This window comes from Salmo trutta, chromosome 15 (genome assembly GCF_901001165.1).
Source record: "Salmo trutta chromosome 15, fSalTru1.1, whole genome shotgun sequence".
NCBI lineage: Eukaryota > Metazoa > Chordata > Actinopteri > Salmoniformes > Salmonidae > Salmo > Salmo trutta.
The window spans coordinates 37646859-37789851 of record NC_042971.1 but is presented as its reverse complement, the minus strand read 5'-3'; the positions used below and the strand labels follow the sequence as shown (position 1 = coordinate 37789851).

The window sequence follows — 142993 nt, the reverse complement described above, 5'->3', positions numbered from 1 at the left end:
TACTTCTGATGCATTTACTCCAAGCATTGGCTACTTTGAATGTGCAAGTTTAATAACATATTACATGTTTTCCCTGTCTGTCTGTGTGTAGATGTGACGCTCAGTGCTCTGAATGACTTGGATGTGAACAGCGACCTGGTGGACATTGAGGGACTGGGAGATGGATCCAACACCAAGCTCAATTTCGATCAAGGTGAATAATATCAGCTCCATCACTGGCTCTCAATCAATATGGTTCACATTGTGTCATTATGCTGAAGTCAAAGGTATTTAGCTGAAAATATAGTTGTCTTCATCTGTTCTCTGTTTTCAAATCTGTGTGGCTCATCTTGTTTTCTCAGAGAGCCTCAACCTGGACTCCAGCCTCATCATGAACTCCAGTGACTTGCCCCTCCTGTCTCGCTGACATCTAACCCCACTGTACCCGTGGGTTGGAAAACTTGGGTCCCTCTATCACCAGAAACAGATTTTAGCAGATGCATTTTTGTATTTTAATGAACAGACCCCACCCCTCCCAATCAAGTGCTTCTTTATTCAGTATGTGGCATTTCTACAGAGAAACCCTTCCATTTCACTCTTAGAAAAAAAACATGTTTTTGTGTTTTGTATAGCTTTTTGTATTGTAAAATATTATCATTTATTTGCACTGCTAATTTTACAAGTACTGTATTGTGGCTGAACATGAATGTCCATGATCTCCAGAGAGCTGTTGCAGTGCAGGGGTGTGTTCAGTATACATTTGTTATGTTGCAGAACGGTTTGTACTGAATGACATGTTTCCCCAACACGTTCTTGAACAGACTTTGAGGTACGTTTTCTCTGTTTGTTGGGTGTGGCTTGAAGCAATGAGTGAATATTTAAAGGGCAGCAGAGTGTTCCACAACCAAGTTCCCTCCCTGTTTTTTCAACTGGTTGTTCAGAACAGCACCATCTCTGTTGAATTGAGCATTGCATTAAGTATTTTCTTGTACTGAATGCAGCCGTCGGGCATATTCATTAGGCAAATTCTGTTGCAAACAAAATGAAACAGGGAGGGACGTACCAGAATCAGTCCAATAGAAACTCTTATTTTGCTCTGTTTACTTCCGCTGGGTTATTAAACGGTTTCCGTAATGAATAAGCTCCATGTCCATCATGTAACGGAGTGTGTACATGTTGTGTACCACGGGTTGATATATTTATAAAGACAAGATATAGGCTAGCCAAGTATTATTTAATTTTGTTCAAACAATGGTTGTGCATGACATGATTCCTTTTTATGCTGTTTAGTAAAATGTAAAAAAAATTCAAATAAATTGTCTTTCACTGTGCTTGTAGAATTATGTGACATAGAGGGTAGCAGTTCGGACTGCCATCTAAGGTGGTTATATCAAAAGCTTGCAGAAATGGACAGGTAACCATATCAAATTATCTATGGAGACAAAGGAAAGTCCACACGTTTTCTGATATAATACAATGATTTTTATTATCATGATTTTATTTATATATTTAAAAGGTGTACATTATCCCCCCCTAAAACTAGACACATTTTGTGTCAACTTTACAGGCATGAGAAAGGCTACTCAGAGGGAATTAATATAGTTTCTCTCACTCTCTCTATTAAAAGTTCCATTAAAAAATACAATCTTTTTATGTAGACTTTTCTCAAAGCTATTTACAGTTTGAAAATACTTGAATGGTCTGGCAGATGTGCTTTAGTTCCCTTTTTTCACCTTTCCTTTCTCACCTCTCTCTTTCATCCTATCACTCTCCTCTAGGCCTCATTCTAATGTCAGTTTGAAAACCAGGAAAAAAAGGAGCCCTCTAACACTGACATGTCGTTTTTGGAAAACAATTTTTAAGATTGTGGCTGATTTTGTAAAATGACACAATGAAAAGGAATATTAAAAGAATCAAAGAAAATCTGTAAAATGACTATACAAATTGAGTGTTTTAATAACTGACCACAGCACCAGTCAGATGGGCTCCTGGTTTGAGGTTTGCAATTGAGATGGCCAGATGAGGCCTCGGGCCGTCTCCTAGGTCACAGACCCAGGACTTGACTTATCTCCTACAGGCAGTGGTCTCCTTGTATGATGATGAAAATGGGGGGGGGGATTGCTGATAAGGCATGCCAATCCTGTGGGTCAACTGCAATGAACATCAACAGGAGATTATTAAAATATTTTATATTTGGCTTCAGATCATCTCCAACTCAATGTATTTCCCTCCCTATATAGTTCATCCTCTGCAACAGAATGGGATTGGTGAAACTACCACTGAATATTAGTGCCATTTGATTGCAAGTTAACCTCTGGCTAACTGCAGATAAAATTTAGTTAGTTATGAGATAAGAGATCTTCTATTGATGTTCATGTCATTTAACCTAGTATGCATTTACAGGATCTTCCCATACTCAGGAAATAGTATAAAATACATGTCAAAACCACCTTATATTTCTGTACATGGTGTATGAAAGATAATAATTTGGGTTTGGCAATGTGAGTTGATTGATGATCTACATTAGTGTCTAAATCATACAGCTTTTGAGAGAAATGAAACTGACGCTGGTTGTCAATTTAAACAATGTTACCAGCGTCATAGAATCTTTTGGGCCAAAGGAACCAAACTACATTATTGAGAACAACAAGTTAACATGAATAGAACTTAAAACAACTGGAGTTTTTATTTCCCTCCAAATTCACTGATTGTCACTGAGGAAAAACAAATCTGGGGTTAAGATCAGAAGATGACCCTCAACCCTTGCTGACCTAAGCACTTCTTTGAGACAGGACAGAGACCCAATGAGAAATGAGCAAATTAAGCAACAAATATACAACGCAACAGCATGTCTTAATCAGGATCCCATTTGTGTAACAGCAATATTGATTAATAATGTGAAACTAATACTGTGCAAAATCTTAATTGGAAGTAGAATGTTCCATCCACAAAAAGGAGACAAGATTTAGAGAAAATAATCTGTCTGTTGCTGTAAAACTCAGCTCTGGAAAGGGCATTTGAAGAGTATTACACATAGTTACTATCAATAACATTATTTGTTTTTGTATAAGACACTTCTCTAAGCAGCTTGTACTCTATTTCACAAGTCAAAAGGTCTGGAGGTCACAGACTCATGCATGGGATTAAAAAACAGAACTTTCCCATAGATTACATCAACCCAAACCACGTGATATACCCATGATGTCACTTATGATATTTCACAATATCTATGAGGGTCCTGAGCATGTACAACCATACCACATTACAGAAGTCAAATAATAACATTCATGTAATCAATGGGAAAATTTGATAACACCCCACAAGCTACCCTTTTTAAAGTAGTATGCATGTAGAGAAAGGGTAATATCACGCTCTACCCAGAGGACTGAGATCACCAGTCGAGGTCCCTTCTATCAAACTAAAGTTCACACACACCTGTCAAGAGGTGAGTATTCATGCCAATCTCTCATTAGGTTTAGGCCATAAAGGACCAGGACTGGGTGGGTCCTCTGGGCAGAGCTTTGCCTAGGGATTCTATATCTACAGAACAAACCCCCTCAGCCAGAGAACCAACTCCCAGTCCTGCCTTAAAGGCAGCCCTGCTTATATCAGTATTCACATATTAATACACTATTCACATAGACAAACTGAGCCACCGCTGGCTCGACAGTCTGCTGTGACACCTTGTCTTCATGTCTCATTTTTGAGCGCTTACTTCTGGACTATCAAAAAATACAGGACTATTGGGTCTCGTTCAGTGGGATTACAACGTGCCCTCACCATTACCCCTGAACACAACTTCGGACAAGGCCTTTTAACACCTCTAACTTTGATATAAACAAAAGCCCAACAAGGAAAAATATAGTCTCTTCACCCGACTTCCTTTGGCAGGGCATTTCATGCAACCTTCTGATTAACAAAGCACAGGTGCCAGTCTTTGTGTAACATCTATATATTATCTTGATTACAACTCAAGACATGTTTACGTCAGGAGCCAAGGAATATGATGAGTATCCCCAAGGCTCTGATGGTTTGAGGGAGAGGAGCGTTCTGATAGGCTGTGAGTAGAATCTAGGACTGACTGTAGTCCTGGTCTGTGATAGGCTGCTGGTGTTGTGGTTTCTAGATATTGGGCTGGTGAGAGGTAAATGAGGGGGGAGGAGACAGGTACAGGGTACTACCCTGGGTACTAGCACCACACACAGACACACCACCTGTAGGAGAGTCTGCAGATGCCTGAGACACACTGGGGGAGAGGGAGAGAGGTAAAAAAACAGGAAGTTAAAAGAGATGCAGCTAGCACCATATTCACAAGTGTGCAAGAGTTTGAATGTCTCTGGTTCTCACCTGACTGTGTAACTAGTTCGGTGAGCAGGATCTGTTACCCCGGCAACAAACAGCTTCTTCGGCGGACCATCAGACTCCACTCCTCCTACATGACAGAACGACAGGATGAAAGAGAAAACAGACACACACACACCAAGGCTGAGTAAAGTAAGCACCATTCTTGAAGCACTGTTCTTACCTTTCCTTTTCAGTGGAGTCAGGGCAGGCCATCTCACAGTAGAGCTGACTGTTGGCCTGGCGGTGAAGGGACACTTTGTGTTAAATTGTTGTGGACACAGTGTAAGTCCACAATCACAGGATAGCTATAAATCTACACTCAAGTTAGTTTGTCAAGCAACGTGAAACTCAACTCACCCCCTAAACCTTCGAGTTGGACTAGGGGACGAATTGGGTGTGACACCACTGTCCGGTAAATGGAATCCCTGTGAAAGACAGGACGAATATAAGTAAATATGAGATGACTCTTTATCCATCCATTTATTCATAATCTATCCATCAATCCTCTCTCCATGCTTTGGTATGACAAAGCACTACAGTCACGTGCAGAACACAGAGGGAGTACTCACCACTGATGAATGGTCATGCCAGTGACTGACAGGAGGGACCAGGTTGGAAGCACTACACCAAGAGAGAGAAAACACAGTTAGAGAGAGAGAGTGTGTGTGTGTGTGTGTGTGTGTGTGTGTGTGTCACTACCTTACCTCAGTCTCTGAAGACTCCCCCTGAGTGTCATCTCCATATTCTCTTCCTTGAATGAAAATACACACTTTCAGTCAGTGGTCATACACACATACTACAGTGTGCCACACACACTGAAACACCAATGTGAGCATTTACATAAGATAACCTCACACTGAACTGTACTAACACACTGGCTAATGTATAAGCAAACACTCAAACCAGCATCATTAATCAAAGGCAGGCATTTGCACAAATAGAGGGAAGAGGCCCACAATATCCCTAACCTTGTCCTCACCTGCCTTTTGTGGTCTGGTCTCTCACCACCCAATGAGAAAGGGGACAGGGGGACGGCCTATGGAATAAAGACTGGATGTATTATTGTTGGTCTGTTGATGGAGTAACTGACAGAATACTGAATGATCACATACACACACACACACACTCACCAGAGAAGGACAGCTGGGGTTGACAGAGACACTGCTCCGTCGATACCGGGCTGAAATAGTTGGACTGAACACTGTCATACCATCGCTGGGAAACAAACAAAAAACTCAAAATCATTCCAAGGCAGACATATTACAAACATGACTGCAAAAATCTAATTTCATAAATGACAGACAGACAATTCTATTTCAATCAAGTAGAATATCAATTCCACTAACCTGACACTCGTGATCATGGGGGCGCTGTTCGATCTACGAAGAGCCCCGCCTCCGCTCCCGGCAGCTGCGCCTGCGCACTGGTCCACTTCCATTCGTTCCATTCTTGAAATCACCGGCCTCCAGCCTAGCAGCGCGAGCTGCTGGCTTAGGAGCGCTCAGAGGCGGCGTACGGCCCTACTCTATCAGGGTGAAAGCCCGACCTGCAGGCCTCACACACAAATCCTACGGTCCAATTCAGAGCAGCTAAATCAGCGGGAAATGTCCTTGGTCTCGTCCCTCTATCTCATTTTTGTTAGATGAAGTCAGACTTGGCTCAAGTTATAGCAAGCGACTATTCGTAACTAGCTAACCTTATAAAGTACTCAAACACAATTCCTGTTGTCGCACAAAGGCTAAACAAACACATACTTGACCAATACTGTCAACTAGAGAGATATATCCCTTACAATAACTTTTAAGGGAAATTAGGTTAGGCGGCCAGCTGGAGACGTGACTTTTTAGGGTTAGCTAGCTCGCTACAGTAGCTAACCATTAACACCAACTTGGCTAGCTAGCTAGTAGCTAACCAGTCAGAGAATAAAACACAACAGTGCTCAACAAAACATTTGCGTCGTTGAAAAGTTCCATCCTCCGGTCAAGTTGTTCATTGCGTCCTCAACGAAATCGACAAAATATCCCCAAAATGTAACTATTTATCAAAAATATAAGTAATTGAAAGATTTCACAACATAGTCCTCCACCAAATAGCGGTACTTCGTAATCTGTCATAACAGCGCCTCACCCTGGTTAGATATAATATTGCATGAAGGAGATTCACTCCAACAAGGCTGGAGAGACGAACGATCACCTTGCCTGACTGCATCACTTTTTAACAGATTTTAATAGCATTGGATACGGGTTGGGAATAAGTTAAGGTTTTAGGGTGAATATGAGGCTGGTTGGGCCCCTAGGGGTGGTATGCCTATTAGGTTGAAAGACAATGGTTTGTTATGGGGTGCCCAGTCCCCTAGCCCAGCTGTAATTCGAACCCTGTACTGGATTACAATAGTACATCAAAGTTGACTTTATAACAGCTTAAATCAGTGACTGCGCAGTTGTCCTTCTATAACAATTACTCTGTTGAATTGGACTATTGAGAATTCCTCCATGGTTCCTCAACATATTTAGAGTGTTCTGACTGTACTATTTGTGCTGGCTGCTGCTACTGGTCCTATGCCTACAGCTTTTTCACACGCTTTTCCATTAACAGAGGCAGGAGAGGGAACAGCAGTCAGCAATAATATTTGTGGTCCAGGCTTCGTGGGTCACTGGCTGCTGATAAGCAGGGGCAGAGCTGCTTACTGTCCCAGCCTGCGTTGTTGCAACATCACATTTTCTACACCAGCTGTCCTCTGGCCTGGAGAGAGGGGTGGAGGGACGCTTATGACTGGGAAATGTATGAATGGAGGTTGTGTGTGTGTGCGCCTTCCCAATAATGTGTGAGTGATTGAGAGGGACAGACATGTTTTGTAAATTAATACAGAGTTTAAAGATGTGTGAGGGTGTCAGATTAAGCAATGTGCAGTGTTAGAGGACCAGATAAAAGGGAGGATCATTAACCTTCTACCCCTCTTATAGATTGGCTAATTATCACAGGACACTCTCTGCAATAACCAGTCTTTGTTGGCCGGTGATCACACAAATAAAGTTAAACACGAACAAGAAATAGACCACACTGTTCACGATGATAACTTGACCTGCATTTAATGTCAACATGCCGACTGAGAAAGTAACAAATGTAACAAGTCCAAATGAAATAAAGTGCATAACTACTAGGTGTCCCAAATTGAAATGTCCCCCAAAAAATACACACACACACACACACACACACAAATGTACACTTAAACGATTCCATATTTGTTCTAAACGTAAAATCTCCTAAAAGACAATCCCAGAAGACTTTGACTCATTGTCCCGACGAATCTCCCCCTCCTTCACCTTTTCCGTCTTCTTTTCTCTCTTCACCTCCTCCTTCTCTCCCACTCTGTCTTTCCTCAGGATCCTCAGTGGCCAGAGAGAGGGGTTGCGGTGGTGGTCATGCCGACTGGCCGTGTCACAGCAGGGGACACTCTTGTCACCAGTGAGGAAGTACAGGAGAGCGTTCAGCCAGGCATTACAGGAGGCCAGTGGCCTAGTGACCTTGTAGCAGATAGAGATTGTCTTCATGGCATTGCATCCTCCCATCTGACCCCTCCTGAGGAGCAGGAATAGTGTCCGGGTAACATGGAAGGGGAGGAAGCAGAGTGCGAACAGGAGAGTGATGGTGATGATGGTTTTGATGGACTTGCGGCGCCTGCGGATGTAATGGGAGTGCTGTGAGCTGGAGATGGAGATGGACGTCCTCTCCCTGCGCCCTTCTGACCCCCCACCACCTCCCTCCTCGTCTCCCCCCACCTGGGAGCTGGATGGGGAATGCAGGGTCCTAAAGATGGTCCTGACTACCTGGGAGTAGCACCATGCGATAATGGTGAATGGGATGAAGAACCCCAGTAGGTGCAGGACGAGGCCGTATGGGACGTATTCTGCAAACTCATTATCAATAGCATCATCCCAACAGTTCACAAACACCTTCGGCCCACCACCGACTACATCTCCACCCCCCTCCTCCTCAGATCCATTCCCCCGCTCTCCTGCCCTCCCTCCACCACCTCCTCCTCTCACCACATACCCCGTCTGGGCAAACCTAAAGATGGGACAAGTAAGCACAAACACCACCACCCACACCAAGGCGCAGGTTCCCCTCACAGCCCCCTTGCTCTCCAGGGTGATGGTCCTCATGGGGTGGCAAATGCCCAGATAGCGGTGGACGGAGATACAGGTGAGGAAGAAGATGGAACAGTAGAGATTGAAGTAGAACAGGAAACGCACCAGGCGACACATGAAGTCCCCAAACACCCAGCGGTCTCGCAGCATGTAGCTGGCCACCAGGAAGGGCAGGGACAGGCCGTACATCAGGTCCGTGGTTGCCAGGTTCACCATGTAGATCAGAGACGTGGTCCAGCGGCGGTGAGCATTGCCGTGGCGACAGCCACCATAGCGACGGCAGGAGCGCACCAGGACAACGGAGTTAAGCGTCAGGCTGAAGAAGAAGGTGAGGGAGTAGCAGAGAGGGAGGAAGATGTACTTGTAGGACTCGTCAATACTGCAGGGGGAGAGGGAGAGCGGTGGGGATGGGGTGAAGGAAGAGAGGGTCTCTGTCACAGATGTGCTCTCTGTGGTGTTGGAGGCTTGGCTTATACTCATGGTTGACTGTGGTTGTTTTTCTCTCTTCTGCAGGGTCTCATGTTCCTTTTTCATCAAGCCTTCCTTGGGGCAAATTCTTCTGCTTGTCTAGTGTTCCTGTCATTTGCTCTCTCTCAGGTGTGGTTGTCTTCTAAACTGTACACTGCAGGTTTGCAGATAGTTTGAGGGAAGGAATGTTCTCTGCATAAGGGAGAAAATAAGTGCTTTAGTTTGTAAATACTCACTAGGAATGTTTTTAGCTGATTATGGACAATTCTCGGTCTACTGGCTCTTCAATCAGTAACACACTCTTCCGGAAACTCTCCATTCATCCATACTGCATTTCTGATCCACTTTGACCATGAGTACACTCAAGCCCATATTTTGGAGTAGATTGATCCACTGTCCAAGAATGTGACATATTTTGAAATTTTATGCTAAGTATCAAGAATGGAAATGGGACCAATGACAGTGGGTTCTTCTTGTGTGTTGTTGTGCACAGTGTGTGTGTGTGTGTTTGTGTATTTGTATGTTTGTTTGTTTTCTTTAGAGGATGCAAGTAAATGAATGCTAAATTAGTTGGAAAATGTTGTTTATGTGCTCAATGTTTACCTTCCTCATGTTTATCTTCCATGTTGGGAGTGTTTATCACACAGAACTCTCTCATGGCCTTCCAGTGGAAGATAATTGGTTGAAACTTGGTTTAGTTATTCCAGAAGCCTTCACATGTATCTCTTTCTAATAACAAGTGGATTGGAACATTTAAAGGAGCACATTACCTCTTGGTGCAGGGGAGGGTGTGTATTTCATGGGAAGGTGCAGCTAAAACGGTTTTGGTCCCGATGGACCTCCTATGACCTTCGCTGGCGCTGTAAATAATTAATACCCATTCATTCAGACAGATATGCAGAACGGAAACCCAATACAAGCAACTGCAGGCGCTACTACTGCAATTGTTTTGCAACATTTTATTATCATCGCTTCAAATTATGTGTATTGAACATATTAACCATTTTGTAAAATCAAGAATGTGTGGAAATTGGGTATTTATACCATTTGAAATGTTTTATTATAGCAGTAAGGAAAATATTTATTCATCATCCTCTATGTTTGTGGGGATGGTGTTGATATTTTCACTTTGTTTTAATAATTCACGTTATGTATATTTAATGTGTGTACAAAGCAATGTTTACAGCAGAGTATGTACAGTATTATGTGTTAGGTTTAAAGTATAAATATAATATCTTACCTGGTTTTCTGGTGATATAAATGTATTGTCCTTTGTTTGTCACTTTAAAATATACCAGCCTGTTTCTTCTCCTACTTTCGTCCCCGTACCATTGAGCTCTTCAGTAAAACACTGCTAATATGTAACATTAACTTCCGCTTACCTTTAACACACTCATATATCTCTATTATTTTATTCCTCTCCTCCTCCTGCTCTCTCTATCTCTCCTCTGGTGCGGGTTAGTCATCCCTGACTCTGTTGCTCAATTATCCCTCCTCCCTCTGTTTTACTTTATCCTCGTCAATACCCTCCCTCTCCCTCTATTTTTGTCCTCTAAATCATTAGTGCTGAGCTAGTCAACTGAAGGTACGCAATGGTACACGTACACGCACACGCACACGCACACGCACACACACACACACACATTTGCTTGCTCGTACGCATGTACACACACTATAGATTCAAACAAATAAATTAAAATCTTGTAATGACCAACTGGCAGGTGTCTTCACGGACATTTTCAACATGTCCCTGATTGAGTCTGTAATACCAACATGTTTCAAAGAGGACACCATAGTCCATGTGCCCAAGAACACAATGGCAACCTGCCTAAATGACTACAGACCCGTAGCACTCACGTCCGTAGCCATGAAGTGCTTTGAAAGGGTGGTAATGGCTCACATCGACACCATTATTCCAGAAACCCTAGACCCACTCCAATTTGCATACCGCCCAAACAGATCCACAGATGATACAATCTCTACTGCACTCCCCACTGCCCTTTCCCACCTGGACAAAAGGAATACTTATGTGAGATTGCTATTAATTGATTACAGCTCAGCGTTCAACACCATAGTACCCTCAAAGCTCATCACTAAGCAAAGGATCCTGGGACTAAACACCTCCCTCTGAAACTGGATCCTGGACTTCCTGACGGGCCGCCCCCAGGTGGTGAGGGTAGGTAGCAACAAATCTGCCACGCTGATCCTCAACACTGGAGCCCCACAGGGGTGCTTGCTCAGTCCCCTCCTGTACTCCCTGTTCACCCATGGCCAGGCACGACTCCAACACCATCGTTAAGTTTGCAGATGACACAACAGTGGTAGGCCTGATCACCAACAACAACGAGACAGCCTATGGGGAGGAGGTCAGAGACCTGGCCGGGTGGTGCCAGAATAACAACCTATCCCTCAACATAACCAAGACTAAGGAGATGATTGTGGATTACAGGAAAAGGAGGACCAAGGAGGCCATTCTCATCGACGGGGCTGTAGTGGAGCAGGTTGAGAGCTTCAAGTTCCTCTGTGTTCACATCAACAACAAACTAGAATGGTCCAAACACACCAAGACAGTCGTGAAGGGGGCACGACAAAGCCTATTCCCCCTCAGGAAACTAAAAAGATTTGTCATGGGTCCTGAGATCCTCAAAAGGTTCTACAGCTGCAACATCGAGAGCATCCTGACTGGTTGCATCACTGACTGGTACGGCAATTGCTCGGCCTCTGACCGCAAGGCACTATAGAGGGTAGTGCGTACGGCCCAGTACATCACTGGGGCAAAGCTGCCTGCCATCCAGGACCTCTACACCAGGCGGTGTCAGAGGAAGGCCCTAAAAATTGTCAAAGACCCCAGCCACCCCAGTCATAGACTGTTCTCTCTACTACCGCATGGCAAGCAGTACCGGAGTGCCAAGTCTAGGACAAAAAGGCTTCTCAACAGTTTTTACCCCCAAGCCATGACTCCTGAACAGGTAATCAAATGGCTACCCGGACTATTTGCATTGTCTGCCCCCCCAACCCCTCTTTTTACGCTGCTGCTACTCTCTGTTTATCATATACGCATAGTCACTTTAACTATACATTCATGTACATACTACCTCAATTGGGCTGACCAACCAGTGCTCCCGCACATTGGCTAACCGCGCTATCTGCATTGTGTCCCACCATCCCCTCTTTTACGCTACTGCTACTCTCTGTTCATCATATATGCAGTCACTTTAACCATATCTACATGTACATACTACCTCAATCAGACTGACTAACCGGTGTCTGTATGTAGCCTCGCTACTGTATATAGCCTGTCTTTTTACTGTTGTTTTATTTCTTTACTTACCTATTGTTCACCTAACACATTTTTTGCACTATTGGTTAGAGCCTGTAAGTAAGCATTTCACTGCTCACGTGACAAATAAACTTTGTTCTGATTTGAAATAGCAGCATCACAGACACACACACAGTGACAGCACACAACATGAAATAACTAAGGTTTATTGAATGCAAAATTATTTTTTAAGTAAACACTGAAAAAAATACTTCAGAGACCAAAAAAGTGAAATGTTACTTCAGAGCACTCATCCCTTTCCCATAGCTATGAATCTGCTATCACAGTTCATTCTTCCATCAACCTACAAATACACACGATTGTGAAAGTACGACATATAATAATTGCTTGACAAGGCACAATAGTTCAAATGGCCAGGAGTTTTTCCTGACCATATGACTTGAACAGGAAAGAGGGGGTCAGTAACTAGAGCCTGGTGTTTGCTACTGGTGAGGTCACATGGTCAGGAAAATCTCTTTACCTAGACATAATGAATGGAATAAGGCAATTCCACACCAGCATGGCCCAATTTTTTTTTAGGGTATCTCAGATTGCTCTGGCAATTCTCACATAAAAACTTAATTGAGAGGAAGCATGCTTAACATGCTTGATACATTTGTATCACAATTTTTTTTTTTTAAATCATGATGAATGTGGCCATTTTAGGCTCTTTTAGACCATATAATCCGTGAACCGTACAGACATCTTGGTGTCATTATACTCCTTATAGTGTGCTTTAAAATATGGAGTATGGCTGTATTCTAAAAAAAAAAAAAAAAAAAAAAATCGCATTAATTTATTAAATATTCAAAATATTATGAACATCTCAAAAGTACCCTTTTTGATTTTGCTTATTTTTAGACATCTTGTTTAGAACAATATACTCTTCAAACACATATTTCGAAGGTGGGCTCTGCTAATTTTGAAGAATACATAGAAATTGACATTGGTTAAGGAAGGACCTATCAAAGTTCCATTTGAATCCATTTTTCTATTCACTGTGTTGATGATGGTCATAAAATTGTTTATAACTAAAAGTAGCAGAGAGCCCACTTTAATCATTTTCCAAAAAATGGTGTGTGTTACAAATGTAAAAAGCCTATCAAACATCCATCTTCCCAATGACGTTTCTATGTGATAATTGCCAGAACAATCTGAGATACAAAATTATTTTCGGCCTTTGCTCACATGGAATCACCCAATAGCAGCTTTGTGGTTTCCTATGCTGGTGGTAGTTATAGTTATGGCCGCAAACCACCTAGGTATATCACAAGAGTCAACATAAATGTCAATACCCACAGGCTTATAGGCAATATAAGTGGACAATTCTCTTACATCAGCAACTATACAAGAGGATAATTATCCTAAATTAGAAACAAAGAAGCTTCTCTACCAAATTGTTACAGGACAGTTCCCTTTAGCCTGAATATGTAACCCCTTAGCTTGTTTACACAGGCTGTAAGTGTACAATTCCCTTATATTAATAAGTCAAGGATATTGCAATGTTTACACAATAAAACTTGTGGAAAAGCTGGTATCCCTCAGATATGTAAATGGATTAAACTATGGCTGTGAAGATTCTCCGTCTGAAGGTTCTCCCAAGATAAATACGATTTTTCTTACCACCGGCAATAGACTAGGAGTCAGATATTAGAGATGTTTCAAACATCACAAATGGCTTAAACTCCTCTTTCTGATATGAAATATTTTTTGTTAATTAAGTGCATGCGTACATCAAAATAGGTCCTAATACAGTACTCTCTCCACTAATGATGATAATGAAGATTATGCTGTTCAAGATCAGGTGGGGATGATGAGAAAGTTATCCATCAATTGTATTTATAAAGCGCTTTTTACATCAGTAGATGTTACAAAGTGCTATACAGAAACCCAGCCTAAATCCCCAAACAGCAAGCAATGCAGTTGTAGAAGCACAGTGGCCAGGAAAAACTCCATAGAAAGGCAGGAACCTAGGAAGAAACATACAGAGGAACCAGGCTCTGAGGGGTGGCCAGTCCTCTTCTGGCTGTGCCGGGTGGAGATTATAACAGTACATGGCCATTAAGGCCAGATTGTTCTTCAAGATGTTCAAACGTTCATAGATGACCAGCAGGGTCAAATAATAATAATCACAGTGGTTGTAGAGGGTGCAACAGGTCAGTACCTCAGGAGTAAATGTCAGTTGGCTTTTCATAGCTGAGCATCCATACCCTGCCTGTGTAATGTGGATTGCATTATGACGCCGGTCCAAGATGGTGCTCATTAGTGTTCATCATCAATATTTCTCCTTTTTATCGAAGAATCATATGTTAAGTAGGATATTATTGCAACACTTCTGACTGTCTCATAGTGGCATATCTTGGACAGCATCACTTTATCCACTGTTGAACACAACGACTTCCTGTCCTGTGCACATGTGGGTGAGGGTTATGTCAGATCCTGTACGTCCAGGAGCATGGCGTCCTGTTTGGTTCTCAGCTGGTCCCTTATCAACAGGTGACCCACCAACTCTGAGCTCAGGTCTGCAAGAATAGAATATTACTTTGCACAAAAACATATAGATCCTAAAACACAAAAACCGTACAGCAAGCACTCACCTGCCAGTTCATTTACTGACACATTATTACCATGTAATAACCACCCTTTTTCCATGTAATGACTACGATTTCCATGTTATGACCATGATTTCCATGTTTTTATTTTTTTTATTTAACCTTTATTTAACTAGGCAAGTCAGTTAAAAATAAATTCTTATTTACAATGACGGCCTAGGAACAGTGGGTTAACTGCCTTGTTCAGGGGCAGAACGACAGATTTTTACATTTTCAGCTCGGGGATTCGATCTAGCAACCTTTCTAGCCCAACGCTCTAACCACTAGGCTACCTGCCGCCTCATGTAAAGACCATGATTACCATGCAATGACCGCCTACTGACCGTGTATGTCGTGGTTGAGTGAGGTCCTGAGGGAGTTCAGCTGCTGTATTGAGCAGGTCTGCAGGTCACAGTGTTCCAGATGCGTCCTCTTAGTGATCACACTACTGCAGGCAAGGTGCTGTGACACACAGGAATTATTTACACATACCAATCCTTACCTCTCTCCCACCACATGCCCACTGTTTCCCTCTATTTCTTCCAACCCTATTTATTTCGCTCCACAGTCCACACTTCTCCATTCTTCTCACCTCCTCTTTCTGTTCAGCTAACAGCTTGTTTTTGAGCGCGCTCAGTGCGGCCCTCACTTCCAACTTCAGGCCAGAGGGGTGGTAACCATAGCTACCTGGTCCTATAGAACCCTGACAAACAGGAAACACAACAAAAGCATGGCATGGGTACGTATGCATATCTTTTTATCTGGCCCTAGAGTGCCGCAATGTGTGTAGGTGTTTGTCCCAGTTTTGCGCTATACTATAAAACAGGAGGGACTCGCTCACCTCTTTGACAGCCCCCTCTTCATCCTCACTCTCACTGTTGTTGATGTAGCATAACTGTAGATTTCTTTGGTTGTGGAATCTAAAATAAGAAAATAAAAGACAAAAACAACATGAACACTTAAAAGAGAGAACATAAATTATATGGTTTCAGAGAATACAGAATGAAGTTGAGAATGAGATTGACTGTTTTGACTTTTGTTACCTAGACGAGACGACCGTGACTCGACATCTTCCGTAGTCCTCCTCATCCTCCCATTCATCTTTCCTCCACAGCCCACCCTGCCTCTCTTCCGCCCAGCCCCCTGACACACTCCCCTGTTCCGACCCACTCGTACTCTGAAAGAGAGGAACAGAGGGAGGGATCAGGGATGGAGGGATGACATGGGAGGAGGGAAGAGGTGAGATGTGTGGTAGCGGGGGAGTTGAGAGTGTAAGCAATGGGTGTCATTAATCCCATCATTGCAGTCTTTTTCAATGCCGGTGGATATTATTAACATGTATAAAGCAAAGAGAGTAGGATTAAGTTGCCCCTAAATGCCGATGGGCACTCTGACTATTTGCATTGACCCCCCTTTTAATTTTACAATTACATTCTTGCACTGGCTCTATGCACTCACTAGACTCTCACACATACTACACTGACACTACAACTACACTTCAATACACACACTTCACATATACTGCTGCTACTCTGTTTGTTATCCATCCTGATTCCTAGTCACTTTTACCCCTACTTACATGTAATATTACATCACATCCCTGCACATTGACTCGATACCGGTACTCCTTGCAAACAGTATAGCCTCGTTATTGCGTTACTATTTCCTTTTTTTTGTGTTTCTTATTTGACCATTGTATTTGTTTGTCTTACTTTTTAACTCTGCATTGTTGGGGAATGGCTCATAAATAAGTATTTCACGGTAAAGTCTCACCGGTTGTATTCGGCCGCATGAGACAAATACAATTTTATTTGATCTATGGTCAGTGTTGTCTTGTTTCTGATAATTATTAAGGTCAGGGTTTGGTGCGGGTAAGCTGATCTCAGAACTGTCACAACATCTTCACCCTCCCTTCATGCCCTCTGACCTTTGCCCTTTCTCTCCTCTCCTCCTCCTGTTTCTCCAGTTCAGCAATCCTCAGGCTCAGGTCTTCCCAGTGCATGATGGGTAGGTCCTGGTCGTCCTCGGGGGACTCTCCATTCTGATGAAGTCGCCCTGCCCCTTCCCCAGCAAACGACTGTGTCTCATCACTCTCCTTCTCCTCCGCTGTCTCTTTCTCCGTCTCTCCCTCCATCCTTCACCCTGTTGTTGAGGGCAGATGGCAGAGAAAGGGAGGCCAAGGAAGAGGATTTGATTCATTTTAATTTGGTATAAAGTGATTCACGGTGGGTTGTCTCTGATAAATAAATAAAGTTTGTTTATCAATTAGCAGCTGCCAACATCATTATACACTGTACACAATCTTACAATAGGATACCAGGATACTCAGGGGAAAAAACAACAAGTATTGCATAGAGAAGTTGGGAAACACTTGGCCTGAACTGTAGGAGAGACTAGTCTATTTCCTAATAGTGAATTGTTTACCTTTCCCATCAACTGAACTAGGATTGCATGCACTAGACTACACCCAAAATTCCCACTCTGTTTTAAAAGCTGGAAGTAAATACTTTTCAGGCTCGCTATGTCTGACTGTAGAACGATTGCGCTCAGATTTCTTGCCATGAATGTGCTGGAAGACGCGCACGACACGAATACAAAGTAACTCTTCTTCATTGATATTTAACTCACACACAAGCCACACACATCGTTGAAGACTTGTTGTTTACAAGTTGAACATTGAAAGGGGCGGGTGGCAAGCGGATACTTTGACTTACCTATTCCAGACCGTGGTGCAGTTTTCTTATTCCCAACATCGCGGTCTCCTTCTGTTGTTTGTGTCTTTTAAAATTTGATAACGTACGGTTTCCCAGTGGTGTATCGTTTTAATAGCCCACAATAAGCTATTAACTTGATTAAACTCTTCCTTGAAGTTAAGGAAACACCCTAGCTGCCTGCCTTTCTCCCGTACCCCTTCCCTTTCCTCCCGCCCCCTCTTTCCTCTGAGACGTTCCCACAGATTTGTAACCTCTACCTTCTGCAGCAGGGGGGGAAATACGACCGCTTCCTACATCCAATGCGCCGCCAGTTGAGCCCTCGGTGCATATCCCGTTTAATTAGCGTTGTTTCGGGTTACTGTACGGGTTGACATTACATGCAATATCTATTTAAGATTAAAACGAGCGGGTGTGATCTGACTCTGGTCCTACATTTCGATCGGGAAACAATGTAAAGGAGAGTTCTAAGAAAGGGTTAGAATGTACTCAAGGTGTCCAATTTCACAATTTTTGGCGATGACGATTCAAACCAGATGGGAAAACCCGGTGGGAAACAGAAAATCACGAGGATTGCTTTTAGTGACAGTCAAAGGCATTACAACATTTGGCGAAAAACGTAAAAATCTCAATTGATTTTCAAATAATATCATTCTTATGATGGAAATTTAAAAAATATTAAAATAATAATTTAATAAAAAGTGAACAATTTGGTTCTATTATTTCCTTGTCATTTTTTATTTCCGTGAAGCTGGGCACTTTTGACATTGGAAACACATTTTGTAAAGTTAATTAAGGATTCTATTGAAATACAATATTCAAAAAAGTATTTCATATTGATTAATGTGACAATAAGATATTACATGTTTTCTATTTACAATAAGTGAAAGAAACAAAGTCGGTGCATTTGTTATAGACTACTAACATGATTTTATCTAGGATTGTGGATGAAAATGTATATATTACTAACATTTACAATACATAATGTCAAAGTAACATTTCAGGAGGGAAGACCTATGTCATTCTGGCCATTTATCCAAAGCTTTCAAGCAGGGGCGCAACTTTGGTTTTGGAAGTGGGAGGGATATTACTATTATTATATATTTTTTAAATCTAGTCAGATAAACACTCCAAACAGACAACCCGACCGCTTGGAGGCGTCCGCATGGACCTAAAATATACCGTTGCCTCGTTTTGTATCACATTCCAATTATAAAACTGGGGGGTGACAAAAATGCAATTTCAGTAATTTCCTATTTTCTGGTCCCCTCTCCCAACCTGGTCTAAGAGCATTTCATATTATTCTGTACGGAAATCCGTCCCACTACTTTTGTATGATACGTTGCGTTTCATATGGTATGTATTAATTTGTGAATGTCCATCACCCATTTCGTATGATATGTTACAAATTACAATTTGTATTATATGTTACGAATTTGCTAAAAGTACAATATATTACAAATTTGCAAAACATACAATGTTACGAATTTGCTAAACTATAAATATGTTACAAATTTGCAAACTGAACAATATTTTACGAATTCTAGCTAGGTGGCTAATGTTAGCTAGGCGTTAGGGGTTAAGTTTAGGAGTTAGTTTAAAGGGTTAGGGAAAGGCTTAGCTAAAAGGGTTAAGGTTATGGTTAGCTAACATGCTAAGTAGTTGTAAAGTAGTAAGTATACTGTACAAAAATATAACCACAACATGTAAATTGTTGGTCCATGTTTCATGAGCTGAATAAAATATCCCATAATTTTCCATACGCACAAAAAGCGTATTTCTCTCAAATTTTGTGAACAAATTTCTTTCGCATAGAGTTGACCATGCTGTAGATTGTGGCCTGTGGAATGTTGTCCCACTCCTCTTCAATGGCTGTGTGAAGTTGCTGGACATTGGCGGGAACTGGAATAGACTGTCGTACATGTCTATCCAGAGCATTCCAAACATGCTCAATGGGTGACATTTCTCATTTGCCAAGATATTCCATATACCTGGCAGGTGTGGCATATCAAGCAGCGAGCATGATCATTACACATGTGCACCTTGTGTTGGGGACAATAAAAGGCCACTCTAAAATTTGCAGTTTTGTTGTTACACAACACAATGTCACAGATGTCTAAAGTTGTTACACAAGACCATTTTAGAGAATTTGGCACTACGTCCAATCGGCCTCACAACCGCAGACCACATTACTACATCAGCTCAGGACCTCCACATTTCGGCTTCTTCACCTGCATGATCATCTGAGACAAGCCACCTGGACAGCTGATGAAACTGTGGGTTTGCACAACCAAAGAATTTCTGCACAAACTGCCAGGAACCGTCTCAGGGAAGCTGATCTGCGTGTTCGTCGTCATCACCAGGGTCTTGACCTGACTGCAATTCGACATGGTAACCAACTTCAGTGGGCAAATGCTCATCTTCGATGGCCACTGGCACGCTGGAGAAGTGTACTCGTCACGGATGAATCCCGGTTTCAACTGTACAGGCCAGATAGCATGTATGGCGTCCGTCGTGTGGGCGAGCAGTTTGCTGATGTCATATGGTGGTCACACCAGATTCTGACTGGTTTTGTAATCCACGACCCTACCTTTTTTTAAGGCTTCTGTGACCAACAGATGCATATCTGTATTCCCAGTCATGTGACGTTCATAGATTAGGGCCTAATGAATATATTTCAATTGACTGATTTCCTTATATAAAAGTCAATAAAATCTTTGAAATTGTTGCATGTTGCGTTTATGATTTTGTTCAGTGTAGTTGAAAAGTTGCTAATTAGCTAAAATTGTCTGTGATGAGATTTGAACTCGCAACCTTTGGGTTGCTAGACGTTTGCGTTATACGCCCACCCATTTGACCAACCACCCCACTTTTGTTTTTGCTTTAAGTAACCATCTGTCTTACGTAACCATACCAAACGTTACATATCATACTAATGTCACTGTTCTGAATTTACCAATTTACTATGTTACATCTAGTCTATGAGACCAGGCCGCCTCTCCTCCTCATTCACCAGCCTGCAGGTTCTGTTGCTCCCACTGGGTGTCGCTGAAGAGTCGATAGTTTAGCTGCCTGTAGTTCTGTGAGTGAACATGTCTCTGCCTCCAAACCTCCTCATACAGGCTCTGTGTGACTGGGGGCAGAGGGGAGAACATCCCAGTCTGAGCGAAGGTCTGGGCATAACCCCACTGGTCCCTGTCCTTCTTCAGCATGTGTTTGAGCTGCACCCCCCTCTCCATCTCTCTCTGGGCCTCCTCTTCCATCTCAACCCGTGACCGCAGGGCCACGGAGCCCTCCAGCACTGCAAGGGCAAACTGGATCTGAAGAGAGAGAGGGGTAGTGAAAGAGAGATGGTGAGGGAGAGGTGGGATCGCTAGACATTTTGTTCAACAAAAAATAAGATTATCAACAACATCAACCATCTTAAAGCCTCCTTCCTCACCTGGCAGTGAAAGTGGGGGAAGTGGCAAATTATTTTTGCAGATGCCTATGATGAAGAGTGATAGGAAGGCTGGAGGCATCAGGAACCTGTAGAGCGGGGTTACCAGGTGCTCCTGCACCTCCAGGCCCAGGTGGGCTGGCTCCAGGAAGGGGTAGCTGAAGTTGTAGCCCGTACAGAGCAACAGGACCTGGGCCTGGGTAATGGACCCATCCTGGAACTGCAGAGACCCACCCTCCTGGACCTCCACCACAGGGGTAGCCTGGCAGACCCCATAGGGCAGAGGGAAGGACAAGGGCTCAGAGTCACCTGGGCATTGGATCAACCCAGTTCTAGTGAGATGTCCAGTCCTGAGGTGCCAGCACCCAGCACCACCACCGACTGACCTGAGATAGGCTCAGGGTGGCGGTATGAGTGACTGTAGATCACTTTGCCGAGAAATAGAGACAGGGGGATGAGAGAGAGGGAGATAAAGAGAGATGGCATGAGGCAAAGGCCATGAGTTTCTCCTGACCACCTAACCTGGCCCAGACGTTTTCCAGATCAGGTCACATGGTCAGGAAAACCCAGGCATGAGATATACACTACAGTACCAAAACTATGTGGACACCTGCTCATCGAACATCTCATTCCAAAATCATGGGCATTAATATGGAGTTGGTCCCCCTTTGCTGCTATAACAGCCACCAATCTTCTATAAAGGCTTTCCACTAGATGTTGGGACTTGCTGCAGGGACTTGCTTCCATTCAGCCACAAGCGCATTGGTGAGGACGGGCACTGATGTTGGGCAATTAGGCCTGGCTCACAGTCTGGGTTCCAATTTATCCCAAAGGTGGTCGATTGGGTTGAGGTCAGGGCTCTGTGCATGCCAGTCAAGTTCTTCTACACCGATCTTGACAAACCATTTCTGGATGGACCTCGCTTTGTGCACGGGGGTATTGTCATGCTGAAACAGGAAAGGGCCTTCCCCAAACTGTTGCCACAAAGTTGTAAGCACAGAATCGTCTACAATTTCATTGTATGCTGTAGCGTTAGGATTTCCCTTCACTGGAACTAAGGGGTCTAGTCTGTACCATGAAAACAGCCTCATACCGTTATTCCTTCTCCACCAAACTTTACCGTTGGCACTATGCATTCGGGCAGGTATCCTTCTCCTGGCATCCGCCAAACCCAGATTTGTCCATCGGACTGCCAGATGGTGAAGTGCGTGATTCATCACTCCAGAAAACACGTTAACAGTGCTCCAGAGTCCAATGGTGGCAAGCTTTACACCGCTCCAGCCGACGCTTGGCATTGCGCATGGTGATCTTAGGCTGTGTGTGGCTGCTCGGCCATGGAAACCCATTTCATGAAGCTCCTGACGTTGCTTCCAAAGGCAGTTTTGAATGTGGTAGTGAGTTTCTTTATAGCACTTTGTGACATCTGCTTATGTAAAAAGGGCTTTACAAATACATTTGATTGATTGTTACAACCGAGGACAGACAATTTTTACGCGCTACATGCTTCAGCGGTCCCATTCTGTGAGCTTGTGTGGCCTACCACTTTGCGTTGAGCCGTTGTTGCTCCTAGACATTTCCACTTCACAATAACAGCACTTACAGTTGACCGGGGCAGCTCTAGCAGGGCAGAAATTTGACAAACTGTCTTGTTGGAAAGGTGGCATCCTATGATGGTGCCATGTTGAAAGTCACTGAGCTCTTCAGTAAGTCCATTCTACTGCCAATGTTTGTCTATGGAGATTGCATGGATATGTGCTCGATTTCATACACATGTCAGCAACAGGTGTAGCTGAAATAGCCGAATCCACTAATTTGAAGGGGTGTGGCCACACCTTTGTATATATAGTGTAGGAAGAGAGAGAGGGCTAGATGGTGACGCTGGTGTGCACCTTTAAATCGCTCAAGCCCAGGGATGGATGGGAGAGTAGTGCCTACGGGGAGAAAGGGAGAAAGGGGTCAAGGGTTAGGGTGTAAACGACAGGGGTCTGTTGTCAAGTGAAGATCTAAAGCACATCCACATCTCTTACCCGCTGCAGATTAACACAGAATCAAACGTTTCAGTGTTACATGATCCCGACTTGAAGTCACCTCCAACGTCATCATTAGTCCCTTCTCCTCTGTTGCCATGGTGACAGGGATCACCTCCTCCACCATGGTGCTGAACTAACAAATAGTGGGGGAGAGATGGGTTGAGAGGCTTTATAGTCTTGTCCTATGAAAACAAATACACTTTTTCCTTTTTTCACCTGAAATTGATGAGTGTGGACGTTCCTTCTCTACCCCTGACAAAGGACCATGAGGCATTGTGTGTGAGTGAACGGTACCTACCCTGATGTTTGGTGTGATGCGGTGGCTCTGGCAGTATCTCTCCAGATATCTCTGCACTTCCTGGTGTGCTTGGAAGGAGGAAGCTGGGGGTCAAAGGGGAAGTCAGGGAACATCATCACCTCCTTTGGCAAGTTGGTCCTGCATAGAGGGAGGGACAGTAAAACATGAGACACACAATAAGACCTGGGTCATGTCAGAGAGAGAGAGAGAAAAACAGAGAAAGAGGGGTAAGGTTAGAGTGTTACAGTGCTTGAGGTCTCTGTACATGCTGCTGTGAATGGGCAGCCCGTTTTCATAGCTACTGGTACGTTCCTTGTAGAACCAGGTGCCACCCACGTGTTCCGTGAGCTCGTAGGTGACGGGTGGTGCAAAGGCATCTGGGCGGGACAGGATGTGATGTGCAGCACACAGACCTGCATCTCCCTCACCCACCACTGCAACTCGCAGCTGGTGCATCGTCACGGTCCAGACAGACAGGGGGACATGCCAATCACAAAGCCATGAATACAATTACATCAGGGACCTATTCAGGAGGGTGTTTATAGCATTACATCTAGAGAACTGAGTAATAACTTTAGAAAACTGACAGGGGCACTGTGAAACAACACTGACACCCAATAGACAATTTGAACTGCCAGCTGCCTGAATTCGTTTTTGTTTTTTTTGTTGACAGATTCCGTATGAAAAGCATTACACACACACACACACACACACACTTTCCAAATGTGGGTCTGTCAAAATAAAAGTCCTGCATGTGGCCATATGTGGACAAAAAAGGAATAACTTGTGGGGAACTTTTATTTTAACATGAGGGAAGGGGAAGGGTTAGAGGAAGTTGGTCTACAACAGACGCACATTTGGAAAGTCTGTTTAATAATACGATCCTTTCGATATTTTGTTCCAAATTCCCCTGTCATAATGACCAACCGTCCTGCCCACGGGCACAGTAGTTTGAAATGGAATTGTATTTAACTTCTGGCTTCCCATGGACTGTTTCTGTGCAACCCAGTACAATTGAAAGCAACACTAGTGTATTTAAATACACTTGCGTTGATTAAAGCACCTACTCAGGCAGCACACCATACAATCAATTGCCCTTTGGGCCACCATAATCATTCCTCTCGAAAACCCTACACTCTCGAAAACCGTTCTCCGTAAGTAGGGTTTTAAGTCGATAAATTCACCCACTTTTGCGTCCATGTGAACTACAATTATGACACTGTGTTTTAACATTTAGAAAGTCAATATTCATCTCTTCCAAACCGGTTTTCGAAACATATGCTGATATACCACATTCCAGATTTCAGAACTCGGTCCTCCAGAAAGTGGAGAGCATTATCAACACTTTTGCAGTTCTTCGTGATATCATTCACAAAAGCTGCGTTAGAAAGGATTACTTACACATACTGAGCAGCTCATTTTATAGAGAGAAGCGTGCTACATGGCAGACAAATCCAAACTCATCTAAGTGTAACAGGGTTGGTTCTCTTTCGTTATGGGTCGCCAAACGACCTATGGAAACTCCCCCTTCAGGTGATGTGATTGAGACGCTTAATATCAAAGATGTTTACAGTCACGTCACACACTTACTGTACCTGTGTGACCTGTCACTATAAAAGGCGGTGTGGCGTGACATACTGTCTTTACTTCACTCTCACGTTTATGTGTTTTACATTACGAGATTACTATTAATCCCCTTCGGATGACTTTCTTACGGAATTATGATTCTTTAACGATTTGAGTAGGTGCCGTGAGTAGTTTTATTTTTTATAAAATCTACTCCCCCCTCTCTCGTTATTGTGCCTTCCCATACTAGCTAGCTTTTATTGCTTCTTGTTGGGCATTTCCATCCTTGTATGTTCGCTAGCTAGGTAGTAAGCTTCAGGTCTATCCTGTTACCTCAGAAGTTAGCTAGTAGCTAGCTAGCTAAGTTAGCCACACATAGCGACCATAGCTAGTTAGCTTGCTGTTCATGTTGTTGGAGCTTGTTGACCCGCGGTGTCGTGCCAGTCCTGCTTGACTGCCACACCAGTCCGTACACGGAGCTGTAGGCTACCAGTCCTTGCTTGACCGAGTCCACCAATGCCGAGACTGATAGTCCCCATTTGACTGTGCCAGTCAGATAGCTTCATATAAGGGGCAGTTTCAAGCCCAGACCTTCATACATGTTTAAGTGGGACCGCAAAGCACGACACGTCAGAGCCAAATGGTAGATTAAGTCACTGGACAGTCGTATGGTACACATTGAGTCTGCCCTCAAGAACATCCTGGCCAGGCTTCCCCCGCCGGTACCAAACCTAACCTCTACCTTTGAATGGAGCATGGTTGTTGAATTGGATTACACTGATGTATTGTCCACAAGAGCCTCCCACTCTTATGACAACAGACTAAGACAACAGACTACCGCCCCAATAGATCCACAAACAATGCAATCGCCATCGCACTGCACACTGCCCTATCCCATCTGGACAAGATGAATACCTATGTAAGAATGCTGTTCATTGACTATAGCTTGACATTCAACACTATAGTACCCTCCAAGCGCATAATTAAGCTTGAGGCCCTGGGTCTGAATCCCGCCCTTGCAACTGGGCCCTGGACTTCCTGATGGGCCGCCCCTAGGTGAAGGTAGGAAACAACACCAACACTTTGCTGATCCTCAACACAGGGGCCCCACAAGGGTGCGTGCTCAGCCCCCTCCTGTACTCCCTATTCACTTATGACTGCGTGGCCACGCATGCCTCCAACTCAATCATTAAGTTTGCAGATGACACAACAGCAGTAGGCCTGATTAGCAACAATGACAAGACAGCCTACAGAGAGGAGGTGAGGGCCCTGGGAGTGTGGTGCCAGGAAAATAACCTCTCACTCAATGTCAACAAAACAAAGGAGCTGATCGTGGACTTCAGGAAACACCAAAGGGAGCACACCCCTATTAACATCGACAGGACCGCAGTGGAGCAGGTGGAAAGCTTTAGGTTCCTTGGTGTACACATCACTGACAATCTGAAATGGTCCACCCACACAGACAGTGTGGTGAAGAGCCTCAGGGGGCTTTAGAAATTTGTCTTGGCACCTAAAACCCTCACAAACGTTAACTTTTACAGCTTTTCGTGCCTGGTTTGGGGGCAGGACTGAACAATTTCATGTAAATAGAGAGGGGCAATACAGAGGCTCTCTGGATGTCTACTTTTTGCAAAAAACAAGAAAAATAAATTGTTTGTTTTATTAGTACATTATAAATATAACATTATATTAATGATGATAGGCTAATAATTTAATATGACTTTTTTTTACCTAATGTTCTAATAATTTTTTAGGGCCCCTGTCAGTCATAGGCCCTTAGAATCCTCCTAACCCCCGCCCCCCCCCCATATGATGCCCCTGCCGGTGCATCAAGTCTGACACCAAAAGGCTCTTGAATAGCTTCTATCCCCAAGCAATAAGACTGACATATAGCTAACAAAATAGCTACATGGACTATCTGACTCAAGCTTGTATCCTCATTGACCTTTTTATTTTTGTCTCTATGCACACTCACACACTCACTCCATCATCTGCTCACTCACACATGACATGCACATAACTTTATACTGACTCTACACACACGCACACCCACTCACATACAAGCTGCTGCTACTCTGTTTATCTTATATCCTGATGCCTAGTCACCTTACCCCTATACATAAACTCTGCAAAAGAAGAACCGTTCCTTTTTCAGGACCCTGTCTTTCAAAGATAATTCGTAAAAATCTAAATAACTTCACCGATCTTCATTGTAAAGGGTTTAAACACTGTTTCCCATGCTTGTTCAATGAACCATAAACAATTAATGAACCTGTGGAATGGTCGTTACGACACTAAAAGCTTATAGACGGTAGGCAATTAAGGTCACAGTTATGAAAACTTATGACACTAAAGAGGCCTTTCTACGGACTCTGAAAAACACCAAAAGAAAGATGCCCAGGGTCCCTGCTCATCTGCGTGAACGTGCTTTAGGCATGCTGCAAGGAGGCATGAGGACTGCAGATGTGGCCAGGGCAATAAATTGCAATGTTCATACTGTGAGACGCCTAAGACAGCGCTACAGGGAGACAGGATGGACAGCTGATCATCCTCGCAGTGGCAGGCCACGTGTCACAACACCTGCACAGGATCGGTACATCCGAACATCACACCTGCGGGACAGGTACAGGATGTCAACAACAACTGCCCGAGTTACACCAAGAACGCACAATCCCTCCATCAGTGCTCAGACAGTCTGCAATTGGCTGAGAGAGGTTGGACTGATGGCTTGTAGGCCTGTTGTAAGGCAGGTCCTCACCAGATATCACCGGCAACAATGTCGCCTATGGGAACAAACCCACCGTCGCTGGACCATACAGGACTGGCAAAAAGTGCTTTCACTGACGAGTCGCGGTTTTGTCTCACCAGGGCTGATGGTCGGATTCGCGTTTATCGTTGAAGGAATGAGCGTTACACCGAGGCCTGTACTCTGGAGCGGGATCGATTTGGAGGTGCAGGGTCCGTCATGGTCTGGGGCGGTGTGTCACAGCATCATCGGACTGAGCTTGTTGTCATTGCAGGCAATCTCAACGCTATGCGTTACAGGGAAGACATCCTCCTCCCTCATGTGGTACTCTTCCTGCAGGCTCATCCTGACATGACTCTCCAGCATGACAATGCCAACAGCCATACTGCTCATTCTGTGCATGATTTCCTGCAAGGCAAGAATGTCAGTGTTCTGCCATGGCCAGCGAAGAGCCCGGATCTCAATCCCATTGAGCACGTCTGGGACCTGTTGGATCGGAGGGTGAGGGGTAGAGCCATTCCCCCCAGAAATGTCTGGGAACTTGCAGGTGCCTTGGTGGAAGAGTGGGGTAACATCTCACAGCAAGAACTGGCAAATCTGGTGCAGTCCATGAGGAGGAGATGCACTGCAGTACTTAATGCAGCTGGTGGCCACACCAGATACTCACTGTTACTTTTTATTTTGACCCACTCTTTGTTCAGGGACACATTATTCCATTTCTGTTAGTCACATGTCAGTGGAACTTGTTCAGTTTATGTCTCAGTTGTTGAATCTTGTTATGTTCATACAAATATTTACACATGTTAAGTTTGCTGAAAAAAACACAGTTGACAGTGAGGGGATGTTTCTTTTTTGCTGAGTTTATCTACCTTTATCACTCCAGCATCCCTGCACATTATAAATATGGTATGCTATTCATATTTCTTCTTATTTCTTGTTTTTTTTCTAGTATTACATTGTTATTGATTATTGCATTGTTAGGTTTTGAGTTTGCAAGAAAGCATTTCACTGTACTTGTGCATGTGACATTAAAACTTGTAACTTGAAACCCCTGCCATGCCAAGCATATGCACTCGCTTAGCTACAGTTCATGGTGGAGATGAGAATGGTTTTGGCCATTTCTCCAGTATGGACAAACCATTTGCTTCGCTTGTTCTGCCTGCTCCTCTGCCTGCTTCTCTCTGTTACAGTTCAGACCAAGAGCTGCCAAAAAAAGGATGCAGGCCATCTGATTGCTTCCTACGCTAGACAGCTGCTAGGCTTAGCAATTCAGCAGTGATTCTGCTCTTCTATCAGAAGTAGCTGCAGGAACGTCTCTCCGCAAACTATGATGCCATTTATGGTTAGCGCAGTCCAAGCTCCCATTACTCCCGTCCCAGAGCCCAAACTGGGATGCCAAGAAACCAGGCTCAGACTCATGCTGCACCTGCTCAGGAGTGGAGGAACAGACACTCTCAGCCCTACTGAAGAGGTGGAGCAGAGCATCGCACAAGAAACAGAGGCGCACAAGAAGCAAAGGCACACCATATGCAGGCCGCATAAGATTGGCTAATATGTGCAGGGTCACAAAGTCTTGGCACACACATCCATGGTCTCACATCACCTCTCCTAGTTGGGAGTAAAAAAAACCTGTAAAAGAGTTATCTGGTTCCCACTCAGTGTGTGCACTTCCTGCGCCTGACACTAGACACTCAAACCATACGAGCAATCCTCTCTCCAGAAAGAGTGGTATCTTTGACAAATTGTCTTTCAACATTAATACTGAAAAAACAGGTGACAGTGCTAGAGAGTCAGTGGCTTCTAGGCTTCCTAGCTGCTGCAGTCCATGTTGTACCAATTGGGCTTGCTCCATATGTGGCCAATAGAGTGCTGGTACAACTGACACAATCTATGTCCCAGAAGGGACAAACACAAAGAGCTAACAATTTCAATGAATTGCTGGAGAGCAATACAAAGGTGGCACCTAGCATTTCAACTTCCCAGTGGAGTTCTCCTAGGCGCATTTCACAACCAGGTGATTTTGACCACAGACTCCTCCCCACAGGGATAGGGAACAGTCTTGAACCAGTCAGGGTTCCATTGTGTATGGTCATCACCATGGACAGCGGTTCACCTTGCACTCCAACACTTCCTCCCAGTACTGAGAGGACAACATGTACTGATATGGACAGACAACACAGCCGTGGTTGCACACATCAACTGCCAGGGTGGACTGAGGTCAATGGCACTGCACCAGGTAGCAAGGGAGCTACTTCTTTGGGCAAACAGACACCGTATATCCCTCAGAGCAATAGACCTGCCGGGGCTGGAGAATCAGGCAGCAGACCTTCTCTTCAGAGGGGAGGCCCTCTTCCTTCAGACTGAAGGATACATCCCACAGTAGAGGAGATGATCTTGGCGTGATTCGGAAGGTCCATCACCAATCTGTTTGCATCGCAAGGCTCAACCCATTGTCCTATGTGGTTCTCCATAAAGGTCCAGCAGGCCCACTCGGAGTTGATGCCCTATCACACAGATGGCCAAGGGGGCTGCTGTATGCATTTCCACCAATTCCCTTGCTCCCTCAGGTCTTCAAGGTAGGTCAGTCTCGAGAGTGTGTCAGTTCTACTTGTTGCTCCACATTGGCCACAGCATCACTGGTTTTCAGACCTTGTACAGCTGACAACCTCCCAACCATGGGTATTCCCTCTTTGAGCGGACCTCCTGTCACAAGTGAACGGAAAGCTTTGGCACCCCAAACCCAGAATACTGAAGTTATGGGTGTAGGGTGCCTTGAATGTGACCGCATTGTAGCTGCAAGGTTGCCCTCCTTGGTAATTGACATCCTCTGTGCGAAGTGGAATGTGTTCAGGAAGCGATGTGTCGACCATGCAGAATCGCCATCTTCCTGCCCAATTTCTGTCATTTTGACTTTGCTCCAAGAGCTTATGGCTGCAGGAAGTCCCCATCAATATTGAAAGTGTATATGGCAGCCATGTCTCTCTCTATGGGTCATGACCAGATTGCGGATGCATCACCAGGGACACAACCTCTAGTATTGCAATTCATGAAAAGTGCCCGCAGGCTACGGCCTCCCAAGGCTCCTACAGTACCCTCACGGGAGTTAGATGTTGTCCTACGATCACTTATAAGACCACCATTTGAGCCCGTCTTCACTTGAGCTATGTGAGCACTCAGTCAAGACTGCTTTTCTATTGGCTATTGTTTCAGCACAACGTGTTGGAGAATTATACTGAACAAAAATATAAATGCAACATGCAACAATTTCAACAATTATACTGAGTTACAGTTCATAGAAATACATTCATTAGGCCCTAATCTATGGATTTCACATGGCTGGGCAGGGCGTAGCCAGGGGGGGCATAGGCCCACCCACTGGAGAGCCAGGCACAGCCAATCAGAATGAGTTGTTCCCCACAAAAGGGCGTTATAACAGATAGAAATACTGCTCAGTTTCATTATCTGTTTGGGTGGATGGTGTCAGACGACCCCACAGGTGAAGAATCTCAAAAACGACGTTGGAGGTGGCTTATCGTAGAGAACATTAAATTCTCTGGAAACAGCTCTGGTGGACATTCCTGCAGTCAGCATGCCAATTGCACACTCCCTCAAAACTTGAGACATCTGTGGCATTGTGTTGTGTGACAAAATCGCACATTTTAGTGGCCTTTTATTGTCCCCATTTCAGGGTGCACCTGTGTAATGATCATGCTGTTTAATCAGCTTCTTGATATGCCACACCTGTCAGGTGGATGGATTATCTTGGCAAAGGAGAAATGCTCATTTATAGGGATGTAAACAAATTTGTGCACAACATTTGAGAGAAATAAGCTTTTTGTGCATATGGAACATTTTGGTGATCTTTTATTCCAGCTCATGAAACATGGGACCAACACTTTATATGTTGAGTTTATGTTTTTGTTCAGTATACAGGCGCTTTCTACCCATCCTTCATGGCTCACTTTAGCAGAAGATGGATGTAAGGCAGTGCTTCTGCCAAATCCAGCATTCTTACCAAAGGTGCTATTATCATCACATGCTTACCAGCCCTTAATCATAGTGACATTTCTTCCGCCTTCTCAGTCCTCACAAGAGTGTCATGAGTTGCATACACTTTGCCCGATTAGGACATTGAGTGCATATCTTGCTGCAACAAGACCTGTTTGTCAAACAGAAAAGCTTTTTGTGTATTATGGAGAGAACACCATAGGGCGGGGCACAATTGGCCCAGCGTTGTCTGGGTTAGGGGAGGGTTTGGCTGGGGTAAGCCCTCATTGTAAATTAAGAATTTGTTCTTAACTGACTTGACTAGTTAAATAAAGGTTAAATATATATATATATTTAAATAAACACCAAAGGGCGTGATGTCTCGAAGCAGAGACTGGCACATTGTATTACCAATGCAGTGTCCAAATCATACGCTGAAGCAGGTAGACCAACTCCAGACAGCGTGGTAACACACTCCACCAGGGGTATGGACACTTCAAGGGCCCTGTTCAGAGGGGCCTCCCTGGACTCTATCTGTTCTGTTGCAAGTTGGGCTACAGACTCAATTTTATGTCAACAAGTCAGTGGGCTCTGTGGTTCTGGACAAGGCACGCTCTCTCAACCCGTGAACCTTGTACATACTTACTTATCAACCATCAGTGAGATGGATGTTCTATACAGAGGCCTTCCACTCTTGGTGGTGTTGCACCCAATTGAAGCCTCATGTTGTAAGTTCTAGCTTTCAGTTTGCTTGTGTATATGGTTGTGTACCACAGTTGAGATTCTGTGTTACCCTGTTTGGTAATTGTAATCTGTTGCATCCTGTGGTGGATACAAGGACGTCCCAGGGACTCATCTGGACTAAGTTAAATGGTGAGTTATCCCACTCTGTTGTCCAAATTACCTCTTTGGTACAGCCTCTCCCGTAGGTTGTTTGGCGACCTGTTATGAAAATGATAGAGAACGTTGGGTTACGGGTGTAACCATGGTTCTCTGAGTAGAGTAACGGGTCGCCACGCTTTCATGTCATTCCTCCACCTCCGTGGGGTTTGAGTGAAGTAACAGACAGTATGTCACGCCACAGTGCTTTTTATAGTGGCAGGTCACGTCGGTAAAATAAGGGTGTGGCGTGACTGTAAACATCTTTGATATTAAACATCTCAGTTACATTGCGTGGAGGGGATGAAGTTACCGTAGGACGTTTGGTGACCCGTTACTCTACACCCGTAACCTAATGTTATGTTTCCAATGGCCGCTGCAGTGATATGTATTTGATATTTATGTATTCCTATTGGTTGGTTGAATTTACATATCAATGAGGTGTTATGCCATAGGTCATGCTTACAGATAGGGGGAGATTGCGAACTTCAGTTCTTCCCAGTCTGATATTGATGTGCAAGTGGGAGGTCACGTCCTGAAATACTGTATTCTATTTTCATATTTACAACGTGTACAAGTTCTCTATGTACATGTCCTGATGTGTATAAATATGTGTACGGTACCTGTTAGATATTGGGGGCATCCTGGGATGTGCTTTTGTTATTGCTGTAAGTGTCACGGATCCCCCCGGTACTGCTGCTCATTCTGTCCACCAGTTCTGGAGGTCGACGTCACCGACCTTCTAGGCTTCACTAAACTGGACTCATTATCATCAACCCCGATTACGCACACCTGGTTCCCATTTCCCCTTATTAGTATGTTATATATGTGTCTTCTGTTCCCCATTGTCCTTGTCGGTTATTGTTCCCATGTCCGTTGGTCGTGTGAGTACCTATGCGTTGTTTCAGCTTCTGTGCTGTGTATTTTTGGGACACAACCTCTAGTATCGCAATTCATGAAAAGTGCCCGCAGGCTACGGCCTCCCAAGGCTCCTACAGTACCCTCACGGGAGTTAGATGTTGTCCTACGATCACTTATAAGACCACCATTTGAGACCGTCTTCACTTGAGCTATGTGAGCTCTCAGTCAAGACTGCCTTTCTATTGGCTATTGTTTCAGCACAGCGTGTTGGAGAATTATACTGAACAAAAATATAAACGCAACATGCAACAATTCATATAAATACATTCATTAGGACCTAATCTATGGATTTCACATGGCTGGGCAGGGTGTAGCCGGGGGGGCATAGGCCCACCCACTGGAGAGCCAGGCACAGGGACTCATCTCATTCTATGAGGTTTACCCTCGCTCTTTTGTTTGGATACGTCCCAGTGTTTTGTATACGTGTTTGTTTTGGGTGTATTAAAAACCCCTATTATTTATTCCTGCGCCTGTCTCCAAAACCTTTTATACCAGCGTGACAGTAAGAATGAGTTAGCTAGAATGCTATAACTGTAATGGTCGCATTAGCTACCTGCTAATTCAGTTATTTCCATGCTAACAGATGAAACACAAATCTACAAACACCAACACTGTTTATACACCTAATGTGCTTCCTTGTGTCTTATCGTCAGGTACTTACATGTATTGTATTTTGTACTATTTTGGTCATGGTTATGTTTGATCACAAAATACCCAGTCTGATATTGACGTGACAAATCAAGAATCTACAGCCATCAATATACTGTTGTCCTGCACATCTAATGTGCTTCCTTGTGTCTTATCGTCAAAATAAACACCAATCAACTGGGATCACTGGCTGGACAGTCCTTTCTTTAAAAACACAAGAAAGAGTTTGAAAGGAGTCTTATTTAGTTATTGCTTAATTTTCTAAAGTCTACCAGCCTTGCCAGCAGGCCTGCTAGCTAAGATAGTTAGACAAGCTAGCTACTCTAACTTGATTAATAGCGTGAAATGGTGTATTGATAGCTTAGTTATGAGGTTGGGAGATTGCAAACCTATCTGGGCTAGCTAAAGCCAACTTCATAAAATTGCTAGGTGGCTAGTAGTATTATAGAAAAACAACAAATGTTTTGCATGTATTTATTAACAGATCAAATCTGAGGGGGCATGTGCCCCTATGGGCATGACGCCTCTGCGTGTAGACATGGGCATCATGGAAATAAGGCAGCATTTATCATCCTGGGGTCCAGGTTATATGTTGATTTAGCTTGATTGATACTATAAGGGCTATAATGCTCATGCCTCTGGCCCCCTGCTGAGCTGAAATGTCACTGTTTTCCCACAGCTCTACCTGCCCCAGACAGAGGGCCATAGTTCAATGCACCCTCCTGTTCTCACAATCCTCTGAATTACTGAACATATTTTTTTTAAATCATTCAACCAAAGCATCCAATAACTTAACTGGGAGGGGAAATATGAAATACACATGATATTCTTTGACTGAAGACTGTCAGTATGAGAGTTTTTTGTTGTTGTTGTCAACATGTCTGAGAACATGACTCTCTTTTGGTGTTGGTGGACTTTATCCTGTCCTGCGGCGTTTGTGTGGAGGAATACGCTCCTAGTCACTACCCACCATATGTGTTTGAAAAAAAGACCTGTTGTGGTAATGCATGGCATATACTGTACAGTGGGGTCCACAATTATTTGTACCCTTGATAAACATGAGCAAAATAGACTGTATACAATACATAATACAAATACTAATCTTTATTGCACGCTCACATTTGGACTTATTTTATACTAATACAATTGCTCAGATTTATTTTAACAAGTAATACATATATTATTGGCTCCTCTGTTTTCAGTACTCCAGCACCCTACAAGGATAATGACACTGAAACTTTTCTAAAATGTTTTATGAGATTAGAGAACACATTGGGAGGGATCTTAGACCATTCCTCCATACAGAATCTTTACAGATCCTTGATGTCCTCCGCCTGCGCTTATGGACTGCCCTCTTCAAAGTTCGGAGACTGAAATGGCCATTGCAAATTGTAGATTTGTTGTCAATTAACAATGTCCTTGTGGATTTTGATGTGTGCTTGGGGTTATTGTCTTGCTGGAAGATTGTCAGGTTTTTAGCTAAATTGGTTATTACACTTACTGAAAAGCGTTTATCATTCAATGCCTTCAGAAAGTACTCAGACCCCTTAACTTTTTCCACATTTTAAGTTACAGCCTTATTCCAAAATGGATAAAACAAATGTAATCCTCAGCAATCTACACACAATACCCCATAATGACAAAGCAAAAACAGGATTTAAGAAATGTTTGCAAATGTATTAAATACAAAAACAGAAAAACCTTATTTACATAAATATTCAGACCCTTTGCTTTGAGACTCGAAATTGAGCTCAGGTGCATCCTGTTTCCATTGATCATCCTTGAGATGTTTCTACAACTTGAATGGAGTCCACCTTTGGTAAATTAAATTGATTGGACATGATTTGGAAAGGCACACACCTGACAATATAAGGTCCCACAGTTGACAGTGCATGTCAGAGCAAAAACCAAGACATGAGGTCGAAGGAATTGTACGTAGAGCTCTGAGACAGGATTGGGTCCAGGCACAGATCTGGGGAAGGGTACCAAAAAATATCTGCAGCATTGAAGGTCCCCAAGAACACAGTGGCCTCCATCATTCTTAAATGGAAGAAGTTCGGAACCACCAAGACTTCCTAGAGCTGGCCATCCGGCCAAACTGAGCAATCAGGGGGAGAAGGGCCTTGGTCAGGGAGGTGACCAAGAACCTGATGGTCACTTTGACAGAGCTTTAGAGTTCCCCTATGGAGATGGGAGAACCTTCCAGAAGGACAACCATCTCTGCAGCACTCCACCAATCAGGCCTTTATGGCCAGACGGAAGCCACTAATCTGTAAATGGCACATGACAGCCCACTTTGAGTTTGCCAAAAGGCACCTAAAGACTCACAGACCATGAGAAATAAGATTCTCTGGTATGATGAAACCAAGATTGAACTCTTTGGCCTGAATGCCAAGCGCCACATCTGGAAGAAACCTGGCCCATCCCTACTAGAATGTTCTGATCCAGATTATGACTCCATCATCTGTGGATGACAACGGCAATCTGTAGCATGCAGGTATGAATTGAGACACATCTAAAATGTTATACCTTTTCTATATCCATATAGAAACACGACCTGCCTTATTTAGCTAGCTCAATGTGAAATTCTGATTTGTGTAATTTTTGGTGGCGGCAGCATCATGCTATGGGGATGTTTTTCAGAGGTAGGGACTGGGAGACTAGTCAGGATCGAGGCAAAGATGAACGGAGCAAAGTACAGAAAGATCCTTGATGAGATCCTTCGGGACAAGTCTCTGAATGTCCTTGAGTGGCCCAGCCAGAGCTCGGACTTAAACCCGATCGAACATCTCTGGAGAGACCTGAAAATAGCTGTGCAGCGACGCTCCCCATCCAACCTGACAGGGCTTGAGAGGATCTGCAGAGAATGGGAGAAACTCCCCAAATACAGATGTGCCAAGCTTTTAGCGTCATTCCCAAGAAGACTCGAGGCTGTAATCGCTGCCAAAGGTGCTTCATCAAAGTACTGAGTAAAGGGTCTGAATACTTATGTAAATGTGATATCTTCGTTTTTAGTTTTAATAAATTAATAAATTAAATACATTTTCTGAGCCTGATTTTGCTTTGTCATTATGGGTTATTGTGGGTAGATCGGTGAGGAATAAGGCTGTAATAACAAAATGTGGAAAAAGTCAAGGGTTCTGAATACTTTCCAAAGGCACTGTAATTTTATGTAATATAATATATTTATATAATATCAATTGATATCACAATATTGCCATTAATACAAATATAAGTTATATACAGTATTACAGCATGTCTTGGCATTTACAAGTTATTTATCATCCGAGTTCTCCATGGCTCCCTCATTACCATATAATATAATAATATTATCTGTACAAACTAAGTATAAAATACGCTGATAATAAACCAGTAAACCAGTGTTCCCATGGCCAGCCCTCTGTTGCCCCAGTGAGGGTTGTCAGTGGTCTCTTGATAATACTCCCCGTTCCTCCTCCTCCCTCATCCCCTTTTTGGCATCGGTAGCAGTGGTATTGCAGTACAGGGGCATATGATGGTGTTTTGGGGGGTCATCCCCCCCCCCCCTCATCCTCCTGTAGTGGTGTTAGCCCAGGAGGGGAAGGTGTCCAGGTTGAAAATGGCTCTACCCCAGCTGTTAATGGCCAGAGTGATACACAGGATCCCAAGGATGTTCATCACTATACCTGTCTTAGCCTAGAGGAGAGAGAGGGGTTAAAGCTGAGGTGGTGGTAGGTTGAGGGGATGGTGGATGAAGAATACGGTGCGAGGAGGGGGTTTAGAGTTGGGGTGGGGTGGTAGGGTGAAATATATGCCAACATACAGTACATTAACTTATTATTCATACTTCCTACTGTATAGTAGGTACCTATAGAAGCAGAGGTCAAAAGTGGAGCTCTCACCATATCCGACACCTTCAGGTATCCATAAGAGAACACGATGGCGTTAGGAGGCGTGGCGACAGGCAGCATGAAGGCAAAGGAGGCACTGAGGGTACAGGGTAACATCACATACAGTGGGTTCACTCCTATGGACTGGGACTGCAATAGAACACACACATATTAGCCAGCACATACGTATGTACGTATGTGCGCAAGCACATACATGCACACATATGAGTACACGCACAATTAGTAGCCTACTATCCTGCAATGTGGATATGAATAGGATGAATGAAAGTGTGTGTGGCTCTGTGTTGGCTCAGTTATCAAAGATTCTCATCACTGAATAAACAGAGCTGAGAGCTCTACACACAGTGCTGCTACAGTCTCAATGTCTGGCCTCTAATGTGACCTATTAGTGTAAATAACCTGTCTTGTTTTCTCTCTCTATCTCTCGCTCTCTCTCTCTTTCTGAATTGACTTTTTCACTCATTCAGTTCTTTCCCTCTGTCTTCTCTCGCTATTTGCTTATCTCTTTCATTCGTACATTCTCTCTTTCGCTCTCTGAGAGACTCTTCAGTAGTAGGCCTGGCTCAGATCCCCTATTGACCAGCTCTATTCAGTACAATCCAATTTTATGAAAAGGAAACTTGATCCCAGAATGAGAGAGCAATCGAGTGTGTGTGTGTGAGCGAGCGAGAGAGAGAAGTGTGTGTGTGTGGTTGGTTGAGTGTGGGTGGGTGTACCATGGAGGCTAGGATGGGCAGGAAGAGTGTAGCGGTAGCCACGTTGCTGGCACACTCAGTGAAGATGGCGGTGAGGAGACAGAGAATGACTGCGATGGCCCAGGGAGGGATGGAGCAGAGAGGTATCATCTGATCACCCAGCCACCGCGACAGACCAGACACCTGGATGGATACACACACATTCAAGCTTGTACATATGCAGACTCATGCACGCACGCACGCAAGCACGCACGCACATACACACTCAAGGTTACACAAACAAACACACCTCGCTGCCCTTAGCCAGAGCGAAGCCTCCTCCTAGCAGCAGTACAATGCTCCAGGGCATCTTCCTCTGGGTCACCTGCCAGGTCAGCAGGGCAGGGGTGGGGCCGCGAGGGGGCTCTGAGGGGAGAGAGGCACACATGTCAAGCAGTGTCTACAGTGTGTGTGTGTGCATGTGTGTGTGTTTCACCTGTGTCAAAGCTCTGTGTTCTCCAGAAGCAGAGGTACCGGGGGGGCTCAGAGGGCAAGACGAACAGCAGCACGGCAATTAACACTGCTACTGTGGCATCAGTCACAAACCTGGAGAGGTTGGATGGTTGGAAGGTAAGGCCCTAGTAAAACAATCCTATAGGATTTGTGATTTTTCCACCGGAATCCTGTAGGATTCTCACAATCCTATATTTTGTTTCACCTCTATCAGAATCCTATTGGAATCCCGTTGGACTACTTTTTTCCTATTGGAAATCAAAAGTAATCCTATTGGATCCTATAGGATTTTGTGTCACCTCTATCATAATCATATTGGAATGCCATTGGACTTTTTTCTCTCCTATTGGCAACCCTATAGTAGGATTTTGTGTCACCCCAATCAGTATCCTATTATAACTGTTTTCTTAATTAACCTCAATATTTTAAACCCATTAAATTATAGTTTGTGGCTCTGCAGAGAATCTCCGGTTTCCTAACATTAGCTATTCTAACAGTTTTATCCTTTACTGTGTGTGAATGCAAGAACAGTGAGTACAGTATTTGTTTCCTTATGAGGCTTTCAATGTTTTAGTCATATTTCCGTCATTGTACAGAATTTCAAATCAAATTTTATTTGTCACATACACGTGTTTAGCAGATGTTATTGCGGGTGTAGAAAAATGATTGTGTTTCTAGCTCCAACAGTGCAGTAATATCTAACAAGTAATATCTAACAATACACACAATCTAAAGTAAAGGAATGGAGTTAAGAATATATAGATATTTGGACGAGCAATGTCAGAGTGGCATAGACTAAGATACAGTAGAATAGGATAGAATACAGTATATACACCGTTTTGGTTTCGCATGTGTATAGAGAAGAAGCTCGTGGAAGAGGTTCCTACGCATTAGTTAAGTTTTCCAAATTTGCATTCCAGTTTCTTATTATCATATTTCATTGGTGAGTTCGTAAGTTCCCTTTTATTATTCAAATGTCACACGACCTGAGGAGCAGAAGACCTGTAACTAACGTTTCAACCGCGATGGCAAACGTGAATGGTAATGGCGCCAACTCCAGTCCAACTGTTACAGAGCCTCATGCGGTCCCACTCCCCACAGATCTTCAGAACCTCCGTACGGTTCTGGTCTCGGAAATTACAGCTACCATTGCCACTCAGCTCAAAACTGCCATCGATGCGGCTCTGGCCCGCTTCTCCGCCGTCCTGGATGGTGTCTGAGCCGCTGCGGATGAACAAGGTCGCCAAATTGACGGCTTTGAACATGACCTGTGTGACTACAGTGACCGCATAGTAGCACTTGAGAAAACGGTCCGTCTGAGCTCCAAAAACCAAAAGCTGATTGACAAAACCGATGACCTGGAATCCCGTTCTCGCCGTTGCAATCTTCGTGTTGTTGGTATACCAGAGAAATGTGAAGGAGGGGACTCAGTTAAGTTCATGTCAGAATTCTTCACGGATGTGCTGGGTCCGGCCATCGATCCATCACCCCCGAAGCTGGATAGAGTCCACCGCATTGGCCCCTTCCCCAGTGGGCGGAGACGACAACTCCAAGCCTAGAGTGTTTTTTGTCCGTTTTCACAACTACTGTGACAAGGAGCGCATCCTCCAGAGGCAGGGCAGAGACCAGCTACACTTCTGCGGACGCAAGGTGTTCATCTTTCTTGACCTCAGCTCGAATGTCGCCAAGAAAATAGCAAAATTCCTCGATGTCAAACGTACACTTCATCAGAAGAAAGTGGAATTCTCACTCCGCTTCCCTGCTCGTCTGCACATTGAACACTAACGTTATTGAACTGATAAAAATGACTAATACCGTCTTGTGTGGTTGTCATTTAAGCTACACATTTGGGAGGTCCTTTTTATTTGGCTAGATGGCTAGCATAGTAATGCATTGCTACAATTTCAAGCTTTTTCCGAGCTTTCTTTCCTTTGTTATTTATTTTCTTTCTTTTCGTCTTTACCGTTTTGTGAATGCCTTTTCGAATGTATTTCACTGCTGGTGCTATGGAGCCTCCGCGTTAGGATAGGAAGGTTTTCTGTTTATATGCACCGAAGCTGCGCCTTTTTCGGTCCTTTTATTTTGCTTTGCTTTTTTCATCAGTTTTCTCTGTTATCTTTGCAAATGCTTGGTCTGTTTTCACACCTTTTTCATTTCAATATTTTAGATGGCTAACAACACTAATAGTAGTACTATAGGTAGGCCTAATCCTATAAAGTTCGTATCTTGGAATACTACGGCAATGAACAATCCTGTCAAGAGGTCTAGGGTATTCTCTCATATGAAAAAGCTAAAAGCAGATGTGGTATGTTTTACTAGAGACCCATTTACCCATTAAACAAGGCTACAAAACTCCAGGTTTAGTCAGGTTTTCCATTCAGACTTTAACACCAAAGCCAGAGGGGTTGCAATTTTGGTTAGTAAAATAATACATTTCTCTATTATTAATGTTATTTCAGACAGTCATGGGAGATATTTAATCATAACTGGCACCATTTGGCACACACCTGTAGTATTGGTCAATGTATATGCTCCCAATTTTGATGATGTTGAATTTGACTAATGGGTTGCTGGGGAAAATCCCGTCTCTGAACACCCATCTTTTAATATTTGGATCTGAATTGTGTTATTAGCCCGGCTTTAGACCACTCCAACCACAGAACTATGTCTCCTTCTGCTATGTCAAAGTCCTTCTCAGGTTTTATAGTTCAGAATGGGTGTACAGATCCCTGGAGATTTCAGAAACCCCAGGCAAGAGAGGATTCTTTCTTTTCACATGTACACCATTCTTTTTCTCGTATTGACTATTTCTTTATTGATCATAAGTTACTTCCAAACGTCAATTCTTCTGAATATTTAACCATTGTAATTTCTGACAGATATTCACGGACCTTTAGCCCTCGACATAGTCCTATCAGGACAAACTCGTACTCCTCTCTTCTCCTGTCTGATGCAGACTTCTGTAACATTATCTTCACTTCTATTGATCTTTTTTTTAAATAAATCAGACAAGCTCAACCTCTCATTCTTTCTTATGGGAATCACTTAAGGCCTATCTTAGAGCATACATTATTTCTTACTCTTCTCATTTAAACAAAACTTGGAAACCTAAACTAGAAGAACTCAAGCCATCCTTGACTTAGACCATCAATATGCCCTGACACCATCTCCAGAGCTATATAAGCAACTTACAATCTGAATTCAATCTCTTGTCCACTAAAGATGCAGAACGGTTACTATTGCATTCACATGGTACCTACTATGAACATTGCGACAGGGCAAGTTGTCTGCTCGCACACCAATTAAAACGCAGTGTTGCTACCCGTCTGATTCCCCAAATGAAAGATTCCTCTCATAGCTTGATTTCTGACCCTATGGGGATCAATGACACCTTCAAATCTTTCTATTCCTCCGTGTATACATCTGAATTTCCATCAGATGCTGCCAATATGACTACATTTTTGGGTGAACTGGAGACTCCCACAGTTGAGGCTGAAACTGCAGATGACCTTGATTCTCCTCTCAACCTTGAAGAAGTTATTCAGTCTAACAAGTCAATGCAGAGCAGCAAGGCTCCAGGGCCTGATGGGTTTCCAACTTAAGAAATTCTATACCAAGTTAGCCCCTTTACTTTTATATATGTATAACGCATCACTTGAACAAGTGTCGTTGCCACCTATCCTAACACAGGCTTCAATAGCGCTTCTCCTTCACTTCCTGTTCTTAATTTAGGCCCCTAAGTCTCCTTAATGTGGATGTAAAGGTGCTGGCGAAGGTGATAGCGGGGCGTCTGGAAGTAGTCTTACCAGGACTCACATCGCAGGAACAAACCGGCTTTATAAAGGACAGATATTCATTTTTTTACATTCGGATGCTGTTTAATAGGATTTATTCTAAACAATTCTCCAACTCCCCTGAGGTGGTAACCTCCCTAGACGCAGAGAAGGCATTCAACAGAATTGACTGGGAGTACCTATTTGCTGTCCTTAAAAAATGTTGGATTTGGTGACAAATTTAGCTCATGGATCCGTCACTTGCATACATCTCCCCAGTGTCTGTACCAATGACACTCGTTCTGATTATTTTGCCCACTGCCAAGGCTGCCCACTGTCCCCTTTATTATTTGCCGGTGCCATTGAGCCCCTTTCAGTAGCTTTACGGCATACTCCGCTTTCCAAGGTGTAACGCGGGAAGGAGTTGAACATTGGTTATCATTATATGCAGATGATTTGTTACTCTATGTAAATAACCCTGTAACCTGTTTAAATTCTATCCTTTCCATACTGGTAAACTTTGGCTCCTTCTCCGGTTACAAGCTGAATCTCCAGAAAAGTGAGTGCTTCCCAATCAATCCAGCAGCGCTACAGCTCCAGCAGACAGACTTGCCATTTCAGCTTAGCCGCTCTGGTTTCAAATACCTTGGCGTGAACGTAACTCGTTCATTACATGCTCTTTTTTCTGCAAACTTTGCTCCTCTTCTTGCGCAAATGAAAACTGATTTTCAGAGATGGGGTAGCTTATCACTATCACTTATAGGAAGGAGATTGTAAAAATGAACAGTTTACACAAATTCCTTTATCTATTTCAATCTGTCCCATTGTTTTTACCAAAATGTTTTTTTTTAAAGTCAATCAATTAGGCTGTTGCCACATTTATGTGGGGAGGAAAGGTACCCAGAGTCAGTAAATCTTTACTTCAGAGCTGCAAGTTTAGTGGAGGGCTGGCACTACCCAATTTTTTATACTATTACTGGGCAGCCAACTTTCAGAAATTGCCATTCTGGTTACATGCTCCAGATACCCCATGGTGCCACCTAGAGGCACATTCTTGTATTTCTGCTTCTCTTCCTGCTTTACTCTGCTCTTCTTTCCCAACATCCCCCTCTTGCTATACTCGGAATCCTATAGTGCTTTCCCCACTTAAGAGTTGGTACAAGTTTCGATAACATTTTAAATTCTCTGCTGCATCTACTATGGGTCCTATTGATAAGAATCACTTATTCCCCGCTTCTCTAATAGATAATGCTTTCTCTTACTGGACAAGGAAAGGTAATAAGTCCTTCTAATTTTTTATAGTTTTCCCAACCTGGCCTCTAAATACTCTCTCTCCATCCAACTTTTTCCATTACCTTTAAATTAGGCATTGTGTCTCCTCCCAGTTTTCTGGCTTCCCCGCTCCACCCCCTTACCAACCCTGGGATGGCATATTGACTCTATTACCTCGACAGAAAGCAGTAATTTCTCAGATCTATTTGTGTATTTTGTCATTGGACAAACACTCCACCAACAAAATGAAATCTGCTTGGGAACGGGAAATGGATGTTGAATTTACACAGGAGTGGTGGGATGAGGAGATGGATAGAGTGAAATTGAAATGAACCTGCATTCAGCCTTGTCCCTTGAAAGCTATTTTTGGCATTCCAGAAGACTTGTTCTCCTTGGACCCCAAACATGCCGATATTGTTGCTTTTACATCCTTATTAGCTTGACATAGAATTCTTTTCCAGTGGAAGTCTGCTCAGCCCCCCTCTACTTCTCAATGGCTCAACGATGTAATGTTCTTCCTAAAGCTTGAGAAAATTAAGTATTCTCTTAAGGGTTCCAATGAGACATTTTTTAGAAAATGGCAACCATTTATAACATATTTTAATGGCTTGCAGAGGCTCCCCTATGATGAGATGCTTTAAGGTTTCCCAGTAGGCATTACCAGAAGTCATTACATAATAGGTACAATCATCAATATAATGCTATAATGCTGTTTTTATCTCTTATTCATATCAAAATATTTTTGAAACTGCATTGTTGGTTAGGGGCTCATAAGTAAACATTTCACTGTAAGGTCTACACCTGTTGTATTCGACGCGTGTGACTAATACAGTTTGATTTGATTTGATCCAGTCCAAGCAAGTTTGTCCAAGGTTTACTGATCATTTATTTATTTTTGTTTTTGTATATTGAATCTGTATTGAGTTGTTTGTATATTCCCATTCCCCTGTATTCTTGAATTTTTATTTGGTGTGATATCTCTGTAGAATTTTTGTTTTCGAGGACAGAATTGAGGGAGGGTATGGGATGGGAGGGAGGGAATCGAAGTGGGTGGACTGAGGTAGGGCGGAGAGGTAGGGAAGGGACTAGGGGGTTGGGTGGATGTGTTGTATGGAGGGAGGGAAGGAGGGTGGTTGGGATATGGTAAAATCTTTGTACTTACATTGATGTACATTCTGTAAAGCTTGAAGAAAAAAATACAAATAATAAAGAATACAGTAAATACATATGAGTAATGCAAAATATGTAAACATTATTGAAGTGACTAGTGTTTCAATTATTAAAGTGGCCAGTGATTTCAAGTCTATGTATATAGGGCAGCAGCCTTTAATGTGCTAGTGATGGCTATTTAACAGACTTGAGATGGCCTTGAGATAGAAGCTATTTTTCAGTCTCTCGGTCCCAGTTTTGATGCACCTGTACTGACCTCGCCTTCTGAATGATAGCGGGGTGAACAGGCAGTGGCTCGGGTGGTTGTTGTCCTTGATTATCTTTTTGGCCTTCCTATGACATCGGGTGCTGTAGGTGTCCTGAAGGGCAGGTAGTTTGCCCCCGGTGATGCAATGGGCAGACCGCACCACCCTCTGGAGAGCCCTGCAGTTGTGGGTGGTGCAGTTGCCGTACCAGTAGGTGATACAGCCTGACAAGATGCTCTCAATTGTGCAACTGTAAAAGTGAGGGTTTTAGGTGCCAAGCCAAATTTCTTCAGCCTCCTGAGGTTGAAGAGGCGCTGTTGCGCCTTCTTCACCACACTGTCTGTGTGGGTGGATCATTTCAGTTTGTCAGTGATCTGTACGCCAAGGAACTTGAAGCTTTCCATCTCCTCCACTGCAGTCCCGTCGATATGGATAGGGGGTGCTCCCTCTGCTGTTTCCTGAAGTCCACGATCAGCTCCTTTGTTTTGTTGACGTTGGGTGAGAGGCTATTTTCCTGGCACCACATTCACAGGGCCCTCACCTCCTCCCTGTAGGCTGTCTCGTCATTGTTGGTAATCAGGCCTACTACTGTTGTGTCATCTGCAAACTTGATGATTGAGTTGGAGGCGTGCGTGGACACGCAGTCATGGGTGAACAGGGAGTATAGAGGGGGCTGAGCATGCACCCTTGTGGGGCCCCAGTGTTGAGGATCAGCAAAGTGGAGGTGTTGTTTCCTACCTTCACCACCTAGGGGCGGCCCGTCAAGAAGTCCAGGACCCAGTTGCACAGGGCGGGTTTCAGACCTAGGGCCTCAAGCTTAAGGGCTTGGAGGGTACTATGGTGTTGAATTCTGAGCTATGAACAGCATTCTTACATAGGTATTCCTCTTGTCCAGTGTGCAGTGCGATGGTGATGCATCGTCTGTGGATCTATTGGGGCGGTAAGCAAATTGAAGTGGGTCTAGGGTGTCAGGTAAGGTAGAGGTGATATGATCCTTGACTAGTCTCTCAAAGCACTTCATGATGACAGAAGTGAGTGCTACGGGGCGATAGTCATTTAGTTCAGTTAATTTTGCTTTCTTGGGTACAGGAAAAATGATGGTAATCTTGAAGCATGGGGGGGACAACAGACTGGGATAGGGAGAGATTGAATATGTCCGTAAACACTCCAGCCAGCTGGTCTGCGTATGCTCTGAGGAACGCGGCTAGGGATGCCGTCTTTGCTGGAAACCTTCCGAGGGTTAACACGCTTAAACGTTTTACTCACGTCGGCCACAGAGAAGGAGAGCCCACAGTCCTTGATAGCGGGCCACGTCGGTGGCACTGTGTTATCCTCAAAGTGGGCGAAGAAGGAATGGTTCTTATCCAGAAGCAAGACGTTGGTGCCTGCCACATGGCTGGTTCTCTCTATGTAGTCCATAATTGTCTGTAGACCCTGCCACATACGTCTCGTGTATGAGCCGTTGAAATGCGACTCCACTTTGTCTCTATACTGACGTTTTTCCTGTTTGATTGCCTTACGGGGGAAATAACTACACTGTTTGTATTCTGCCATATTCCCAGTCACCTTGCCATGGCTAAATGTCATGGATCGCGCTTTCAGTTTTGCACGAATGCTGCCATCTGTCCACGGTTTCTGGTTAGGGTAGGTTTTAATAGTCACAATGTGTACAACATATCCTATACACTTCCTGATAAACTCAGTCACCATATCAGTGTATTCGTCTATGTTGTTCCATGGAGGCTACCCAAAACATATCCCAGTCCGCGTGATCAAAACGATCTTGAAGCGTGGTTTCCGATTGATCAGACCAGCATTGAATAGTCCGTAGCACGGGTACTTCCTGTTTAAGTTTCTGCCTATAGGAAGGGAGGAGCAAAATAGAGTCGTGATCAGATTTGCCAAAGGGAGGATGGGGGAGGGCCTTGTAGGCATACCGGAAGTTGGAGTAGCAGTGGTCGAGTGTTTTAGCAGCGCGAGTATTACAGTCAATCTGTTGATAGAACTTCGGTAACATTTTTTCTCAAATTTGCTTTGTTAAAATCCCCAGCTACAATAAATGCAGCCTCAGGATATGTGGTTTCCAGTTTGCACAAAGTCCAGTGTAGTTCCTTGAGGGCCGTCGTAGTATCGGCTTGAGGGGGAATATACATGGCTGTGACTGTAACCGAAGAGAATTGTCTTGGGAGGTAATACGGTCAGCATTTGATTGTAAGGTATTCTAGGTTGGGTGAAAAAAAGGACTTGAGTTCCTGTATGTTATCACAATCACACCATGAGTAGTTAATCATGAAACATACACCCCCGTCCTTCTTCTTCCCGGAGAGATATTTTCCTGTCTGCGTGAAGAACTGAGAACCAAACTGGCTGAACGGACACAGTATATCCTGAGAGAGCCATGTTTCCATGAAACAGAGTATGTTACAATCCTTGATGTCTCTCTGGAAGGATATCCTTGCCCTGAGCTCGTCAACTCTATTATCCACAGACTGAACATTAGCGAGTAATATACTCGGAAGCGGTGGGTGGTGTGCGCGCCTACTGAGTCGGACTAAAAGTCCCCTCTGAGTACCTATTTTCCTTCGGCTGTGTTTTGGAACAGCCTCTGGAATCAGTTCAATTGCCCTGGGGAACAAAGGATCCGGTTCGGGAAAGTCGTATTCCTGGTCCTAATGCTGGTAATGCTGGTGAGTTACCACCGCTCTGATATCCAAAAGTTCTTCCCAGCTGTATGTAATAACACAAACATTTCCTGAGCAAATAATGTAAGAAATAAAACATAAAAATGAAATACTGCAAAGTTTCCTAAGAGCCCGGCAGCCCTATCCGTCGGCACCATTTCCCATATGTTAGCTTAGTAGAAACTCAGCTCCGGGCACTTCGATCTAAAGTGCCCAAATTCAGCATTTTGACATGTCCCTCCTTCAACCCTGTGTCACTTCTAGGAAGATTTTAACCCACTTAATCCCCAAATGTGTCCAAGTTTCACCATCATTGTAAAGCCCTGGTTATTTTGTTTCTTTGACAAAGTCATTTTTGAAGATCATTATTTATTCTATGTGATTAGTGATTCATTTGCATTTGTCCCTCATTTTGTCAACCATGTTACGTGAACTGAACTCTCATTTTAATATGGTAAAACAATTCCCTTTTAAATATATTTTTTGAAGAAACATTGAACATCTAATAGTGAAATCATCAGTCAAAAGCAGGAAAGCTGTTTCTACTCTTTTTTCTGGTGTTTTTTGGTGAAAAACTGAGCGGCTTGAGCATAACACATCAACCCTGTTACCCATAGATAGGCAGGCACAAAATAATATCAATAAATGTGAAGCTTGCATTCAATTGAAACTCCCTGTTTGCACACAACAGCCCACTGGGCACAGACATCAATTCAATGTCTATTCCACGTTGGGTCAATGAAATTTCATTGAAATTATGTGGAAAGAACGTTGACTCAACCAGTGTTTGCCCAGTGGGAAGCTTTCATTCTCCCTGTAACAAGGGGATTTATGGCTGATTTAAGAAGAAATCATAAACCTTGCTATTGTAACGCCCTGGCCATAGAGAGGGTTTTTTGTTCTTTATTTTGGTTAGGCCAGGGTGTTACATTGGGTGGGCGTTCTATGTTCCTTTTTCTATGTTTTTGTATTTCTTTGTTTTGGGCCGTGTGTGGCTCCCAATCAGGCACAGCTGAAGCTCGTTGTTGCTGATTGGGAGTCACACATAAGGAGCATGTTTTTCCTTTGGGGTTTGTGGGTAATTGTTTCTGTTAGTGTTTGCACCTGACAGGACTGTTTTGGCTGTCAGTTTTCTTGTTTTTTGTATAGTGTTCACGTTGTTCTATTAAAATTCTAATGATGAACACATCCTCTGCTGCACCTTGGTCTACTTCCACAGACAGCCGTTACAGAATTACCCACCAACAACGGACCAAGCAGCGGAGGAAGGAGCAGCGCCAGGAGGAGCAAGGATCCTGGACCAGGGAGAGAAAGGACTGGACATGGGAGGACATCCTGGATGGCAAGGGATCCTACACTTGGGAGGAGATCCTGGTCGGAAGGGATCGCCTCCCATGGGAACAGGTAGAGGCACTCAGAAGAGTGGAGGCAGCAGGAAAGAAGGACCAATGGTATGAGGGAACACGGCTGGCAAGGAAGCCCGAGAGGCAGCCCCAAAAAATTTTTGGGGGGGCACATGGGGAGTGTGGCAGTGTCAGGTTGGAGACCTGAGCCAGCTCCCCGTGCTTACAGGAGGCAACGTAGTACTGGTCAGGCACCGTGTTATGCAGTAAAGCGCACGGTGTCCCCAGTACGCGTGGAGAGCCCGGTGCGTTACATCCCAGCTCCTAACATCTGCCGGGGGAGATTGGGCATCGAGTCAGGATGGGTTGTGCAGGCCGTGCGCTCTAGACCTCCAGTGCGTCTTCAGGACCCGGTCTATCCTGTGCCTGCGCCCAGAACCAGGCCTCCTGCATGTCTCCCCATCCTGGTCAGTCCTGTGCCTGCTCCACGGACCAGGCCTCCAGTGGGTCTCCCCATCCTGGTCTCTCCTGTGCCGCTTCCACGGACCAGGCCTCCAGTGGGTCTCCCCATCCTGGTCAGTCCTATGCCTCCTCCTCGGACCAGGCCTCCAGTGGGTCTCCCCATCCTGGTCAGTCCTGTGCCTACTCCACGGACCAGGTCTCCAGTTCTATTAAAATTCTAATGATGAACACATCCTCTGCTGCACCTTGGTCTACTTCCACAGACAGCCGTTACAGCTATAGTCAATCCTTTTACTTTATTTGGCACTTAATAAGCACTTACTATAGTAATTTACAAAAACAAATCCTCTTGAGATGGGAAAACTTGTTTTTTATGAAGTTGAACATGTGCTCTTTATGACAGAATGTTAAAATTAGGTGAAAAAAAAAATAGAAAATTGACAACATTACACTTCTCAAAAGGCACCAAATTGGTAGAATGACCCAGGTTCTCAACCTATACAACACACCACCACAATATCAAATCAAAGTTTATTTGTCACGTGCGCTGAATACAACAGGTGTACCAGGCAGTGATGCAACCAGTCAGGATGCTCTCGATGTTGCAGCTGTAGAACCTTTTGAGGATCTCAGGACCCATGCCAAATCTTTTTACTTTCCTGAGGGGGAATAGGCTTTGTCGTGCCCTCACGACTCTCTTGGTGTGTTTGGACCATTCTAGTTTGTTGTTGATGTGGACACCAAGGAACTTGAAGCTCTCTACTTGCTCCACTACAGCCCCATCGATGAGAATGGGGGCGTGCTCGGTCCTCCTTTTCCTGTAGTCCACAATAATCTCCTTAGTCTTGGTTACGTTGAGGGATAGGTTGTTATTCTGGCACCACCCGGCCAGGTCTCTGACCTCCTCCCTATAGGCTGTCTCGTCGTTGTCGGTGATCAGGCCTACCACTGTTGTGTCATCTGCAAACTTAACAATGGTGTTGGAGTCGTGCCTGGCCATGCAGTCGTGGGTGAACAGGGAGTACAGGAGAGGACTGAGCATGCACCCCTGGGGGGCTCCAGTGTTGAGGATCAGCGTGGCAGATTTGTTGCTACCTACCCTCACCACCTGGGGGTGGCCCGTCAGGAAGTCCACGATCCAGTTGCAGAGGGAGGTGTTTAGTCCCAGGATCCTTAGCTTAGTGATGAGCTTTGAGGGTACTATGGTGTTGAACGCTGAGCTGTAGCCAATGAATAGCATTCTCACATAAGTGTTCCTTTTGTCCAGGTCGGAAAGGGCAGTGTGGAGTGCAATAAAGATAGCATCATCTGTGGATCTGTTTGGGCGGTATGCAAATTGGAGTGGGTCTAGGGTCTCTGGGATAATGGTGTTGATGTGAGCCATTACCAGGGATTCAAGGCTGCAAGTTAATTTGCAGTATGACTAATAGAAAAATCAGATTTTGGAACCAGTCCTATTGGTCTCCTATAGGATTTTAATAGGCACTTTTATAATAGGCTAGGTGACAAGTGGCTGTAATTCAAGTGTCTGGGAGATTTAGGCTGATAGAATTGTATTTTATAGGATCCTATAGGATTTCAGTATAAGAATCCAATAGAACAATCCTATCAGATTTTGGAACCAGTCCTATTGGACTACAGGATAGGTTCCAGAATCTGATAAGATTTGCTATTGGATTGTAATAGGATTTTTCTATTTGAATCCTATAGGATATTTTAGGGGGTTAGACTGTGTGGGGTTAGGAGGCAGCAGGGGATTAGGGTAGGGGTATACAGGGATTAGGAGTTAGGGAGAGGTGCAGCAGAGGGAGGCCGGGGAGAGGCCTTCCAATCCTTTTCTGAACACTAACTAATTATAACCCAATGACAATGTGATGAAGGACTTAACAATTGGCTCCAAACAGGACCTTAAATGTACAGTTGAAGTCAGAAGTTTACATACACTTAGGTTGGAGTCATTAAAACTCGTTTTTCAACCACTCCACAAATTTCTTGTTAACAAACTATAGTTCTGACAAGTTGGTTATTACATTTACTTTGTGCATGACACAAGTCATTTCTTACAGACAGATTATTTCACCTAAAATTCACTGTATCACAATTCCAGTGGGTCAGAAGTTTACATACACTAAGTTGACTGTGCCTTTAAACAACTTGGAAAATTCCAGAAAATGATGTCATGGCTTTAGAAGCTTCTGATAGGATAATTTACATCATTTGAGTTAATTGGAGGTGTACCTGTGGATGTATTTCAAGGCCTACCTTCAAACTCAGTGCCTCTTTGCTTGACATCATGGGAAAATCAAAAGAAATCAGCCAAGACCTCAGAAAAACAATTGTAGACCTCCACAAGTCTGGTTCATCCTTGGGAGCAATTTCCAAAGGCCTGAAGGTACCACCTTCATCTATACAAACAACAGTACGCAAGTATAAACACCATGGGATCACGTAGCCATCATACCGCTCAGGAAGGAGACGCATTCTGTCTCCTAGAGATGAACGTACTTTGGTGTGAAAAGTGCAAATGAATCCCTGAACAACAGCAAAGGACCTTGTGAAGATGCTGGAGGAAACAGGTACAACAGCATCTATATCCAGAGTAAAACAAGTCCTATATCGACATAACCTGAAAGGCCGCTCAGCAAGGAAGAAGCCACTGCTTAAAAACCGCCATAAAAAAGCCAGACTACAGTTTGCAACTGCACATGGGGACAAAGATCGTACATTTTGGAGAAACGTCCTCTGGTCTGATGAAACAAAAATAGAACTGTTTGGCCATAATGAACATCATTATGTTTGGAGGAAAAAGGGGAGGCTTGCAAGCTGAAGAACACCATCCCAACCGTAAATCACGGGGGTGGCAGCATCATGTTGTGGGGGTGCTTTGCTGCAGGAGGGGCTGGTGCACTTCACAAAATAGATGGCATCATGAGGAGGGAAATTATGTGGATATATTGAACCGACATCTCAAGACACCAGTCAGGAAGTTAAAGCTTGGTCGCAAATGGGACTTCCAAATGGACAATGACCCCAGGCATACTTCCAAAGTTGTGGCAAAATGGCTTAAGGACAACAAAGTCAAGGTATTAGAGTGGCCATCACAAAGCCCTGACCTCAATCCTATAGGAAATTTGTGTGCAGAACTGAAAAAGCATTTGCGAGCAAGGTGGCCTACAAACCTGACTCAGTTACACTAGATCTGTCAGTGGGAATGGGCCAAAATTCACCCAACTTATTGTGGGAAGCTTGTGGAAGGCTACCTGAAATGTTTGACCAAAGTTAAACAATTTAAAGACAATGCTACCATTGTATGTAAACTTCTGACCCACTGGGTATGTGATGAAAGAAATAAAAGCTGAAACATATCATTCTCTCCACTATTATTCTGACATTTCACATTCTTAAAATAAGGTGGTGATCTTTACTGACCTAAGACAGGGAACTTTTACTAGGATGAAATGTCAGGAATTGTGAAAAACTGAGTTTAAATGTATTTGGCTAAGGTGTATGTACATTTCCGACTTCAACTGTATACGGAGAGCTAACATTAATAATATGCATGTCAATCTGGCATGGCTCAAAGTGGAGGAGAGAATGACTTCATCACTACTTGTTTTTGTAAGAAGTATTGACATGCTGAATGCAGCAAGCTGTCTGTTTAAAGTACTAGCACACCGCTCAGACACCCATGCATACCCCACAAGACCTGCCATCAGAGGTCTCTTCACAATCCCCATAACAGACTATGGGAGGCGCACAGTACTGCATAGAGCCATGACTACATGGAGCTCTATTCCACATCAGGTAACTGATGCAAGCAGTACAATCAGATTTAAAAAAAGATACAAATACACCTTATGGAACAGCGGGGACTGTGAAGAGACACACAGGCACAGACACACTCATACATATCCACATGTACATTTCCACAACACGCACACTTTACACACTCGTACACATATATTTTGTATTGTAGATATGTGGTAGTAGAGTACAGCAGTGGCCTGAGGGCGCACACGTAATGTGTTGTGAAAAGTGTTATGAAATGTAATGTCATGTAATATTTGTAATTGTATATATTACTGCCTTAATGTTGCTGGACCCCAGGAAGAGTAGCTGCTACCTTGACAGCAGGTAATGGGGATCCTTAATAACTACAAATACAAATAAAGAGTGGATTGACGTAATGGACAGAGCATGTTTGATGACCTTAGCCCCAGTTTGATCCAGGATTCTGTTATAATCAACACCTGTTTCCATGGTGATGTGCCCATTCATAGATTGACAGACGTCACATATGCCCTCTGTGATAGGGAGGTCACATGACCAGATAAGAGAGAACACAGTGTGTGCCTCTCCTGCCCATCGATCTGTTTGTCATAAAGAAGTGTGCTTTCTCTCTCATTCACTTTAGTGAGATCATGTTTCCCAGACTCTGTGTGTGCATGTGCCTATGCAAGTCTTTGTGTGTGCTGGTCAGAGCGTGTGTACGTGCACAAGTTTGTGTTTCTGTGTGTCAAAGTTCAGAACATGTTTATTGATGTAACATAGACGGTTTACTCTGTGAACGACAGGTTTTGTCCGTTTGTGTTTGTTTTCTCCTGTTCCCCATGTCCTGACACTTGTTCTAACAGAAGGTTCTGGGTCTAAAGACAACTCAGGTAGCCTATCCTTCAGATCAAGCTTGTGTTACTGTGCATGTGTCTGTATATTTCCACCTGCTAGTGTTTTGTGTGTGAGCCTGTGTGGTTGAGTATATATATGGTGTGTACAGTATTTCACTGTGTGGTGTGCGTTACATACTCTGCCTTTGTGTTGAAGATGTGGGTTGCCCATCCGTTGATGAAGCCTGGGCTTCGTGTGAACCACAGCACCACCAGCAGAATGAACAGCCCCAGGACACTCAACTCTCCATAGGACACTGGCCCCAGACGACGATGCTCCTCACGGATCAAATCATACGCTGCATGTTCTTTCGCTGACTGCACAGCACCACAGCCCCACGTACGCTTCAGACTAGAGAGGAAGAGCGGGAGAAAGGGACAAGAGAAATGAGTGGGGGAGCAAAAGAGAAGGGGGTGAGAGAAAGACAGACTGAGTGAGAGAGAGATTATTTAAACTAATAGGTCAGATAAGAAGCAGAGTGAGTGAGAGAGACATTGCCCCTATTTGGCCTATGCAAACCTTTACAAATATCATGTCATGGTTGAACTGAGAGAGAGGAGAGAGTAGAGTTAAAATAATGCACTGTGATGCTCTGGCCAGGTCACTCACTCGAAGCCGATGAAGGCGAGCTGGAGCCAGAGCCAGGCCAGCGTCAGCATTAGCAGCATTGTGGGGAAGGCAAAGGCGAACCACGAGGCAAAGTTAACCACGTCACCGTTCTGAGGGAAGAGTCTGACAGTGGGTTTCTGTTAAGAACTTCACTTCTCAAAAATGTTAAATGTCAGTTGATCAACACGATATGTTCATACTCCCATATCTATATTCATATATATGGGATATACACTAATATTTGCGAGGTGTGTGTCTGTGAGAGGTACATACGCCATGCGTGTGTGCGTGTGTGCGTGCGTGTGTGTGTGTGTGTTACATACTGGCTCATCTGCCCTGTGAGGACGAGGTTGGGTCCGGTACCAGTGAGAGTGGCAGTGCCTCCGATGCTGGCAGCATAACACACACACAACGTCAAGCCTTTACACATTTTCATCCTCTCCTTCTCCTCCTCTTCCTCCCCAACCTGCTCCTCTGCTGCAGTCCCCTCCTTCAAGACCATGGACACTACCACTTTATACAGAGAGGAAGGGGGAGACAATACCACTATATATTAGAGAAGTTTGGGAATCAGGACAACCAAGAGGTCACAGCCAAAGTTGTTAGCTAGGCAGGCTATAGTGTGCCTGTTGCCTGTAGACATACAGCCTAAGTTTATTTTTGTCTGAAATCGCCATGTACATGTAACTGTATTATGGTGTGTTGGTGAGAAGGCAGTACTCCAGTCTCACCTAGCCCCCTGCTCTGACCTCTGCCCCCAGCCCAGTGCCCCTCACCTGGCTTCCCATCAGTCAGAGAGTTGTCCTGGTGACCTGGCTTGTCTGGGGAGTCCAGTTTATCCTCTGTGGCTAGTTTCTTCAGTGGAATGTGATTGTCCTGGATGATAAGTTTGTCCTGTGGGTTTGAACTGTTCTCCAGTTTTTCCTCGGGAGTCATACCATTCTCCTGGCTCTGGGGGATGGGCAAGGGGTTCTCCCCATTCTGTGGGCTGTTGAGCTGCTCCAGGACAGCCTGGACAATGGGGACCATCATAGCTGTGGTGGCTGTGTTACTGATCCACATGGACAGGAACGCTGTCACACCCATGAACCCTAGCATCAGACTGGCGTGGACAGCGAAAGGGGGACAGAAAGAGAAAAGAGGAAGTGGAGAAGGAGGAAGGAATGCTAGGCTTTAGCTCAGTGGGTTTACATGGTCTTGAATTTTGCAGACAATCCTGATTTGATACCTGAAAAACTGATAAAGATAGACACCTGTGATTAGCTACTCACAGAGCAGGCCGCACCCCCACAACAAGTAGAACCCTGAGGGCGATGCGCTTGTGAAGGTTCCATGACTCCACGGCAACAGCCACCATCAGACCGCCTACAAACAGCATGTTGGTGTCCTTCAGGTACTGCATACACACCTGATACAGATGTAGGATCTTACTTTGAGCTAGTTTGCTACAGCAGGAAAATAATCTCTCAACAGGAAATGTCTATTATTATGTGGATTATAATTAATGGACATTTTTGTAGGGGTTGATACAATATATACACAAGTATGTGGACACCCCTTCAAATTAGTGGATTTGACTATTTCAGCCACACCCTTTGCTAACAGGTGTATAAAATTGAGCACACAGCCATGCAATCTCCATAGACAAATATTGGCAGTAGAATGGATTTACGGCAGAGCTCAGTGACTTTCAACATGGTGCCGTGATAGGATAACACCTTTCAAACAAGTCAGTTCGTCAAATGTCTGCCCTGCTAGAGCTGCCCCGGTCAACTGTAAGTGCTGTTATTGTGAAGTGGAAATGCCTAGGAGCAACAACGGCTCAGCTGGGACCGCCGAGTGCTGAAGCGTGTAAAAATCGTCTCTCCTCAGTTGCAACACTCACTACCGAGTTCCAAACTGCCTTTGGAAGCAACATCAGCACAAGAACTGTTCATTGGGAGCTTCATGAAATGGGTTTCCATGGCCAAGCAGCCGCATAGAAGCGTAAGATCACCATGTGCAATGCCAAGCGTCGGCTGGAGTGGTGTAAAGCTCACTGCCATTGGACACTGGAGCAGTGGACACGCGTTCTCTGGAGTGATGAATCCGCCTCACCATCTGGCAATCTGACGGACAAATCTGGGTTTGGCGGATGCCAGGAAAATGCTACCTGCCCCAATGCATAGTGCCAACTGTAAAATTTGGTGGAGGAATAATAGTCTGGGGCTGTTTTTCATGGTTCGGGCTAGGCCCCTTTGTTCCAGTGAAGAGAAGTCTTAATGCTACAGCATACGTTGACATTCTAGACGATACTGTGCTTCCAAATTCGTGGCAACAGTTTGGGGAAGGCCCTTTCCTGTTTCCACATAACAATGCCCCCGTCCATCATTTTTTTAATCGATTATTTATTTAACTAGGCAAGTCAGTTAAGAACAAATTCTTATTTACAATGACGGCCTATCCTGGCCAAACCCTAACCCGGACGACCCTGGGCAAATTGTGCACCACCTTACGGGACTCCCAATCACAGCCGGTTGTGGTACAGCCTTGAATCAAACCAGGGTCTGTAGTGACGCCTCTAGCACTGAGATGCAGTGCCTTAGACCGCTGCGCCACTCAGCGAGATAGGAGTGGAAGAACTTGACTGGCCTGCACAGAGCTCTGACTTCAACCCCATCAAACACCTTGGGATGGATTGGAATGCCGACTGCGAGCCAGGCCAAATCGCTCAACATCAGTGCCCAACCTTACTAATGCTCTTGTGGCTTAATGGAAGTAAGTTCCCGCAGTAATGTTCCAACATCTAGTGGAAAGCCTTCCCAGAAGAGTGGAAGCTGTTATAGCAGCAAAGCTGGGACCAACTCCATATTAATGCCCATGATTTTTGAATGAGATTTTCGACAGGCAAGTGTCCATATACTTTTGGTCATGTAGTGTACATTTTCGGTAAGGGAAAATCAAGTCAAAGTGGAAATTACAAACTTCAAAAGCCTTTTTAAACCTCAAATACTCTACAAGTTTTACATTTCCTGCATTGCAGGAAAGTTCTCCTGCAGCAGGGTGCTCAAATTAAGATCCTACATCTTTACGCACTTACGTGAGAGATTGTCTTTGTATGTGTGCACGCTTGTGTGTGTGAGGGAAGCGTACCTGCTTGGACTCCATGATGCCAAACAGAGGGAAAAGGACAGCGGGCAGGAGAGCAGTCACCGCTAGTGGCAATACCTCAGTACACCAGTACACTGCCATCAGAGCTATTACATAGGCACATTTTGCCTCCTGCAACACACACAGTTACAATACTTTATTTAGAGCCATAAAGAGTACAGAGAACCCAAATATTCTTGAGGTCAAAAGGACACAAACACACACAAAATAACTGAAGCACATGAACACATAATGTTCTCTGCGTCTGGTGGTGCCATTGTATAAACATTGATCTGCGATGTGAATTTGTCGAGCTCAAGTAATGTAAACTTGAACTTCAACACCCTATGGTGTGACGAGGAAATGTTTCCTCCCTCTTCTATGCCAGGAGTGTGAGGCCCCGGTGCACAACTGAGCAAGAGGACAAGTACATTAGAGTGTCTAGTTTGAGAAACAGACGCCTCACAAGTCCTCAACTGGCAGCTTCATTAACTAGTACCCGCAAAACGCCAGTCTCAAAGTCAACAGTGAAGAGGCGACTCCGGAATGCTGGCCTTCTAGGCAGAGTTGCAAAGAAAAAGCCATATCTCAGACTGGCCAATAAAAAGAAAAGATTAAGAAGGGAAAAAGAACAGACACTGGACAGAGGAACTCTTACAAGAAGGCCAACATCCCAGAATCGCCTCTTCATTGTTGACGTTGAGACTGGTGTTTTGTGGGTACTATTTAATGAAGCTGCCAGTTGAGGACTTGTGAGGTGTCTGTTTCTCAAACTAGACACTCTAATGTACTTGTTCTCTTGCTCAGATGTGCACCAGGGCCTCCCACTCCTCTTTCTATTCTGGTTAGAGACAGTTTGCGCTGTTCTGTGAAGGGAGTGGTACACAGTGTTGTTTCTGGCCATATTGAGCCTGTAATCGAACCCACAAATGCTGATGCTCCAGATACTCAACTAGTCTAAAGAAGGCCAGTTTTATTGCTTCTTTAATCAGCACAACAGTTTTCAGCTGTGCTAACATCATCGCAAAATGGTTTTCTAATGATCAATTAGCCTTTTAAAATGATAAACTTGGATTAGCTAACACAACATGCCATTGGAACACAGGAGTGATGGTTGCTGATAATGGGCCTCTGCACGCCTATGTAGATATTCCATAAAAAATCTGCCGTTTCCAGCGACAATAGTCATTTACAACATTAACAATGTCTACACTGTATTTCTGATCAATTTTATGTTATTTTAATGGACCAAAAAAAATGCTTTTCTTTCAAAGACAAGGAACAATTTTAATGACCCCAAACTTTTTTGGTAGTGTATGTGCTGCGCAAATTCAATCAGTGTTCAGACAAGAGTAATTATACAGTTTTGGAATCCTTATTACTTCAGCACCCCTAATAACCATACCAAATTTAACATATCATACTAATTTGAGTTGTCACGGATTTCCTTTTACTATATTACGTGTAGTCTTTGAGACCAGGATGCTTAGCGGGGCAGTTCTATCTTAAGAGGACAACAAAGGGTTAAAGACAACACGAGAGCTCTGCGCCAAGTTCACCCCTGGCGCAAGCTGAAGGAATGTGTCACCCCCTTGTCACACCAGGTCCTGACCCTGTTACCCTCTGTACATTTGTAGGAATTTCCATTTTCTGAATTGGCAGAATAAGTGCTCTCTTCTGAAAAATAAATGAACATAATACATCTGTGTGTGTGTGCATGCGTGTGTGTTTGTGTGTCTGTGCATGCGTCATGTTTGTGTGTCTGTGCATGCGTGCGTGTGTGGGGGAGGTCTATAGGAATAAATGTTTAAGTCAAAATCAGCATGCGTCAGGTGTACAAATGAATAATTCATGAAATATCTAACAAGACGATAGAATACTAGTAGGTTCTTATTGAAATATTTTAAATTAGATAGCATACTCTTGGTGCAGAAAGCAGAAAGACTAGGCCTAGATGGGGTCAAGAGGAGATAGGGACCCCTGGAATAAGTCCGTTCCAGAAATTTGGTGCATACCGTGGTTCCGATCAGTAGAGGCAGCGGGAGGAGCAGGAACGGTGTACAGAACAGAATCACCCCATCCTTGAACATCCACATAATCTGGAGCGAAGACACCATCTTCGCTCGATCAGAGAATACTGACATAAATTACAGTTGCACGTGTCCCGTCCCAGGGAAGAAAGCAAAAATTATGAGGAAGAGTGTGAGAGAACTCAGATACCTCCGGCTTTACAGTTGGGACACGACTGCACATGACATCTCTCTGTCTCTCTCTTTACTCTCTCTCTGTGTTTTTTTTACTCTCTCTCTCTGTGTGTATGTGTGTGTGTGTACAAAGGGGTGGCAACACTTTTGAGTGGCATTCTTGTGCGTGTGTGAGTGAGTGTGTGTGAGAGCTAGAGAGAGAACAAATGTTGAGTAGCATTTATACTTAAATATTAACTTAGAAATAAATCTTAGATAGGAAAATAAACACGGCTCTCTGAAACTAGAATGTACTGTATTCTGAGAGAGACATAAGGGGGAGGAGACAGATAGATAGGGTTTCCTTGGAACAGCAGTGGGTGCTGGGAAACTCCAACATTTCTATGTAAAGTTACACCACACACACACACACACACACACACACACACACACACACACACACACACACACACACACACACACACACACACACACACACACACACACACACACACACACACACACACACACACACACACAGGGTTCAAATACATGTATATCTAAATACTTATTTTCTGTATATTTGGGTATTTTCAAATAATGTGGCCCAAATAAACAACCTATTGTAAGTATTTTCAAGTATTTTAAAATAATTTCCTATAAAAATAACTTATTTCAAAAACTATTTCAAATACCTAGATTCAATGCATGGGAGTGTATTTGAGTCATTGCATTTGTGTATTTTCAAATACATGCCAATACTTTCCAAGTGTACAGAACCAGTCAAAAAGTTTGCACACACCTACTCATTCAAGGGTTTTTATTTATTTTTTACTATTTTCTACATTGTAGAATAATAGTTATGACATCAAAACTATGAAATAACACATATGGAATCATGTAGTAACCAAAAAAGTGTTAAACAAATCAAAATATATTTTATATTTGAGATTCTTCAAAGTAGCCACCCTTTGCATTGATGACAGCTTTGCACACTCTTGGCATCCTCTCAACCAGCTTCATGAGGTAGTCACCTGGAATGCATTTCAATTAACAGGTATGTCTTGTTAAAAGTTAATTTGTGGAATTTCTTTCCTTCTTAATGCGTTTGAGCCAATCAGTTGTGTTGTGACAAGGTAGGGGTGGTATACAGAAGATAGCCCTATTTGGTAAAAGGCCAAGTCCATATTATGGCAAGAACAGCTCAAATAAGCAAAGAGAAATGACAGTCCATCGTTTATTAAAGACATGAAGGTCAGTCAATGTGGAAAATGTCAAGAACTTTGAACGTTTCTTCAAGTGCAGTTGCAAAAACCATCAAGCACTATGATGAAACTGGCTCTCGTGAGGAACGCCACAGGAAAGGAAGACCCAGAGTTACCTCTGCAGCAGAGGATAAGTGCATTAGAGTTACCAGCCACAGAAATTGCAGCCCAAATAAATGCTTCACAGAGTTCAAGTAACAGACACATCAACTGTTCAGAGGAGACTGTGTGAATCAGGCCTTCATGGTCAAATTGCTGCAAAGAAACCACTACTAAAGGACACCAAGAGACATGCTTGGGCCAAGAAACACGAGCAATGGACATTAGACTGGTGGAAATATGAGATTTTTGGTTCCAACCGCCGTGTCTTTGTGAGACGCAGAGTAGGTGAACAGATGATCGACGCATGTGAAGCATGAAGGAGGAGGTGTGATGGTGTGCTGGTGACACTGTCTATGATTTATTTAGAATTCAAGACACACTTAACCAGCATGGCTACCATAGCATTTTGCAGCGATACGTCATCCCATCTGGTTTGCGCTCAGTGGGACTATCATTTGCTTTTCAACAGGACAATGACCCAACACACCTCCAGGCAGTGTAAGGGCTAATTGACCAAGAAGGAGAGTGATGAAGTGCTGCATCAGATGACCTGGCCTCCTTGACCCGACCTCAACCCAATTGAGATGGTTTGGGATGAGTTGGTGTAATGGTATGCGTGAAGGGCTGTAGGAAGTCAGGCGCAGGAGAGCAGATAGTTGGTAGCAAAACAGAGCCTTTTATTTGGCGACCCAAAAGCACACGGCACAAACTAACATGAAATACAAATAAGGGTTTTACATAACCCAGTGTAACCAGCCTAATGTGCGCATTCATGAACAGATAAACAATCACTCACAAACAAACATGGGGGAACAGAAGGTTAAATAATGAACAAGTAATTGGGGAATTGAAACCAGGTGTGTAAGACAAGGACAAAACAAATGGAAAATGAAAAGTGGATCGGCGATGGCTAGAAGGCCGGTGACGTCGACGGCCGAACGCCGCCCGAACAAGGAGAGGGACCGACTTCGGCGGAAGTCGTGACAGTTGGACTGCAGAGTGAAGGAAGAGTAGCCAACAAGTGCTCAGCATTTGTGGGAACTCCTTCAAGACTGTTGGAAAAGCATTCCTTATGAAGCCGGTTGAGAGAATGCCAAGAGTGTGCAAAGCTGTCATCAAGGCAAAGGGTGGTTACTTTGAAGAATCATAATACATTTTGATTTGTTTAACACTTCTTTGGTTACTACGTGATTCCATATGTGTTATTTCATAGTTTTGATGTCTTCACTATTATTCTACAATGTAGAAAATAGTCAAAATAAAGAAAAACCCTTGAATGAGTTGGTTTGTCCAAACTTTTGACTGGTACTATATGTGAAAGTAATTGAGATATTTGAAATAGTATTTGAACCCAGGTTTGACACACACGCATGCACACACACACACGCACACACACACCCACCCACACACACACACACACACACACACACACACACACACACACACACACACACACACACACACACACACACACACACACACACACGCACACACATGATTTGACTTCAGATCCTACACTGCCACCCTATGGCCATTTTTGTATATACACTCAGTCCTTATCACGATATGTCACTTGAAATAGCAAAGATGGTCTGAGAAATTAGAGTTGAAACTGAGATCATTTTCTTCAATTTTATTTGAACATGGAGAACCCCTTGCAGGTCATCCTTCATACAATATGGCCAATCTTCTTCTTCATTGTCAGTGTAATCCAATCAGTGAAAATCTCATTTCAGGGCCAGGATTTCCATGTGCAGAAGGCTACTTGTTCTCTGCAGTCAGCTATTTGTTGCAGGTACAGGTCTAAATCAGTTATGCTGACAGATTCCTGCATGTATACATAACACAATCAATTGGCTTGTGAGTTAACATGTGGGGTCCTTTATGCTACCCTAATGGAAGGCAGTAAACAGACAGTCACCCCAAACCACCCCAAGGGGGCTGAGCAGGTGATGGCCTGATTCACAGGTGCATTGTGGGGTGGCAACGGTTGTGCCAAGGTCTTGTGTGGGCGTAGGGCTGGAATGGGGCGGTCTGTGCAAGAAAAACAATATCCCCCTCCCCAAACTACACCCTCTGTGTTTACTCTATTTTACCTAAAGGGCTCGCTAGAGACAGAGGATTAGGCCCAAAATGGTGTAATAGCAGCTCTGATTCATATAGAAACATTCTACAGTGCTTATGTTGGGTTTCCTCCATTAGGGCTGATAGAGGGAGACACAGTGTTGTAAATAAAGTACATGCATGTGTTAATAATATTGGAACATATCAACTCTCATGGTCACAGACACTTCAGTAGGCGGACATTTGACATTTGCCACTATCGTAGAGCTATCTGTGAGGGTTTCCAAACTCTTTCTAAGAAAATGTGTTTGTAGGTCAGAGAGAGTAATATCACAATCCAAACTACACCCTGCATCTTTCTCTGAGATAAATAGAGAAACTTAGGCTGTGTTTACACAGGCAGCCCAATTCTGATATTTTCCCCAATAATTGGTCTTTTGACATCAGATCTTTTCACATTTGATCTTATTTGGAGCTGATCTGATTGGTCAAAAAAACTATTACTGACAATAAGATCAGCATTGTGCTGCCTGTGTAAATGCTGCCATAAACGTCCTTACTACACTGGTAGATATTAAGATTCCCCCTTATTTGGACATTTAAAAATGCATCTGTCCTCCTCCCTCATGGATACCACTGATCTGATGAGAGCAGAAAGGTGAAAATATTGTGCTACTGGGAACTTTTACATGAATTACACCTGCTAAGTGTTTTAAATCAGTGATATGTCTGTGAAATGAGGAAAGGAAGGAAAGAGAGAAGGAATGAGAGAGGGAAGGAATGATGCTGCTCAGTGCTCTCTGTCCGGGTTGTGGAGCCAAAGCTTTTATAATGGCAGGTTTGACCTGTGGGTCACATATGTTAATATTTACATTTTTTGGTACAGTAGTCGCTCTGCTGAATCAAAGCAGGGTTGAACATTAACTGGCCAATGAGGGGGCTGACAATGTAGAGTACTGTGCACTACAGGATCCAGCTAAGGAAACACGCACCGTGCCTATCTGTCTGTCTCTCTGTCTGTCTATATCCTAATCCTATTTTCCTATATTACCTATCCCCTGACCAAACATTGGCTGGGTAAGTTTTTACCATCTCAATTCACTTTGATAGAGGCTTGGAAGGGATTGTGGTGTTGGGGAGTCGGTAGGTTTTTTGGCACAGTGCATGAAACCATATAATTCTACTATAGCACGTGCTTTTTATTTAAAGCTATTTGGGCCATGATTTAGATGTATGGGTGTAGCTATTAGTTTACTAGTGATAGCACAAACTGTTTTTTTGTAAATAAGACTACATTGTAAATGTAAATGTACACTAAAATCACCAATCAATAAATATCCCCATTACCACTATTTCTACTACGTCTATGAATGCTAATGATTCTATGCAGTCATATATATATATATATATATATATATATATATATATATATATATACATATATATATATATATATATATATATATATATATATATAAACACTAATACTACCATGCATCTGTAGAGATACTGTTGCAGTAGTGAGGCCAGTGTTTGCTGTTTGTGGACTTTAGAAGTAAAACAAAAACCTTTGGCCCTCTGACAAACACTTGTGGTCCCAGAGCAAAACACCACCCATCTCTGCACTGTAGTACCAGGCTTATGCTGCGCCACACTGACCACTAGCCAAGCAATCCTGCTTTTGATTGGCTCTCTTTTCCTCTCAGCCAATCAGTGGTCCCATGTCCAGCAGCAATAGGTACTTTGTTATTGCTCTGTAAAATGAGTGGTTCAATAATTGCTATGCATTGATAATCACTGCTATTGAATCTTAAATATCAAAGTTACTGTGACAGGGTAGGAACCATCGTTTCGGTCCATGTTTCCCAGGGGACTATAATTGGTGTTGAACATGTAAATGTATAAAAGCACCATAGAGTCCTTTTCATGTTAGAGCTTGGTACTGGAACAGCCATTGTTTGTATAGGTGGTGTGACGTGTGTGCTGTCAAGTGTTAATTCTGTGAGCAACCATTTTGTGAACATGCTGTCTGGGAAGGAATGTTTGGGGTGTGGCCATTGTTCTGAAAAGTTGATTTGTTTTGGGAGAGGCTTTGTTGGTTTTGGGTCCAAGCAGTGTTGATAGTGAAGGGAAGTATTGGTTGTCACTGTTTTTGGTCACTGTGTAGCCTAACTTGGTCAATCTAGTCATGTGAAAGCACTGTTGCACTTTAGAAAGGAACTGAGACCCAAGAAAACCTTTGGGTATCCATGCTGTGTTTTGTATGCGTACTTATCTATTTCTATACAAGCAAACCTAAACTTTTTTTTAAATATTTGTTGTTTTTCTTATTTTTTACATCTGCCTTAAACTTTCCCTTAAATGGGCCTTGAACCTGTAATCTTACATTATTGTACAGGTTTGTTCTGTTTTGCAGGCTATCTGTTGGGATATGGTGCTGTATCTGGCTGTGCTCTTGCTGCTCTGCCTCTGTCAGCAGGGAGTAACTGTAAGGGGGCCAACCATAACCCTACCCTGAAACACATGAACCTTTCTTAAATATCTAACCATTAGCACCCTACCCTGGTCTTTACAGTCTAACCCCTGGACCCTCTCTCTTGTTCTCTCAGGATGAAACTGGTATGGTAGCTCCTGAGGACCACTCCTGTGGAGAGCAGGTATTCAGACAGGAGGCCTGGCGGTCAGTAGGCGGTGCTATTGAGAGACTGGGCCGGCAGCTACTGGACAGCCTGCAGGCAGGGCTGGAGCAGCCCAACGTCATCATATCACCCTTAAGTGTGGCCCTCGCACTGGCACAGCTCTCACTGGGTGAGGCGTGTGAGAGCTCATGTATAATGTTAAGAGTATGTATCTGAGATTGTATATGTGTGTTTGTTAGCTTATCTCCAAGACTTAATGTGCTTAACATGGTCGTTACCCTATCAGGAGCTCACAACGAGACCCAGAAGTTGCTGCTCAGTTCTCTACATGCTCACACCGTACCCTGCTACCATCACATCCTGGGCAGCCTGCTCCAACACCTCACCAACACTTCCCTACAGGTGGCCACACGCATATACCTGCGCCCAGGTGTGTGCTTCCAGGATGAGTAGATGTCAGCGCTGCAGCTCTGTGCCAGAAAATGGCAATCTACAAACATAATTATAAAGCACATCCATTGTAACTGCTGTTAAGGTCTTACCACTTTTGACACTTGGTATATGTTGTGTTCACCTCTCTCTCAGAGTTTGAGGTGTACCAGTCCTTTATTGCAGAATCCCTGCGTAGGTACAGATCAGAGCCTGCCCCCCTGATCTCAGTGGAGGAGGTCAACCAATGGGTGGAGGAGGCCACTAAAGGTCACATGACCAATTTCCTGCCCAGTATTCCGCATGATATGGTGCTAATGCTTATCAATGCTGTGCATTTCAAAGGTACGCCCTTTCACTCCCTGTCTTAAAATAAAGGTTTGAAACTGTATACCATACAGAAGCGTCTACCCTTTACAACTGTGGCTTGTTCTCCTGTTGTCTCTGGTAGGTGAGTGGGAGGCTCGCTTTGACCCTCAGCTCACACAGAAGGGGGAATTCTACCTGGACAACAAGAACTTTGTCCATGTGGACATGATGCGCTCAGCCAAGTACCCACTGAGCCTGTTAGAAGATGGGGAGCTTGGAGCTCAGGTGAGCTGGGCTGGCTGTTCTGCACTGTTGCTGTCTTAATCCATTTCTATATTTTGACATCCTGCTACTGCAGATTTGTTTTACTCCTGAAACATTGATAATATATACTGTCCTTGTCTCCACCTTTCTCTTAATATCTACAGTGCAGTTTGTGCATTCTCCCATTATAAAATCTATCTCCCACCCCCCCTTCTCCTGTGTTTGCAGGTTGCACGTTTTCCGTTTAAGGGAAACGCCAGCTTCCTAGTAGTGATGCCGTTGCCAGGAAGAGGAAATGTGTCATCGCTGGTGGCCAAGCTGAACATCTCGGACCTGTACAGGCGTCTACCTCAGGAGAGCACCATGCAGGTCCAACTGCCAAAGTTCACACTGCAGTACCGTCAAGAGCTACAGGAGGCGCTGTCCAGCATGGGTGAGCACAGAAGTGGTCTAGGAATTCCAGACCTAGGACAATCGCACTAGGTCTGGGAATCATGTTAGATTTTCTTGGCCAATTCGGAGAGGGTGCTATTCAGACGGACGACACTCCCAACAAATCACAAGTTTGGGTAGGCGGGGCAAAAAATGTATTAATAATCCCCTCAAACATGAGGTGTACACACAATGCGGTCACTTTTGCCACAGGCGGTCAGTGGTTGTAAGCTTGTAACGCTAACGTCATGGCACCTGCAAACTACTCAGTTGATTCTTCGCAAGTTCCTAGCTAACTGCCGGAAATGTTTGCGGCAGGGCTCGATGGATTTTCCGGCGCCCAACTCCGCTCTTTCCTCTGCCAAACTGACATTGGTCTTAGTACAGACGTGCAATCTGGAACATTGGTAATTTGTGGGAGGCATCCAGTCTGTCTAGAGACTAGCACAGAAAGGTCAATAGTTTTGGCTGGGAGTTTTTCCTCTCAGGTCTGAAACTGTTCCGTGAGCTAGAAACAGACATGTGTTTTACAGCAGTCAATAACAGTATAGGATGGCTGAATGCTCAATCAAAATCTCTTCTCTCTCAGGTTTGGGATCTCTGTTCTCTGGTCCTGATCTGTCCGGTATCTCGGCGGTTCCTCTGCAGGTGTCCAGTGTGCGTCACGCTTGCAGGGTGGAGCTCAGTGAGGAAGGGGCCGACGCATCTGCAGCCACCTCTGTTACCATAATGCGCTCTGTTCCCATCTTCTTCGTAAACTCCCCCTTTCTGTTCGCCCTGGTAGACCACGCCTCCCTTGCTCCCCTCTTCCTGGGCACTGTCACTAACCCTGCCCCTGACACCAGCCCAATGCACATTGACAGTCTTCTCGGTGATGATCCCCATGGCAACAATACCCAAAGTGACAGCACTAATAGTAACAACATACAGAGCGCCGGTCCCCATAGCAGCAACAATGTACTTTGACCAGCCATAGTGATAGAATACAGTGTGGCGCCCCTGCTGGAGTGAGGCAATCAGCACCCCCCTGAATGAAGAGGGGAAACTCCAACACCCAAGTGGCAGGGCAAAGATCCTGTGCCAACCGCTCATACAGTTTCTTCCTAAACCAACTTTGATGCCCAGCCTGCCCCAACCCATCTCTCACTTTTCTGCCCTGAACAATACAGCCCAACCAGCCGGTCACATATGGATCCCAGCCCTCGTATAGCAGTTCCCAGACCAAAATCAATCCCAGCCCCTATGCCTAGACACCTGACTTCTCACAGTCCCTCCCCAGTGTATGCCCCCTGATTTAGGAGACCATGGACCTGTCCCATACTACTGTGTGGATGAACACTCAAATTTGTTGCTATTTTTACACTTGGTTGTGCACTGTCTTACACTATTTTTGCTTTGTCATGCTTTCTCATTGTGATTATTCCCAACTCTGGTATTGATTAAAGAAAAGGGATGAAGTCAATGTCTTAGTAGTGGATGTGATCATGTTACTGGAGTTTTGGTTTAAGAACGGATTATGCTAGGTCTTATACCTCACAACTTATCATTTAAATATTCAGGAATCACTTTCCTGGTTGCTAAAATTCTAATAGTTCACTTAATTTCAGTTTGACAAAACAAGCAAGTATAGTGCAGATAATCATTGTACCATCTAAACCAGTGTGAAATATATTTTCCAGAACCAAAAATATTGATATCAGCTGTTTGGTGCTGGTTGTCGTGGAAAATTGTCTTAAATTCTTGTACGAGTATTATATTCTTATGAATTCAATATAGGCTTTAATACAAAGTAGCAAAAGCTGAGGTGGTCAGCGGAACATCTAACTTCCCTGAGCATTGGCTCTGCTTTTATCCACATACAGCATATGGGTACATCCCCTTAGTTAATGCAATTACTGCTCTTAGCCCTTCAGCCACCATGATCTTCCAACCCGAGTTTCTTGCTTGCATACGCCTGAACGCACACATCTGTTCCGGTTTTGGATCATAATGGTTGCAGAACCCCCTAGCTTATACAACAAATAATACATTTATTGCATAATTGTTTCACATGGTCGTCAATTTGCTACCATCCTTCTGCTTTCTCCTGATATTAGTATGTTAGAAGGCGGAAATGTAATTATGTTCTCAGCTAATGCAATCTTTAGCATGACATCCTACATAGAGATGGTAATTGTATTACATGCCCCCACCTCTCTATCCGGTTAATGTACTTATTGTCTACATTAGCGGCTCAGCATATCCGCTGCCCCTAGTTACATTAACTCCCACAAAATCCCTCCACTGGGACTAATTAGCCCCACAAACCAAAGTAACAGTAAAAGGATGGAAGCAAAAAGATATCAACCATATACACACGAACTGGACCAAACATCAATAACACAGTAAAAGATCCAATCTGTACAAATACAAAGTAAAATCAAACAAAATACAATGTAAAAGCATCAGCATGTAATACATAGCCTTGCCTGAGGTTCTCAGTTATTTAAAACATAAAGAAAATAAAACCCTTGTCATTCTAAATACGACACTTAAACAAGATCCTTCCTTACAGACACCTCTGTAACAACAGTGAAATCACAAATGAAAACACCTGCTAAAGGACTAAGGACATGGCCCATGGACACTTGGAACCGGAATTTCCCCATTTTACCCACAAGTTTAAGTAAACAAAATTCAGAAGTTCTAACTTAATTTATCCCTTGTCAAAGGTAGAAAGGAAATAGACTACACTCCATAGTAAATGATTACCAGGTTATACATATTGCATCAGTCCAGTTTTCAATCAAGCACATAATCAGGAGCTTTACTAAAACGGAAACCCTTGAACACCATAATCATTGCAATCATGTCCTCCTCCTGGAGTAACCCCATTTACTTAAAGCTAAATCCAACCAGTCCCAACCATGGGTTCATTGTCCTTAACCTCTTGTCACAATCCCTTCAGTTTGGTCATAGCTAAAGGAAAAGTTCCATCGAGTACATTGTTATTATTAGGTGTTATCCAAATAAATATTGATTTAAACCCTGATTTAACCTCGTCTCTTGCTTTGTATTAATCAGGAACTCCTCTCACCTGTCCAATCGCATCTAGATATGCTTTGGGATCTGATTCATAGGCTTCCCTTACTCTATGCTTTACAGATTCATCCTGCTGTGATTTAATGATAGACACCTGTTGTGTCGCTCTAACCAAGGCACAGAGACCAGTCCAGCCTTCTGGTAAAACATTCAAGAGTTGGTTCTGCCCACACATCCCAAACCTATGAGCTATACCTCTGTCCTGATTCCTTAATATTGCAAGAGATAGTATTACTTGAGTTATATTACCACATGTACCTTTGTGATCCATAATCATTCCTTTATCATCAAATTTACTAACTCCTGCAGTTTCTAACACCCAAATAGTTTAACAATTAACTGTAGTGTTTCTCACATCTATCCCATTATCTCCATAGCTGTAGAAACATTCATATCTACTTTTTACAATAGTAAACCTATCATTATGAGGACCATTTCATTCAGTTCTTATATCATATGTTGTACATTCATGTTCTCCCAACATAGTTTCATTTAAGACACTTCTACCCCTGGTACTACCTAAGGCAATTCTACATTCTATGTTGCACAAAGGGATGTAGTATTTTCTCTGAATACATTGAACATTTTCCACCTAACACATTCTTCAAAAGATGCAAGTTCAGGTACTATTAAAAGATCAGTCAAATGTTATTTGCTACACAAAATGCAATTGTCCATCCTATGTTTAGTTGCTGCTTACTGAGCCCACTTATACACGCCACTTGTTGTTGCTTTTCTAAATTTTTGAGCAATGTTTGATTCTGGGGTAGTTTCTTCATTGTAGCTACCCCAGTTGGTAACAGATGTCCAGATTTTCTGCATCAACCCACTTTCTTGTGGTTTTGCTATTGTCTTAGTTGGTGTACTAGTCTCTAGCGGGAGGTGATTTTACAATTTCTTCTAGGTTTGTCGCTGTTGCTGTCAAGGCCATTCTACCGTTCTTCATCTGTCCTGTTTCACTGTCTGTTAAAAAGACCACGTGAGGACAGAGAAGTTGATAAGAAAGTCTCCTTTCCATTCTCCTGTCGTTGTTTCTTCGTCCCCTTGGACAGCACCTCTGTCAGGGGTATCTGCCAGAGTAGGTATGTCATCAGGAGCAACAGGCATGTCACTCCTCCCCATCCCTGGACTCTCTGGATATTCAGGAGAGAGGGTCTGTGGGCTGTTGGAAGTTTCTCCTTGATCCACCTCTTCTTCGGCTCCTGCCTGGCTCCTGCCTGGCTCCTGCCTGGCTCCTGCCTGGCTCCTGCCTGGCTCCTGCCTGGCTCCTGCCTGGCTCCTGCCTGGCTCCTGCCTGGCTCCTGCCTGGCTCCTGCCTGGCTCCTGCCTGGCTCCTGCCTGGCTCCTGCCTGGCTCCTGCCTGGCTCCTGCCTGGCGCATCGATCTCCTCTGCTCCCGTTCCCTTTGGACACCCACCTGGTGTATCAGCATCCTCTTCGTCTTCTTAGCCTGGTGGTTGTCTCCTCCTTTCCGACGGGACTTTGGTACAGTGGTTTAGATGGTACCACGTTTTTCTTCCTTTCACCTGGACAGCAGTTAACGTTGTTCGAGCCACCTTGTAGGGACCCTCCCTCCTTGGCTCATTCCATTCTTCCGGAACACTCGGACCTGGTCACCTTGGATCACCAGACGTGGAACCTCTGGTCCTGGTTCAGGTTTCTGCCTTCTTTCTGTGAGGCATTCAAACTTAGACTTATGGCCTCTGTTTTATGATCACACCATACATCCACTTATTTCCATCACTTATCACACACCAACTAACATTCCAGCTGAAGCTGGCGACCCCTCTCCTTCTGGTTCCTAAGCATAAGACGTGGAAAGTGAAAAACAAAAACACAACAGTATTGACAATGTGATATGTCATGCATAAATATATTCATGAAAACCGAAATCTGAGACCATGACAATTCCCACTCTCTCTTCACCTGACTCTATGCCTCCAGGATATTTTTCTGCTGAACTCCACAAAAATAAAAGCCCTAAAAAGCTTCCTCATGCTTTCACCCAGTCTTCCCCTTTCGGCCCCAGGTTCTGAGAGGTGTTCCCAAATCATGTCATTTTCACTTTGTTTCCCATCTGCTCCATTTCAACTGATAGGCACGTGCATATCCCTAATCAACATTATATCTTCTTGAAGTAATTCAATACTGTATATGCTTTCACATTAATGCCTTCAACATGTTGTTCAAAGTACAATTACCCTAACATCTATCTTCTTTCACATGATGCATTAACCAATAGAACAAGTAGCTCCCAAACCCAACCCATCTGTATGTCTACAGTGGAATCTAGTCTCTCTCTCTCTCTCTCTCTGCGTCCTCTGTCATGGTGCTTTCAAGCTCACCCATTATTCAGCTGGACCTTACTTCTTGTGAGAATTATGCGCCCACCGATGAGAGACATGACGATCTTTACCACTGCAGGTGCTGTAAGAAGTATACCCCCAGCCTGGTGTATCTTGATGTACACTCAATCTCTAGAAGTCAGCCCATGCCCATTTCTGGCTTCTTATGTGCTGCTTTTCTCCTGAGGACATACACACTAACACATGGGTTATTTCCTGACAACAGACTTTCTTCCTACATTTACATTTTAGTCATTTAGCAGACACTCTTATCCAGAGCGACTTACAGTAGTGAATGCATACATTTCATTTCATGCATTTGTTTTTGTGGTTCTTATGTCAAGATCACTACTTTGTAATATTTAAATAACAGCCCTATTTAAACATTGTCTCAAATACCTTGCCTCCTACCACAGATATACTTATACATAATGATAGCCAAATTATGGTCCCTACAGCAACTGCTGTAAGAATAACATGTAATCAGTCAAGTGTCTTCCAGTTGAAAGAATATCCAACCTCTTTAAAAATCTAAGTCATAAGTTTCTTAAACTTTTACCATAGTGTTAAAAATGTCACCACTATCACTTTTAGTCTTACCATGATCTAGGTATGTGTAATGTTTAATTTACTTAGAATTGTCCCTATATTTTACACAGCCAGCTGTCCTTCCTCTTCTGTGAGTTCTCCTCTAATAATATACATAGTCTCTAGAAATAACACCCCTCTACTACCATAACCTTCATTTATGAGCCCCTCAGATCCCCAATGCAGTCATAGTTCTAACCCATAAACACATAATTTCCTACTTCTAACTTCCTTTCATAGTTTGATACATACTAAAACGTTCTCAAACCAATTTTAGTCAATTTATAACATTCCCTCCTCAGGAACAATAAACACACTTATGTTCCTTAAAACAAAAATAAATTGACCAGACAAGAAAAGAGAAAAATAAATTATAATAACTGCATATTTTTAACAAATCACCACTACTCATAATGTAACTAAACCTGGGGAAAACACCATCCGTTTCATTCTATGACCACTACTCATAATGTAACTAAACCTGGGGAAAACACCATCCGTTTCATTCTATGACCACTACTCATAATGTAACTAAACCTGGGGAACACACCATCCGTTTCATTCTATGACCACTACTCATAATGTAACTAAACCTGGGGAAAACACCATCCGTTTCATTCTATGACCACTACTCATAATGTAACTAAACCTGGGGAAAACACCATCCGTTTCATTCTATGCTCATGTTATGTTGGTCTCCTTTCTTCTTCATCTTTGGGTGTTATCACAAAACAGACTAAACCTTTTATGCAATGAATTATATCAATACAATTCAACATTGAAATTCCAATGACATAATAAAACAAAAGAACAAAAACCTTAAATCTAATCTTCTGTAGGTTCTGTCAACCTCCCTGTCTCAGGATTTAGTTTCCAGAGCTTCCCTAGGCCTAGTAAATTTAAACAGTTCTATATCCAAATCATAACTAAAACATTTTATAAATTGTCCAACCCAAATTCAGAGTAACATATATTTCCCTTCTATATGCAGACTGAACAAAGCACATTTGTATATCTACCCAAAGACAATAACCCAAATTTTCATATGGAAATAATACAATTTCAAAGTAATTGTACACTCTGAATAGAGACTGGTGTTTCATAGTCATTTTATATTTAAATTCCACCTGTTCCAATAATTTCTAGTGAAGTTGATCAGTCTTCACGGGAAATTGTTAGGATTCAGGGCATTTGACACCATTAAATGTTTCCTCTCCCTTCTCTGTCCCTGTCCTTCAGAAACCATTTGGACACATTTCAAAACATTTCCATCTTCCTGTATACCCAGTTTAAAACTGAATTGAAAAAGGTCCATCCAAATTAAATCCCAGAGGCCCTTTCCAGTAATCTTATCATTTTAACCTGTGTCATTAGTTTAGTATAATACAAAACTATTGGTTAACCACTGTAGAACCTTCAAAAAGTTGATGTTGTCTTATCATCTTGTTAGTCAATACGTAATTCAAACAGATTATAATGTCCAGAATACAGAACTTTCCTGCTCAAATTTACTAGTGTTATCTAACTATAAAACCAAACAATAGTAATGTTTATTCATACCTTTATTTCAAACATCGCACTAGTTGCTTGTTTGCTTCCAACCGCAAATTATTTTATTCTTTTTTATTTTTACAATCTCAAGGCTCAATTTATTCATCATATAACCTTGTATTGAAACCTTAGTTTTTCAATTGACTAAAATATCGCATCATTAGAGTGCTATAAAGACATTAATAATATATTACCGTTCACATACTGTCAACACTCATTAAACATCCATTAGTTTAAGATTAACCTGTAAAGCACCAAATGTAGAAAATACATCAGCCAATTCTTATGTCACTTCAATACATTTATTTCGAATACCATTTACATTTACGTCATTTAGCAGACGCTCTTATCCAGAGCGACTTACAAATTGGTGCATTCACCTTATGATATCCAGTGGAACAACCACTTTACAATAGTGCATCTAAATCTTTTAGGGGGGGGGGGGGTTAGAAGGATTACTTTATCCTATCCCAGGTATTCCTTAAAGAGGTGGGGTTTCAGGTGTCTCCGGAAGGTGGTGATTGAATACCGAAACAAAGACTATGTTTTTCTTGAGTCACATGGTTCTCAAAACCCCAAATATGTTGTAATGAACAGGGTTGAACCAAACTTTCTGAATCATTACTTCCTACTATTTTTCCCATGTGGCAGTCAAACACCCAAGCTAACGTTTAACTGTGCTGCTTGCAATAATTCTAATTATGTTTCTTCCCTGACGTTTACTGACACCGGCAATATTCAATCAGGCTTCAAGCATTTGTAAACTAATCCGTTATTCTGCACTCTGGTATATCCATACTAGTGCTTTTGACATCCCACCAAAATAGCCTAATCCAGATACGTTTACTCTTAAAACAGCCGACTATCACTAACTGCTTTCCCCAGTATCGCAGTCTCCAAGGACATTTCCGACAAGAGAAAATGAAAACCCCTTCTGGAAAAGAAAGTGTACATTTCGTTAGTTTTCACAATGTTACCTTTTAATCAGCAAGCCAATAGTATTACTTATATACTGAACATCACCATTATAATTCCACTATCCTTACTCCAATCATTAAATGTTTGTTTCAATCCATCACCATGTTCATAAACTAACTAAAATATTTTAAAAGTTAATTTTAAATTTGGCAATCCCAATGCTGGCGCTTAACCCAATTACTTATTTAACTCGACAAACATTTCCTCACACTCTTGATTCCATTCTACAAGTGTTTTAGCAGTTTCAGAGAATGACGGTATAAAATATCTAACAAAATTGAAAACCCCTTACGTTTTCCTGAGCATGCGCGGAGTGTTTGGCCATGCCTCAGAACGCATAGTTTATCATGCCCTCAGAAATTGAAAAACTCAAACATGTTACAATTTGCTTTGCCTGTTCCTCCAATTAATTTACTAAGGTGGTGATCTCTCATAAGTTTATTTTCCGTCTTTCGACGCCAATAACAAATCATCCTCGTATTTTATCACCACAGAAACGATTGTTTCAATGCAAAATGATACCAAGTGGGACTATTTGTAAATCCCATCGGTGCTCTAATAACAGTTAGGTAGAACGTGATCTAATACGTCTTCCATCACATAGACACTGTAATCTCTTGATCGAACAGAGACCATACACCGCTTTGTGAAAGTTCCATTCTTACTAAGCTCAAAACGATTAGTTGTTGCTCTATTGAAAAAGATGCAAACTCTTGTATAGCTGCATTTCCTGCTACTGCACTAGGTTCCAGTGTCTCCCTATACACATTCTTCCCACAGTCCCATATCTAAAACAGGGAGCTATCTTCTTACGTTTTGATATTTTATGGCTCTACTCTCCTCTCGCACGTCTGCGAGGCGAGCAGAGTCATATCTGGCCCCCATCGTAATGTATTTTCTGATGATAGAATGCTGATTTCAAAACACTGGCAAGTTGAGCTTCTTATTCTGGTTTTATGTGATTCTTTCAATCCATACCTGCCTCCCTGACTTTTTTATTTGATTTTATTTATCCTGTTTACCGGGTAATGTTGCCCTACATTATCCAGTTTGCTCTTTCATATTCAAACCGAATTGATAGAATTAACGTGCGCTTCTTTCAGCGACTCCATGGCTTTATTAAATTCCACTATCTCTATTTTCCAGGGAGAAAACAGTCTGTTTGTCATCATGTCACTATTTATTATTCCCTAAACACTCCCGCAAATATCACTGTGCGTTTTTCCCATTCACAGATATCATTATTATAGTAGAGATCGCCCCTACGATCTCTACTGGTGTCTTATTTATTTTATCAGTTTACATTACTTTAACTTTATTAATCCTATTTAACACATTTTTCTGTCTAAATCAGCTGTTTATAATATCTACACTTTCTTATCTCTTTATATTTATTCACTTATGATATTCTATCCTACTTAATGTCTTATTGATTATATTCCTAATTTATCCTATCTATTCTCTACACTTGTAGAGTCTCTCCAGACCCACTCTCTCTCCTAGATGGTGTAACTTCCTATGGGTCCTGCAGCTACAGTGTTACCTACTGTTTTCCTTCTACCGTCCTTCACGGTGCTGTAATATCTCTAGTATATACTACAGACTATACCATGGTATTGTTCTTTATGTATTTGTTGTTACTATTTATTCTAAATAGCCTGAGTTTATTTTAACCATATAGTATAGCTTGTGTTTTATCCGTATCTTTTATCTTCTCACTTCACACACCGTATATATTATGTGTCTTGTTTAATACTTTTTACCACAAGTTCTATGCACTCCAGAATAGTTATTTAACACATTTATTATGTAAATGTTGTACCTTTTCATAGTTCCTTTTAATCAATACCCTTTTATTTATTTTTCTTCCCAGTATGCTCTATACGCATCCTTTTCCTATTACACTCGATCTATTGTCACAGAAAGGCTTGCGCATTCCTCCTCCGGACCAACCGACACACACACAATATTTCTCTTTATTTCTCCCTGCCCTGTTTCACTCCCTTGACACAGAGAAACTTTCACTCACTCAGGCCTTTATTTTCACTCATTCAGATTTCTTTTCCACATTCGTTCATACACACTTTGTTTTCCCTCCAACGATCTGTAGTTTATTAGCCTTCCTGATTCACTTCCTCAACACAAGGGACAATATTCTACAGGATTTTACGATATGACGGAAATTCTGCCTAAACGGGTCAGTCTTTCTTCACATCCTATTCACGTTTATACATACTGCGTTTTACCTAAAACGACCCATAATTTTTAGCCTGATCTGTTTCACTTCCGCAACACAGAATACATTATTCTACAGGATTTTACGATATGACGGAAGTCCTGCCTAATCGGGTCAGTTTCCCTTCCTATCCTTATTCACGTTCATTCACAATATGATGGAAATTCTGCCTAAACGGGTCAGTCTTCCTTCATATCTCACTCACCCCCTCCCTGCTATACTCTGTTCCTCAGAGCAGCAACGAGGTGTGGCCTACTGATTTATTGACCCCGTTAGCTAGACGGAGCGTTTTATCTGAAGGATCTGTTTTGCAGTTGAACCTCGCCTAATCGGGTCGACGTTTTCTTGCTCCCTAACTATTCACCCAGGCCGACCCCCATCCCGGGGTGGTCTCGTGAATATGCCACCCAAGCAGGCCTTTTTCTAATTTTAAAAGTGGTATCGTGGACTTTCTACCTACTTATTTATTTGTTTTGAACATATGGGCAGGCAGCAGCAGCCCCATACCAGGCCAGGCCTACCGTTCACCACACATTTAGTCCCCATAAATTCATACATATAATTACATTTAACAACCCCCAAAATTCATGCATGCATGCAGTTTCTATTGAATTCAAAAGCTCTTAGTATTACTAGGTTTTTTAGGAATGTAAGGAGAGACCTACGTGACGTCTTTTTCCGCTGAGACAGAATCCCTGAAGCAATCTACACAAACATTTCAACTACGTAAGAACAAGCCTACCTGTATATAGTTGGGCGGCCACCCGTTTGTGAGATTGTCCAGAGAAACTGTCACCAGCCAAGAACGACACTGTCCGAGGTCCCTTCGATCTCCTGGCTAGCTCGCCATTTTTGTCTTGGAAAATTGTCTTAAGAATATAATACTCATACTAGAACTTATGAATTCAATATAGGCTTTAATACAAAGTAGCAAAAGCTGAGGTGGTCAGCGGAACATCTAACTTCCCTAAGCATTGGCTCTGCTTTTATCCACATACAGCATATGGGTACATCCCCTTAGTTAATGCAATTACTCCTCTTAGCCCTTCAGCCACCATGATCTTCCAACCCGAGTTTCTTGCTTGCCTACGCCTGATAACACACACATCTGTTCCTGTTTTGGATCAAAATGGTTGCAGAACCCCCTAGCTTATACAACAAATAATACATTTATTGCATAATTATGTTTCACATGGCCTTCAATTTGCTACCATCCTTCTCCTGCTTTCTCCTGATATTAGTATGTTAGAAGGCGGAAATGTAATTATGTTCTCAGCTAATGCAATCTTTAGCATGACATCCTACATAGAGATGGTAATTGTATTACATGCCCCCACCTCTCTATCCGGTTAATGTACTTATTGTCTACATTAGTGGCTCAGCATATCCGCTACCCCTAGTTACATTACATTAACTCCCACATGGTGTACAAAGGTAAAAGACACAAGAACTAGAAGCATAGAAATAAAACACATCTACCGCTTCTTAGATTTGCTTTCAATGAGTGACAGAGCTACAACTAGTTTCTGTGATTTTGGTTGGGTCGCCCAAAAAGTTACGTATTGCAGCATTCTCCAGCACATTCTTGCAATTAAAAAAAAAGTAACATTTTAGGTCAGTTGATTGCGCGTCAAATTTGACATACCATTATGTTAGGGCGGTGAAGGAGAGAAGGGACCATGAATTTGCCTTGCGCTCAAAACAGTCATCCCGCTTCTTGACAAACCCAACCGGCTATATCCTCTGCTACGTCAGAGCAGGGCGGGGGAAAGTTGTGCTCCACGTCTTCCATACACGGCTGTGTGCATCGCCCCGCTATATTCAGCACTCCACCCGAGACGGCTGCTGGAGACACACGGGCGGGCGACGTGGCCCATAATCGTGCTAAAAGGTTAGTCACTTTTAGGCATCATATGGGATGTTTTATCAAGGTCGATTGCACGGTATGAAAGACTCGGGCACTAAACCTTAACGGTATTTTTCTTTTCTCCAGTCAGAACCTCCTGTGCAACATCCTTTACAGAACGGAGTAGACCTAATAACACCTCTTAGTAAGCAGGATTTTTTTGTAAAGCTTTTTAATCAGGCTTTGTAGTGTTGTGGTGTTTTGAAACCATTTTATGGGATAACTTAATCTCCATAACAGGAGTGAATAATCCATGCTTTTGATTTAAACAAGTGCACAATCTTATGGTGAATTTGCTCCGCTGGTCCCTTTTCTTTTCCAGTAGGCTACTTTTGACTGGTTCAGAATTTCCATTCAAGCTGCTGAGCAGGGCGCCAAGGGAAACACGCCAAGACTAACCTTTCCCAGAGCCCAACAACTTGTTTAATTGTCCCTGTTTTTAGTCAGTTCTATATCACAGTAAACACTCAAGATGGTTTGGATCAACTGCAAACCTGTCTAATAGAGAAAAGACTAAAGACACATGTCTAGACTCCATATGCAAGGTGATGTGTATAGAGCAAGTGAAGAATGCTGTGTCCATAGTGGTCCCTACCTGCAGGATATAGACATTCGCATGGCAGGAGATTCAGTGTTCATGGCCTGAAAGTATGGGAGTCAATAGATGTGTTGGTGCCCAAACAAAACTTTTTGTGCACTGCCCCCCCCCCCCAAAAAAACCCCAAGATGACCTATAGTACCATTAGCCAAACAATAAGACCTACAGTACCATTTGCAAAACATTGTGGTAAGTTATCTTGAATTTACCATGCTTGTGATTGTGTATGGTTGTGTGGCAGAGGGCAGCCTCGGTACAGAGAGAAGGTCTCTCTGTGGGTTTGGCTGGCATCTTTGGGTTGGAAAGAGATTAAGTGCCTGGGTTAACCATCAGGCCTGCAGAGAGTGGGCGGAGAAGAAGAAAGGAATTGAGAGAAGTGTGCGTGGTCTGAGGTTCAGCGATGGATGTTGTTTTTCATCAGGGAAACCAGGAGAAGCTCAATGACAACCAGATGTGCTGAGGAAACAAGATAGTATATGTGTGTGGGTAAAAGAGAACGTGAGAGGGAGAAGGAAAGAATGAGAGGGGGTGTTGGGAATGAGAACTGGCAGAGTTATACTATTATGTGTTTGTGTGTGGTCTGAAAAAGCATCCTCCTCAAGCTCTCCATAATCTCTGATCTCCACCTTCTGTGACTTTTCACTTTGTCACTTCTCTGTCTGTGTCAATGAGTCTGCTCACCTCTCTGGACTCTGTATGACCCTATTCACTCTACAAAGCTCATTTACATTACTGTGTTAGTGTGACTAGCTAGTAAACAGGTGTGAACAGTCTGCCTCTGCTTGTGTTGTGTGTTAGTTACACTGTGTGTGTGGAGAGCCAGAAGGTTGGGATGTATTACAAGGCTTACACGCTACCCAAACCGGAACCGTCGTGTGCGCGAGCGTTGCAAAATAAATGTACACATGTTATTCAATCATTGCACTCACAATGCTCGCACGCACCAACGAGCGTCTGCGTTGGCAAGCGCTAAACTAGAAGTTGCTTCTATTTGTGACGCCGAACGCGATGCAAGTCCTGCCTCTCCCATTTCCTCATTGTCTTTCAGAAGCATATACCCACATGCCATCTCCTCATTGGGGTGATTGAAAGATGAACTGAGGTCGGAGGGTCGGTTGTGGTAATACACCTTATTATGAAAGTTAGATGCCATATAAAGTCCAAAGAAGAAAAAGCCTGGAAGGAGGAGAGTTGACTAGAAACAATTTGGTTGACCGTTTTATGTGTGGATTAATTGTCGGAGTAGAAGACCTTGTGCATTTCAGGTGAAATAATAACCCGGGACAAATTAGCTAGCAACAGCAAGCTAGCTAGCTAAATTGCCATACATGTTATGTTTAATGCTTTTCGACCTGTCCCCAAATGAATATAATTGGTTCAGAGTTTGTTTTGATATTTCAACCTGCGTGTCGTGATCACGTTTGTTGTAGGGGGACAAAATCAATTTGCGCACGATGTCACGCACGGACGGTTTGGGCATGGTTTTAGTCTCTGCTCAGAAACAGGAAGAAATGGAGCTCAGTTTGAACACACAAACATCTAAACATCACTGCCTAGTGAAAGAGGGAAAAGAAGAGATGCTGACAGGGCTTATCATAAATTAACACTACGTTCTCCCACAGGAGCCCTGCAGCCAATCACACTCAGTCAAAAAATCTGACTCACACTCTATGGGCCAGTTTCCTTGACACAGATTAAGCCTAGGCCCTGGACTAAAAAGCATTCTCAATGGAGAGAGTGTATGTTTTAATAATAATGTGTGTGTCATTGAATTTGTGTTGCAGGATGATGCGGACGACCCTGTTGCTGTGTCTGGGGGCCCTCCTCTCGCTCTCTTATGCTCAGTTGGTGAGGCCACTCCACATCTCCGTTTTCACTCAATTCTTTCTTATGCTCTCATGTCTTTTATTCACTCCGTACCTTTGGCTTTCCTATTCTACACCTTATCTCTCTCATCTTCCTCTAGTAGATTCTCCACAGTCTCTCCATCTCTACGTCCCTCCATTTTCATTCTGGCTTGCCAATTCCGAACAGCATCACTCTTTGTCACATCACTTCTCTATCTCCTTATTTTTCTCATTCTGCATGAACAAGCCATGTCAATAACCCTCCTCTCTCTCTCTCTCTCTCTTCCTGTGTCTTTCGATTGACAAATCCCATGCAGTTGGAGACAGAGGCGACGGGAGGGGAAGAGGAAGCTGTGGAGCTCTTTACCACGCCCAGAGCAAAGATGGCCGCTGCCACCTCTGACTTCGGCTACAACCTGTTCCGGGCCTTGGCGGGTCGCAACCCCAATACTAACGTGTTCCTGGCCCCCATCAGCATCTCTGCGGTGCTCACTCAGCTATCCATGGGTTAGTAAGCCTCAGCACTGTTATACTTTATATCACTGTCTGCTATTTATCTGGTATTTAATTGGCAAATTTGTAATTACATATTGATCTCTCTCTCTCTCTCTCAGGAGCGTCTCCGGATCGTTCAGAGAGGTGGTTATACAGAGCTCTGAGGTATCACACCCTGCAGGACCCTCAGCTCCACGACACACTCAGAGACCTACTTGCCTCACTCAGAGCACCCGGAAAAGGCCTCAGCATCGCTGCACGTGTCTACCTGGCCCGCAGTGAGTGAGAGTGTGTGTGTAAGCATGCATGTGTCTCAGATAATTTTGATCAGTCTGTGTGTATTTTGATTGTGTGTATGTTTGTTGACCTGTGTGTGTGTGTGTGTATCTCTCTAGGGCTGCGTCTGAAGCAGGAATACTTTGGCGTGGTGGAGAAGCAGTATGGGGTGCGGCCCAAGGCTCTGATGGGCGGTGCTAAAGATGTGAATGAGATCAATGATTGGGTCAAACAGCAGACGGGCGGCAAGGTCGACCGCTTCATGTCCAAGCCCCTGGGACGGAACTCTGGTGTGGTTCCTCTGGGCGCGGCCTACTTCAAAGGTAAGGACAGTCTGTCTGCAGTCCAATTCTCTGCCCTTCTCCCCAAAGTGTGCAGTCGTTTATGGGGTGCTGTTTGTAACATGCTGTTTGTGTGTGTGTAGTGAAGTGGATGACTCGGTTCAGTCAGAGTGGAGTGATGGAGGACTTCCAGCTTGTTGGAGAGGCTCCCGCCCGCATTTCCATGATGCAGCAGGACAATTACCCGGTGAAGATGGGTGTAGACCCAGACCTGGGCTGTACAGTGAGTACAGATGCAGTATATTCAGCAGATATGCTTTTTCCATCGGTCATTACTTTCTTAAGTAGCCAGTTATCAAGTTTACCTCAGGGAAAACATTTATTGATGACCCCCCCCCCACTCCCTCTCCCTTTCTCTCCAGATTGCTCAGATCCAGATGCAGGATGACGTCAGCATGTTTGTGTTCCTTCCTGATGATGTCACTCAGAACATGACCTTGGTGGAGGAGAGCCTGACAGCTGAGTTTGTTCAGGACCTCTCTATGACCCTTCACCCCGTGCAGACGGCCCTCACACTGCCTGTCCTAAAATTCAGCTACTCCACTGACCTCCTGCCACTGCTCACTGACCTGGGTGAGTTTCTTCACCTCCCTCCTTCTCTCTTCCTCTCACTCCCTCTCGGTCTTCATTTTGCTCTTCTTCTGCCTTCACATCTCTCCTATCCTCTTTCTCCATCTCTCCAGGTCTCGACGAATTTCTGGCAGACACGGACCTGACCAAGATCACGTCTCAGGCGGCGAAGCTCGGCAGCCTCAATCATAAGGTTGTCATGGAGATGGCCCCAGAGGGCACCCAGTATGCCAGCTCCCTCCCCCCCTCCACACCCCTTTCATACTGCGTGGACCATCCCTTCCTGTTCCTGGTGAGGGATGAGGCCTCGGGAGCACTGCTCTTTATTGGCAAGGTGGTCAACCCACGCAATCTGAGGATATAAACACAGACACACACTGCCTTCTAAGCAGGTCCTAGGAGGGGATCAGCCATCGTTAAGCTTAAGCTTCTGTGTGTCATAAATGCACAATATGAGAGGGTGGATAAACAGCTAGATTTACCCATTGATCATATAATACAGTTTCTTAATCATGTATGAAAACCATGCATACCATTCAGACTAAAAGTTCAGACCAAAAGTCTGAACACTCACAACTGATAGTCTCAAGTTGTTTTCAGGGAAAATAATTTGTGATTGACAAGTACAGCTCTCATAATTTTTAAATAGAGGCACATTCTTTAACCCCAAAAATACTCATCATAATATTGTCAATTGCGATGCAAGAAATAAACATTGAAGATAAGTCTTTCTGTTTGTCTGTCTGACTCCATAGATGGAATTGTATAACTTTATCCAGTTGACATACAATAGCTGCTTCCAGTAAAGGGTTGGGTTATTTTGGAAAGAAATTGGACTCTTGGATGCTCTTTCCTTAGCTATTGTGCTGTTAAACAAAATTAAAGGACTAACACAAACATATGTTGCCGACCGCCTTGATTCAGTCTTATGTAGCAAAATTTGAAATTGTGTTTTTTACATTGGATTAAAGCAGAGACACAGAGCAACACAATTGTATATCATGCATTGCATTTGAGGAACAATGGGAAAGTAATTCTGCTTTGAAAGTTGATTAACTTAACCTCACTTTTGAGAAAATGGCCTTTGAATGTTTTGGTGTCTACTGGAGAGCTGCTCATTGTCTACACCCATTCAGCATCGTTCACACACTCTTAAGCTTTAGCCGAGCGTTCTGTCCTAACAACAACAGTCAAGCACCCAAGCTAACGTTGGCTAGCTACTTCCAGACACAAATGAGAGAACAGCTCACTGACCATTTTCTGCCATTGCAGAGCTGGTTAGGCAGTTTTTATGTTATCCAGAGCGTTGGTGACTGCAACTGTGCTGCTGGCAACAATTGACACTTTTTTTGTCAACGTTTACTGACACCGGCCATATTCAACGGGTTTTGAGCATTTGTAAATTTGTCAGTTATTCTGCGCTCTGGCACACTCGGAGTAGATAGCTAGAGCGAATTTACCAGCTACGTCTATCAACGGTTGTCGCAGTGAATTTCTATTGAAATGGATACTTGCATAGTGGAGTCTTTTGTTAAGATATGTAGCTAGTTACCTAGCTAAACAATGAACCATAATCTCAACTCATGGTGTTACTACCCAGCATTAATCTGCAGGTAACTAACCAACCAGGTTCAATGTTAGCTAGCTAACATTATGCTATAACTAGCAAAGCAAATGGCTCTGAGATACGAATAATAAGATCATACACATAACGTTAGCGAGTGAGCCAGCCAGCTAACTTTAGCTAGTTAGCTAACAGTACACTTTAACTTGAGACTTTGTCAAAATTAGATACGTGTAATATCTGAAAATGTAGCTAGCTAGACTATCTTACCCGTATATATCATGGATGGACGCCTCTCCATATCATGGATGCCATGGTTGCCCTTCTACTACGCCAGTGGTTCCCAAACTTTTTATAGTCCCGTACCTCTTCAAACATTCAACCTCCAGCTGCGTACCTCCTCTAGCACCAGGGTCAGCGAACTCTCAAATATTTTTTTGCCATCATTCTAAGCCTGCCACGCACGCACGCACGCACACACACACACACACACACACACTATACGATACATTTATTAAACATGAGTTGCGTTTTTGTCACAACCCGGCTCGTGGGCCATGACAAAGAGCTCTTATAAGACCAGGGCACTAATAATAATAAATATTTCTGCTCTTTATTTAACTATCTTACTTGTTATTTGTTCATCGAAAATTGTGAATAACTCACCACAGGTTAATGAGAAGTGTGTGCTTGAAAGGATGCACATAACTCTGCAATGTTGGGTTGTATTGGAGAGAGTCTCAGTCTAAAATAATTTTCCACACACAGTCTGTGCCTGTATTTAGTTTTCATGCTAGTGAGGCCCGAGAATCCACACTCACATACAGTACCGTTCAAAAGTTTAGGGTCACTTAGAAATGTCCTTGTTTTTGAAAGAAAAGAAAAACAATTGTCCATTAAAATAACATTAAATTGATCAGAAACACAGTGTAGACATTGTTAATGTTGTAAATGACTATTGTAGCTGGAAACGGCAGATTTATTAAGGAATATCTACATAGGCGTACATAGGCCCATTATCAGCAACCATCACTCCTGTGTTCCAATGGCACGTTCTGTTAGCTAATCCAAGTTTATCATTTTAAAAGGCTAATTGATCATTAGCAAACCATTTTGCGATGATGTTAGCACAGCTGAAAACTGTTGTGCTCATTAAAGAAGCAATAAAACTGGCCTTTTTTAGACTTGATTATCTGGAGCTTTAGCATTTGTGTGTTCGATTACAGGCTCAAAATGGCCAGAAACAAAGACCTTTCTTCTGCAACTCATCAGTCTATTCTTGTTCTGAGAAATGAAGGCTATTCCATGTGAGAAATTGCCAAGAAACGGAAGATCTCGTACAATGCGGTGTACTACTCCCTTCAGCGCAAACTGTCTCTAACCAGAATAGAAAGGAGTGGGAGGCCCCGGTGCACAAGAGGACTGAGCAAGAGGACAAGTACATTAGTGTCTAGTTTGAGAAACAGATGCCTCACAAGTCCTCAACTGGCAGCTTCATTAAATAGTCCCACAAAACACTCCGGGATGCTGGCCTTCTAGGCAGAGTTGCAAAGAAAAAGACATATCTCAGACTGGCCAATAAAAATAAAAGATTATGATGAGCAAAAGAACACTGGACAGAGGAAGATTTGAAAAAAGTGGACAGACGAATCTAAGTTTGAGGTGTTCAGATCACAAAGAAGAACATTCGTGAGACACAGAAAAATTAAAAGATGCTGGAGGAGTGCTTGACTCCATCTGTCAAGCATGGTGGAGTTAATGTGTTGGTCTGGGGATGCTTTGATGGTGGTAAAGTGGGAGATTTGTACAACGTAAAAGGGATCTTGAAGAAGGAAGGCGGTCACTCTATTTTGCAACGCCATACCATACCCTGTGGACGGAGCTTAATTGGAGCCAATTTCCTCCTACAACAGGACAATGACCCGAAGCACAGCTCCAAACTATGCAAGAACTATTTAGGGAAGAAGCAGTCAGCTGGTATTCTGTCTATAATGGAGTGGCCAGCACAGTCACCGGATCTCAACCCTATTGAGCTGTTGTGGGAGCAGCTTGACTGTATGGTACGTAAGAAGTGCCCATCAATCCAACATGTGGGAGGTGCTTCAGGAAGCATGGGGTGAAATCTCTTCAGATTACCTCAACAAATTGACAACTAGAATGCCAAAGGTATGCAAGGCTGTAATTGCTGCAAATGGATGATTCTTTGACGAAAGTAAAGTTTGAATGACACAAATATTATTTCAATTAAAAATCATTATTTATAACCTTGTCAACATCTTGACTATATTTCCTATTCATTTTGCAACTCATTTCATGTATGTTTTCATGGAAAACAAGGACATTACTAAGTGACCATAAACTTTTGAACGGTAGTATAGGTACGTGGTTGCAAAGGGCATCAGTGTCTTAACAGCGCGATTTGCCAAGGCAGGATACTCTGAGCGCAGCCCAATCCAGAAATCTGGCAGTGGCTTCTGATTAAATACAATTTTCACAGAACCACTTGTTGCAATTTCGATGAAGCTCTCTTGTTAAGATATCGGTAAGTGGACTGGAGGCAGGGCATGAAAGGGATAATGAATCCAGTTGTTTGTGTCATCCGTTTCGGGAAAGTAGTTGCATAATTGCGCAACTCCCTCAGGTGCTTCGCTATATCACATTTGACATTGTCCGTAAGCTTGAGTTCTTTTGCACACAAATCATACAATGATGGAAAGACCTGTGTGTTGTCCTTGTTAATGCAGACAGAGAAGAGCTCCAACTTTTTAATCATATCCTCAATATAGTTGTGGAGAGTCCCTGTAATCCTAGATTCAGATCATTCAGGCGAGAAAAAACAACTGTCAGGCATTCCCTTGGCAGCAAAAGCCTCTCGGTGGATACTGCAGTTTACCCAAGTGGCGTTGGGAGCAACTGCTTGCACGCGCGATACCACTCCACTATGTCTCCCTGTTATGGCTTTTGCACCATCAGTACAGATACCAACAATGGAAGCAGCTACGTTTGGCTACATATGGACCGTTAGTGGAATTCCCGCGATAGAGTAACAGTTAATGTGATTGGATGTTAATTATTTCACTAGGCTATCTGAATTTGACATTGTGTTATTTCGCTGAACACCTAGATGGCTTAATTTTATTTTTGGCAGTGAAACGAGGCAACTTAGGCATGGAAAAAAAACTCGCCCAATTGTATAGCCCCGTTTGACAATATAAATGTACTGTTTGAAAATGTGAAGAGAATTTTTATTTTTTTACATTTAAAAGAAATGTGAATCACATTTTTATTTGGCATACACCTGACGGCATTGTGCGTACCCCAGTTTGGGAATACCTGTACTATGTGATACATAAAAAAAGCCACGTTAGACAGGATTACCTACACATACTGACCAGCTCAAATAGACAGAAACGAGCTGTATGGCAAACCAATCTGAACGCCTCTCTCGCCATGTCCAGCCCACTCATTAGCTCAGCCAATCATGGATAGCGGGAGGTTGCTGTCTTTTTCTGTGGCTAAACCAACTAGGCTCGTAATTTAACAATTGTATTCATATTTACAGATGGCATACAAGTCTGTTATTAAGGCACATGGAAGTTCACATGTTCCAGAAGGCATTTCTCCCAAAAATCACATTTTGATAAAAGGAAATGTACGTTCAAATGCCTCTCCTGTGAAGTAGTGATGTGGAACATACGCCTAGCTTCCTGGAACGGGTCACATATACTCTTCTCATTCTTTTCTGTACGTCAGAGTATCTTTCAAATTAAACATAGATGAAGAGAATGTGTACTGTGTGTGTGGTGTGTTTGCATGAAGTCATGTTTCTTGTACGAGCTGATTCGAAATACATTTTCCATGTTTGGGAAGAGATTCCTGTGGCCACGGTAACCCTTCCCAGAACAAACACAACCAAAGCCATGCCTGGAAGACATCAGTCGCTGATTAGAGGGGAACAATTAAAGAATGCAGTGGAACTGGCTTCGAGATCCAGAGTTGAGTTTGAAGGCGTGAATCATGACTCACTCTCTCCATGCCATCCCTCTCAGGCCCCCCATTGTGGCCACGTGAGGGAGCACTTTATCAGCGACAGCACTGAGGAGGCACTGAGGAGGCAGAGAGAGGACAGGAGGAGAAAACATGCAGAGTCAAGTTGAGACTATTGAGATTGAGACATTCATTTACCAAGAGGAGAGTTGAGGTCATGTAGCACACTTCAATGTGTTTTTCCACATTAAATGCCATGTTTGGCATTCTGCTGCATTGTGAAGATATGGAGGTCAGCAGTTGGTCAGTGTGATTTCTGATTGGTGACAACCTTATTTTATATTTAATGTCACTATGCACTTTAGTTCATATTAATTCACATCCCTGTCAATGAACCTTTGGCTTTAAACCATTCAGCATTTCACAACTTCATGTTTTCATAGCACTATGGGTCAGATTTTCTGTAAGAGGAAGTCGCACACGCACGCAAACACAGACAGAGGAAGCAGGGTGCAGACATGGGATGCAGTTTCACAATGGAATAAAATAAGGGGAGATGTGGCTGAGGTAAAGATTAGTCTGTGTACATAGACTAAAGAGGAGAATTCTGACAAATTATTCGAAGACAGTTGACAGATGCGATCGCGAGCACACCGCCGTGACTATCTGATTGGTCATTAAGGGGTCAGAGATAAATGAAATACAATTTGTATACGTTCAATTACTTATGCAGAAGTAATAAATGTATACAAATTGAATTTAACTTATCCCCAAAAAATCCTTACCCTAGGATACTTTAACTGGTGACTAACCGGGAGATTGAATTGCATCACATCCGGCTGTGATTGAGAGTCCCATAGGGCGGTGCACAATTGGCCCAGCGTTGTCCAGATTTGGCCAAGGTAAGCCGTCATTGTAAATAAGAATTTGTTCTTAACTGACTTGCCTAGTTACTCACTCACTCACTCACTCACTCACTCACTCACTCACTCACTCACTCACTCACTCACTCACACTCCCCTATACCCCAACATAGAGTTCTGGAAGCAGCAGTGTTAGAGCCAGCCAGCAGACACACTCACAATTCAAGAATGATGTGTCTCTCTGGAATGACAACAGGAATTGGACCTCTTTGCCTTTTGACTCTGCGGGACATGGCAGAACTCCCAGATGTTAACTCTGATATTCTGAGATTCAGTTGCATTCAGATATATCAATGTCAGGGAGGTCTTGGCAGGTCCACACACACAATTGTTCATGCACCAGCTTGTGTCACCCCATACCTGTTTATGACAGTAAGTCAGCAAGACACTGTTGCTCTATGAACTAAAAACATGCCATCTCCTGGCATGATTCCTTGACACAACCTTTTCTGCAGTGAAAGGATAAGGACTGAACATGTCTGCTGATAGAGTTTATTAACCTTGTGTATCATCACTCAGGATGGCAGTTATAAATGCTTGGCTCAGGTTTCACAACATCCCCACCCCATCTCCACCTCCCTCCTCTCGCTCCCCTTGGAGAGCAATGCCCTCTTCCATGTCACATGGGTTCACATTAGTTCATTACATGCATGATTTCTTCCCTGTTTGGAAAGGGCCTTTGAACACACAATGCTTGCCTACCATAACTCATTACATGACAAGAGCAATGGAGAAACAGATGCCTTGTGTGTAATTGTCCATCAAATAAAAATTCCACTTTATATAATGTACGTGAAAATATTTACATTTTCTTCTTCACAGGATAAGATTATAAGCATGATACAGTGGGGGAAAATAGTATTTGATCCCCTGCTGATTTTGTACGTTCGCCCACTGACAAAGAAAGGATCAGTCTATAATTTTAATGGTAGGTTTATTTGAACAGTGAGAGACAGAATAACAACAAAAATATCCAGAAAAACGCATGTCAGAAATTGTATAAATTGATTTGCATTTTAAATTGGGAAATGAGTATTTGACCCCCTCTCAATCAGAAAGATTTCTGGCTCCCAGATGTCTTTTATACAGGTAACAAGCTGAGATTAGGAGCACACTCTTAAAGGGAGTGCTCCTAACCGCAGCTTGTTACCTGTAAAAAAGACACCTGTCCACAGAAGCAATCAATCAATCAGATTCCAAACTCTCCACCATGGCCAAGACCAAAGAGCTCTCCAAGGATGTCAGGGACAAGATTGTAGACCTACACAAGGCTGGAATGGGCTACAAGACCATCGCCAAGCAGCTTGGTGAGAAGGTGACAACATTTGGTGCGATTATTCGCAAATGGAAGAAACGCAAAATAACTGTCAATATCCCTCCGCCTGGGGCTCCATGCAAGATCTCACCTCGTGGAGTTGCAATGATCATGAGAACGGTGAGGAATCAGCCCAGAACTACACGGGAGGATCTTGTCAATGATCTCAAGGCAGCTGGGACCATAGTCACCAAGAAAACAATTGGTAACACACTCCGCCGTGAAGGACTGAAATCCTGCAGCGCCCACAAGGTCCCCCTGCTCAAGAATACATACACATGCCCGTCTGAAGTTTGCAAATGAACATCTGAATGACTCAGAGGACAACTGGTGAAAGTGTTGTGGTCAGATGAGACCATAATGGAGCTCTTTGGCATCAACTCAACTCGCTGTGTTTGGAGGAGGAGGAATGCTGCCTATGACCCCAAGAACACCATCTCCACTGTCAAACATGGAGGTGGAAACATTATGCTTTGGGGGTGTTTTTCTGCTAAGGGGACAGGACAACTTCACCGCATCAAAGGGACGATGGACGGGGCCATGTACCGTCAAATCTTGGGTGAGAACCTCCTTCCCTCAGCCAGGGCATTGAAAATGGGTCGTGGATGGGTATTCCAGCATGACAATGACCCAACACACACGGCCAAGGCAACAAAGGAGTGGCTCAAGAAGAAGCACATTAAGGTCCTGGAGTGGCCTAGCCAGTCTCCAGACCTTAATCCCATAGAAAATCTGTGGATGGAGCTGAAGGTTCGAGTTGCCAAACGTCAGCTTCACAACCTTAATGACTTGTAGAAGATCTGCAAAGAGGAGTGGGACAAAATCCCTCCTGAGATGTGTGCAAACCTGGTGGCCAACTACAAGAAACGTCTGAACTCTGTGATTGCCAACAAAGGTTTTGCCACCAAGTACTAAGTCATGTTTTGCAGAGGGGTCAAATACTCATTTCCCTCATTAAAATGCAAATCATTTTATAACATTTTTGACATGCGTTTTTCTGGATTTTGTTGTTGTTATTCTGTCTCTCACTGTTCAAATAAACCTACTATGAAAATTATAGACTGATCATTTCTTTGTAAGTGGGCAAACGTACAAAATCAGCAGGGGATCAAATACTTTTTCCCCCCACTGTATATTATTGGAGTTGTATATATGTAAGTCGCCTCCTCAATCTATAATGATAGTTTTCTTTGAAAGTATACGTTCACCACTTTATATTGTTTACAAAGGACAAAAATAGTTTTTTTTTTTTTTTAATCAGTGGAAAAATATATGGTATACAAAAATGGTATAAAAAAACAACATCTGAAGAACATTGGCTTGGTAAGTTTGGTTATCTAATGCTCTCTGGTCTGATAGCACTGATCTACAGTTCATATATCAGGTGTCTCCTGTAGGTAGAGATTACCCTCTAGAGGTCTAGGATCAGCTTATAGCAGCTTATCCTCCCCAAGTCCTAACCTTAACCATAAGATGTATAGAAAAAGATCTGACCTTCTTTCAGTGGATAGGGAACCACTCAGACTGGTCCCAGATAATGACATGCTATAGTAAATGTGCCATGGCTCAGATACAGCACTTGCTGTGCACATTATTACAGTCAGTTTGGGCGCAGTAATAGTGTACTTTCTCTAAGCACAGTTTTGGGAGTAGGGAACTATGTAGTTCAAGCAGTATTTGAAATACATTTTGCAGTAGCTTAGTGTTACTTGAACTAAATTAAAATATGGTAGTATTTTTAGTAGGTAACTAGAAAGGTATAGGATAGCCTGAACATGTGACAGTTGGTTTGGTGTCTCTAGTTTGAATGGTCTAAGAGTTACTGTTGGTGAGTTAATTCATGCAAATGTGGGACACATTCATGTAGTTATAGTTAATAAAGATTTGAAAGAATTTGAAGTAGGTATAGCCTGAATGTTTTAAAGTTGGTCTTGTAGCTTAACTGTCCATTTTGATAAGGTACCCCTGTATTCCTATGGTTCTCATTTAAACTCATGTTCATTTATGTACATTTAAGATCGTTATAGTTAAAAAAAGTATACATAGTATAAGAAAATCCTTTGACAATAAATCTAAGTTGGGCCAGTCTGAACATTTCAATGTTGGTTTGGAGTTAATAGCTTAGTAGAGATTGGTCTAGAATCTACATTATTATTTTTTTTAATTACAATTGAAATCTATGACCCTTTTTCCCATTGAAATCCATTGGGAGCTCATTTAAATATTGATATGGTTCAAAAAGTATAAATGTTATCAAAAATATTTTTCTCAAGCAACCCCAGTTGGCTCAGTCTGGGCATTTGGAAGTTGGTTTCGTGTTAAATCGTTTAAGCTCGAACGGGCTAAAGAAATCAAATAATAATAATATGAGTATGTAAGAAATCTGGAGTTGCACACCTAATTACTTTTTGCCATGTAGGGGTGTAGTTAACTACTGGAACTCCACCCTACTTTATTGCAAAAATAAAATGGGTGATATGGGTGATGTAGTCAATAATTTCCTTTTTCTGCATCACACCTGCCTAATTCATTTAGCAGACGCGCTTACTCAGAATGGATTCATTTTCGTACTGGTCCCCCATGGGAATCAGACCCCCAACCCTGGCATTACAAGCACCATGCTCTGCCAATTGAGCCACACATGACTTAATTCTCACTTGATACATAGTTTTTGTGTTTAATAGGCTTAATTACACATTCTGTTGATACCCCAAAGTGATGCGTTATTGCAATTGGTAGTCTGACATTTCAGATGTAATTTTTATTTGTATTAATTTTCACTAAGTAGTTTGGATGTAGTGAACTCCTTTTTCAAAGTAAGTTTAGTTTAATAAAACTATATATATATTTTTAAAGGGTAGCTTTTGTGTAGCTTAACTTCTTCCAGTGTGAAGTAATTGCTAGCTTGGTAACCTATATTTTCAGAGTAGCTTCCCCAACACTTTCGAAGCACTGCTCATTGGCCAACAGGGATCAGGAAGAGAAAGTAACAAGTCCTCCCATGGACAAAATGGAGGACACACACAGTAAGGGATGGACTCTCAATGAGAGAGAATTCTAAGGAGCAGCTCTCATTTCTGTAGTCTTCATCATGACCCTCTGGGGGATAGAAATATACTTTCTATTCAGCTCGCAATTCATTCATTTCTTTCTTTCTTTCTTTCTTTCTTTCTTTCTTTCTTTCTTTCTTTCTTTCTTTTTCTCCTTCTCTATCAGGCCTCTCTCATGCTGCCATACTCTGTAATTCTTTGGAGGCAGTGTTCTTGTCTGGACTCTGCTCTCTGTCAATCATAGTGTATCCCTGTCCTGCCTGCTGGCCTTGTTTTCCTGCCCTATGTCTCAGGACCAGGAGGGAGAGCAGGAAGCAGACAAATGCTCCAGTGACAAAGAATGCCTGCAGACCCAGGAACCTGCACACAGAAGAGAGGTGGGAATATCAGACATACTGTATACTCTATAACAGGCCTGGGTCTAATAAATACAGTATTGGAAATACTTTTAAATACTTGAACTGTGTTTGATTTAGTTTGCCTGGTAAAATGGTCTGTAACTGCTCTATGCTAAATCAAGCACATCTCAAATACTTTCTAGTATGGCTGACATGGCTGACATATCTGTTGGCACTTGCCTCTGTCTGAAGAGGTCCATGTTGTAGTAGTGACAGGATGTGTTCCTCCCACACTTCTTCCCCCAGATGATACAGGTGGTGTCTATGGCAGTGCCATACAGGACTGGGGCTGGCAGGAACGCTGGAGACACACATACACAGAATTATAAACACACATCCATGCACGCACGCACACAGACATGCATGCACACACTGTGTAAACTGACATTTGGATGAGCGCCTGTGAGGTTATTCTTCTTGAGTGGCAGTGTTTATGTTAATTATCCCTGTAGAGTCTTACTTCCATAGTGTACACGGTCCTGCTTAAAGGTAGAGTCAGCTAAATGACATTGCATGAGCAGCAACGCAGATATTGTGATGAGTGAGATGCAAGACAGTATCTGTGCATGCTCACAAGTTCGCTTCACACTTTTACAACGTGGTAGCCATGGGACCAAAACAGCAGAGAAGTTTGGCATCGCGCTCCAATGCTCTTAGTTGTTGTGGAAATTGACCCACTATGCTGTTTGCTTTGTGCATCTACGCCATATTGCTGACTCTACCTTTCCTTTAATGTCACCTAACAGGACAAACAGAGTATAATTCAGGGTTAAATATTTAAAAGGCAGTTTCCCAGACGTTTGCTGTTAAAATTACGGATGTCTACTCGAGCAGAAAAGTCGATCACTGTAGGTCATTTATCTACATTTCTAGAAATCAAGGGGAAAGAGGTGAGTCTGTGGAATGCTGATATACGGTGTCTTCAGATAGTATTCACAAACCTTGACTTTTCCACATTTTATTGTGTTAAAGGTGGGATTAAAATGGATTCAATTGTAATATATCTACACAAAATACTATGTGATGTCAAAGTAGAAGAAAAATATGAACATATGTAAAAAAAAAAAATTTAAGTATGAAAATAAACACTAAAATGTCTTGATTACATAAGTATTCATACCCCTGAGTCAATATGTACATGTCAGAATCCCATTTTGCAGTGATTACAGCTGTGAGTCTTTCTGGGTAAGTGTAAGAGCTTTGCACACTTGGATTGTACAATATTTGCTCATTATAAATGTCTTAATTCTTCAAGCTTTGTCAAGTTGGTTGTTGATTATTGCTAGACAGCCATTTTCAAGTCTTGCCATAGATTTTAAAGCCAAAACTGTAACTAGGCCACTCATTCAATGTTGTCTTGGTAAGCAACTCCAGTGCAGTGTTTACTGTATTTGGCCTTGTGTTTTAGGTTGTTGTCCTGCTGAAAGGTGAATTTGTCTCCCAGTGCCTGTTGGAAAGCAGGCTGAACCAGTGATGTGTTGTGTTGGATTTGCCCAAAACATAACGCTTTGCATTCAGGACATGTTCATTTTTGGCAGTTTTACTTTAGTGCCTTATTGCAAACAGGATTCATGTTTTGGAATATTTTTCATACTGTACAGGCTTACTTCTTTTCACTCTGTCATTTAAGTTAGTATTGTGAAGTAACTACAATGTTGTTGATCCATCCTCAGTTGTTTCCTGTCACAGCCATTAAACTCTTAACTGTTTTAAAGTAAACATTGGCCTCATGGCGAAATCCCTGAATGGTTTCTTTCCTCTCCGGCAACTATATCTTTGTTGTGACTTGGTGTATTGATACACCATCCATAGCGTAACATCACCATGCTCAAAGGGATATTCATTGTGTCAGCTTTTTAAAAACATTTTTACCGATACCAATAGGTGCCCTTCTTTGCGAGGCATTGGAAAACCTCCCTGGTCTTTGTGGTTGAATCGGTGTTTGAAATTCACTTCTCAACTGAGGAACCTTACAGATAATTGTATGTGTGGAGTACAGAGATTAGGTAGTCATTCAAAAAAATTTTTAAACACGATTAATGCACACAGTGTGAGCCCATGCAACTTATTTTGTGACTACTTGTTAAGCATTATGTGACTTGTTACTCCTGAACTTATTTAGGCTTGCCATAACAAATGGATTGAATACTTATTGATTCAAAACATGTTCAGCTTTTCATTTTTTATTGATGTGTAACAATTTCTAAAAACAAAATTCCACTTTGACATTATGGGGTATTGTGTGTAGGCCAGTGACACAAAATCTAAATTGAATCAATTTTAAATTCAGGCTGTAACACTAACTCACCCAGCACTCTGAAGAGCATGTACTGAACCCCCACAGCAAAAGACTTATCCTCTGGTCTCACTGTCCTGTAGAGGAGAGTGGGAGAGAGAAGGAAAAATTGATGGAGAGGGTAGAGGGGACAGAGAGTGAAAGGATGGGTGAGGGGTAACAGAATCAGTGCTGGTGTGAAGAAGCTACTGACCAGCTGGATGGAACAGCGTTTAAATCGGAGTGTATCACAACAGCTGAACGGATGCAGTAAACCATCACACACACACACACACACACACACACACACACACACACACACACACACACACACACACACACACACACACACACACACACACACACACACACACACACACACACACACATCAACGTGCTTTACTTTATCTTGAAATCTTTGTTGTTGCATGCACCTTAGAGACTGCTTTGCCCTATGTACATATAATCATTGAACACTGGTCACTTTAATAATGTTTACATACTGTTTTACCGACTTTATATGTATATACTGTATTTTAGTTATGGCTCAACCTATATAACTACTGCTGTACATACCATTTCTACTCATATACTGTCCATTCTGTCTATACACACCATTATATATATTTATCTTCCTGCTCTGACTTTGCTCGTTCTGATATTTCTTCATTTCTTTTCACTTTTGGATTATGTGCGTATTGTTTTCTAGGCATTGGAGCTTGAAACAAACATTTCGCTGCACCTGCAATAACATCTGCAAATCTGTGTACGTGACTTTGATTTACAGATGCTCTCTCTCTCTCTCCCTCTCTCTCTTTCATTGGTGTGTGTGTTCAGTATGTTAATATCATGTTAGGCCTGTGTGTGAAAGGTGTGTGAATGTTCTACCTCAGTATCATCATGTAGGATGGGGTCTGTGAGAATGATGCAATGAAGCAGGTGAGAGCAGAGAGAACCATGAAGGGCAGGAGGAGGTGTTTACAGTCGCTACCGCATGTCCCTGGCAACGCATAACCATAGGATCCGCTGACCCCTATGCAGCCACAGTCGGTGTATTTCTGTCAGAGAGACAGAGAGAGTCACATGACGTTAACCACAGGCCAAGCAGACTAACACCATTGCATCTGGCAGTAACTGTTGGCATTAGTAGGTATGAATGAGAATCTCACAAAGACATTGAAAAGACATTGTCAAGAAACAGTCTCTCTGGCTTCAAGCAAAACTAATATTCTTCTCCCAGGCTTTGTGTGTGGATGGTGGTGGTGGTGGTGGTGTGTGTGTGCCTGCATGTGTGTAAGTGTGTGTGTGTGTGTGTTGGTTCAAGAATGCTGAGTCTGGCTTTAAACTCAGTTTTCCATGCAGTAGGCATCGGGCTGTGACAGTAAAGCAGAAGTGAGGCCCCTTTAGAGTCTGTCTGACATGTCTACTACCTTGAAACCCATCATCTAGGGTTTCTTCAGTCATTCTGCATCTTATATGATTTCATTTTCTCTCTGCTTTCTTTTTTAAGCTCATGTGCAAATATAATATATGGAAGATTCATTGAATGGGAATGGTTGGCCAGGAGAAGTTAGGATTCGTTGAATGGAAATGGTTGGCCAGGAGAAGTTAGGATTCGTTGAATGGGAATGGTTGGCCAGGAAAAGTTAGAATTCGTTGAATGGGAATGGTTGGCCAGGAGAAGTTAGGATTTGTTGAATGGGAATGGTTGGCCAGGAGAAGTTAGGATTTGTTGAAGGGGAATGGTTGGCCAGGAGAAGTTAGGATTCATTGAATGGGAATGGTTGTCCAGGAGAAGTTAGGATTCGTTGAATGGGAATGGTTGGCCAGGAGAAGTTAGGATTTGGCCCATTTATGGATAGGCAGGTGTAGTGGTTTACCAGGATTTTGCTGGTGTTATCGTCCAACACTTTGGTCAAGCAGCCTGCATGACAGGGCGATCTGAACTCCACCCCGTCTGAGCCACACACTGGGTTAAAGGCCTCAGTTGGACAGGAGCACCTAGAGCTACACTCCAAAGACCTGTTCTGTCTGAGAACAGAAGAAGATGTAAGAGAAATGTTGCCTGGTACAATATGGCAGCTTATGGCTTAAGTGTTGTTTTAAGGAGGGTGGCGAGGTGAGGGTAACCTTTTGAGACGGCAACCTACTTGGTGGGGTAGACGCCAGTGACCCTCTGTGTAGAGCAGCCGAGGAGGAGGAGAGGCAGAGCGGTGAGTATACACATCAAGATGGCTGACGTGCACATGAGGGCGGAGCCTCTAGTAGAGATACTCAGCCTCCTCATCAGAGCCCCGCCCAGCACGATGCCCAGCACCGCCAGAGGGATGTTCACCCCACCTACAGGCACACAAAGATCAAAGAGTAAGGGTCACTCAGAATAAAGCAGTAGGCACGTTCCAGATAATGTTAATTGCAGTCTCAATAGATAGCTATGTAAATATGGTTCCGGAGACATAAAACACTGAGATGTGCGCATCCCGACTTTGAGAAAGGCAACCTGGAACACAACCAGTGTTTCCCCTTACTTAGGCAGGGTGGTTCCCCCCGGACTAGCTCTGTTAACCCCCTCCTAAAAATGGTTAGCCTTATTTGGTTGTCATGGAAAATGTTGATATATTGGCAGCTTCAGGTGCTAACACTGGAGATTCTGCACCCCGCCAAAGAACTGGCTACAACACTAGGGTAAAGGGCAAGTAAACCCCATCCAGATTTGACCCTGTTCATCAAAGAGAACACACTGTATTCCAAGGCTATAAACATGGGTGGTAGGGGTTTGATTGGCTGTGCTCTGCACATACAATGTAGTCTTTATCGTCTGGACAGCATCTGTGAATGATTACCTCCAGTTGATCATTAATCTGACAGATTTTTATGGGGATTTTTTTACTATGCTAATTAGATTTCCACGGGGCACGGACATCGACCTTAGGGGGTTAAAAGTGTTTATGTGGTAGTTTTCTATGCGCTCTGTGCTTTCCATAGACCATTGGAGAGTTGAAGCATAATTATTCTAGCTAGTACTGTGTATATGTCAAACACAGGTGTCAAATACTTGAGGTGTGCAGATTTGACTGAAGCAATCACTCTCCATGGAGTGGAATTTTCATTGGGTCCATTGGTTCTATTCTATTCAAATTTTTTAGACAAACCCTAACCTTAACCTAAACCAGGATGTTCCACAGAGATAACGAATGGTGTCTCTCACCGATCATCATGTTGGAGAAGGAGGCGGTCTGGGTGAACTGGCGCTCTATGAACTTGGCCATGAAGGTGGCAAGGCCGGCTATCATAGCTGCCAGGTGGACCTGTGCCAGCACCACCAACAGGTAGATGGGGTTCTGCAGGGTCCGCAGGGCAATACGGGGGAAACCTGGGAGAGAGAAGGGGAGGGGAAAGAGAGGGAGACGAGGGGGAGAAGGAAGAGGCGAGCGAAGTCGATGACCTAACTGCTTCAGACCATATTTACCAAGGGATGAGAAGCAATAGAGGAAGAGAGAGACCACCACAACTACTTTTCATATACTATCAGTATTATGACATCAGTGACCGTCACCCTCAACGCCATGTAGTCACCCACAGACACAATGAAGGGAAATGGAAAGGAAACAGATGGATGTGGTCTTATAAAAGAGTCTAACTTTTGAGGAACTGTGTGAGGGTGAGCTCCTGGATGGGGTCTGGCAGCGGTTTCTTTTCCTCCTCGTCTCTGGGTTCTTTGGCATCGCCTGCAGCTTCCTAACCAGGGGAGAGGAAGAACCACAATGATGCTCTTTACTCATGTTAAAGCAGATTTGAGTGTGAATACGGTACAGTAAACATGTAATCCTGCCTGTATTGCATTAACTCTCTCTAATAGATTTTGAAGAGTCCTGGGTCACACGATGTGGCAAAGAGATAGTTTGTCTGATTGCAAAATGATCAAATGTAAAGTGTATTTTTTATTTTTTATTTCACCTTTATTTAACCAGGTAGGCTAGTTGAGAACAAGTTTTAATTTACAACTGCGACCTGGCCAAGATAAAGCAAGCAGCGCAACACAAACAACACAGAGTTACACATGGAATAAACAAACATACAGTCAATAATACAATAGAAAAAGTCTATACACCAGTGTGTGCAAATGAGGCAGGATAATGGAGGTAAGGCAATAAATAGGCCATAGTGGAGAAATAATTACAATTTAGCAATTAAACACTGGAGTGATAGATGTGCAGAATATGAGTACGCAAGTAGAGATACTGGGGTGCAAAGGAGCAAAATAATAATAATAATAAAAGTATGGGGAAGAGGTAGTTGGATGGGCTATTTACAGATGGGCTATGTACAGGTGCAGTGATCTGTGAGCTGCTCTGACAGCTGATGCTTAAAGCTAGTGGGGGAGATATGAGTCTCCAGCTTCAGTGATTTTTGCAGTTCGTTCCAGTCATTGGCAGCAGAGAACTGGAAGGAAAGGCGGCCGAAGGAGGAATTGGCTTTGGGGGTGACCAGTGAAATATACCTGCTGGAGCGTGTGCTACAGGTGGGTGCTGCTATGGTGACCAGTGAGCTGAGATAAGGCAGGGCTTTACCTAGCAAAGACTTATAGATGACCTGGAGCCAGTGGGTTTGGCGATGAATATGAAGCGAGGGCCAGCCAACGAGAGCATACAGGTCGCAGTGGTGGGTAGTATATGGGGCTTTGGTGACAAAACGGATGGCACTGTGATAGACTGCATCCAATTTGCTGAGTAGAGTGCTGGAGGCTATTTTGTAAATGACATCCCCGAAGTCAAGGATCGGTAGGATAGTCAGTTTTACGAGGGTATGTTTGGCAGCATGAGTGAAGGATGCTTTGTTGCGAAATAGGAAGCCGATTCTAGATTTAATTTTGCATTGGAGACACCTAGGTATTTGTAGTTGTCCACATATTCTAAGTATGGTGCAATGCAGTGCACTCGAGTTACACGCCAAGCTTTAGAGCTTTTAAAGCTCCAGCATTCAAGAGACAGAGAGAGAGAGAGACTGTGTGTCTGTGTCTGTGTTTGTGTTTGTGTTTGTGTGTGTGTGTGTGCACACCCAGTTATGCTCTGGCATGTTAATGTGATATACAGCCTCTTTCACTATTGAGCAAGACCTGGCACGAGTATTCTTCTTTGTGCTGGATGACTGATTAGAGAAACATGAACCAAAATCTGATAAAACAACATTTCAGAATGATGGATATGAGCCAAGACCTTATTCAACAAGGTCAAAACACACCGCTCTCACTTGCTCTGAATCACATATTTTCTATGAGAGAAGATTGTGCAATTTTCGTTAGAGTCAATAAATCATAAATATATGTCATGACTGTGACTCAGCTGGTATACAATCACCTCTTTTGGCATCTGTTGAGGGAAGAAGAGGTAGGGCAGGGAGGTGAGAAAGAGGAAGGAGGCTGCCACGACAAAGCCCAACCACCAGGCTCCCACCCAGCGAGGGTCCCCTCTCTCCAGACCTATCTCATCTGCAGACAGGAGAGAGACATGTTACTGTACTAGTGGTAAAGTACAATATCAATAATAAAATACAAATATTCGATGATACTGTTAAATTAAATAATAAATTGAATCAAATGCACTGTATGTATAGAAGTGTACCCTGAGCACAGTTCCTGGTTTCAACATGTTATAACATTTTGAGCAATTTTAGACAGTGTTAAGAGAAAGTTGTTTTTTCCCTTGGTATCATGCAACAGAACATTGAATCTCCGTCAAACTGATAGCCGTTTCCAGGAAGAAATCACAGTCTTTCACTTTCATTCATTGAAAATGAATGTGGAGCTTCTCCCAGTGAAAGAGAGTGATTTTTTCCTGTAAACTGCTATCAGTTTGCCGGAGGTTAAGTGTTCTGTTGAATGAGGTCTCACTGGCTGTAGGAACCCAAATTCCAGTTAAGAACCTATTTTACTCCAGAAAGGGAGTAAAGTGGATTTCTCTCATAGAAATTATTCTCATATCATGCACTGTTGTACAGAAGTAAATAAGTAAAGTTATTCATTATATGCAGTGCCTTCGGAAAGTATTCAGATCCCTTGATATTTTCCACATTTTGTTGCATTACAGCCTTATTCTAAAAAGGATTAAATAGTTGTTTTTCTTCAATCTACATACAATAGCCCATAATGACAAAGGAAAAACAAATGTATTTAAAAAAAAACAAGTATTCTTGGGTATGATGCTACAAGCTTGGCACACCTGTATTTGGGGAGTTTCTTCCATTCTTCTGGGGAGCGTCAATGCAGAGCTATTTTCACGTCTCTCAAAGGGTTGTTCGATTGGGTTCAAGTCGGGCCTCTGGCTGGGCCACTCAAGGACATTCAGAGACTTGTCCCAAAGCCACTCCTGCGTTGTCTTGGCTGTGTGCTTAGGGTTGTTGTCCTGTTGGAAGGTGAACCTTCGTACCAGTCAGAGGTTCTGAGTGCTCTGGAGCAGGTTTTCATCAAGGATCTCTCTGTACTTTTCTGTGTTCGATCCTCGATCCTGACTAGTCTCCCAGTCCCTGTCGCTGAAAAATATCCCCACAGCATGATGCTACCACCATGCTTCACCATAGGGATGGTGTCAGGTTTCCTCCAGACGTGACGCTTGGCATTCAGGCCAAAGACTTCAATCTTGGTTTCATCAGACCAAATAATCTTGTTTCTCATGGTCTGTGAGTCTTTAGGTGCCTTTTGGCAAACTCTAAGCGGGCTGTCATGTGCCTTTTACTGAGGAGTGGCTTCAGTCTGGCCACTCTACCATAAAGGCCTTCTGGGAGGTCCCAACTCCACAGAGGAACTCTAGAGCTCTGTCAGCGTGACCATCAGGTTCTTGGTCATCTCCCTGACCAAGGCCCTTCTCCCCTGATTGCTCAGTTTGGCCGGGCGGCCAGCTCTAAGAAGAGTCTTGCTGGTTCCAAACTTCTTCCATTTAAGAATTATGGTGGCCACTGTGTTCTTGGGCATCTTCAATGCTTCATAGATTTTTTGGTACCCTTCCCCAGATCTATGTCTCAACACAATCCTGTCTCTGAGCTCTACGGACAATTCCTTCAACCTCATGTCAACTGTGGGACCTTATATAGACAGGTGTGTGCCAGGTGTGTGCCTTCCAAATCATGTCCAATCAATTTAATTTACCACAGGTGAACTCCAATCAAGTTGTAGAAACATCTCAAGGATGATCAATGGAAACAGGATGCACATGAGCTCAATTTCGAGTCTCATTGCAAAGGGTCTGAATACTTATGTAAATAAGGTATTTCTGTTTTTTATTTTTAATACATTTGCAAAAATGTCAAAAAAACGGTTTTCACTTCATCATTATGGGCTACTGTGTGTAGATTGATGAGGATTTTTTTTACATCCATTTTAGAATGAGGCTGTAACGTAACAAATGTGGAAAAAGTCAAGGGGTCTGCATACTTTCCGAAGGCACCGTATATAACTTCCATATTAGTTCTATCTAAACATTTGCTCTTGCAAGAAGGAAGTCATGTTCCATTAAGCTGCACCGTGTGTGCCTTGCAGAAGGCGCTAGTTCAGGCTTGAGGAAACACACACACGAGCACACAAGCACACCCCCCCTCCCCCCACACACAGACACAGACACACACACACACACACACACACACACACACACACACACACACACACACACACACACACACACACACACACACACACACACACACACACACAGCTCAAAACAATGGGGAATAATCTAGTATTACCTAAATTGACTTCTGCAGGCCTTTGAACAGATTTGAACATTTATCAAATCATAGACAATGCTCTCACACCTTGATAAATGAGATGCATTAAACTGGAAAGCTGAGATCAATGAGAGCAGACTGCAAATACAGGACACTGGCCCATGACTGTGGTAAATCCTGTTTTAGAATCATTGCAGGGTGAGAACATGTCTGTAGTGGTGGCTTTGGTTCACACAGAAGGAGGTCGATCTTAAAATAATATTTGCTTGTTAGAATTCACAGGAGTGGAGTGAAGATAAGGTCGTCGCTATCATGAACATTATTCCAGCTAGTCTTCATTAACACCTGATTTTATTCACGGCTTGAAACTCAGGCATGTAAAGAAAACACCCTAAAGTGACCCTTAGTACATAACCTACCCTATATTGCATTCTAACCCTAACCCTACCTTTATGTCCACTTCCCAGTTCAACACTAACCCTAGCTTTCTGTCCACTTCCCGGTTCAACACTAACCCTAGCTTTATGTCCACTTCCCGGTTCAACACTAACCCTAGCTTTCTGTCCACATCCCGGTTCAACACTAACCCTAGCTTTCTGTCCACATCCTGGTTCAACACTAACCCTAGCTTTCTGTCCACATCCCGGTTCAACACTAACCCTAGCTTTATGTCCACATCCCGGTTCAACCCTAATACCCTGACTACACTGCTTACGTCGCGTGCGCAAGCGCTGCAAAATACATTTAGAAATCTATGTTATTCAATTATTGCACCCACAATGCTCGTGCGCGTCAACGAGCATCTGCGTTGCCAAGGGCTAAAATAGAAGTCCTTTCTATTTCTGACGCAGATCGTGCTGCAAGTCCTGCCTCTCCCATCTCCTCATTGGTTTATAGAAGCAGGTACCCACGTGCCATCTCCTCATTGGTTATACCCACGTGGGTGATTGAAAGATGAACTGTGTTGCCGGTTGTTGTGGTAACACTATGAAAGTTTAGATGTCAATCACGATATAAGTTCAAAGATGAAAAAGGCTGGAAGGAGGAGAGATGACTAGAAACGATTTGGTTGACCGGTTTATGTGTGGATTAATTGTCGGAGTAGAGGACCTTGTGCATTTCAGGTAAAATAACAACCCAATGTTTATATCCCAGGACAAATTAGCTAGCAACAGCAAGCTAGCTAAATAGGACAAAATAGCTAGCAAGTGCAAGCGTTTGGTGTGGGGGGACAAAAGAAATATATGCACGATGGCGCACGATGGCGCCATCGCACGGCCGGTTTGGGTTCTGTGTAAACCTAGCTTTATGTCCACATCCCAGTTCAAACCTCCCAGTTCAAACCTAACGCTAGCTTTATGTCCACATCCTGGTTCAACACTAACCCTTAATCCTCATAAAATATTGGTGAAACTCATTCTCAGTAGTGTGGTAAGAGAAAACATGACCCCTGGATGTTCCTTCCCCATATCAACTCCAGATGAAACACTTCTGACATGCTGTGAACATCTGAGGAGTGCCTGGGACTGTGTGTGTGTGTGTGTGTGTGTGTGTGTGTGTGTGTGTGTGTGTGTGTGTGCGTGCGTGCGTGAGTGAGTGCGTGTGCTAACCTTTGGACATCTTGTCGATGTCGACATAAAAACTCAGCATGAAGGAGCCCATCATGAAACCAAATGCAGGACCGATAGACGTGACAGCCAGGAGAATACCTGCAGGGGGGAACCACAGTCAGACATAACACTCCTGTTGTGGGGCAATACAGTTAAACAGAAAATAAAGTTTAAACAGAAAATAAAGTGTGATTGCTCATGATTTGCTTCTCCCCAGATCATACTTCTAAGTTGATGAAAAGAAAATGAAAGTCTGCTCATCGTTTTTAGACTAAACACGACACAGCCTTGAGAGCTGCAAACAACGAGTGGATACGATACATTCACTTTTGTTTCATTGCTATTTTTTTCACCTTCTGCACCAGGGTTATGTGTGAAATGTCTCATCTCGCACTCCCTCTAATGTCCCTGCAAGTATTCCCAGTATTGGAGGTTATAGAGTGCAGGCAAAAGTTGCAGGAACGTTACAGAAGTATGGTGGAACGCTCCCTCTTAAAAAACAACAATAATCTACAGCCCAAAAGACCTGCATCAGAATGTGTATTCCCAGTATTCCAATAATTTTCTGTGTTTCCCAATCATTCCCAGTGATCGTACCGAGGTAGAAGGGAGAGTTTCTCTTGCTGGCATAGTCATCAATGTAGGAGATTCCGAAGGGTTGGATGGGAACGCCGCCGATTCCCAGGAGTAGCTGTCCTAGGAGCAGGAGCGGGAATACGCCCTGCTGAGCATGACTCTCCTGCTGTGTGCAGCTGTGATTGGACAAGGGTGTTTGGAAGGAGCTCTCTAATTGGCAGAGGCCAGAGTTGTCATCCTTGGATTCTATGGAACAAAGGTAGAGGTAGGAAGGAGTTAGAAGTTAGGTGATAACTATTTTTGTTTTGAGATTCAAACAAATGTGTGTTCGTGTGTGCGTGTATTTGAATGTGTGTACGTGTCTGCATTTGTGTGTGTGTGACTTACGGCTGATGTGGACTGTGTACTCGTAGGGGCCACTGATGAAATGAGGCAGGGCCATCATCAAAGCAGCCAGACTGGCCACCAGTGCCCCTCCACCGATGAACCGCGGTCGGTGAACACGGCTACCAAAGAAACTGACAAACACTATCAGGACCGTGTTCCCCACCTACACACACGCGCACACACACACACACAGTCTTGTACAGCTAACCTTGTGGGGACACAAAATTCAGTCCCATTCAAAATCCTATTTTCCCTAACCCTAAACCGTACTCTTAACCTAACCTTAATCTTAACCCTAACCTTAACCGAAAAACCTAACCTTTAAATGTTATTATTTCACCTTTATTTAACCAGGTAGGCCAGTTGTGAACAAGTTCAGATTTACAACTGCAACCTGGCCAAGATAAAGCAAAGCAATGTGACAAACAACAACACAGACTTACACATGGAATAAACAAACATACAGTCAATAACACAATAGAAAATTCCATATACAGTGTGTGCAAATGAGGTAATAAATAGGCCATAGTGGCGAAATAATTTCAATTTAGCAATTAAACACTGGAGGGATGTGCAGAAGATGAATGTGCAAGCAGAGATACTGGGCTGCAAAGGAGCAAAAAATAAAAATAACAGTATGGGGATGAGGTAGTTGGATGGGCTATTTACAGATGGGCTATGTACAGGTGCAGTGATCTGTGAGCTGCTCTGACAGCTGGTGCTTAAAGTTAGAGAGGGAGATATGAGTCTCCAGCTTCAGTGATTTTTGCAATTCGTTCCAGTCATTGGCAGCAGAGAACTGGAAGGAAAGACGGCCAAATGAGGAATTGGCTTTGGGGGTGACCAGTGAAATATACCTGCTGGAGCGTGTGCTACGGTTGGGTGCTGCTATGGTGACCAGTGAGCTGAGATAAGGCGGGGTTTTACCTAGCAAAGACTTATAGATGACCTGGAGCCAGTGGGTTTGGCGACAAATATGAAGCGAGGGCCAGCCAACGAGAGCATACTGGTCGCAGTGGTGGGTAGTATATGGGGCTTTGGTGACAAAATGGATGGCACTGGGATAGACTGCATCCAATTTGCTGAGTAGAGTGCTGGAGTCTATTTGTAAATGACATCGCCGAAGTCAAGGATTGGAAGGATAGTCAGTTTTACGAGGGCATGTTTGGCAGCATGAGTGAAGGATGCTTTGTTGCGAAATAGGAAGCCGATTCTAGATTTAATTTTGGATTGGAGATGCTTAATGTGAGTCTGGAAGGAGAGTTTACAGTCTAACCAGACACCTAGGTATTTGTAGTTGTCCACATATTCTAAGTCAGAACCGTCCAGAGTAGTGATGCTGGACGTGTGGGCAGCAATCGGTTGAAAAGCATGCATTTAGTTTTACTTGCATTTAAGAGCAGTTGGAGGCCATGGAAGGAGAGTTGTATGGCATTGAAGCTCGTCTGGAGGTTAGTTAACACAGTGTCCAAAGAAGGGCCAGAAGTATACAGAATGGTGTTGTCTGCGTAGAGGTGGATCAGAGAATCACCAGCAGCAAGAGCGACATCATTGATGTATACAGAGAGGAGAGTCGGCCCAAGAATTGAACCCTGTTGCACCCCCATAGAGACTGCCAGAGGTCCAGACAACAGGCCCTCCGATTTGATGCACTGAACTCTGTCTGAGAAGTAGTTGGTGAACCAGGCGAGGCAGTCATTTGAGAAAACAAGGCTGTTGAGTCTGCCGATAAGAATGTGGTGATTGACAGAGTCGAAAGCCTTGGCCAGGGCGATGAATACAGCTGCACAGTATTGTCTCTTATCATGACCAGCTCGGAAGTGAAAATAACCTTAACCCTAAACCCCTAGAAAAAGCATTTGACCTCGTGGGGACTAACAAAATGTCCCCAGTTGGTCCAAATTTTTTTATTTACTATTCTTGGGGCGACTTCTGGTCCCCACAAGAATAGTTAAACACGTCCACACACACACACACATACCTTATCACACTCACGTGCACCCTCTGACATGTGAAAATTTAAAGTACCTCTTCTGAAAATAATAATCTTAACCCAATGAATTTGGAACAAATCTGAACCAGCTCAGTAGAGTGGTGGGTTGCATGGCAGGCTCACCTCATTGAATGAGGCCAGGATGCCAGACTTCTGGCTGGAGAAGCCGTAGCGTCTCTCTATAGTGGAGATGGAGCTCTTCAGATACCCAGACACCAACAGTTGGGCCAGCTGGAGCATACCATGGCATAGCACGAAGAACTAGTGGGGAGAGAGGCTGACAGACTATAGATACGTGTAGTATAAATCATTCATAATTAATATAACAGATCTGATCAATGGTCTACAGAAAGCTCAAAAGTCTGATTCAAATATTCAGGAGAACTTTATGTGGAACCACGTCATGTTTCACGTATGACACCTTTATGTAAAGAGATTATGTAATGTAACAAAACATAATGCTACTGTAGTTACCTGGAGGGCTAAAGAGGGTCTGGTTTTCTCTCTTTAGAATGGCCACTCTGTAGGCCTATGAGTAACTTAATGAGGATTTTCACTCCCAGAACATAATGTGTTACATGTAATACAAACTGCCTAACCCTAATCTTTTTAAAGTAATTCTTTATTTGCCAAGTTTCTTATCTTAATTCTCCTGAAGATACAGTTTTACAAGTGAATTCACAAGGAAGTAGACTCATGTAGTTAAAAGACACATACAGAAGCCAAGTTTATGTGTTTCTAACTCATGGGAACACTACAAGGATGTGCTGAAAACAACAGGAAACACAACCCCTCCTGGGGCTACAGAGGAACATCACAGTAGGCTACAGGACACACATCAAAGTTTTCACTACATTAAGAAATAAACTACATTTCAGATTGCAAAACAAGGAAGATTTGCTCCCTTTCCTCTCTGACGATGGACCTTAGATTTTTGGGCTCCAGTCCACAACATGAGGATATCCTGTCAATTAATGTAGGTTAAACTCCTTAATGTTAGCACGCTAGCTGTCTCTGTGACCCTAACATCACAGAATCGAAGTCTAAATGTTCTGGACTCCTGAACAGCAGTCTATAGACATAGATTTGCCCTTTGACCTCACTTCCCGGTATTTGTCTCAGTTCTGCGACAACACAACACACAAAGCAGACCAATACATCAATTGGGCTTTTTCGACATTGCAGATGATCTACAAATCAGCTTGAATCACAAATAACTACTAATTATTATTTGTAGATCAGTCAATTTACTCACAACACATCACAGATTTGATGCTCTCGAACACTGACACTCACTGAGAGTTGGGAGTAATGATGTGAGAGGTGAGAGACAGGAGTAACCAGTTGTGGAAAAAATACTAAATTGTCATACTTGAGCAAAAGTAAAGATACCTTAATAGAAAATGACTCAAGTAAAAGTGAAAGTCACCCAGTAAAATATGACTTGAGGAAAAGTCTAAAAGTATCTGGTTTAAAATGTACTTAAGTACAGGGGTAGAAAAGGTACTCAGTTGTCATACCTGAGTAAAAGTAAAAAGTAAACGCTATACATCAAATTCCTTATATTCAGCAAACCAGACGCCACAATTTTCTTGTTTTTTTTAATTTACAGACAGACAGGGGCACACTCCCACACATCAATAATTTACAAATTAAATATCTGTGTTTAGTGAGTCTGCCAGATCAGAGGCAGTAAGGATTACAATGTGTTATTTTGATTCATGCATCAATGGGACCATATTGCTGTCCTGCCTGAGCAATCGAAATATAATGAGCACTTTGGGTGTCAGGGAAAATGTATCGAGTAAAAAGTACATTCTTTTCTTTAGGAATGAGTAAAAGTAAAAGTAGTCAAAAATATGAATAGCAAAGTACAAATACTCCAAAAAATGACTTAAGTATTACTTCAAAGTATTTTTACTTAACCTTTCTAAAGGAAAGTGTGGGTCCCACGCCGGACGGTTGAGCTAACGTAGGCTAATGTGATTAGCATGAGGTTATAAGTAACAAGAACATTTCACAGGACATAGACATCTGATATTCGTAGAAAGCCTAAATTATTGTTAATCTAACTGCACTGTCCAATTTACAGTAGCTATAACAGTGAAAGAATACAATGCTATTGTTTGAGGAGAGTGCATAGTTATGAACTTGAAAATGTATTAATAAACCAATTAGGCACATTTGGGCAGTCTTGGTACAACATTTGAACATAAATGCAATGGTTCATTGGATCAGTCTAAAACTTTGCACATACACTGCTGCCATCTAGTGGCCAAAATCTAAATTGAGCCTGGGCTGGAATAATATGTATGTTTTTTTCTTTGTATTATCTTTTACCAGATCGAATGTGTTATATTCTCCTACATTAATTTCACATTTCCACAAACTGCAATTTTTTTCCTTTCAAATGGTTTCAAGAATATCCATATCCTTGCTTTAGGTCCTGAGCTAAAGGCAGTTAGATTTGGGTATGTCATTTTAGGCGAAAATTGAAAAAAAGGGTCGGATCCTTAAGAGGTACTTTACACCACTGGGAGTAAAATGTAATAAGCGAGAACCAATAATTTTGGAAATTGTACACACAACAGCAACAGCCGGACGGTAAAATGCTATTATGCTAATCAGCAGTATTGAGTGGCGTTCTAAAAAGTATGCCACTCTCATAGATTTCTATTCCTTTGCTACTACTGGTATGTAATTGACATTTGGCGCTAGTTGCAAGTGGAAATGTTATATGTAGTTTTGAGGTGACGCAGCCTACCTTGATGCTGTTGAAGGGGCTCCTGCATCTGGCGGGAGGCTTCGACCTCAATTGTTCAGAGTTCATCTGGAGGTCGCTGGCCATCATACCTGTCCGACTCAGTGATCCAACCCAGGAAGTAGAAAATCTATAAATGTCACAAGATTTCCAGTCAAGTTATTTTCCTTGTACTCTGGTTACTTTGTATCTTCAATCTTTATATTCACTTTGTCTCTATATAATTTGGACTCCAATAACACTTATACTTACTTCTATCTCTGCTGGTGTTCTGTATCTACTGCCATTGTTAAAATCAGGTAGAGGAGATGTGCTATTCATTTAAATCATATTGAGATGCAGTGCTCTGTGTTTATATTCAGTTTGAAGAGAAACGATCTTCATTCACATCATAATGTTGAGAGAGAGAGAAAGAGAGAGATTAAGAGAGAAAGAGACAGAGAATGGGGACAGACAGATCGACAAATTGAGACCAACAGAGACAGATGTAGGGAGGAAAATTTAGGGGGATATGCCTGGGTTCAAGTTGTCCACCATTTCTTATTACAAAGTGAATGTGAAAGTCAGTGAGCATTGCTCCATTACATCCCATAAAGAATCCCAAGTTGTGGTGACATGCTGGAGAGATCATGACTTTAAGATTAACTTTACCTCTGCGTTTTACAACAGTTTAGTGAATTACTGTGCACATTATGCACCAGATCTCACTAAACAATGCACTAATAGCAGATAGAAATCTGACCTGAAGACCACACAGAAGAGAGGTTGCATGGCACTGGCCACTAGAACACACCTTAGAGAAGCATTTCCACATGCAGTATATACTTACTGTGTGTTCTTACTGTAAAGCAGTAAGATGCTGCAATAGACAGTGTCTTCAGAAAGTATTCACACCCCTTGACTTTTTCCACATTTTGTTGTGTTACAGCCTGAAGTTAAAATGTATAAAAAACATTTTTGTCACTGGCCTACACACAATCCCTATGACAAAGGTGCTTCGACAAAGTATTGACTCTGAAGTGTGAATACGTATGTAAATTAGATATTTCTCCATTTCATTTTCAATACATTTGCAAAAAAACAAAAAAAAACCATGTTTTCACTTTGTCATTATGGGGTATGTGTAGACGGGTGAGAGAAAAAAATCAATTTTGAATTGAGGCTGTAACATAACTGAATGTGGAGTCAAATGGTATGAATACTTTCTGAAGGCATAAATGTTTTTGTGTGGTGTTTTTCCACGTTTTTCCCCCCAAGCATGTTTGTGTAACATGGGAGTTGGTGTGGCTGCAGTCAACAGAGATAAGGTGGGCAGGAGACAACCACCAATCAGTTGTGGAATGTCAACAAAAACAAACACTGTACCAAATACATTTAAACAACAGTTTTTCACAAATTCCCTGTCTTAGGTCAGTTAGGATCCCCACTTTATTTTAAGAATGTGAAATGTCAGAATAATAGCAGAGAGAATGATTTATTTCAGCTTTTATTTCTTTCATTACATTCCCAGTGGGTCAGAAGTTTACATACACTCAATTAGTATTTGGTAGCATTGCCTTTAAATTGTTTAACTTGGGTCAAACGTTTCGGGTAGCCTTCCACAAGCTTCCCACAATAAGTTGGGTGTATTTTGGCCCATTCCTCCTGACTGAGCTGGTGTAACTTACTCACACACGCTTTTTCAGTTCTGCCCACAAATGTTCTATCGGATTGAGGTCAGGGCTTTGGGATAGCCACTCCAATACCTTGACTTTGTTGTCCTTAAGCCATTTTGCCACAACTGGAAGTATGCTTGGGGTCATTGTCCATTTGGAAGACCCATTTGCCACCAAGCTTTAACTTCTTGACTGATGTCTTGAGATGTTGCTTCATTATATCCACATAATTTCCCTACCTCATGATCTATTTTGTGAAGTGCACCAGTCCCTCCTGCAGCAAAGCACCCCCACAACATGATGCTGCCACCCCCGTGCTTCACGGTTGGGATGGTGTTCTTCGGCTTGCAAGCCTCCCCCTTTTCCCTCCAAACATAACGATAGTCATTATGGCCAAACAGTTCTATTTTTGTTTCATCAGACCAAAGGACGTTTCTCCAAAAAGTACAATCTTTGTCCCCATGTGCAGTTGCAAACCATAGTCTGGCTTTTTAAATTGCGGTTTTGGAGCAGTGGCTTCTTCCTTGCTGAGCGGCCTTTCAGGTTATGTCGATATAGGACAAATTTTTCTGTGGATATAGATACTTTTGTACCCGTTTCCTCCAGCAACTTCACAAGGTCCTTTGCTGTTGTTCTGGGATTGATTTGCACTTTTCGCACCAAAGTACGTTTATCTCTAGGAGACAGAACGCGTCTCCTTCCTGAGCGGTATGATGGCTGCGTGATCCCATGGTGTATATACTTGCTTACTATTGTTTGTACAGATGAACGTGGTACCTTCAGGCATTTGGAAATTGCTCCCAAGGATGAACCAGACTTGTGGAGGTCTACAATTTTTTTTCTGCGGTCTTGGCTGATTTCTTTTGATTTTTCCATGATGTCAAGCAAAGAGGCACTGAGTTTGAAGGTAGCCCTTGAAATACATCCACAGGTACACCTCCAATTTACTCAATTGATATCAATTAGCCTATTTTTTCCAAGCTGAATTTTCCAAGCTGTTAAAAGGCACAGTCAAGTTAGTGTATGTAAGCTTCTGGAATTGTGATACAGTGAATTATAAGTTAAATAATCTCTCTGTAAACAATTGCTGGAAAAAATGACTTGTCATGCACAAAGTAGATGTCCTAACCGACATGCCAAAACTATAGTTTGTTAACAAGACATTTGTGGAGCGGTTGAAAAACAAGTTCTAATGACTCCAACCTAAGTGTACGTAAACTTCCGACTTCAACTCTATGCTGCACACAGCAACCTGTTCTCTCACACATAATCTCTACACACTGCACAGTACATTAGATTACAGTGTCTGAATTACAGCTAGTAGAGTTAGTGGATCACAGTTAAAAGCAGTATTACAGAACAGTACAGTTGGTCACTTACTCTGTAGATGAAGCCTAGGTTTAGTGGTGTGTTCTGTATCCACTCCTCAGATGTCGACTCACACAGAAAGTGAGCTTAGTTGGAACCCCAGGAGGTAGCTTTCACTCGATGAAGTAAGGCGTGCTCAACTTTGAGGAATTCCTTGAATGTAACTGAACAGTTACTGAACAGATAGGGGGAGGAGAGTGGGGCTGGGGTTGTGGGTGGGAATGAGGAAAAGGGAGGTAAGTTAACATTATATGAGAATACAGGATAAGATAAAGGAGATAAACTCTACTATCATGTGGGTAGAATGTCTGAACAACATACTGTACTGGTTGTTAGACAGCTATGCACGTTGTTTATATGGCTTACAGTAAAGACTGAGAGCAATAGATCTGAATTGGATGGTTAATTTGGTGTGATATACAGTTGAAGTCAGAAGTTTACAAACACTTAGGTTGGAGTCATGAAAACTCATTTTTCAACCTATCCACAAATGTCTTGTTAACAAACTATAGTTTTGGCAAGTCGGTTACGACATCTACTTTGTGCGTGACACAAGTCATTTTTCCAACAATTGTTTACAGACAGATTATTTCATTTATAATTCATTGTATCACAATTCCAGTGGGTCAGATGTTTACATACACTAACTTGACTGTGCCTTTAAGCAGCTTGGAAATTTCCAGAAAATGATGTCATGGCTTTAGAATCTGCTGATAGGCTAATTGACATCAATTTGAGTCAATTGGAGGTGTACCTGTGAATGTATTTCAAGGCCTACCTTCACACCCAGTGCCTCTTTGCTTGACATCATGGAAAATCAACAGAAATCAGCCAAGACCTCAGAATGAAATTGTAGCCCTCCACAAGTCTGGTTCATCCTTGGGAGCAATTTCCAAACGCCTGAAGGTACCATGTTCATCTGTGCAAACAATAGAACGCAAGTATAAACACCATGGGACCACGCAGCCATCATACCGCTCAGGAAGGAGACGCGTTCTGTCTCCTAGAGATGAATGTACTTTGGTGCGAAAAGTGCAAGTCAAGGTGTTGGAGTGGCTATCACAAAGCCCTGACCTCAATCCTATAGAACATTTGTTGGCAGAACTGAAAAAGCGTGCGTGAGTAAGGAGGCCTACAAACCTGACTCAGTTACACCAGCTCTGTCAGGAGGAATGGGCCAAAATGCACCCAACTTATTGTGGGAAGCTTGTGGAAGGCTATCTGAAACGTTTGACCCAAGTTAAACAATTTAAAGGCAATGCTACGAAATTCCAATTGAGTGTATGTAAACGTCTGACCCACTGGGAATGTGATGAAAGAAATAAAATCTGAAATAAATAATTCTCTCTACTTTCTTCTGACATTTCACTTTCTTAAAATAAAGTGGTGATCCTAACTGACCTAAGACAGGGAATTTTTACTAGGATTAAATGTCAGGAGTTGTGAAAAACTGAGTTTAAATGTATTTGACTGAGGTGTATGTAAACTTCCGACTTCAATTGTATGTTACCTTGATTAGTGTTAATAATCCTTTTAATTATACTGAACAAAAATAAAGCAGCATGCAACAATTTCAAAGATTTTACTGAGTTACAGTTCATATAAGGCAATCAATCATTTACATTACATTTAAGTCATTTAGCAGACGCTCAATCGATTGAAATAAATTAATTCGGCCCTAATCTATGGATTTCACATGACTGGGAATACAGATATGCATCTGTTGGTGACAGATACTTAAAAAAAAGGTAGGGAAATGGATCATTAAACCAGTCAGTATCTGGTGTGACCACCATTTGCCTCACGCAGTGCGACCTCTCCTTCGCATAGAGTTGATCAGGCTGTTGATTGTGGCCTGTGGAATGTTGTCCCACTCCTCTCCAAAGGCTGTGCGAAGTTGTTAGATATTGGTGGGAACTGGAATTCACTGTTGTACTTGTCGATCCAGAGCATCCCAAACATGCTCAATTGGTGACATGTCTGGTGAGTATGCAGGCCATGGAAGAACTGGGACATTTTCAGCTTCCTGTAATTGTGTGCAGATCCTTGCTACATGGCGCAGTGCATTATCATGCTGAAACATGAGGTGATGGCGGCGGATGAATGGCACAACAATGGGCCTCCGGATTTTGTCAAGGTATCTCTGTGCGTTCAAATTGTCATCGATAAACTGCAATTGTGTTCGTTACCATAACCCCACCGCCACCATGGGGCAATCTGTTCACAGCGTTGACATCAGCAAACCGCTCGCCCACACAATGCCATAAACGTGGTTTGCGCTAGTGAGGCCGGTTGGACGTACTGCCAAATTCTCTAAAATGACGTTGGAGGCAGCTATTGGAAGAGAAATTACCATTAAATTCTCTGGCAACAGCTCTGGTGGACATTCCTGCAGTCAGCATGCCAATTGCACGCTCCCTCAAAACTTGAGACATCTGTTGCATTGTGTTCTGTGACAAACCTCAAATTGTATAGTGGCATCTTATTGTCCCCAGCACAAGGTGCCCCTGTGTAATGATCATGCTGTGTAATGATCATCTTCTTGATATTGCACGCCAGTCAGGTGGATGGATTATCTTGGCAAATGAGAAATGCTTACTAACAGGGATGTAAACAAATTTGTGCACAAATTTTGAGAAGAATGTATTTTTTGTGAGTATGGAACATTTCTGGGATTTTTACTTTCAGCTCATGAAACATTGGACCAACACTTTACATGTTGCCTTTATATTTCTGTTCAGTGTAAATAACACTATTCTGATATTGGCCTCTGGTGGTTTTATTGGATATCCTCAGGACTCTGATCAGGCTGCAATGGCATCATATCACCATGAGGTGGTAATACAGTGCTTTGTATGGGATATTTCCGTAAAGAGCACGCTACAGAAAATCACAGAGAACCTGTACTATACAACCAACTGCAAGACAAAACTCATTTTGCAGCAGTCTTCAAACGTGTAATTGGAAATTTTGAAAAGCAATGATATCTTGGTCTGAATCACAGGCCTACTGCTCTAATTACACCCTCACCAGGCTGCATTGCCATCTATTTAGTACTTGAGTTACTCTACATCCCCTTAGTGTACTTATCTCCTGGCCACACTTTATTTGGATATTCCAGATTGTCCATCGGCAGATGCTCTACAGATGGTCATACTATCAACAAACTATATGTTGATAAGCAACTGTTTCCTAGGGTTACAGTTAGGGTTCGGTTTAAAATGAGGGTTAGTGTAAGGGTTAAGGTTAAGGTTAAATTTAGGTTTAGGTTAAGGGTTAGGGTTAGTAGATAGTTAGTTGAAATGTTACTGATAGTCTGTAGAGCATCTACAGATGGACTATCCAAGTTAACTCCTTAATAAATCTCCTTACTGCAAAATCCAAACTTGTCAAAATGGTTTCATTTTTCGTTCAGCCCACTCCTGATTTTGGCTCCTGGTTGAAGGCATAGCACTTCAGTGCAAGAGGCATCACTACAGTCAATGGTTCGGATCCAGGCTGTATCACATGCTGCTGTGATTGGGAGTCCCATAAGGCGATGCACAATTGGCCCAGTATCGTCCGGGTTTGGCTAGGGTAGGCCGTCATTGTAAATAAGAATTTGTTCTTAACTGACTTACCTGGACAACGCGTCTGATGTAGCGGGCCAGTAAAACATATTTTGTTGTTTAATTCAGAGACTGACAAGTTATGGCATTTCTTTGTGTAAACAACTGTTTTCCCATTTTCAATTGACTTGGCCAATGGGAAAGTGCTTTTCAGACCTTAAAGTTAGTCTCTGTGTAAGGTATGACATAATGATTAAAAGGTTGCAAAACGGTTTTATGATGACAGAGTTTTTCTAATCAGGTCACATAGTTTTAAACTAGAAAAACTCCTGCCCCATAGGGAGGATGAAAACCTTGTCAAACTGTAGCAACCTTGTACTTGTTCAAATAATTATATTTTAAAAGTAGACTAATGGGGGTTTTGTTACATTTGCATTAACACAGTCTAGCCTATGTAATCACTATTTGTTGATTTAATACATTTGTTTTATTAAAAAAGGCCCAGGTAGCCTAGCCAACTAAAGTTTGAATATTAACAACATTTTAAACAAAATATAACCAACATTTCACATTTTAACACAAATAAATTTGCTTAGGCTATAAATACTGTAGTGATCCTGGTTTATAAGCGCGGATATGGAGAATGTTGAGGGTTTGAGCAGCGCTCCCTGTTTTCTGCTTCGTTTCCCATGGGCAGATGGGACAGGGCGCATAGAGGCCAGGCATACAGTTGATCAGCCTGATACAGCATGTCAGATTGTTAATGTGTAGGTGTAGGCTGCTACAACATTTCTGTAAAGAGTTTTTGCTTTTGTCTGATGGGAGTGAGCTTTCTATAGATGCTTGACACGCGCGACCTGTGATTTCAGTGAATCTGATTGGTCAAGAGACACACACACACACACACACACACACACACACACACACACACACACACACACACAAACCAGCAGCACTCTGATGAGAAGGACATAGAGTGTGAGTTGACGAATTATGAGGCAAGGCAAGTCAGTCTGAAAAACAGTAGGCCTAATTTGTCCCTGTATTCCATGCTTTTGCTTCAATTTAGTAAACCAAATCAAAAGTGGTGGGGGGCTACCCCACCTAATTGAAAAGTGCTGAGGCAAATGCCTGCTCGCCACACGTTTGCTGTCGTCCCTGCAGTGGACACAACACTACAGGGTCCATATCTATTATATTACTTTTCATTGAATGTTGCTTAGACTGATTTTTTTATTGTGCAAGAATAATAAGACCTGAGTGGCTCAGCAGTCTAAGGTACTGCTTCTCAGTGCTAGAGGTGTCACTACAGACCCTGGTTTGATTCCAGGCTGTATCACAACCAGCTGTGATTTAACGGGGCGGCAAGTAGTCTAGTGGTTAGAGCGTTGGGCCAGTAACCGAAAGGTTGCTAGATCGAATCCCTGAGCTGACAAAGTAAAAGTCTGTCGTTGTTCAGCTCCTGAACAAGGCAGTTAACCCACTCTTCCTAGGCTGTCATTGTAAATAAGAATTTGTTCTGAACTGACTTGCTGAGTTAAATAAATCAATTACAGCCTCTCAAATACTGTGAATCTTTCCAGAGCAAAGTAATAGGTTTCTGAGTCAGACCTTGGCAGTCATTTTCTTATACAATAAAAGGTCTTGGATGTGTTTCCAACTCTTGTTTCAGAAGTGAAACACCTGTTCAAAGAAATGCCTAATGGATACAATAAAGTCATCATTATCATCATCATCACCTCCGCTGTTGTAGTGGACGCCTGTTCAATGGTCAATTAATTGTAATTAAATGTGTCAAGGACTAGGGCTAGCCTACTAGTGAAAGGGAACATATTTGGTGAGAGAGTAACAGGACAGCACAGATTCCCAGTTGAATTGGCAACATTATTTACTTATTTTCAGATGGTCAAATTCTTGAGTTAGGGCCAGTTCTTACTCTCATGTCCTTGAGTTTCTATGACAACTAAAGTTCTGTTTTTATCTTTCTCCTCCAAGCACCATGGAACACTCTGTTATTAACAAGGAGCTCAAGGGAAATGTTGGCTCCCCTAATGTCTGCTGTTTCATCACCCCTGCCCCCAGTCAACACGCCCCCCGTTAGAATAGCATGGACCTCTGAGCGACTAGAGGATCCGTAATGAACGCTAACCTAATAGCTCTGCCTAACACCCATAGGGATGAGTGGAACTGTTGCACTGTCATTAACAAGCTCCATTGTGGGATGACTTCAACAAACACCTATTAACAGTGTCTGATAGTAATTAGTGCTTTTGGAGCCAGAGATTGTGTTTATCAGACGGCTACGTTAATACTAATGAGATAAGGCAATAATGGTCTCCTGGTATTTGAGGCCCAATAGCTCTACCTCATAGTCACAAGACTGATTGGAGTTTGGCTTTTGGGCCTTGGGTTTTTCTGTATTGTCTTCTAGAGTGATTTAGTTTAGACAACAGTTCAAACTTTGAATTTTGCTCAGTCAGTATTATATAGTCTGTGTTCATAATGAATCCCACTCCTATTTCAGACAATAATAGGTCTACGTAAAGTTACATTATGTAAGCTGACCTTTTCTGTCTGTGTGACACTATTTTCTGTGTCCTCACTCCTCACTAAAGTATGCTCTATAACCCTGCAGTGCCCAGTGGAAAACCTGGCTGAGAAAGGGAGAGAAAGGGGGTGAAGAATGAGAGATGAGTAGAGGGACAGGCCAAACTGAACAGTCCATCCAAAGGGGCCCAACTATTCCCTGTCTTCTGCCCTGGAGGGCCATCCCAGGGTGCATCACTTCACCTCCTCTAATTAAATGATTTCTGGGTCATCAGTAACACCTATGAGGCCAGAGGGACCGTTCACTACCTACATGACCACACACACCACCTCCTTCACACACATACATAAATACAGAAGCACACACACTCACACTGACCACATCAACCATAGTCCCTAAAGGAGTACAGTGCAGTCAACTCTGATCTTCTGAAGTAAAACTTTAGTTTGTTGACTGGACATTGAGTGAGTCTGCACAGTGCTTTCTCACCGGTGGCTGTTTAGAGGGGGTGAGGAGGCTGTTCCCACAGAGGCCTCATTAACCCCCTGGTGTTACACAGTGTGATTAGTGACTCTATGACAGTGACTGGGGAACTCATTAGTCAGACATGGGCTCTATACTGCAGCAACAATTTGCAACACTGACAAACAAGTATGTGTGATGAAATAGCAGAGTCAGTCTTACACACAGATATGCCTACACACCAGGGTTGGGGTCAATTTGGATATAATCAGTCAATTCAGGAAGTAAACTGTTGGCACTACATCTATTTTAAGTGACTTCTCAATAGACTGAAAAGGAGAAGCAATTTATTTCAAGTTTTGTAATTAAAAATTCAAATCACTTTCTGAATCGAGTTACCTTAATTTGAATTGACCTAAGCCCTGCTTCAAACAACAAGCAAAATAAGAAACACATACATGCAGATACACACTCCGACACATTTCTGATATGTATTTGCAAATCATTTGCTGCATAATTTTTAAAAACGTATAAATAAGGATATATCATACCAATGATATATACTCATCGATTCCTTCAGAATATAACTTATAAAAGCTCAATGAGCTTAGTTCAACTGGTACCCCATCAGAACTCAAAATATAAGATTGTTTTACTCCAATGTTTGAAAACATTGTAAATGTAGACAAACACTGTATAACCTAAAAATATGCTTAAACTCTAAATTGGATAACTTAGATGGTCAGTCCTTGCATCAATAGCTACAGTATGTCTATGAATTTAAGAGTGGTTACATTTATTCAGGCCCATCTCTCATCTTTTTACCAAAACAGAGGCTGGATGACTGCTTTGTTATTGTTTCTACTCCGGATTGCCCCTTTAATTATACATTTTGAAACAATACATTTTTTCTGACCAGTATCCCTGCTAGCCAGCGACACACCCAATGCTTAGGTGTACAATTAATTTGTACAATTAAAGTGTTTGGGACCTGATGGAAGGCACTAATATTAATGTTTTTTTTTTTTAAATCCATTACTAATTTATGTCACCATCCATGACTATCATCATCAAATGTGTGTTCCTGATCTAAATTATTCTCAGGATTATGGTACTGTAGAACCTCCTGACATTTATTGGAGCTAGTGGGAAGCGGTAGCTGATGATGATCATAAGAATGACAATCGCATAGATCATATAGATGACCAGGTGAGAGGCGTAGGTCTGTAAGGTCTTACGTGGATTGCCCTTGTCACACCTCCTCATCAGACAGGCTGACAGGATCTTGGCGTAGCAGAAACTGATGATAAAGAAAGGAGCTGCTGCTGAGAGTCCAACACAAGTCATGCACAAACCTGGAATGACATGAAGAATACACTTACTTGCCGTAGATGTTGTTGATGGGGGTGGGTAAGCAGGCCAGGTTCAGGATGGAGCGGTTACTGCAGTAGACATGCCTGATGAGGTTGCCACATAGGGAAGTACCCACATTCAAAATGAAGAGCAAAGCTATAAGGCTGATTGCTCCTGGCCAGCACGATCACTAACACCATGTGGGCCATGGTCATGATAGCATTGTACCTCAGTGGTTCACCGCCACAGTGCTGAACCGCCACATACTGTACCTGCAGTTAGAATAGCATAGAATAGTCAGTATCTGGTGTGACCAACATTTGCAGAGCGACACTCCTTAGATTAGCGTTGATCAGGCAGTTGATTGTGGCCTGTGGAATGTTGTCCCACTCCACTTCAATGGCTGTGCGAAGTTGTTGGATATTGGCAGGATCTTAAACACACTGTCGTACACGTATATACAGAGAATCCCAAACATGCTCAATGGGTGACATGTCTGGTGAGTATGCAGGCCATGGAAGAGCAGGAACATTTTCAGCTTCCAGGAATTGTGTACAGATCCTTGCAACATGGGGCCGTGTATTATCATGCTGAAACATGAGGTGATGGCGGTGGATGAATGGATTTCGTCACGGTATCTCTTTGCATTCAAATTGCCATCGATAAAATGCAATTGTGTTCGTCGTCCGTAGCATATGCCTGTCCATAACATACATGAAGGGACGTCGCGTGCGCCATCCGTATGGTTAGTGAGAAAGTCCATGTTGCAAATGTACCCTCCCTTACTAGACGTCCGACCACGTCCGATAAATCCGCGGACGGCGTCGGGCCGATCGCGGGGGCCGGATCTTCCAGGAAGTCATCGAACGGAGTCTCTCGGACCTTCGGTTTCCGTTTAATTAAATTTTCAAATTTTGGTCATTTTCTTGCAGTCCCGGATTATTCCACGAGAGGGCGTATGGAATCATATTGCAAATGTAACATATATCACCAAATGCGACACGGCTTTTTCTCCTAAACCGAAGACAATTCGAAGACGAAACTCGGTCTGCGTGGGTTTGGCATAATGGGCAGTTGGCCCCGAACAGGATGGAGTCGAGGCCTCGACGCTTTTCGAGTTAAGGCTATTTTTCTGGGATTGAAAGTCAAAGAGGAAAATAGAGTGCTGATTTGACCACTTCACATCAAACTACATGAGCCTACGGTGTCAGGAGAAAAGGAACCATGCATTTACCAATGTTCATTTCAGAGAAATTGTACAATGACACATTGGTGATATTCAACAACAAGAGGTTTTTTTTTCAAAAAAGTTACATATCCAGTTGCAGCGTGTTCAGATGAGTCCGTTAAGGCAGGTTTCGGAGCTCTGCGAGATTTCTGTGATTTTCTGTGATTTTCTGAAACAACACACACTTGTTCAACCCTCTGTAAATAAGTCAGTTCTTAACAGAAACACTTAAAACTCAATATTCTATAAGAGCCTAACGTTCAGATTCCTGTGTCAACCAGAAATGCCTTATAATGGTGTCATAGGGGCTGCTTTGAAGGGTTAAAAAGGTCAGATCTTTCCACAACTTCATATGTGTGACTAGGCAACCCTCATGAACTGTAAATCAGTCATTTATCCCATCAGATGTCAAAGAAAAGCTCTCTCAAACACACACACAGCAAGGACGGAGTGACACAGAGCGGTGCTTAAAGACACAAAGAGCCTGCAATGGCATTACCATTATCTCTAGGCTGAGACGAGTTCAATGAGACGCCCCGCTTGACCGTAGCTTGCTCGGTATGAGCGCAGCGACCGTGAGAAAACTAGGCCCAAAATGAGGCCTGCACCAATATGTCAAGTGCTTATGGGTGACAGTGAGAGAACCATTAGGGTTAGAAGCACAATTCAACCTCAGGAGCGTTCCTGAGGTCCTCCCGATCTGTGCAAGCCTAACCTTGACCCTGTGGCATTAACCCTTCACAGTGAAAAGAAGGTGTTTAGATCAAACTGTGTGCAATGACTTCTCTCCCCATAGGAATACATTGACAATTCTCCTAAATTCAACCTGAAGTCTATGTGGGTTATGAATGCCTTATGAACCTGTCTTCTATAACAATCCATCAGGCTACTGTGAGGTCTACCTGTGTCGATTCTAAGGTTCCTGGAGCAACCGGAAAATGTTAAAATCACCCTAGAGCTATTGTCATATAAGCAACCTGCAGATAGTGAAAATCACGCAACTCAACCATCTGTCATTCAGTCAATTCTTAAGGTAGAGACTTCATATTCAGGATTCTGTTTATGTCTACCCCAAAGACAACGTGTGTGAAGCAAGAGCTTCCTGTGACAACCGGAAGTTGTTAAAAACAGCCAAGAGCTATTGTCATATGGTCAACCGGCATATAGTGAAAATCACGCAACTCAACCATCTGTTATTCAGTCAATTCTTAAGGTAGAGACTTCATATTCAGGATTCTGTTTATGTCTAACCCAAAGACAACATGTGTTGAGTAAGAGCTTCCTGTGACAACCGGAAGTTGTTAAAAACAGCAAAGAGCTATTGTCATATGGTCAACCAGCATATAGTGAAAATCACGCAACTCAACCCTATGTCATCCAGCCAATTCTTTAGGTAGAGACTTCATATTGAGGATTCTGTATATGCCTACCCCAAAGACAACGTGTGTCTATTCTTTTTGCAAAAAAAACAAAAACACACACACACAATTTGGCCATAGGGACATAGTGTGGGGCTTAGAGTCTTATACCGCCTTCAATAGTTACTTTTGTTGAAACGATTCAAGAACCGTCAGACCTAGAGCTCCGAAATTTTAGAAACCTGTTCTAGAGCTCAAGTCGATAGTGCACGGTGATTTATGGGGCTCTAGAAGGTTCTCTGACCGAGAAACCACCTCGTACATTTGCAATATTTTCAATTCATTTTCAATATCACGGACATGGCGACATTTAGAAATGTCCCAGAGTCGCAAGACTAGGTGCATTGAAACCGCCTCGGCCCGTAGAGACGGACCCCAATGTCTCTGTCCGATAGCTCATTCAGGGACCCCGTAGTAACGCCCTGAAAAAGTGGATTTTCAGCACCAATTAAGGCCATTGCTTGGGCACCAAATGACCTATCGAGCCGAAACTTGGGATTCGGGGTCGCCTCACATAGGCCTACACATTATGTCAGAACTGGACCCGCAGCTATAACGTAACTATGTGTTTTAGGTTTTTTTATGGTTAAAATTGAAAGCACTGTGAATTATGGGCCTTCTCTGACATATGTGATAGTTGGCTTCTATACGAGTTGGAAAAAGTGGATTTGGTGTCAGATGCTATCAGTTTGGTGTCAGAATGACAACTAATTGACTGATGGACGCTGACTGCTGGGTGACGAGCAATGGAGATTAACCACAGTCACTGCCCGGCCATCCCGAGTTCATCGGGCCAGTCAATTATGCATTTCTGCAGTATTTTTGAGCATGCCTAAATTTGTGATGCTAAATGCCCATTAAATCATATTGCAAACGTAACGCGCTATATTGCAAACGTAACGTGCGTTTGCAATATGATTCAACAGCAGAAAATATCACCAAAGTTGACATGATGAAATCAACACAATGAGCGACAGAGAGGAACCACAGTCACTGCCCGGCCATCCCCAGTTCATCAGGCCAGTCAATTATGCATTTCTGCAGTATTTTTGAGCATGCCACATTTGTGATACTAAATGCCCATTAAATCATATTGCAAACGTAACGCGCTATATTGCAAACGTAACGTGCGTTTGCAATATGACTCAACAGCAAAAATATCACCAAAGTTGACATGATGAAATCAACACAATGAGCGATAGAGAGGAACCACAGTCACTGCCCGGCCATCCCCAGTTCATCAGGCCAGTCAATTATGCATTTCTGCAGTATTTTTGAGCATGCCACATTTGTGATACTAAATGCCCATTAAATCATATTGCAAACGTAACGCGCTATATTGCAAACGTAACGTGCGTTTGCAATATGACTCAACAGCAAAAATATCACCAAAGTTGACATGATGAAATCAACACAATGAGCGATAGAGAGGAACCACAGTCACTGCCCGGCCATCCCCAGTTCATCGGGACAGTCAATTTTGCATATCTTTAGTGTTTTTGAGCATGCCAAATTCGTGATGTTGAGGCCCATTGAATCATATTGCAAATGCGCATCAGTGCACATGGTGACCCGAAATGGGTTACCAGGAGTAATTTTTTAGAAGGGTTTTAAATGCCTTTAGAGGGTGCAAGGGGTGCACGGTTGGGTAGGGAGCACCTTCCATCAGTGCCCATCCAGTATGGGGCGCCCCTAGTCATTTTGGACATTTTTCAAAAAAATTGCTAAAAAACGACAATCCCACTTCTCTCATGTCACCATCAAGCCATGGAGAGGAACCACAGTCACTGCCCGGCCATCACCAGTTCATCGGGACAGTTCATTTTGCATTTCTGCAGTGTTTTTAAGCATGCCAAATTCGTGATGTTGAGGCCCATTGAATCATATTGCAAATGCGCATCAGTGCACATGGTGACCCGAAATGGGTTACCAGGAGTAATTTTTTAGAATGGTTTTAAATGCCTTTAGGTGGTGCAAGGGGTGCACGGTTGGGTAGTGAGCACCTTCCATCAGTGCCCATCCAGTATGGGGCGCACCTAGTCATTTTGGACATTTTTCAAAAAAATTGCTAAAAAACGACAATCCCACTTCTCTCATGTCACCATCAAGCCATGGAGAGGAACCACAGTCACTGCCCGGCCATCACCAGTTCATCGGGACAGTTCATTTTGCATTTCTGCAGTGTTTTTAAGCATGCCAAATTCGTGATGTTGAGGCCCATTGAATCATATTGCAAATGCGCATCAGTGCACATGGTGACCCGAAATGGGTTACCAGGAGTAATTTTTTAGAATGGTTTTAAATGCCTTTAGGGTGGTGCAAGGGGTGCACGGTTGGGTAGTGAGCACCTTCCATCAGTGCCCAACCAGTATGGGGCGCACCTAGTCATTTTGGACATTTTTCAAAAAAATTGCTAAAAAACGACAATCCCACTTCTCTCATGTCACCATCAAGCCATGGAGAGGAACCACAGTCACTGCCCGGCCATCACCAGTTCATCGGGACAGTTCATTTTGCATTTCTGCAGTGTTTTTAAGCATGCCAAATTCGTGATGTTGAGGCCCATAGAATCATATTGCAAATGCGCATCAGTGCACATGGTGACCCGAAATGGGTTACCAGGAGTATTTTTTTAGAAGGCTTTTAAATGACTTTAGGGTGGTGCAAGGGGTCCGCGGTTGGGTAGGGAGCACCTTCCATCAGTGCCCATCCAGTATGGGGCGCACCTAGTCATTTTGGACATTTTTCCAAAAATCACAAAAAAAACTCACCATCAAGCCATGGAGAGGAACCACAGTCACTGCACAGCCATCCCCAGTTCATCGGGACAGTCAATTATGCATTTCTGCAGTGGTTTTGAGCATGCCAAAGTTGTGATGCTAAATGCCCATTGCATCATATTGCAAACGTAACACGCAATATTGCAAATGTAACGCGCATTTGCAACATGATTCAACAGCAAAAAATATCACCAAAGTTGACATGATGAAATCAACACAACGAGCGATGGAGAGGAACCACAGTCACTGCACGGCCATCCCCAGTTCATCGGGACAGTCAATTATGCATTTCTGCAGTGGTTTTGAGCATGCCACATTTGTGATGCTAAATGCCCATTGAATCATATTGCAAACGTAACATGGAATATTGCAAATGTAACGCGCATTTGCAACATGATTCAACAGCAAAAAACATCACCAAAGTTGACATGATGAAATCAACACAACGAGCGATGGAGAGGAACCACAGTCACTGCACGGCCATCCCCAGTTCATCGGGACAGTCAATTATGCATTTCTGCAGTGGTTTTGAGCATGCCAAAGTTGTGATGCTAAATGCCAATTGAATCATATTGCAAATGCGCATCCGTGTATTTGCAATATGATTCAACAGCAAAAAATGTCACCAAAGGTGACATGATGAAATCAACACAACGAGCGATGGAGAGGAACCAGGAGCGTTCCTGAGGTCCTCCCGATCTGTGCAAGCCAACCTTGACCCTGTGGCATTAACCCTTCACAGTGAAAAGAAGGTGTTTAGATCAAACTGTGTGCAATGACTTCTCTCCCCATAGGAACACATAGACTATTCTCCAAAATTCAACCTGAAGCCTATGTGGGTTATGAATGCCTTATGAACCTGTCTTCTACAACAATCCATCAGGCTACTGTGAGGTCTACCTGTGTCGATTCTAAGGTTCCTGTGACAACTGGAAGTGGTTAAAAACACCCAAGAGCTATTGTCATATTGCCACCTGCAGATAGTGAAAATCACGCAACTCAACCATCTGTTACTCAGTCAATTCTTAAGGTAGAGACTTCTTATTCAGGATTCTGTTTCTGTCTACCCCAAAGACAACGTGTGTGAAGCAAGAGCTTCCTGAGACAACCGGAAGTGGTTAAAAACACCCAAGAGCTATTGTCATATTGCCACCTGCAGATAGTGAAAATCACGCAACTCAACCATCTTTTACTCAGTCAATTCTTAAGGTAGAGACTTCTTATTCAGGATTCTGTTTATGTCTACCCCAAAGACAACGTGTGTTGAGTAAGAACTTCCTGTGACAACGGGAAGTGGTTAAAACAGCCTAGAGCCATTGTCATATGGTCAACCTGCATATAGTGAAAATCACGCAACTCAACCATCTGTTACTCAGTCAATTCTTAAGGTAGAGACTTCTTATTCAGGATTCTGTTTATGTGTACCCCAAAGACAACGTGTGTGAAGCAAGAGCTTCCTGTGACAACCGGAAGTGGTTAAAATCACCCAAGAGCTATTGTCATATTACGTGCGCATAGTGAAAATCACGCAACTCAACCATCTGTTTCTCAGTCAATTCTTAAAGTAGAGACTTCTTATTCAGGATTCTGTTTATGTCTACCCCAAAGACAACATGTGTTGAGTAAGAACTTCCTGTGACAACGGGAAGTGGTTAAAACAGCCTAGAGCTATTGTCATATTAAGTGCGCATAGTGAAAATCACGCAACTCAACCATCTGTTTCTCAGTCAATTCTTAAGGTAGAGACTTCTTATTCAGGATTCTGTTTATGTGTACCCCAAAGACAACGTGTGTGAAGCAAGAGCTTCCTGTGACAACCGGAAGTGGTTAAAAACAACCAAGAGCTATTGTCATATTGCCACCTGCATATAGTGAAAATCACGCAACTCAACCATCTGTTACTCAGTCAATTCTTAAGGTAGAGACTTCTTATTCAGGATTCTGTTTCTGTCTACCCCAAAGACAACGTGTGTGAAGCAAGAGCTTCCTGTGACAACCGGAAGTGGTTAAAATCACCCAAGAGCTATTGTCATATTACGTGCGCATAGTGAAAATCACGCAACTCAACCATCTGTTTCTCAGTCAATTCTTAAGGTAGATACTTCTTATTCAGGATTCTGTTTATGTCTACCCCAAAGACAACATGTGTTGAGTAAGAACTTCCTGTGACAACGGGAAGTGGTTAAAACAGCCTAGAGCTATTGTCATATTACGTGCGCATAGTGAAAATCACGCAACTCAACCATCTGTTTCTCAGTCAATTCTTAAGGTAGAGACTTCTTATTCAGGATTCTGTTTATGTCTACCCCAAAGACAACATGTGTTGAGTAAGAACTTCCTGTGACAACGGGAAGTGGTTAAAACAGCCTAGAGCTATTGTCATATTAAGTGCGCATAGTGAAAATCACGCAACTCAACCATCTGTTTCTCAGTCAATTCTTAAGGTAGAGACTTCTTATTCAGGATTCTGTTTATGTCTACCCCAAAGACAACGTGTGTGAAGCAACAGCTTCCTGTGACAACCGGAAGTGGTTAAAAACACCCAAGAGCTATTGTCATATTGCCACCTGCAGATAGTGAAAATCACGCAACTCAACCATCTGTTACTCAGTCAATTCTTAAGGTACAGACTTCATATTCAGGATTCTGTTTATGTCTACCCCAAAGACAACGTGTGTGAAGTAAGAGCTTCCTGTGACAACCGGAAGTTGTTAAAAACAGCCAAGAGCTATTGTCATATGGTCAACCTGCATATAGTGAAAATCACGCAACTCAACCATCTGTTACTCAGTCAATTCTTAAGGTAGAGACTTCTTATTCAGGATTCTGTTTATGTCTACCCCAAAGACAACGTGTGTTGAGTAAGAACTTCCTGTGACAACGGGAAGTGGTTAAAACAGCCTAGAGCCATTGTCATATGGTCAACCTGCATATAGTGAAAATCACGCAACTCAACCATCTGTTACTCAGTCAATTCTTAAGGTAGAGACTTCTTATTCATGATTCTGTTTATGTGTACCCCAAAGACAACGTGTGTGAAGCAAGAGCTTCCTGTGACAACCGGAAGTGGTTAAAATCACCCAAGTGCTATTGTCATATTACGTGCGCATAGTGAAAATCATGCAACTCAACCATCTGTTTCTCAGTCAATTCTTAAGGTAGAGACTTCTTATTCAGGATTCCGTTTATGTCTACCCCAAAGACAACGTGTGTGAAGCAAGAGCTTCCTGTGACAACCGGAAGTGGTTAAAATCACTCAAGAGCTATTGTCATATTACGTGCGCATAGTGAAAATCACGCAACTCAACCATCTGTTTCTCAGTCAATTCTTAAGGTAGAGACTTCTTATTCAGGATTCTGTTTATGTCTACCCCAAAGACAACGTGTGTTGAGTAAGAACTTCCTGTGACAACGGGAAGTGGTTAAAACAGCCTAGAGCTATTGTCATATGGACAACCTGCATATAGTGAAAATCACGCAACTCAACCATCTGTTACTCAGTCAATTCTTAAGGTAGAGACTTCTTATTCAGGATTCTGTTTATGTCTACCCCAAAGACAACGTGTGTGAAGCAACAGCTTCCTGTGACAACCGGAAGTGGTTAAAAACACCCAAGAGCTATTGTCATATTGCCACCTGCAGATAGTGAAAATCACGCAACTCAACCATCTGTTTCTCAGTCAATTCTTAAGGTAGAGACTTCTTATTCAGGATTCTGTTTATGTCTACCCCAAAGACAACGTGTGTTGAGTAAGAACTTCCTGTGACAACGGGAAGTGGTTAAAACAGCCTAGAGCTATTGTCATATGGACAACCTGCATATAGTGAAAATCACGCAACTCAACCATCTGTTACTCAGTCAATTCTTAAGGTAGAGACTTCTTATTCAGGATTCCGTTTATGTCTACCCCAAAGACAACGTGTGTGAAGCAAGAGCTTCCTGTGACAACCGGAAGTGGTTAAAATCACCCAAGAGCTATTGTCATATGACGTGCGCATAGTGAAAATCACGCAACTCAACCGTCTGTTTCTCAGTCAATTCTTAAGGTAGAGACTTCTTATTCAGGATTCCGTTTATGTCTACCCCAAAGACAACGTGTGTGAAGCAAGAGCTTCCTGTGACAACCGGAAGTGGTTAAAATCACCCAAGAGCTATTGTCATATTACGTGCGCATAGTGAAAATCACGCAACTCAACCGTCTGTTTCTCAGTCAATTCTTAAGGTAGAGACTTCTTATTCAGGATTCCGTTTATGTCTACCCCAAAGACAACGTGTGTGAAGCAAGAGCTTCCTGTGACAACCGGAAGTGGTTAAAATCACCCAAGAGCTATTGTCATATTACGTGCGCATAGTGAAAATCACGCAACTCAACCATCTGTTTCTCAGTCAATTCTTAAGGTAGAGACTTCTTATTCAGGATTCCGTTTATGTCTACCCCAAAGACAACGTGTGTGAAGCAAGAGCTTCCTGTGACAACCGGAAGTGGTTTAAAATAGCCTAGAGCTATTGTCATATTGCCACCTGCAGATAGTGAAAATCACGCAACTCAACCATCTGTTTCTCAGTCAATTCTTAAGGTAGAGACTTCTTATTCAGGATTCTGTTTCTGTCTACCCCAACGACAACGTGTGTGAAGCAAGAGCTTCCTGTGACAACCGGAAGTGGTTAAAAACACCCAAGAGCTATTGTCATATTACGTGCGCATAGTGAAAATCATGCAACTCAACCATCTGTTTCTCAGTCAATTCTTAAGGTAGAGACTTATTATTCAGGATTCTGTTTATTTCTACCCCAAAGACAACGTGTGTGAAGCAACAGCTTCCTGTGACAACCGGAAGTGGTTAAAAACACCCAAGAGCTATTGTCATATTGCCACCTGCAGATAGTGAAAATCACGCAACTCAACCATCTGTTTCTCAGTCAATTCTTAAGGTAGAGACTTCTTATTCAGGATTCTGTTTATGTCTACCCCAAAGACAACGTGTGTTGAGTAAGAACTTCCTGTGACAACGGGAAGTGGTTAAAACAGCCTAGAGCTATTGTCATATGGACAACCTGCATATAGTGAAAATCACGCAACTCAACCATCTGTTACTCAGTCAATTCTTAAGGTAGAGACTTCTTATTCAGGATTCCGTTTATGTCTACCCCAAAGACAACGTGTGTGAAGCAAGAGCTTCCTGTGACAACCGGAAGTGGTTAAAATCACCCAAGAGCTATTGTCATATGACGTGCGCATAGTGAAAATCACGCAACTCAACCGTCTGTTTCTCAGTCAATTCTTAAGGTAGAGACTTCTTATTCAGGATTCCGTTTATGTCTACCCCAAAGACAACGTGTGTGAAGCAAGAGCTTCCTGTGACAACCGGAAGTGGTTAAAATCACCCAAGAGCTATTGTCATATTACGTGCGCATAGTGAAAATCACGCAACTCAACCGTCTGTTTCTCAGTCAATTCTTAAGGTAGAGACTTCTTATTCAGGATTCCGTTTATGTCTACCCCAAAGACAACGTGTGTGAAGCAAGAGCTTCCTGTGACAACCGGAAGTGGTTAAAATCACCCAAGAGCTATTGTCATATTACGTGCGCATAGTGAAAATCACGCAACTCAACCATCTGTTTCTCAGTCAATTCTTAAGGTAGAGACTTCTTATTCAGGATTCCGTTTATGTCTACCCCAAAGACAACGTGTGTGAAGCAAGAGCTTCCTGTGACAACCGGAAGTGGTTTAAAATAGCCTAGAGCTATTGTCATATTGCCACCTGCAGATAGTGAAAATCACGCAACTCAACCATCTGTTTCTCAGTCAATTCTTAAGGTAGAGACTTCTTATTCAGGATTCTGTTTCTGTCTACCCCAACGACAACGTGTGTGAAGCAAGAGCTTCCTGTGACAACCGGAAGTGGTTAAAAACACCCAAGAGCTATTGTCATATTACGTGCGCATAGTGAAAATCATGCAACTCAACCATCTGTTTCTCAGTCAATTCTTAAGGTAGAGACTTCTTATTCAGGATTCTGTTTATTTCTACCCCAAAGACAACGTGTGTGAAGCAACAGCTTCCTGTGACAACCGGAAGTGGTTAAAAACACCCAAGAGCTATTGTCATATTGCCACCTGCAGATAGTGAAAATCACGCAACTCAACCATCTGTTTCTCAGTCAATTCTTAAGGTAGAGACTTCATATTCAGGATTCTGTATATGCCTACCCCAAAGACAACGTGTGTCTATTCTTTTTGCAAAAAAAACAAAAACACACACACAATTTGGCCATAGGTACATAGTATGGGGCTTAGAGGCTTATACCGCCTTCAATAGTTACTTTCGTTCAAACGATTCAAGAACCGTCAGACCTAGAGCTCCGAAATTTTAGAAACCTGTTCTAGAGCTCAAGTCGATAGTGCACGGTGATTTATGGGGCTCTAGAAGGTTCTCTGACCGAGAAACCGCCTCGTACATTTGCAATATTTTCAATTCATTTTGAATATCACGGACATGGCGACATGTAGAAATGTCCCAGAGTCGCAAGACTAGGTGCATTGAAACCGCCTCGGCCCATAGAGACGGACCCCAATGTCTCTGTCCGATAGCTCATTCAGGGGCCCCGTAGTAACGCCCTGAAAAAGTGGATTTTCAGCACCAATTAGGCCATTGCTCGGGCACCGAATGACCTATCGAGCCGAAACTTGGGATTCGGGGTCGCCTCACATAGGCCTACACATAATGTCAGAGCTGGACCCGCAGCTATAACGTAACTATGTGTTTTAGGTTTTTTTATGGTTAAAATTGAAAGCACTGTGAATTATGGGCCTTCTCTGACATATGTGATAGTTGGCTTCTATACGAGTTGGAAAAAGTGGATTTGGTGTCAGATGCTATCAGTTTGGTGTCAAAATGACATCTAATTGACTGATGGACGCTGACTGCTGGGTGACGAGCAATGGAGAGGAACCACAGTCACTGCCCGGCCATCCCGAGTTCATCGAGCCAGTCAATAATGCATTTCTGCAGTATTTTTGAGCATGCCTAAATTTGTGATGCTAAATGCCCATTGAATCATATTGCAAACGTAACGCGCAATATTGCAAATGTAACGCGCATTTGCAAGATGATTCAACAGCAAAAAATATCACCAAAGTTGACATGATGAAATCAACACAACGAGCGATGGAGAGGAACCACAGTCACTGCACGGCCATCCCGAGATCATCGGGCCAGTCAATTATGCATTCTGAGCATGTCAAATTCGTTAAAAATGTTAAAAGCAACAGAGTCCCACTTCTCCCTCATCATACATGACAAGTAGACCATCTGCGTTGATTGATGGCTCAACATAGGGATATATATCATTTGGGCAGTATAAATGCCATTTGGAACATGGTTCACTGACTTTTGGGTTTGGAAACCGACTTCCTATGATCGTACATGGCAAACGGACAAACATACTGATTTGGCACATTCAATACTTTCATACATGTATAATTGACAAAAAAAGAATTGGACATTTCATTTGCACATTTCTAATGGCATTTGGCAAAAAATATAAATTTGTCACTTTTGACTTCCTATGAAATCATATTCCAAATGCACAAATCATATGCCTTATGCACAAGCAAATATGTCACTTTTGACTTCCTATGAAATCATATTCCAAATGCACAAAACATATTCCAAATGCCTTATGCACAAGCAAAAACAACCCAAAAAATTATGTCAATAAAATATGTCAAAAGTATGTCCATACAGCTCTTATACATGTGTAATTGACATAAAAATCAAAAAAATTTCGAAAAACGGTCCAGAAACCACTTTTTTAGGGTTGAAAAGTTTTCAAAAAATATGTCATTTTTTCAAAATTTGACACTTGGGACTTGAATTGTGTTACATTTGCAATATGAAAATTCACTGCGGAGAGCTCTAGCTATCTTTTGGATATTTGCTGTAATTTGGCACTTGCAATACTTCCACAAGTGACAAAAAAAAGCATTGGATATGTCATTTTGCAAAAAAAATGAAAAAAAAAATGTCACTTTTTTCCTATGAAATCATATTCAAAATGCACAAATCATATGCCTTGCGCACAAGCAAAAGCAACCCAAAAAACGACATCAATAAAAAACGTCAGAAGCATGTTCATACAGCTCTTATACATGTGTAATTGACATAACAATCGAAAAAAATTCGAAAAACGGTCCAGAAACCACTTTTTTACAAGATGCTACGTTTTCAAAAAAAATATCATTTTATCAAAATCTGAGACTTGGGTAAGAATTGGGTATCATTTGCTGTATGAAAAACCAAGGTGGAGCACGCTCGCCATCTAAAGGAAATTTGGGGTGTTACAATTGGCAATTGCCATCGGAAAATTGCCATATGATTGGCCCGGAGATGGGCCGATTTGGGTGGTTATTTCAATCGTGTGTATGATTCGTGCTATGCCAATATGTTGCCATGTTATTTTGTCCAAATCAGGGGGGTAATCCCTTACATGACCCCACCACCACCACGGGGCACTCTGTTCACAACATTGACATCAGCAAACCGCTTGCCCACTTGACGCCATACACGTGATCTGAAGTTGTGAGGCCGGTTGGACATACTGCCAAATTCTCTAAAACAACGTTGGAGGTGGCTTATTGTAGCGAAGTTAACATTAAATTCTCTGGCAACAGCTCTGGTGGACATTCCTGCAGTCATCATACCAATTGCACGCTCCCTCAAAACTTGAGACGTCTGTGGCATTGTGGTGTGTGACAAAACTGCACATTTTAGAGTGGCCGTTTATTGTCCCCAGTTCAAGGTGCACCTGTGTAATGATCATGCTGTTTAATCAGCTTCTTGATATGTCACAACTGTCAGGTGGATGGATTATCTTGGCAAATTAGAAATGCTCACTAACAGGGATGTAAACAAATTTGTGCACATCTGAGAGAAATAAGCTTTTTGTGCATATGGAACATTTCTGGGATCTTTTATTTCAGCTCATGAAACATGAGGCCAACACTTTACATGCTGCGTTTATATTTTTGTTCAGAATACAATGTTGTTGATCCAACCTCAGTTTTCTCCAGAGTTACAGGCATTAAACTCTGTAACTGTTTTAAAGTCGCCTTTGGCCTCATTTTGAAATCCCTTAGTAGTTTGCTTCCTCTCTGGAAACTGAGTTAGGAAGGACAACTGTATCTTTGTAGTGACTGGGTGTATTGATAAACCATCCAATGTCATTAAAAACTTCACCATTCAATGTCTGTATTTTTAACCATTTACCAATAGGTGCCGTTCTCTGCGAGGCGTTGGAAAACCTCCCTTGGAAAACCTCCCTGGTCTTTGTGGTTGAATCTGTGTTTTAAATTCACTTTTCAACTGAGGGACCTTACAGATAATTGTATGTGTGGAGTACAGAGATTAGGTAGTTATGGAAAATGTATGTTAAACACTATTATTGCACACAGAGTGAGTCCATGCAACTTATTATGTGACTTGTTAAGCACATCTCTATCCACGGTTTCTGGTTTGGGTAGGTTTTAATAGTCACAGTGGGTACAACATCTCCTACACATTTCCTGATAAACTCAGTCACCGTATCCGGGTATTCGTCGATATTATTCTCAGAGGCTACCCGGAACATATCCCAGTCTGTCTGATCAAAACAATCTTGAAGCATGGATTACGATTGGTCAGACCAGCGTTGAATAGTCTGTAGCACGAGTACTTCCTGTTTGAGTTTCTGCCTACAGGAAGGGAGGAGCAAAATGGAGTCATGATCAGGTTTGCCGAAGGGACGGCGGGGGAGGGCCTTGTAGGCGTTTCAAAAAGCTGAGTAGCAGTGGTCCAATGTTTTGTCAGAGCGAGTGCTACATTAAACGTGTTGGTAGAACATCTGTATGTTTTTGAGGGGAGTATACACGCCTGTGACTATAACCGAAGAGAATTCTCTTGGGAGATAATATGGTATTCTAGGTCGGGTGAACAAAAGGACTTGAGTTTCTGTATGTTATCACAATGACACCATGAGTAGTTAATCATGAAACATACACCCCCGCCCTTCTTCTTCCCGGAGAGATCTTTATTCCTGTCTGTGCAGAACTGAGAACCCAACTGGCTGTACGGACTCAGACAGTATATCCCGAGAGAGCCATGTTTCCGTGAAACAGAGTATGTTACAATCCCTGATGTCTCTCTGGAAGGAGATCCTCGCCCTGAGCTGGTCAACTTTATTATCCAGAGACTGAACATTAGTGAGTAATATACTCGGAAATAGTGGGTGGTGTGCACGCCTCCTGAGTTGGACTAGGAGTCCACTCCGAATACCCCTTCTCTGCCGGAGTCCACCCTGAATACCTCTTCTCCATTGTTCGCCCTGGGGGGTTCGAACAATGGATCCAATTCGGGAAAGTCGTATTCCTGGTTCTAATGCAGGTAAAGCTGGTGAGTTACCGCCCCTCTGATATCCAAAAGTTCTTTCCGGTTGTATATAATAACACAAAAACAATTCTGGGCTAATATTTTAAGAAAGAAGACAGGAAAAACGTAATACTGTAAAGTTGCTTAGGAGCTAGAAGCACGGCTGCCCTATCTGTCGGCGCCATCTTCGGGAAAGAAGATGATCAAGGGATGATCATCGGAGCATCGGATGCATCGGATGCCGGATGCTGGAGTGAGTAGTCGTGCTGTACTTCGCTCCGCGGGTAATATTACATTACATTACATTACATTACGAAGGAACGATTTGATTAGTGTAATGTTAGCTAGCTAGCTACATAGTTGTCTTTGCATCAAGGATAAAGGTGTAGCTAAAGGTGTAGGTGTAGCTTTGAGAAACTAACTTTGAGAAACTAACAAGATTAGCTAGCCAGCTGTATTCGTTCGTTCACGTCAACACCACAGCCACTGCTAGCTAGCCAACTTTACCAACTAGCAGTACTTTAGAAACTAAATACATTACAACTGAACGTTTTGATTAGTGTAATGTTAGCTAGCTACATAGCTACATAGTTGTCTCTGTATCAAAGATAAAAGATAAAGGTAAATGCAGCCACTGTTAGCTAGCCAACTCTACCAGCTAGCAGTACTGTATCATTTTTAGTCAATAAGATTTTTGCAACGAAAGCTTAACTTTTTGAACTTTCGAGTTGTGTAGTCCACTTGTGTAGCTAACAGGACTGACTTTGTGTTAGCTAGCCAACGTTTAATTACTTCTGCGTTATGAAAGGAACTAGATACGGACACGAATGATCCATTGGTAGTTTGTTGTAACCATGTATTGGTGCTAACCGTGTGTTATTGGATGCTAGCATGCTAGTTAGCTACGGCGTCATAGGACACGGTGCACTGGGTGGGTTTCACGGAAGAATACTGTACCAAGTTATCTAGCTGAATAAACTAAGTTTGAGCCTATTCCTGGAAACAATGAACCACTGTAGTTTACATCAAATATAATTTCTAAAGTGGAAGTTGGAAAAGTTATATTTGAGTGTTTCAGTGAATGGTTAGTGAGGGAGGCCCTGCTCTCTCGCTTCCCCAGTTGTTTAGTTAATTTTCATTCCAATCTCCTTTGCATTAGCGTAGCCTCTCCTGTAGCCTGTCAACTATGTGTCTGTCTATCCCTGTTCTCTCCTCTCTGCACAGGCCACACAAACGCTTCACACCGCATGGCCGCTGCCACTCTAACCTGGTGGTCCCAGCGCGCACGACCCACATGGAATTCCAGGTCTCCGGCAGCCTCTGGAACTGCCGGTCTGCGGCCAACAAGGCAGAGTTCATCTCAGCCTATGCTAGCCTCCAGTCCCTCGACTTCTTGGCGCTGACGGAAACATGGATTCCACAGAAAACACTGCTACTCCTACTGCTCTCTCCTCGTCTGACCACGTGTTCTCGCATACCCAGAGAGCATCTGGTCAGCGGGGTGGTGGCACTGGAATCCTCATCTCTCACAAGTGGACATTCTCTCTTTCTCCCCTGACCCATCTGCCTATCTCCTCCTTTGAATTCCATGCTGTCACAATCACTAGCCCATTCAAGTTTAACTGCTTTGGGATAGAGGGCAGTATTTTCACGGCCGGATAAAAAACGTACTCGATTTAATCTGGTTACTACTCCTGCCCAGAAACTAGAATATCCTGTTTGGGATAGGGGGCAGTATTTTCACGGCCGGATAAAAAACATACCCGATTTAATCTGGTTACTACTCCTGCCCAGAAACTAGAATATGCATATAATTTGGATTTGGATAGAAAACACTCTAAAGTTTCTAAAACTGTTTGAATGGTGTCTGTGAGTATAACATAACTCATATGGCAGGCCAAAACCTGAGAAGATTCCATACAGGAAGTGCCCTTGGGTTCACGAGAGAAACAATGGAAAAAAAGTGCCCCTTGGGTTCATAGAATTGTGGTTACATAATCAACCTCCGATATCTGCTAAATGCGATTGGGACAGAGCGGTTTCTATCTCTCCTGTTGCCTAGTCACTTTACACCTACCTATATGTACATAGAGTGTATTTGGAAAGTATTCAGACTCCTTGACTTTTTTCACATTTTATTATGTTACAGTCTTATTCTAAAATGGATTCAATTGTTTTTTTCCCCTCATCAATCTACACATAATACCCCATAATGACAGAGCCCCAGGTTACTGAGCCCCAGGTGAGGGAGGAAGTGCAACTGCCAACACCAGAATCCGAAGGGATACGTTCTAATAACAAGCATATCATATAAGCATATTATGCAGATAAGACATCTTAATTATCTATGTTACCTAACTAATTCTGATTCTTCCGCCACAGTAGTCTTGAGGTATTTCTCGGCTGAGATAGAGTATCTCATGATAAGCTGTACACCACACTATCTACCAAGAGAGTTTTCATCTATATTTTTCGTAGCCATCTATTTCCCAGCACAAACCGATGCTGGCACTCAACGAGCTGTATAAGGCCATAAGCTAACAAGAAAATGCTCATCCAGAAGCAGCGCTCCTAGTGGCCGGGGACTTTACACGCAAACTTAAACCGTTTTACCTCATTTCTACCAGCATGTCACATGTGGAAAACTCCCCACACAGCGACGCGAACAAAGCTC

The 142993-nt window shown here is 42.8% G+C and overlaps 8 protein-coding genes, 1 long non-coding RNA gene and 1 pseudogene across 17 annotated transcripts in view; 3 read left to right on the top strand and 7 right to left on the bottom strand.

Moving 5' to 3' along the window:
• The window catches only part of LOC115148942 (chromatin complexes subunit BAP18), a 2760-nt gene extending 1451 nt beyond the window's left edge, over positions 1-1309 (top strand). For both annotated transcript variants that reach the window (XM_029691278.1, XM_029691279.1), the window contains exons 5-6: positions 92-193; positions 342-1309. In XM_029691278.1, coding sequence (XP_029547138.1) covers positions 92-193; positions 342-406 — 167 coding nt within the window. In that variant the 3' untranslated portion in view covers positions 407-1309. The remainder of the gene's footprint in view (positions 1-91; positions 194-341) is intronic.
• A 134-nt stretch (positions 1310-1443) lies between these two features.
• On the bottom strand, positions 1444-6440 carry LOC115148941 (protein FAM122A). The gene is made up of 9 exons (XM_029691277.1): positions 5670-6440; positions 5454-5538; positions 5303-5359; positions 5028-5074; positions 4893-4944; positions 4681-4748; positions 4505-4560; positions 4327-4411; positions 1444-4225 (listed from the first exon to the last, which is right to left on the bottom strand). The coding sequence occupies exons 1-9, from the start codon at positions 5768-5770 to the stop codon at positions 4102-4104; spliced, it is 675 nt and encodes a 224-aa protein (XP_029547137.1). The 5' UTR covers positions 5771-6440; the 3' UTR covers positions 1444-4101.
• Positions 6441-7396: 956 nt separating this feature from the next.
• On the bottom strand, positions 7397-10406 carry LOC115148939 (P2Y purinoceptor 3). 2 transcript variants are annotated; one of them, XM_029691276.1, is made up of 4 exons: positions 10180-10406; positions 9710-9799; positions 9543-9600; positions 7397-9131 (listed from the first exon to the last, which is right to left on the bottom strand). In XM_029691276.1, exon 4 carries the CDS (start codon positions 9003-9005, stop codon positions 7587-7589), a length of 1419 nt encoding a protein of 472 aa, XP_029547136.1. In that variant the 5' UTR covers positions 9006-9131; positions 9543-9600; positions 9710-9799; positions 10180-10406; the 3' UTR covers positions 7397-7586. The 2 variants fall into 2 exon arrangements, with proteins under 2 accessions (XP_029547136.1, XP_029547135.1); XM_029691275.1 differs by lacking the exon at positions 9543-9600.
• A 4068-nt stretch (positions 10407-14474) lies between these two features.
• LOC115148938 (schwannomin-interacting protein 1) lies at positions 14475-18040 on the bottom strand. The gene is made up of 7 exons (XM_029691274.1): positions 17564-18040; positions 16777-16991; positions 15893-16026; positions 15691-15769; positions 15442-15552; positions 15194-15311; positions 14475-14780 (listed from the first exon to the last, which is right to left on the bottom strand). Exons 2-7 carry the CDS (start codon positions 16981-16983, stop codon positions 14686-14688), a joined length of 744 nt encoding a protein of 247 aa, XP_029547134.1. The 5' UTR covers positions 16984-16991; positions 17564-18040; the 3' UTR covers positions 14475-14685.
• A 2525-nt stretch (positions 18041-20565) lies between these two features.
• Positions 20566-23783, bottom strand: LOC115148291 (flavin-containing monooxygenase FMO GS-OX4-like; annotated as a pseudogene).
• Positions 23784-37571: 13788 nt separating this feature from the next.
• On the bottom strand, positions 37572-60924 carry LOC115148937 (solute carrier family 13 member 5). Of its 3 annotated transcripts, none has more exons than XM_029691273.1 (12): positions 60516-60917; positions 58504-58632; positions 56643-56736; positions 56148-56473; positions 55695-55884; positions 55372-55494; positions 54901-55113; positions 39135-39244; positions 38949-39064; positions 38681-38842; positions 37956-38093; positions 37572-37749 (listed from the first exon to the last, which is right to left on the bottom strand). In XM_029691273.1, the coding sequence occupies exons 3-12, from the start codon at positions 56726-56728 to the stop codon at positions 37621-37623; spliced, it is 1593 nt and encodes a 530-aa protein (XP_029547133.1). In that variant the 5' UTR covers positions 56729-56736; positions 58504-58632; positions 60516-60917; the 3' UTR covers positions 37572-37620. The 3 variants fall into 3 exon arrangements, with proteins under 3 accessions (XP_029547133.1, XP_029547131.1, XP_029547132.1); XM_029691271.1 differs by having other exon boundaries at positions 56643-56779; positions 60516-60914; XM_029691272.1 differs by having other exon boundaries at positions 37609-37749; positions 37956-38040; positions 56643-56779; positions 60516-60924.
• Positions 60925-65053: 4129 nt separating this feature from the next.
• On the top strand, positions 65054-70809 carry LOC115148936 (alpha-2-antiplasmin). 3 transcript variants are annotated; one of them, XM_029691269.1, is made up of 8 exons: positions 65054-65191; positions 66531-66602; positions 66724-66922; positions 67040-67183; positions 67339-67527; positions 67634-67776; positions 67984-68188; positions 68777-70809. In XM_029691269.1, exons 2-8 carry the CDS (start codon positions 66546-66548, stop codon positions 69151-69153), a joined length of 1314 nt encoding a protein of 437 aa, XP_029547129.1. In that variant the 5' UTR covers positions 65054-65191; positions 66531-66545; the 3' UTR covers positions 69154-70809. The 3 variants fall into 3 exon arrangements, with proteins under 3 accessions (XP_029547129.1, XP_029547130.1, XP_029547128.1); XM_029691270.1 differs by having other exon boundaries at positions 66513-66602; XM_029691268.1 differs by lacking the exon at positions 65054-65191 and adding an exon at positions 65654-66115.
• Positions 70810-72661: 1852 nt separating this feature from the next.
• On the bottom strand, positions 72662-73845 carry LOC115148935 (uncharacterized). Its single transcript, XR_003866766.1, has 2 exons — positions 73023-73845; positions 72662-72938 (listed from the first exon to the last, which is right to left on the bottom strand). It is a non-coding gene; the product is annotated as an uncharacterized LOC115148935 (long non-coding RNA).
• Positions 73846-80718: 6873 nt separating this feature from the next.
• Positions 80719-85897, top strand: LOC115148934 (pigment epithelium-derived factor). 2 transcript variants are annotated; one of them, XM_029691266.1, is made up of 9 exons: positions 80751-80856; positions 80959-81016; positions 83254-83317; positions 83634-83823; positions 83931-84089; positions 84207-84410; positions 84512-84651; positions 84791-85001; positions 85112-85897. In XM_029691266.1, the coding sequence occupies exons 3-9, from the start codon at positions 83255-83257 to the stop codon at positions 85360-85362; spliced, it is 1218 nt and encodes a 405-aa protein (XP_029547126.1). In that variant the 5' UTR covers positions 80751-80856; positions 80959-81016; position 83254; the 3' UTR covers positions 85363-85897. The 2 variants fall into 2 exon arrangements, with proteins under 2 accessions (XP_029547125.1, XP_029547126.1); XM_029691265.1 differs by lacking the exon at positions 80959-81016 and having other exon boundaries at positions 80719-80856.
• An 8129-nt stretch (positions 85898-94026) lies between these two features.
• Positions 94027-116745, bottom strand: LOC115148933 (solute carrier organic anion transporter family member 2B1). 2 transcript variants are annotated; one of them, XM_029691264.1, is made up of 16 exons: positions 116589-116745; positions 113806-113931; positions 113557-113683; positions 110916-111053; positions 108800-108962; positions 108434-108658; positions 107837-107935; positions 103868-103998; positions 102152-102248; positions 101719-101883; positions 100661-100850; positions 100391-100541; positions 99399-99568; positions 98544-98608; positions 96416-96536; positions 94027-96197 (listed from the first exon to the last, which is right to left on the bottom strand). In XM_029691264.1, the coding sequence occupies exons 3-16, from the start codon at positions 113641-113643 to the stop codon at positions 96011-96013; spliced, it is 1989 nt and encodes a 662-aa protein (XP_029547124.1). In that variant the 5' UTR covers positions 113644-113683; positions 113806-113931; positions 116589-116745; the 3' UTR covers positions 94027-96010. The 2 variants fall into 2 exon arrangements, with proteins under 2 accessions (XP_029547124.1, XP_029547123.1); XM_029691263.1 differs by lacking the exon at positions 113806-113931.
• Between the last annotated feature and the right edge of the window lie 26248 nt (positions 116746-142993).

Excerpts from the sequence above, each read along its gene's own strand:
- LOC115148941 (XM_029691277.1), bottom strand. The coding sequence starts at position 5,770 with ATGGAACGAATGGAAGTGGACCAGTGCGCAGGCGCAGCTGCCGGGAGC. Across the intron at positions 4,749-4,892 it reads GGCATGACCATTCATCAGTG|GGATTCCATTTACCGGACAG; the intron begins GTGAGTACTCCC and ends TGTCTTTCACAG. Across the intron at positions 4,226-4,326 it reads CGAACTAGTTACACAGTCAG|TGTGTCTCAGGCATCTGCAG; the intron begins GTGAGAACCAGA and ends CCTCTCCCCCAG.
- LOC115148939 (XM_029691276.1), bottom strand. The coding sequence starts at position 9,005 with ATGAAAAAGGAACATGAGACCCTGCAGAAGAGAGAAAAACAACCACAG.
- LOC115148938 (XM_029691274.1), bottom strand. The coding sequence starts at position 16,983 with ATGGAGGGAGAGACGGAGAAAGAGACAGCGGAGGAGAAGGAGAGTGAT. Across the intron at positions 16,027-16,776 it reads AGAGGAGAGAAAGGGCAAAG|AGTACGAGTGGGTCGGAACA; the intron begins GTCAGAGGGCAT and ends CCTCTCTTTCAG. Across the intron at positions 15,312-15,441 it reads TAGCTGAACAGAAAGAGGAG|CACCTTGCCTGCAGTAGTGT; the intron begins GTGAGAAGAATG and ends TGTGTGTCACAG.
- LOC115148937 (XM_029691271.1), bottom strand. The coding sequence starts at position 60,644 with ATGTCAGTATTCTCTGATCGAGCGAAGATGGTGTCTTCGCTCCAGATT. Across the intron at positions 58,633-60,515 it reads CTCTACTGATCGGAACCACG|GAGGCAAAATGTGCCTATGT; the intron begins GTATGCACCAAA and ends TGTGTGTTGCAG. Across the intron at positions 37,750-37,955 it reads ACCTGAAGGTGTCGGATATG|GCTAAGACAGGTATAGTGAT; the intron begins GTGAGAGCTCCA and ends TCTCTCCTCTAG.
- LOC115148936 (XM_029691268.1), top strand. The coding sequence starts at position 66,041 with ATGTTAGAGCTTGGTACTGGAACAGCCATTGTTTGTATAGGTGGTGTG. Across the intron at positions 66,603-66,723 it reads TCTGTCAGCAGGGAGTAACT|GATGAAACTGGTATGGTAGC; the intron begins GTAAGGGGGCCA and ends TTGTTCTCTCAG. Across the intron at positions 67,528-67,633 it reads CAATGCTGTGCATTTCAAAG|GTGAGTGGGAGGCTCGCTTT; the intron begins GTACGCCCTTTC and ends TGTCTCTGGTAG.
- LOC115148934 (XM_029691265.1), top strand. The coding sequence starts at position 83,255 with ATGATGCGGACGACCCTGTTGCTGTGTCTGGGGGCCCTCCTCTCGCTC. Across the intron at positions 83,318-83,633 it reads CGCTCTCTTATGCTCAGTTG|TTGGAGACAGAGGCGACGGG; the intron begins GTGAGGCCACTC and ends AATCCCATGCAG. Across the intron at positions 84,652-84,790 it reads ACCCAGACCTGGGCTGTACA|ATTGCTCAGATCCAGATGCA; the intron begins GTGAGTACAGAT and ends CTTTCTCTCCAG.
- LOC115148933 (XM_029691264.1), bottom strand. The coding sequence starts at position 113,643 with ATGATGGCCAGCGACCTCCAGATGAACTCTGAACAATTGAGGTCGAAG. Across the intron at positions 101,884-102,151 it reads CCTCACACAGTTCCTCAAAA|GTTTCCCCCGTATTGCCCTG; the intron begins GTTAGACTCTTT and ends TCTCTCTCCCAG. Across the intron at positions 98,609-99,398 it reads TCCTACATGATGATACTGAG|GACAGTGAGACCAGAGGATA; the intron begins GTAGAACATTCA and ends TCTCCTCTACAG.